Raw genomic sequence first — 144,179 nt, 5'->3', positions numbered from 1 at the left:
CCAAAGCAAAAAAGATTCCTGCTGTCCTGGTGTTTGAGAAAAGAAGATTGGGAGCAACTTATTGGATGGCAGGGGAAGATTACAATTTTAATAAAGTGAGAAGGTGACTTTGGGCCTTGAATGAAGATGAGAAATAAGTCCTGTGTGATATCTGAAGGAAGGGTGTTCCACACAGAAGGAACAGGCAATGCAAAGGTCCTGAGGCAGGAGCATGGCTGGTGCATTGGAGCAAAGGGAAGGAACCAGTGTGGATGAAACAGGGTGAGTGAAAGGAGGAGAAGGAGGATGATGTCAGAAAGGTAATGGGAGGGGGACAGTTAGTGGGGAGCAATGGAGGGTTTTGAGCAGAGGAGTGACATAGTATAATTCCTGTTTATGAAGGATGATAGACTGTAAGGGTACAGGGATTGAGAGCAGAGCCCTGGGGAATAACTGACATTGAAGGGATGAGCAGAAGCAAAGGTTGTTTGGGGCAGTGAGAATGTTGTTGAAGGGTCAAATTCAGGTGAGCTTAAGGATGTTAAGATCTTAAGACTCTTCAGGAAAAGGTGACTAGTTGTGGAAGAATGGCCAGCAAGGCAAGAGGGGACCAGGGAGGAGCCCTGTCTCAAAGCCAGGGGAGGATAGCTGTGTAGGAAGAGACTTGTTGATGGTGCCGTGGGTCGCAGAGGTCAGGAAGGAGAAGACTTAGGAGCATCTCTGGGATTTGGCAGTGGAGGGAGCCCTGTGACTGCTGTCATAGCAACGCGGGTGGGGGTGGAGTCAGAACTCGGTGGCCCATAGAGTGAATGGGAGACAAGGGGTTGCAGGAGAGTGGAATCTTTCAAGAAGAAGGCGGCAAAAGAAGAGCTAGGGCAGTAACTTCCCCAAGGCCTGGTACTGAGGGGATGTTCATCTTGTTGATGGTAGCATGGCTTTTCTCACCTGGAGACAAGTAGAGGAGAATTTTTGTGTTCATCAAAGGGACCAGGAATGGGATCACATTACAGGCATTTTGAGTCCACACTTTTCAGAGTTTGCTACCTTTTTTTTTTTTTTTAATCTTTCAAATGAAATCTAAGAATAAGCGCACACTTATTAGGCTTACAGCAAACAGTCAGGAAGTGGGGTGAATTCTAGGACAATCTCTAATTGTACCTCAGGGATTCTAAACCTGTACAGTAAAACCCCAAGGAGGGTAGGCAACTTTGCTTCTATCATCACTGGTGACTGGCTCTTGTCCCCCAAGCATCCTGACTCTCAGACAAGTGCAGGCTCAGATTCTCTTGATGGGGATGAGAGGGAGGGAGAAGCCAGTTGGAAATGACTGTTTTGTGGTCACTGGGGAATTTTCCAGTTACATGGTCAGTTGAAAACAATATCATTTTCGCTGTCTTTACTTTTGTGCCCTCTGAGACCACATAGAATGCCTAGAAACACTGGTTTTCATTAACTTTGCCATAATGTAACCCTGAATTTTATGCAGTTAGTTTTCAGACCCCACTTACCATGTCATGGCAGATGTTTACTGGTATGATTACTTACTTAGGGCATGTGTTGAACCAAAGAGATTTTTTTCCAAGCCTGGAGGTTTTGAATCAGCTGTGAAGTCACACTAGAGGAAGACTTTTCTCCTCATTCAGCCTCAATGCTTAGAAGCTGGAACCATTAATCCAGATTCTCTTATTGTTTGATTTCCTCCTCTGGTACAATTCTGTGAGATGTGATTTCACTCTTATAGGCCATTAGGATAGAAAAAGGATTCAGCAGAAATTTTCTAAATCCTCTTCCCAAGACTGAGTGGTATGTTATTCATCTTTAAAGGAATAGAAAACGAAACTCACAATGGAGGAAAATTTCTCTCATCTTCCTGAAGAAAACGCAGTAGCTCCTCTAATCAAGACAAACCATAATTCTCCAAGGATGGCAAGGGAGGAGCAGCTGGGCTTTGTGAATCTGACCACTGACCCCAACATTTATCTTGTGACAACTTTCCCTTATAGATGTAGCTGTTACCAACAAGTGCCTCACATTAACCCTTTGATCCAGGAAGAGGGCCAAATTAATTTCTGGATCACATTCAAGAAAGGCCAAGACAGCCCTTCGGGGCTGTCTAAAGACTCAGGAGAAATAACATCAACAAGTAGTCAACCCAAGGTGGTAAGGATCTTTTACAGAGGGGGAGACAGACATGGAGAAGCAAGGCTTACTTGTGCAACTACAGATTGTTGAAGCCAAGACTGCAATTCAGGAAATGAACCAGGAAGTGAATTTGGGCACAATGTACAAACAACCAAGCACCCGACATACGAGGTGTGGGGGTAGATTGTGTTTCTAAAGGTGGTTTCAGCCATACCTCTCACGTTTTTGTCTCTGCAATTCGAGTAAACACAATTGCACTGTCTCCTATGTGCAAGCATGAATACTGTCCTGGTTTGCCCTCCTCCTTCCTCTCAAAAGCAGACCCCTGAGACAGGAATCATGTGCATGGTGTTTGTTTGGGAGACGATCCTGGGAAACAGTGCTAAGGGAGTGAGATGGGAAAGAGAAGGCCAAGTTTTGGCATACATTTTGAGTCTTTTAGTGTAAAGTATGTAGCAATTCTATGTTTCTAGCAGTTTTTAATACCTTAATAATAGACTGGAATGAGATCCAGAAGGCAATTAGTAAATGGAGAACTTCAATGAACTTTGTTAGAGGAGCAACAGCAATTGACATTACTGCAACTGGTAATTTTTCTGTAAGAAAGAGTGAATAAATAAATAAACATCGCAGTTTAAAATTTTTTTCAGAAAAGCTCTTTAAGGAATAATCTGCATTTCCCCCCAAAGTCTCACAAAATGCACTCCTTCTTGTATATTATTTCCATCCCAAGATCTCTTGTGTTAGATTTTGTTGTTATTAAACTTTGGATATGGTGTTCTTCTCCCCCTCTTTTCCTCCCAAATTTTGAAGAAGTTTAGATGTATTGTGATTAGTCACCCATTCTCTGGGTGCAGAATTACACATATTCATAGACACACACAAGTACACACACACACATGTACACACACACTCCCTATAGAGATTCAGTTTTCAGAGGCTGCAGTTTCTCAGGACAAAACCAAAATTTTTCTCTTCAGTAGTTGCAGGAATGATGGGAGAAAAATAGTTATTGCCATATATAAAATTAAAATTTTCCTAAAGAAATGGAACACTCAGTAAATGCATCCAAAGTGCAAGATTTATTTCCTATGACTTAAACTTGGGGTTTATCTGGTCAGTATTTTGCCAAGAGCAGGGCCTCAGAAAACTATCTCTTCTTAATTAAAACTTTGAGAAGAGATGCAGAACTTGCGAGTGTAATTCCCTCCTACACACACACTATGCCCTTCTCCCCTTTTTAGCTGATCTCTTCAAGTTAAAATTAGGGAGGTGAGGAGGAAATGATATAGGTACATTTTTTTCTGTTGAAATTGTGGATGCTCATGAATTCTAAGCTGGGAGTGATTTTCTATTCCTTGGGGAGAATTCTAAACTATGTCTCTTCATTTATCAGTTTTAAAGTTCAGAGCAGTTTCTGTTACTGTTATTACTAAGGGAACACTACTCAAAGGTGGAAAAAATTCACAGTTCCCACTGTGACTGTCTTGAGGAGTGGATTGCTGAATAGAGGAGAATATTAATTAGCAATCAAAAGTATATATCATGGCATTATTTCCATTTTATCCAGGAATGAAGCTTTTTCTATGTCTGTGCTCAGACTCACAGATGATGAAATTAAAAAAATACTTCGAGATTATCTAGTCCAACTTCTTCCTTTTCCTCGAGAAGTAATGGAGGTGCAGGGAAGGCATTCAAGGTCACATAGCAGTTGGTGGCATAGCTAAGCCCCAACCTACTGTTCCCCTGATCTCTCCTCTATGATCTCCTGTTTCCTCACCTCCAGAAATGCCTGTGTCCATTTCTAAGCCTGGTTTCCAGCCTCCCATCAATTCTATGGGCCTCTAGGGAATTCCCTGGCAGTCCAGTGGTTAGGATTCCATGCTTCCACTGCAGGGGGCCCAGGTTTCATCCCTCATCAGGGAACTAGGATCCCACAAGCCACATGAGGTGACCCCCACAAAATTCTAGGCTTCTAATGTCCTTCCTCTGCATTCTTCTTGATTTAACCCATCCAGGATTATTTTCTGTCGCTTGCAATGAAAGAACACTCACCTATATACATGTTTGCTCACAACAGTAATGAAATCTATACTAAAGCATTGACACAATTTCACTTATTAAACTGGCAAAGATTTTTTGAAATGAATGGTACTACCCACTTTTGTTAAGATTTGGAAAAAATGACTGCTTATGATTGCTGGTGGGAGTGTAAATTGGTGAAATCCTTCTGGAAGACAAGGCAATATATATGAAAAAACTTATAAATGTTCACATTCCTTGATTGAGTCATTTAAAAATTCTGTATAAAGACTTAGCTGCTAGGATATTTATAAAAATGCCATTTATAATTGGGAAAAATTAGAAACAATATACATAACTTGGATGACCATAATGTATTATCCAAAAGGGGACAATTTTGAGTGAAAGAGGACACTATTACAATTATACCAAGGCAAGAGGCATAAACCAAGAGGCAAATCAGTATGATCATAGTCACCTTATCTATAACCAATGATCAGGGCGGGTAGTACCATGAGGGTATTCTACATCCACATAACAGAATTCAGGCAAGCTATTAAAAGTGATGGTGTATTAAAATTATATAATTATTTAGATCTTTTTCTGGAACTTTGCTTCACTCCATTGATTCACTTTTGTCTTTTTGTACCCATTTAAAAATTTTATGGCTTTATAGTATGTTTTACTATATGGTAAACAAATCGCCCAATGTTAGTTTTCAAAACAATTATTCCAGATGAAATCCACAATAATTATTTCAAGTTCCTTGCCCACCCTTCCTACAATTTTAAAGTATATAATACTTTGGGGAGAAATGACATTTTAACATTTTAACATATTCTGTATTTTAAGAATATAGAATGTATCTACTTTTGCTTTCTTTCTTATTGCTCAGTGGGATTTCATAGTTCCTCTATATTTCTTGTTATATTTATGCCTAGGTATTTTATATTATTGTTGTTATTGTAAGTGTTATTCCCTCATTATTTGCATAAAAAAGGTTATAGATTTTTGTACTTCTGTATAACCAGTCATCCTACTGAACATCCTTTTCAATTTAATAGCATTACATTATATTTTTCTTGGGTTTTCTAGCTAGATAACCACATTATCTGAAAGTAATAACAACTTTGCTTCTTCCTTTCTCATTTTGTTTTATTGGCCCATTGTATTTGTCAGTATTTCCTGAATGGAGTTTAGTAATAGTTGCATTTTCACATGGTACTGCCAGACGCTGCAGGAGAGCAGCCCTGCTCCCTTATGTTGCTTGTGTGGCCCAACAGTATCAGCAGGTACATGTAGCCTACACAGGGAATGCCCCTTGAGTGTTAGACTCAGGTGCCCAAAAGGGATTGCAATTCTGGGCACTATAAGTCTGAAACAATTAAAGGGGCTGTTCAAGAGACAACAAAGAACTAGGACGAGGTTAAATGACAAGGTTCATCTCCTACCTAGGGACACTCCTGGGAGACAGGGAGAGATAGATGCTTTGCATAATACATAGAAACAAATTCAGAGACTCAAACAAAATGAGGAAACAAAGAAACATGTTCCTAATGAAGAAAAAGGATAAAACCCCAGAAAAGGGACTTCCTTGGTGGTCCAGTGTTTACGACTCCATGCTTCCACTGCAGGGGGTGCATATTCAATCCCTGGTCAGGGAACTAAGATCCTGCATGCTTCACAGTGCAGCCAAAAAGTTAAAAAAAAAAACCAAACCTTAATGAAATGAAGATAAGTAGTTCACCTGTTAAAGAGTTCAAAATGGTCAGAAAGATGCTCACTTGACTCAGGAGGAGGATGAATGAACAGAGTGAGAACTTCAACAAAGAGATAGAAAACATAAGAGAGTACCAAACAGAAGTCACAGAACTGAAGAATACAATAACTGAACTGAAAAATACACTAGAAGGATTCAACAGCAGACTGGATGAAGCAGAAGAACAGATAAGCAACCTGAAAGACAGAGTAGTGGAATTCACCCAAATAGAACAGCAAAAAGAATAAAAGAATTTAAAAAAATGATGATAGCTTAAGGGACCTATGGAACGACAACAAGTGTACTAATTTGCATTACAGAGGTACCAGAATGGGAAGAGGAAGAGAAAGGGGCAGAACACATATTTGAAGAAATAATGGCTGAAAACTACCCTAACCTGGGGAAGAAAACACATCCAGGTCCAGGAAGCACAGAGAGTCCCAAACAAGATGAACCCAAGGAGAGCCACACCAAGACACATTATAAATGAAATGTCAAAAGTTAAAGATAGAGAACATTAAAAGCAGCAAGAAAAAAAGAGCTCATTATACACAAGGGAACACCCATAAGACTATGAGCTTATTTTTCAGCAGAAACTTTCCAGGCCAGAAGGGAGTAGTACAATTTATTCAAAAGTGCTGAAAGAAAAAACTTCCAATCCCAAATTCTCTATATGGCAGAGTTTTCTCTATCTCTCATTCAGAATTGAAGGAGAGATAGAGAGTTTTCCAGAGAAGCAAAAGTGAAAGGAGTTTATTACCACTAAACCAGCCTTACAAGAAATGTTAAAGGGACTTCTTTAAGCTGAAAAGAAAAGACCCTAAATAGAAATAAGAAAATATATGAAAGAAAAACTCATGGTATTGTCAAATATATAGTAAAGGCAGAGGATCAACCAGTTATAAAGCTAGTAAGAAGGCTAAAAGAGAAAGGTAGTAAAATTAACTGAAACTATAATAATTAGTTAAGGAATATACAATATAAAAAGATGTAAAATATGATGTCAGAAATGTAAAATATGGGAAAGGGGAGTAAAAAGTGTTTTTAGAATGTGCTTGAACTTAAGTGATTATCAACTTAGAATAGACTGTTACATATATAGGCTGTTATATGTGAACTTCATAGTAATTGCAAAGCAAAAACCTATAATAGATACATAAAAATATATGGGAAAGAAATTTAAACATAACACTAGTGAAAATCATCAAATCACAAAGAAAGAGAAGAAAGAAACAGAGAAGAACTACAAAAACAACCAGAAAACAATTAACAAAATGGCAATAAATACATACTATCATGATTACTTTAAATGTAAATGGGCTAAATTCTCCAATCAAAAGACATAGGGTGGCTGAATGAATACAAAATCAAGATTCATCTATATATTGCCTACAAGAGACTTACTTCAGATCTAAAAACACACACAGGCTGAAAATGAAGCAATGGAAAAATATATTCCATATGAATGGAAACAGAAAGAAAGCTGGCATAGCAATACTTATATCAGACAAAATAGACTTTGAAAGAAAGACTAACAAAAGACAAAGAAGGGGATTACATAATAATAAACAGGTCAATCCAACAAGAGGATATAACTTTTGTAAATATTTATGCACCCAACATAAGAGCACATAAATATATATGAAGCAAATATTAACAGAACTAAATGGAGAAATTAACAGCAATGCAATAATAGTAGGGGACTTTAATACCCCACTTGTATCAATGGATAGAGAATCCAGACAGAAAATTAGTGAAACATTGACCTTAAATGACACTTTAGACCAGATGGACTTAATAGATATCTACAAAGCATTCCACCCAAAAGAAGCAACATACACATTCTTCTCAAGGGTACATGGAACATTCTCCAGGATAGATCAAATATTAGGCCTCAAAAAAAGTCTCAGTGAATTTAAGGAGATTGAAATCATATCAAGAATCTTTTCCAACTACAATGGTATGAAACTAGAAATCAGTTATAAGAAGAAAACTGCAAAAATCAAAAACATGTGGAGAGTAAACAACATGCTACTAAACAACCAATGGATCAAAAAAGAAATCAAAGCAGAAATCAAATAATACCTTGAGACAACGAAAATGGAAACACAATATTACAAAAGCTATAGGATGCAACAAAAGCAGTTCTAAGAGGGAAATTCATAGCAATACCCCAAGAAAAAAACAAACAAAATATCTCAAACAAACAGTCTAACTTTATACCTAAAGGACCTAGAAAAAGAACAAATGAAGTCCAAAGTTGTAGGAGGAAGAAATTATAAAAATCAGAGTGGAAGTAAAGGAAATAGAGGCAAAAAGAAAAGAAAAGAAAAGATCAATGAAACTAGAGCTGGCTCTTTGGAAAGAAACAAAATTGACAAACCTTTAGTCAGACTCATCACGAAACAAATGAAGCCCAAATAAATAAAATTAGAAATGTAATAGAAGTTACCACTGATACCACAGAAGTACAAAGAGTCATAAGAGACTACATGAACAATTATATGTCAGCAAACTGGACAATCTAGAAGAAATAAATCATTCCTAGAAACACAGAATTAACTTTCTCTGTCTCTATGAAATTAGATGCAAAGTTATCTACCCCAGTCTTGAAGGTGTGTGCTTGTATGGGAGCATCCCTATACAGTGAGAGTGTGCTCTGGTAGGCTTGGTAGGAGAGCTAGAACTGAAATGAGCACACGCTGTGTCTTTCTCCAGGTTGTGCTGGCAGCCACTGCCTTGGTAAGAGGTAGGGATGGCGTTCGAGGGGCTAGAACCAGAGCCAGGTGCAATCTGGGGTTTCTCTTATGCTCACTGGCCAACCCCATCCTATCAGGGGTGGGGTTGGGGCTCAAGGGGCTGGAACAGGAGCCCTGGAGCCCTGAGAGTTTTGGGCTTCTCCTGGGTGTGATGGTAATCTCTTCCTTGGCTTGGGGCATGACTGGGACCTGAGAGCTTGTGGCTGCACTTCTATGCTGCTTTTACTTTTTACCCCAGTGTGCAAGCCTTAGTTAGAGACTGGGTTGTGGCCAGAGGTGTTGGTGCCACACCACCAAGTTGTCCCCACCCCCTCCCACATGTGCACAGGGACAGGCACTCTGAAGGTGACAGGCTCTACCCCGGAGCTAGTCTCCCCCTTCTGAGTATGTGCACCAAAATGCACACTGTAATGGCTGCCTTCACCCTGGTCAGAGGCAGGGCTGGGGTCCAAGTTGGCTCTGTTTCCTCCAACTGTGTGCACTCTTGTTGGCCATGGCAGCCTCTGCCTTAGTGGAGAGCAGTGCTGGAGCCAGATGGGCTGAGGCAGGAGTCTGGTGCAGGCTGAGGGGCAGGCTAGGGTGGTCCTGGCAAGCCAGCCAGAGCCCCAGGCAGTTTTCAGCCTGCTGCCTCCATGTTCTGACTGGTAGTCAGTAAGTCTATGCAAGTGCTCTTCAACAGCACAGTCTTGGTCTCTTACAGTCCTCCAGCAAGGTCCACTGGTTTTCAAACCAGATTAGAGGGCTCATGTTCCTGATGTCAGACTCCAGGGCTGGGTTGCCTAATATGTGGCTCGAACCCTTCGCCCCCAGGGAGGATCCCTGAGCCTGTGATATCCCCTCCTCTTCTGGGTCCCCTGCTAGAAAAGTGGGTCCTGGCCAGGTTGCTTTTTCTCCCTTCCTACCAGACTCCATGTGGATCCTTCTTCACAGCCTTGGTTATAGAAGAGCCATACTGCCAGTTCCCAGGTCAGTTTTGGTGAGAGTCTCTCTATATGTATTGATAGTTGTAGTTTTGATGTGTTTGTGAGGGGAAGTGAGCCCAGTGTCTTCCTACTCTGACATCGCGATCTCCTCCGGTGTTGTGTGTGTTTGGACTGCTCCACCGACTAGCTGTTCCCCCACCTCTCTCCCTCTCTTTGGGCCTCCTGATTCCCTGAGACAGAATAATACTGAATTTAGGCCTATTAATAAATCTATAATGGCTTCTAAGTGTTCGAGTGAAAGGGAGAATTGCACATCCCTCACTTTAAATCAAAAGCTAGAAATGATTAAGTTTAGTGAGGAAGGCATGTCAAAAGCTGAAATAGGCTGAAATCTAGGCCTGTTGTGGCAAACAGTAAGTCAAGTTGTGAATACAAAGGAAAAGTTCTTGAAAGAAATTAAAAGTGCTACTCCAGTGAAAACGCTGATGATAAGAAGGTGAAACAGCCTTATTGCTGGTATGGAGAACTCTGAGTGGTCTGAATAGAGGATCAAACCAGTCACCACATTCCCTTAAGCCAAAGCTTAATCCAGAGTAAGGCTCTAACTCTCTTCAGACTGAGAGAAGTGAAGAAGCAGCAGAAGAAAAGTTTGAAGCTAGCAGAAGTTGGTTTATGAGGTTTAAGGAAAGAAGCCATCTCCATACATAAAAGTGCAAAGTGAAGCAGCAAGTGCTGATGAAGAAATAGCAGCAAGTTATCCAGAAGATTTAGCTAAGATCATTAATGAAAGTTAAACAACAGATTTTCAATGTAGATGAAACAGCCTTGTATTGGAAGAAGATGCCATCTAGGCCTTTCACAGCTAGAGAGGAGAAGTCAATGCTTGGCTTCAAAACTTCAAAGGATGGGCTGACTCTCTTGTTTGAGGCTAATGCAGCTGGTGACTTGAAGTTGAAGCCAGTGTTAATTTACCATTCCTAAAATCCTAAGGCCCCTAAGAATTATGCAAATTTTCTCTGCCTGTGTTCTATAAAAGGAAGAACAAAGCTTGGATGACAGCACATCTATTTGGTTTACTGAATATTTTTATCCCATTGTTGAGACCTATTGCTCAGAAGAAAAGATTCCTTTCAAAATATGACTGTACTTTGACAATGCACCTGATCATCCAAGAGCTCTGATGGAGATGTACAACAAGATTCATGTTGTTTCCATGACTACCAACACAACATCCATTCTGCAACCCATGAACCAAGGAGTAATTTTGACTTTCAAGTCTTATTCTTTTTTTTTTTTTCAAGTCTTATTCTTTAAGAAATATATTTTGTAAGGCTATAGCTGCCATAGATAGTGATTCCTCTGATGGATCTGGGTGAAGTAAATTGACAATCTTCTGGAAAGGATTCACGATTCTAGATGCCATGAAGCACATTTGTCATTCATGGGAAGAGGTCAAAATATCAACATTAACAGGAATTTGAATTCCAACCTTCATGGATGACCTTGGGGGGGTTCAAGACTTCAGTGGAGGAAGTAACTGCAGTTGTTGTGGAAATAGCAAGGAAATTAGTATTAGAAGTGGAGCCTAAAGATGTGACTGAATTGCTGCAATCTCATGATAAAACTTGAATGGATGAGGAGTTGCTTCTTATGGATAACCAAAGAGGGGGATTTCTTGAGATGGAAACTACTCCTGGTGAACATGTTGTGAAGCTTGTTGAAATGGCAACAAAGGATTTAGAATATTAAACTTAGTTGATAAAGCAGTGGCAGGGTTTGAGAAGATTGACTCCAATTTTGAAAGAAGTTCTACTGCGGGTAAAATGCTATCAGACAGCACTGCATGCTACAGAGGAATTTTTCATGAAAGGAAGAGTCAGTTGATGTGGCAGACTTCATCGCTGGCTTATTTTAAGAAACTGCCACAGCCATCCCCGCCCTCAGCAGCCACGACACTGATCAGTCGGCAGCCATCAACATCGAGGCAAGATCCTCCACCAACAAGAAAATTATGACTTGCCAAAGGCTCAGATGATGGTTAGCGTATTTTAGCAACAAGGTATTCTTAAATCATGGTATATATAAATAAATATTTTAGGCATGATGCCATTGCACACTTAGGCAACAGTATAGCATAAACATAACTTTTAAATGCACTGGGAAATCAAATAATTTGTGTGACTCACTTTATTGAGATATTCACTTCATTGTGTTAGTCTAGAACCAAACCGACAATATCTATGAGGTGTGCCTGTACCACATTGTCTTGTTTATTGTAGCTTTATAGTAAGTATAGTCTTGAAGTTGGATAGTGTCAGTCACCAACTTTGCTCTTCTTATTTAATATTATGTTGGTTATTCTGGATCTTTTGCCTCTCCATATAAACTTTAGAATCAGTTTGTCAGTATCTACAAAACAACTTGCTGGGATTTTGATTGGAATTGTGTTGAATCTAAATCAAGTTAGGAAGAACTGATATGAAATTGATATGGGGAAATGCTCATCTGTGACATATCCACATCCCTACCCTTATCCCTATATCTAAATATCTATGTACCTATCCTTCCATATCTGTGTTGTCCAATACAGTCACCACCAAACACATGTGGCTTTCAAGACCTTCATATGTGGCTAGCAAGAATGAGAAACTGAATTTTTAATTTCATTTAACTTTAATTACTTTAAATTTAAATATAAAAAAATCTGATCCAGGTATTAGAAAACTTTTACATGTTTGAAACAAGTTGGGTATTTCTATCTCCCTTTTAAAAACTTAAGACTATCTTTTAGAGTAGTTTTAGGTTCACAGCAAAATTAATAGGAAGGTACAGAGATTTCCCATTTGCCCTGTCCCATACATGCATAGCCTCTCCCATTATCAGCATCCCTCACTAGAATGGCAATCGATGAACCTACACTGACACATCATAATCCCCTAAAATCCATAACTTACATTAGGGTTCAAATTTTTTTAAACATCTTTAATGGAGTATAATTGCTTTACAATGGTGTGTTAGTTTCTGCTGTGTAATAAAGTGAATCAGCTATATGTATACATATATCACCATATCCCCTCCCTCTTGTGTCTCCCTCCCAACCCTCCCTATCCCACCCTCCCAGGCGGACACAAAGCACCGAGCTGATCTCCCTGTGCTATGCGGCTGCTTCCCACTAGCTATCTATTTTACACTTGGTAGGGTATATATGTCCATGCCACTCCCTCACTTCGTCCTAATTTACCCTTCCCCTCTGCTGTGTCCTCAAGTCCATTCTCTATGTCTGCATCTGTATTCCTGTCCTGTCCCTAGGTTCTTCAGAACTCTTTTTTTTTTTTAGATTCCATATATATAGGGTTCATTCTTGATAATGTACATTCCATAGGTTTGGACAAATATATAATATGTATCCATCATTATGGTATCATACAAAATATTTTTGCTGCCCTAAAAATTCTCTCTTCTCCATCTATTCATCCCTCCCTGACTCAATCTACTTTTTTTAACTTTGAATTTTATTAAATTTAAATACTTATAACTATTTTTAATGAAAATTGAGCATCCAAATTGAGATAAGCTTTAACTGTAATGGCAGATTTTAGTGTAAATTGTTTTTTTAAAATTTTCTATAACGGTCACATTATTTTTATAATCAGAAAAATATTAGTTCAAAAAGAAAAAATAAAGTCATCTTTAGCAGCAAGAAATAATGAAAATATTTCCAATATGCCTTTCAAGACGTTCACAGTACAAATATTCTTTTTTTTTTAACATATTTATTGGAGTATAATTGCTTTACAATGGTGTGTTAGTTTCTGCTGTGTAATAAAGTGAATCAGCTATATGTATACATATATCACCATATCCCCACCCTCTTGTATCTCCCTCCCAACCCTCCCTATCCCACCCTCCCAAGCGGACACAAAACACCAAGCTGATCTCCCTGTGCTATGCGGCTGCTTCCCACTAGCTATCCATTTTACATTTGGTAGTGTATATATGTCCATGCCACTCTCTCACTTTGTCCCAGCTTACCCTTCCCCCTCCCCGTGTCCTCAAGTCCATTCTCTATGTCTGTGTCTTTATTCCTGTCCGGTCCCTAGGTTCTCCACAACCTTTTTTTTTTTTTTTTTTAGATTCCATATATATATGTGTTAGCATACAGTATTTGTTTTTCTCTTTCTGATTTAACTTCACTCTGTATAACAGTCTCTAGGTCCATCCCCTTCACTACAAATAACTCAATTTCTTTTTATGGCTGAGTAATATTCCATTGTATATATGTGCCACATCTTCTTTATCCATTCATCTGTTGATGGACACTTAGGTTACTTCCATGTCCTGGCTACTGTAAATAGTGCTGCAATGAACATTGCGGCACATGACTCTTTTTGAATTATGGTTTTCTCAGGGTACATGCTCAGTAGTGGGATTGCTGGGTCACATGGTAGTTCTATTTGTAGTTTTTTAAGGAACATCCATAGTGTTCTCCATAGTGGCTGTATCAACTTGCACTGCCACCAACAGTGCAATAGGGTTCCCTTTTCTCCACACCCTCTCCAGCCTTTATTGTTTGTAGATTTTTTGATGATGGCCAATCTGACCGGTGTGAGGTGATACCTCATTGCAGTTTTGATTTGTATTTCTCTAATGATTAGTAATGTTGTGTATCCTTTCATGTGTTTGTTGGCAATCTGTGTATCTTCTTTTGAGAAATGTCTATTTAGGTTTTCTGCCCATTTTTAGATTGGGTTGATTTTTTTTGATATTGAGCTGCATGAGCGGCTTGTATCACAGTGCAAATATTCTACTTTTCAGGAATAAGAGCCTCTAGACTGTTGGTGGAGTAATATATCATCAGGCAGTACCTAAGTTTTGAGGTAATCAGTCAGTCTGGATGTACATGTGGGAATTTGAGAACATTTGTTAATATTTCAAATACAACTACACAACACATTTTGTTGTTAAACTCTTTTCTTGAGCCATGAATAATTTGTTACTATCGTTCTGAATTTTGGCTCTGAGTTAATGTTTTCTAATTCCTGAGAGATTTTATAGTTAGATTTTGAAAAATATAAACTGTCACTGGAAACTATGTAAAAGACTAATTTTTCAGTCAGCCTTATTCTTGTGAAGAAGTCATATTTGGACCAAAAGAAGAGAGAGCTTACAATTTTCATTGACATTTTTCTTCCTTTCCTTTGCATTGTAACAGTTTGTGAATTATCTATGAGGATTGCTCTCCATCATAAGATTTCTGAGACAGGACGATTTTGCTATGTTAGTTAAATGATCACTCCCCATCGTCATTTTTTTTTTTTTTGCGGTACGCGGACCTCTCACTGTTTTGGCCTCTCCCGTTGTGGAGCACAGGCTCTGGACGCGCAGGCTCAGCATCCATGGCTCACGGGCCCAGCCGCTCTGCGGCATGTGGGATCTTCCTGGACCGGGGCACGAACCCTTGTCCCCTGCATCGGCAGGCGGACTCTGAACAACTGTGCCACCAGGGAAGCCCCGTCATTCTTTTATTCCACACCGGGGGGTGGGGGGAATGCTGGGCGTCTGCAGGGATTGCAGGAATTAGCCTAAACTAATTGTGACTTTCTTCCTACTGGTGATCCCGTCAACTGTAAGTAATCTCCAACGTGGAAATCATGAACACAATGCACTAGCATTGACTACTCATAGGAGGGTCTTGTCCGTTTCTCCTCAAAGGCAAGGAAGCTGAGTTTCAGGAACATTAAGTGTGTAGTAAATATCAGAACTGGTGTCTATTTATATCTCTCTAATTCCAATGCCAGTGTTCTAATTTAACTAGAGGTTTCTCACTAAATACAACATTATAATAGAAATATTTGCTGTGTGTTGTACATTAGAAAATGAACTTCTGGCTCATCATGGTGGATGAACACACACACACCTCTGTTCTTACAAACACTTTATATGAGAGAGAGAGAGAGAGAGAAAGAGAGAAAGAGAGAGTTGGTTGACAAGTCTCCCTCACAGCAAATTTCTAATCACTTAATTACTGCTGCACTCTTAAATACAAACAGACAGCCAAGGATCACTGGGCATCTGAGGGAACTTCCCAGTATGACAAAGACTCAAACAAACAGAAAAAGCGACATGGAGAAAATAGAGGACATAAAGCCAAGGAAATCTCTAAGAAAGCAGAGCAATTCCAAGTATTTCTTGGCTTATAGACGTATAAAGCCAAGAAAACCTCTAAGAGAAGTAGAGACTAGGAAATGGGATAAGAAATTTGGGGAGGTCAATCTGGAAGATTTTAATCTTCAACAAATAGAGAAGAGGAAATTTGCAAAGAAATCACACAAGAAAATTCCCCAGGACTGAAGGACTAGACTTGCCAGATTGATAGGCTCGTCGTGTACCCACCTCAATTAATTAAAAAAAGAAATACCTAAGAAAGATCTTTATGAATTTTAGGACACCACGGATAAAGAAACATCCTAAAAGCTTGTGGTCAGAGAACACTTACACGTACAAAGAAATGGGAATTAAAGTGGCACTCGACTCCTTAAACCAATACTAGAAGTTATAATGCCATGGAATACTGCTGTCATAATTTGGAGGTAAATTGTGTTCAATTCTATGCTCAACATAGAATTTTACACCCAGATAAACCATGGATTAGTTTCCTAGTACTTCCATAACAAAGTACCACAAACTGGGTACCTTAAAACAATATAAATTTATTCTCTCACAGTTATGGAGACCAACTGTCCAAACTCAAGGTGTTGGCAGGTTGATTTCTTCTGGACGCTCTGAGAGAGAAGTCTGTTCCATGTTTCTTTCCTGGCTTCCATGGTTGTCAGCAATCGCAAGTATTCCTTGGCCTATAGATGCATCACTCCAGTCTCTGCCTCTGTCTTCACACGGACTTCTTTCCTCTTGTGTGTGTTTCTGTGTCTTCCCATGACCTTCTTATAAGGACACCAGTCATTAGGTTTAGGGCACACTTTAATCCAGTATGACCTCATCTTAACTAATTACATTACATCTGTGAAGACCCTATTTCTAAATAGAGTCACATTCTGAGGTTCCAGGTGGACATGGACATGAACTTTGAGGGGGACACTTTTCAACCCAGTAAAAACCATGAACCAAGTATGAGGGCAGAATAAAGACATTTGGGGTCATGTAAGGACTGAAAAATTGTATCTCCAGTGCATTGGTTCTTAGGCAAGTTACTGGAGGATGTGCTTTTTCAAAATCAGTAAGTAGACTAAGAAATTAGAAGGCATGGAACCTGGTAAAAGGAAATCTAACAAGGAAAGCAGAATTAAGAGTCAACACATAGCAGAAGAATGGGGTACTCTGGGGTTGATGTCTCCCAGGGCAAGGAAAATAAAATGCTAAGTATGTAATATATTTGAGTATTTGTAAAATAAAATGACAGTTTTTTGACAGCACTGAAAGTCTAAGATAAAACGGAAGTCGAGTAAGAAAGAGATATTCATGCTCCCTTCTTCGCTCAATACTAAGTGATCTTTACATAGTCATAAACTAACAATTCTAACTCTTTGTTTAACTTAAGGGACTCTATGAAGAAGGTAAGGATGGATGATTATGTTGGATAAATTTCTAAATGTTCATCAATCATAGGAAGTCAGTAGATAATGTCTAAAATCAATATGACAAACAGTTGCAGTATTAGCACATTATCTAGAAATAGGTAAAAAATAAAAGAAGAAAAATAAAAGTTTATATGGTAATCTCTGGGAAAGGGATCTGGGCAGGGGAAAGAAAGTGATGGTTGACTTTAATTATGAATATTTTAGTGTTATTTGATTTTTTAAAAGTTTGAGCTAGTAATACTTTTGTAGCAACTCAAATTTAAAAAGTATAATACAACATGCATAAGAATCACCTAAAAATGTGTTAAAATGCAGCTTCTATGTTTACGCCCAGAGATTCCAAGTTAATAGAATTGAGGGAGCCTTGGAACTCTCTATCTTAACAAGACCTATGAAATTCTGATGGGAGTGGTCCTGGACCCCACTTAGAGAAACACATGTCTGGAAAATAGCCACAATATTGCTGGGACATCAGCTCCAGCTGGTTTCTGGTAGAAACCAAGCAAATCTGATTCTATGTTAGTCATGTCCATCCCCTATTGGTTTTGGGGTAAAACTATGTTGCATGGTAAAACCCCACTTGATTGAAAGTTATTCTAACTCCAGGAGTAAGTGATGAAACAAGAGCTCTAGACACCAAGGTCAGAACATGTTTTCAGGCAGTTGGAAAAAGTCTTCCAACCTGGCAGATTGCCAACACTGGCAGAAGCCCTGCAGACATTCCCTCCCATGTTTACAGGGGGCTGAACAAGTCTGCTGGGTACTACAAGGCACGTGTGAAAAAGAATGCCATGACTCTGCCCCAACACAGTTAGCCCACCGCTATGGAACAGCCATGAGTGTGAAGGTGTCTGAGGTCATATTCCAGCCTGTGTGGAGGAGAATTCTTAGAAATGTAGTGGGAATGGTGAAGTAAAAGTCGCTGTTGAAATATGCTACCTAAACAGTGACAGAAGTGTCACAGTGACAGCAAGTCAAATGTACTGCAAAAGGCTTAGAAAGTTATGATTAACACTCTCCAAAGTTCTATACAGCCCTGTTCCCTGCTCTACCCTGACATCTATCACCAGCTTTCTAGATAGAGTCATTAGGATGGTTCCTAACTGCTATTGAGTAGCTATTGCAAACTGAACACTATCTAATGCACTGTATGCACACCACATCTCACAAAACCAGTTTCACAGATGAGAAAATTGGAGGTTCCAAGAAGTTAAGCCACAGGTCAAGCCCAGCGTACATAACCAGTATGTGGTAGAACAAGTCTTACTCTTCCCACGATTCCAAATTGCATACTGGATCATCTTCAAGCCTACAGGATATCAGATAACAGAACAAGGTCATCAGCATCCAAGCTGTGGAGTGTGGTCCATATATCACTGCATATGTGTCCAGAGGACAGAAATTCTGCTGGCCTGGCATCAGAGCTCTCACACACATGCTGTAGAGGGAGGTGAATACAGCAACTCAGCACAGTGGAGCCCCTGTGAGAGTCACCACAACACTGACCCAGGTCTATCGCAGCTATGGATGAAACACTCACAGCTGGCTGGACATCCTGGGGAAGCTGGAGGAGTGGGAGGGTGACAGGAAGGGGCTGGCTGATTTTAGCAAATACCAATTCTTGAGATGAGGTCACTCATTGAAGGGTTTCAGAAAGAAGCTGCAAATACCAAAGACACCAGCAAATTCTTTAGCACAGAATTTATAAACTGAGGGAATTTTAGGGAAGATGAGCCCAGTCCCATCATTTTACTGTAAATAATGATAAAGAGGAGGAAGAGAATAAGAGTTAAATTTATCTATTTCCCATATGCCAGGCATTGTGCTAGGTATTATTTCATTTAATCCAGTGAGCTGGGTACTGTGTTGTTTTTTTTTTTTTTAAAGCAGGTTTTGCATCTCAATCCTACTTTACAATTTTTCTTTTATTGAGGTATAGTTAATTTACAATGTGGTGTTAGTTTCAAGTGTACAGCAAAGTAATTCATATATATATATATATATATATATATATATTCTTTTGTAGATTCTTTTCCAGGTATTACAAGATACTGAGTATAGTTCTTTGTGCTATACAGTAGGTCTTTGTTGTTTACCTATTTTATATATAGTAGTGTGTTAATCCCAAACTCCTAATTTATCTCCCCCCCTTTCCCCTTTGGTAACTATAAGTTTGTTTTCTATGTCTGTGAGTCCATTTCTGTTTTGTAAATAAGTTCATTTGTATAATTTTTTTTGATTCCACAAATAGTGGTATATTATTTGTATTTCTCTGATTTACTTCACTTAGTATTATGATAATCTCTAGATTCATCCATGTTGCTGCAAATGGCATTATTTTATTCTTTTTTTATGGATGAGTAATATTCCACTGTGTGTGTGGTGTGTGTGTGTGTGTGTGTATATATATATATATATATATATATATATATACATATACACACCACATTTCTTTTTTCATTCATCTGTCAATGGAGCTCTATCTGTCGATGGAACTAGGTATAGTTTTTATCCCCATTTTATTGATGAGGAAATCAAAGCCAAGGGATGCAGTGATTCACTCAAGGTGGCACAACTAGTTAGGGGTAGAGTTAGGGTTAGAATTCAAGCACCTGATGTCTCATGGTGACTATTTTTCTCTGTACCTTATAGCTGATTTCTCTCCCCATGAGAATGCATGAAAAGAATATGGTCTTTGGAAGAACCAGGCAAATCCAGATCTATATCCCTCTTTATCTTTGACTGTGTGACCATTTCTTTCTGAGTCCTGGATCCCTCATTTATACAATGGAGATAATGATGTCTTACTTTTCCTTTTTCTGTCAGCATTAAATGAAATAATGTATATAAAGCACTGATCTGGTACACAGTAAGAACTCAACAAATGTGTGATTTTTTTCTTTTATTTTCCCTCTTCCTCTTGCCTTAGGTTGGAAATAGTATCTATTTGCTCTTTTCAGTATATGCCCTTTTGGATAGTAATCACCATATATCATATTGATCTTCCAAATGGATCAACTATATATTCCCACACAAATGAGGACACACATAATGAAGCATTTCAATACAGAATTCATATAGTCAACCCTCCTTCTCCGTGCACACAATAGGGGGTATGGTTTAAACAAAAACCTATTTTAAGAACAAAGAGCCAGGAGAGATGATTACTTTTTGCTGGATTACTTACCTGATTTTACAGGAAAATAAGAATATTAGGAAATAATTTTAATAAATTTAAGAAGCAACAAAATGGCTCCGTTGTCTGTGTTCCAAATATGATTAAGTAGTATTTATCTGGTATTCAGTTGCACAATTGAATCACCTGGAGCTTTAAAAATGCCCAGTGTCCAGGCTGCACCCTGTACCAACTTAATCAGAATCCCTGGGGGTGAGGGTCAGGCGTCAGTAGTTTAAAAAAACTCTGCGGGTGTTCCCAAGGAGCAAAGGCAAGAACCATTGAGCTGTGCTTGAGCAGTGGTTCTGAAAGTGTGGTCCCGGGACAAGCAGCATCAGTATGGGCTGAAAACCTGTTAGAAATGCACATTCTTACGCCCCACCCCAGACTTGTTGAATCAAAAACCCTGGGAGGGGAGTGGCACCTTCTGGGGATTCTTCTGCTCAGTCAAGTCTGAGAACCACGGTTTTTGATACCCAGCCCTCTCTCTCTTGTTCTCTGTTACAACTAGACAATTATCATGTCCTGCTCATCTTACCTTTTAGATATTTTTCTTCCATGCCCACTCATTTCCAACCTGAGCAGCACTGTCCACTCTTGCTTGGATATCTACCCGATTATGCTATGCCTAGTTCTTCTCCCCTCCAATTCCCTCTTCCCTCAGCAGCCAGGACCAGCCATAATAAAGGTTCAACCACATCCCTCCTCTGGTGCCTCCAGAACAGAATCTAAACATGGTCCACATGGTTCTCTGTGGCTGGCCTGTATTCACCACTCCATCCTCATCTCCATCACTCCTAAACCCAGTTAGCAACATGGAATCCATATAGTCAATCCTCCATCCCCAGGAACACAATGGGGTTTATGGTTTAGACAAAAACCTATTTTAAGGACAAAGAGCTGGGAGAGACAATTTACTTTCTGTTTACTTCTGGCTAAGTTGTATTCATTTTCTTCCAGATCAACGGACAGCTTCTTGATGAAAACTTCTCTGGGTCCCTAGTCTGGAGTAAGGAGTCCTCCATATTCCCACAGTTCTTTCTGCACACCTTCACCTTAATACTACTACATGAAATCAAAGTGATCTCTTTTTGACTCAGTCTTTCCAGCTAGACCATGAGCTCAAAAGATCACCCTTATTTACCTTTACATTCCCTATTTCTGGCAAAATGCATGCTACGTGGTAGATCTCCAAAATACGATGTCAACAAGCTGAACTGAAAAATTAGCAAAATGCATCTACTCATTTGCAGAGCTTCAAGCAAGTGAATTCTAGGCCAGCACTTCACAGACTTAGATGTGCCCAGGAATCACCTGGAGATGTTGTTTAAAATGTAGATTCTGATCCAATTGTCTCGGGGCCAAACCCAGGAATTCTGTATTTCCAACAAGCTCCCAGGTTATGCTGATGATGCTGGTTTGTGGACCATCAACTATACTTATAGCACTTTGGATTGTGGTCCTCCAACACCATGAAACACAGGGCACTTGTAGATCAATTTATATCATACTAGGAACAGCTGTTTTACTTTGCATGTGTGCTAGTAACTAAAAGAATTTATGGGGGGGAGAGGGATAAATTAGGAGTTTGGGATTAACATATACACATTACTATACATATAAAATAGATAAACAACAAAGACTTACAGTATAGCATGGGGAACTTTACTCAATATTTTGTAATAACCTATATGGGAAAATAATCTGAAAAAGAATATATATATATATATATATATATATATATATATATATATATATATAACTGAATCACTTTGCTGTACACCTAAAACTAACACAACATTGTAAATCAACTATACTTCAATTTAAAACAAGATGACTTACACTGTTTACTCATCTATTCTTATAATATCCGTGAGCCTGGAGTCTTAGATACACTTCTGTAAGAGATTGCAAACAGTCATCTTGTGAGCCAGGCCCCCACACAGCTGTTGTACTCATCACAGGAGGCGAGAGCTTCCTTCTCAGCAGCATTTGTGTAGAGGACAGCTTCTAGCCCTTATTAGACTTTTTCTCAACACAGAATCCAAATTCAATTTGGGAAGTAGAAGCCAGGGAAAAGAAAGGGAGGCCAGTAGGAAATTAGCCAGGCTCAGCAAGACAGCTTATTCATTTATCCCTTCCTGCACAAAGAAAAATAGTTATGGAGCACATATTAAGGTCCTAGCATATGAGGGGAGAGGTGCAAGCATGGTCAAGGTGGATGACGTGGGGCTGGAGAAATTTAAAAGGAAATCCCAGAGTTCTGGGTCAGAGATGGAAGGAGGTTCCAACTGAGGGAGTCCCACAGGGGCTGCACAAATTTTCAACTATGACTATTCAAATTCTCAACCCCACTGCTCACGCTCAGATAAAAGAGTTAGGAATCAGATTTAAAATATCATATGAAGTTTTCCAGAAATATCACAGGATTCTTAGTCATCTGTAATTCTGACCAGCTATTCAGCAATGCATGATCCATGACATGGAAGCCTGCAGTGGCTCAGCTAGAGGTCTTTTCTGCACAGACCCCCTGCAAAAATGTGGGCTTAATGCATGTGCCATGGCTCCTTTCCGAGGACATGTAATTTTGCTTATAGAACACTCCAAATTCAAATAGGTTGGCTACTGGGGAGTGGTTCAAACTAAACTTTTAAAGAGGCTTGCTGGGTTTTTTTTTAAGCTTTAAAAAAACCTCTTTTCAGCAATTCACTACACTTGCTGTGGCTTCAGCTGCCACTAGTCCCCAGATTTCTAATCCAGCCATACTGGCTCCCTTACAAACTCTCTTCACATACCCCCAATTTCCCCACTCACTTCAGTGCACAAACACACACACTTTTGTTTTGTTTTGGCTTTTATTTCCTTGTCATTGTTCATGCCAATCACCCCCTCCCCCCATCAAACTAAACCACATTTCTCTTTCAAGATGAGTTTGTTCATTCATTCAGTCTTTATTGGGTGCCTTTTAAGTGCCAGGCACCATCCTGGGTGTTGGGGATACAGTGATGAACAAATAGGGATGCTCACTTCAGTGTCCCTTGAGGACATAGACAAGTGAATGGGTGGAGTCAGTATAACCTTCCCTGGTGAGGACCCAGAGGGAGCGATCCTGGACTGGGAGAAAAAATGGTGGGTGTTGGGGTGGGTTACCCTGCCCAGCTTCAGGAATTTATGGAAGGTGTTTCCAAGCAGGTGAGAGCCAACCAGAGGATGAATAGGAGGTAGGGAGTGGAAGAGATTCCTTGCAGTGGAGAAAGATTAGGCTGGAAAAGTGATTTTGCAGGATCTTTTAAGGCATGGAAGGAGTTTGTACTGTTATCTTAAAGAACTGGAAGGACGGACCTGGTGTGAATTCTATTTCTTCTTTGAAGTTTCTCCAGTATTTAAATTCCAAGTGATATTTTTCCTTCTTTGATTTCCAAGGCAATTACTGGCTCTACTTAGCAGCTTTACTCTGAATTCATGCATGGTATTTTTATCATCCTGTGGTCATTCTCTGATGTTTGTTCTCAACTTTTTTGTGCCCACAGCACACATTCAAGTATTATATTTTTGACTTGAATGTCCAAAACACATAACACGTCTATTTAAAACCTCCCAGTGTAATTGTTCCTCCCATGAAACAATGTCATTTAATATCACCCTTCTTACCTCTTATATGCATCAAATTGTGACCACTCAGATATAAAATTCACATCAAAATTGAATGTATACTCAATGGTAAAAACTAATTTTATACATTGATTCAAATTCTATGGCATACCAATGAAGGAGACAAGTTTCCCTGATGCTTGGTGTTAAAGGTGTGTTGTGTTTTATATAAAAAACTATCCTTGCCCCCGAGGAGTTTGCATTAAGTCAAGGTTGCTAGAATATATATAAGTATATATTCTCTATATAAGATATATAGACTATATATATGTATTAATTCCTCACAATCTTATCATGGTTCTAGATGTAGCATAGGCTCTACTTGAATTCTACCTTTATTTCCATGACTTGGTATACACTTTTTTAATCATGAAATATGTCAGATATCCAAAAATGTATAAAAAATAATATAAGGAACACCCACATTCCACCACTCAGCTTAAGAAATAAACATTATAATGACAATTGGACCTCAGCTTTACCCCTCCCCACTGAAAGATAACCATTGCCTTGAATTTGGTGTTTATCATTCTCACATATGCTCTAACTCCAGTTCTGGGTACTCATAAACAATGTGTGGTATTGCTTCTCAGATCTTAGAATGTTGTATGAATGATGTCATAATGTATCCTTCTGCAACTCTTTTTGGCTCAGTACTGTCTTTGAGATTTGTCCATGTTTATAGGTACAGCTCTAGTTTATCAATTTAACTGCTGTATCGTATTCCATTCTATGAACATTTAGGGCATTTTGGTTGGTTTCAAGTCTTCACTAAAATACACAGTGCTGCAGTGAACGTGTTTGTATTTGGTTCCTTGTGTACCTGTGTGAGAGCTCCTGTAGGCATGTAGATCTAGTGTGGGGTTGCTGGATTGTAGGACATGTGCATCATCGACCTAACTAGACATTGGCTAAGGATGCTGTTCAGAGGCAGGACAATTCACACTCCTATCAGCAGAGTGTGAGTTTCTCTGGCCTTGTTCTATATTTTTTTGGTTAAAGTATAGTTGATTTACAATGTTGTGTTAGTTTCAGTTGTATAGCAAAATAATTCAGTTATACATACATGTATATATGTACATATGTATCTATGTATGTATATATACTCTTTCATATTATTTTCCTTTATAGGTTACTATAAAATATTGAGTACAGTTCCCTGTGCCATACAGTAGGTCCTTGTTTGTTAACTACTTTATATACAGTAGTGTGTACCTATTAGTCCCAAACTCCTAATTTATCCCTCTCTCTCCCTTTCCCCTTTGGTAGCCATAAGTTTGTTTTCTATGTCTGTGGGCCTGTTTCTGTTTTGTATGTAAGTTCATGTGTATCAATTTTTTAAGATTCTACATATAAGTGAGTAGTATTCCACTGTATTTATATATCACATCTCCTTTATCCATTTATCTGTTGATGGACATTTAAGTTGATTCCACGTCCTGGTTATTGTAAACAGTGCTGCTATGAACATTGGGGTGCATACGTCTTTTTGAATTATGGTTTTCTCCAGATATATGCCAAGAGTGGGATTACTGGATCATATGGTAGCTTATTTTTAGTTTTTGAAGGAACCTCTATACTGTTCTCCAGAGTTGGCCTCACATTCTTGATAACCCATGTCACTTTCAGATTTAGGGATCTGATGTACTCTTAGGGTAAAACAAAACTTTATTAAATGAGTAGAGTTTGCTTTAGAACTTCCCAGAGAGCAATAAATAGCTACCGTAAAACTTTTGACAACCTAGAATTAGTTGATTGGATTATTTAAAAAATATTCAAACACAAGAGTAATGTTAAGGAGAATTATAGAAAAAGCCTTTAGTATTACCCCCTTAACATAGTCACTTTTAAAATATACAACATATATTCATTGACTTGGTAATTACTTGTTGTCTTAACCAAACTGAATAATTTTTAAAACCAACTCACTATTGGCTTATTGTACATTTTATGTATTTTTTCCAAATATGTTTACTCCTGTATTGCTGTTCTAACAGTTCCGAGTTGGACTACAGTTAAGTAAAATGAATAGAACAAGTGCCCACATCAGACTTGCCTTTATTTTAGAACTTGTCTCTTGCTAACATTGTAATTCCCAAGAACAGTTCTGGTCAGATAGAGTATTCATGCTTTTCCATAATGTTTTGTTTTGTTTGAAGCAAAAATCAAGCACACACAGAGCAAAGCATGCTAAAGCATAAAACAGATGATCACAGCACAAAATAGCAGTTTATAAAATTAGCCTCATCTCACTTTTTCTTTCTTACAAATTCCATTGTTTTGTAAATGTCCTGGAAAGAGCAAGCATTGCCTATAATGATGGGTTTCTATTTCTCCAAATAGATAGAAGTCATTCTTAGGAAATTCTAATTCTAAATTCTTTTTACTCGAGTCCAATTTGAGATATAGATGTGATAAAAAATTATGGCAAAAATATCCTTTAGGCAGGTACATCATCACAATTGATGCCTCATGCAGAGTTGTCAAAGAAAGGATTCAGTTAATTCTTCAAGGTCAGTTGTCCCAATTCTCAGGAGAAATGAAATCATTCCTAGTTTCTTGGTTTGCTCATTGATGTCTTCACTCAGAAGTTTTTCCCTCAGATTTGAAACAGATCAAATTTATCATGTTATTAGTCAACTGTTTTCATGAAAAATTCCTGCCACTTAACATTCCACCTCTAATAGATGATTTATGCTTCCTGGTTAGAACCACATAGAATTACTCATGCCAATGGACCTATGTTCTTTTCTCCTATGATTATCTTGTGTCCTCACCATCTGCAAAACAAAAATATTTGTTGCTCTTAATGTCACTGGATTTGTTTAAAATGTTCCCTTTAGAGACTACTCCTTTTTATGCCACATAAGAAAAAAACATGCATAGTTTTGCCATTTTCAATAGTTATAATAAAAGAGTGATGTGATAACAGATATAAATGAACAACATGTAAGTAGAACTGTAGATATACTTCTTCCTGGGAAAATACTGGTACACTGATGATCTGAAATTTGATGCTTAGCATATTTAGTGGCTGGTATCACTGATTCAGAGCTAGAAGGAATGTGCAGAGCTAGGAAGACTATGCCCAGAATCCTTCTGATTTTTTTTTTAGCATTAATTTCTAGGACAACATTCCTTCCCCTCCTATCCCTCTTCCCCACTCCTCCCTGATCACCCCCGTGTGAGCTTTGGCTTCCAACATCAGCACATATTATTCTTTGGAGGGCTGATGTCCAGCTACTAGAGTGGCTTTAACCACATAGAGTATATCTGGGAGTTCAAGGCAGCCCTTGACCAATCAATGATCTATAAAGGAGTAAGAAAGCCTTTGGTCAGGACGACTCTGCAGCACAACTCACACATCTGAGTGACTGGAAGGAGTGAGCTAAAGCTGCCCTCTGTGGCACTTTCCTGAGATGGCACCCTTGTTTGCTTCTACCCCTTCCCTGTCTTGCTGCCTCCCTTTCCTTCTGATTCTCCCCCAAGTGAGTGCCATCTCCAGAAGTCACATTCATGTGAATCCACACCTCAAGGTTGGCTCTGAGGATCAAAACAGGCTCTGAAGGACAATCTTACTTACTTGTCTTCACACACTTTTGCTTACATACCCACCTCAAAGGAAAATAAACATGTACTCTTGCCTTGCATATTTTAAAGTGTACATCTATTTGTTTTTAAATTATGAGTTTAAGTAGTTGGAAAGGATGTAATTTGTAACATATTGTAAAAACTGACATTTAAAAGTAAAACTTCCACATTTCTCCTCTTTTAATTTACCCAATGGAATCTAAACATCACAGTGATCTGATACCACCATTATTCATTTAAATATACCATATGATTTCACTTATATGTGGAATCTAAAAAAGCCAAAGAAATGAAAAAACATAATAAAACAGAAACAGACTCATAGATACAGAGAACAAACTAGTGGTTCTTGGGGCAGGGTGGGAGAAATAGGTGAAGGAGATTAAATGGTACAAACCTCCAGTTATAAAATAAATAAGAGAGGTGTGGCCAAGATGGTGGAGTAGGAAGACCCTGAGCTCACCTACCCCCTGGGTACACCAATATTACAACTATTTATAGAGCGACTATCTGTGAAAACGACCTGAAGACTAGCAGAAAAGATTTTTCACAACTATGAGACCAGAATAACCTGAATACCAAAACCAGACAGACAAGGATGACACAGAAAAGATATTACATAACTGTTATTACATAACTGATAACACAGATGCAAAAATCCTCAACAAAATACAGCGAACCAAATTCAAAAATGCATAAAAAGGATCATACACCATGATAAAGTGGAATTGATCCCTGGGATGCAAAGATGGTTCAGCATCCGTGAATCAATTAATGTGATACAACAGATTAACAACTGAAGAATAAAAATCATATGATCATCTCAAGCAATGCAGAAAAGGTTTCTGACAAAATTTGACATCCATTTATGATAAAAACTCTCCAGAAAGAGAATATATATCAACATAATAAAAGAAATATATGATAAACCTACAGCCAACATCATATTCAACAGTCAAAAACTGAGAACTTTTCCTCTAAGATCAGGAAAAACACAAGGATGCACACTCTTGCCACTTCTATTCAACATAGTAATGGAAATCCTAGTCATAGCAATCAGATAAGAAAAATAAATAAAAGGCATCCAAACTGGAAAGGAAAAAGTAAAACTGTAACCACTTGCAGATGACATGATATGACATATAGAAACCCTTAAAAAAACCACACACACACACAAACAACTATTGGAACCAATAAATAAATTCAGTAAAGTTGCAGGATACAAAATTAATATTCAGAAATTTGTTGCATTTCTATACACTAGCAAACTATCAGAAAGAGAAATTTAAAAAAATATCCCATTTACAATTGCATCAAAAAAAAAATGCCTAGGAATGAACTTAAGCAGTGAGGTAAAAGTCTTGACTCAGTAAACTGTAAGACATTGATGAAAGAAATTGAAGATGATGCAAATAGGTGGAAAGATATACCATACTTATAGATTAAAGGAATTAATATTATTAAAATGACTAAATTCCATAAAGCAATCTACAGATCCAATGCAATCTCTATCAAAATACCAATGGCAGTTTTCACAGAATGAAAACAAATAATTCTAAAATTTGTATGGACCCAAAAGACCCTGAATAAGCAAAACAATCTTGAGAAAGAAGAACAAAGCTGGAGGTACCATGCTCTCTGATTTCAAACTATCTTACAAAGCTACAGTAATAAAAATAGTATGGTACTTGCAGAAAACAGACATACAGATCAATGGAACAGAATAGAGAACCCAGTAACAAACCTACACCTGTATGGTCAATTGATCTACAATGAAGGAGACACCTCAAAGCCCTCTCTTTGGAAAAACAAAAGCAAAGCAAAAGCAGTGTAAAGGCTGATCATTCTTCACAATAGATTTTTATTTTTAATTGTCAAACATATTACCAGTCAGATAATTCATAGAGGGATAAGTCTTGTTGGTTATGTGCCCAACACAGTATATTCTGAGCTTCATAGGTAGCATTTCCAACCTTTCAACAATGCAGAGATAGGTTTTATTATCTCCTTTTCAAGATTTAAGGTGAACTTGTGTTCTATAAACATAATTATAGATTATGAAACATTGTGACAAACAGTATCGGATTAGGTGCTGTGAATGTTCCTTGGGAATACACTTCAGATGTCTGCAGCTTCCATTTCCTTATCTGTGAAAAGATACAGTACAACTCAGAGATTTCTAAAGCCATTCCAATTTTCAAATTCTAACCTCCCATAATTCGAAGAAGAAAGCCAAATTGAGATTTTCTGAAAAGACTCAGACTGACTTCAAGGAGCAGGGCTGTCCAAGTCACCAAATCAAGCTGTCAGCTAGAACTCTCTGAGGGAAATGATTAAAGATATCATCCACTTCTATATGTATGATCTATAATTAAATAGAAAAACAGGGAAACCTTTTGAAGGAGGAAATTATGAGAAATGATAATAAACAAAAAAGGTATTGGTAATGCTCACTTGATAATAATTATAGTATATACCATATATAACAATATAGTATATACCATATATATTATTTTATATATCTATAAAATGTATGTATATTATATATAATGTATGTATACATATACATATATACAATGTATATTGTATGTTATATATTATATATACTATATATATTAGATATGGGTATAATTGTAGATATAGATAGCATATAGAATATAATAAAATCAGCAAAATTATGGAAAACAAGAGATGAGGAAAGAGGAAATATGAAAAATATAGACAAAGAGGAGAGAGAAGATAAGATGTAAGAAAAGGAAAAACAAATATAAATATGATGAAACATATGGTCTGGCCAAGAAGGACTAAGTTTACTTTGGCCTCAGGATGGAGTGAGTCCATGCTGCCTCTCTCTTCCACTGATTGTAACTGAAAACTTGACAAAACACAAAAAGCATCTACTTAAGAACTCTGGAAAGTAAATAGAAGCAGATATTGTAAAGGAGCATGGGTTTCCCATTTTCTTTTCTGGCCTTGTGCAGAGCCCCAGTCCTGGAGCTCCATGGTGGCCATGGAGCAGGTGGCTTAAACTTGATAAAAATCCCCTTATTTCTGGCCAGAAGAACTAGGAAAAGGGCTCCCTGTGTGTCAAAGATCATAGAAGAAATTTCCATTTTTTTCTTCTTTTCTCTCATGGTTTTTCTCTAAAGGTGGGCTCCAGTTTCGAGCTGAGTAGAATGCTAGATAGCTAAAATTAAAGAGAAATTACTTTGTCTCCTATCTTTGAGGGCAGAGTAACCAAGAAAAGAGGACCTGTTGGTCAGCATGTGGGGGTAGCCTCAGAAAAGAGAGCTGGAGAAAGGGGTTCTCTAATTTTAACGATGGGAACTACGTAAGTCCCAGGTTCTTCCCTAAGCTATACATGGATGTGAAAGACTCAAAAACAGGATAGCAAAGGCTTTGGACACTAAACTGAGATTGGAACCACTGCCCACAGAAAGTGAGACACTGAGACTTCTGAACCTAGCACATTGATTGTCTGCTGAAAAAATTAAAGTTCTACAGAGAATTATAATAGATTTAGAGTCTACAAAATGTAATATTTGAAGAAGATGTAGAGTATATATAAAATGGAATATTACTCAGCCATAAAAAGAATGAAATAATGTCATTTGCAGCAAATGATTGGACATGGAGATTATTATACTAAGTGAAGTAAGCCAGACCGAGAAAGACAAATATCATATGATATCACCTATATGTGGAATCTTAAAAAAAAATCAAGTGAACTTACTTACAAAACAGAAACAGACCCACAGACATAGAAAACAAACTTACAGTTACCAAAGGGGAAAGGGACAGGGAGTGATAAATTAGGAGTTTGGGATTAACATATACACACTACTATATATAAAAGAGATAACCAACAAGGGTCTACTGTATAGCACAGGGAACTATACTCAATATTTTGTAATAACCTATAAGGGAAAGAATCTGAAAAAGAATATATATATATATACATATATGTATATTTATGTATGTATATATAACTGAATCATTGTGATGTACAACTGAAATTAACACATTGTAAATCAACTATACTTCAATAAAAACTATATGTCTGTTTTAAAAACCAAGATGCTTCAACGTAAAAAAATTTTTTTTCAAGATACAATCCAAAATTATGTAACATAACAGAGGACAAGTAGATGTGAATGGTATTCAAAGGATAAGACAATGGATGCCAACTTTCTAATTGACTCAGATCTTGCAATTATCAAAGACATTAAAGAAGCTATTATAACTGTGCTCCATGAGATAAAGGGAAACAACTTGAACAGAAGGATATTCTCAGCAGTGACATAAAGATTACAAAAAAGAACCAAAAAGAAGTTTTAGAAGTAAAAATTACAGTATCTGAAATTTTTTAAATTCCCTGGATGAGCTCAGTAGCAGAGTGAGGATGACAGAGGAAAGAGTCAGTGAATTTCAGGGTAGATTAATTACATGATCTGAAGAGAGAAAGGAAATTGAAAACAATGAACAGAGCCTTGGAGACTTAATGAACAATATCAAAAGGGTCCAGCATTTGTTTCACTGGGATTCTAGAAGGAAAGTAGAAAGAGATTCATTCAGAAAAAAAAATTGAGGAAATAATGGCCAAAACTTCCCAAATTGGTAAAAGACATAATATTACAGATTTTAAAAGCTCAAAGAAAAACCCACTCAGACATATCATAATCAAACTGCTGAAAACAAAAGATAAAGAAACAATCTGGAAGCAGCTAGAGAAAAAGTACATGTTACAAAAGAAAGGAACAATTATTGAAACAACTGTAGATTTCTTATCAGAAGCCATGGAAGTCAAATAACAGTAGAACACCATTTTTCTTTAAAGTGCTGAGTGAAAAGAACTGTGAACACAGAATTTTATACCCAACGAAAATAGCTGTCCAAAGTCAAGGCAAAATAAATACATTTCCAGATAAAGGAAAACTAAGAGAATTTGTTGCCAACGTATCTATTCTAAAGGACAACTCTGATAGGAGGAAATTGGAGTGAGGTCAAGTGACTGGTGACTGGATGGGGGAGAGGATGCACTGGGAAGGTGACACTGAGGAAGGGACACAAGTGAGAAATCAAGTAGGGGGGTGGAAGGGAGTAAGGGAGTAAGGGAAAGTTGAGTTGAGTAAGGGAAAGTGGCAGGTACTGATGTAGTTCATCCAGGCACAGAGCTCCACGTTTACACGGCAATTTCATAAACATGACCTCATTGGTTCCCCTCCAAAAGTAGGAGACAGGAATTAATATTCTTCCTATGCCAATGGAGAAACTGAAGCTTAGAGAGGTTTAGTGCTGTACTTGGACATGTCCCTGGTCTAGCAACTCCTGATTCAGTGTGCTTTCCCGACTCTGGGAGGAAGGACTCGGGGTAAATCAGAGGCAGAGTGGGTGGATGTAAAAGAGGATGTCTTAGCTCAGATTGCCATAACATATACAATAGACTGGGTGGTTTGAACAGCAGTAATTTATTTTCTCACAGTTCCGGAGGCTGGGAAGTCTGAGATCAGGGAACCAGCCAATTTCGTTCATGGTGAGAGCTCTCTTCCTGGCTCGCAGACAGCCACCTCCTTTTTGTGTTCTCACATGCTGGAGAGTCCTGGTGTCTCTTTCTCTTATAATTACACCACTTCCATCAGACCAGGCCTCCACCCTTATGACTTCACTTAGCCTTAATCACCTCCTTAAAGGCCCTACCTCCAATACAGCCACATGGCGGCGGCGGGGGTGTGTGTGTTAGGGCTTCAACATATGAATTTGGGGCACACAATCTAGTCCATAGCAGGGGATATAATTAACAGTGTAAGCACAGGAAGGAACCTTATAAATCTGCATTTCTCAAACGTGTCTATACATTATAATCAGCTGGATATTTGCTGACAATTCCATAGTTCACCCAACACTCCACATCAATTAAATCACATTCTCTGGGGTTGAGACACAGGCATCCATATTTTTTAGAAGCTGCACAGGTGATTCTAATGTGCATACAAGTTTGGAAAACACTACTATAAATCCTGATTGAATCAGTTCTGTTAGATATTTCAAGGTAGTTTTTGGCTGAAAATGATAAGCTTAGTAGAATCAAAAGGATTATTATATTATATTATTAATATAATATTATTATATTATATTAATATAGTATATACCATATATAACATAAGATACATTGTATATATGTATATATATGAAGTATACATACATATATAGTATTTTACATACATACTGCATACATATATAGTGTTTTATTGCATAATTATACCAACATTTATCATATGTGCAGTTGGGCATTTTTGTTCCCACTTTAAGGCCACTACAAATAGTTCTGTTATGAACATTCTAGTACCTGACCCTTAGCGAATATATATTTTTTTGTTATATACATTGGGATATATACATTGGGGTAACATTGTTGGGTCATAGGATATGCACATTTTCAGTGTTAGTAGGCACCCAGGAATGTTTATTTTAAAATAACTTCTCCCATGATTTTGATACATAGCAGAGACTGTGAACAGCTGCCCTCGAACTGACTATGCCTGCCTCTTCTCCATCTCCTATTTTCTCTTTAGCTATACGTCCACGGCCACTTCCCCACACAGCCTAATAAGCACACAGAGATCTCAGAACCATAGAAGCCTTGTCCTCTCCGGGTTCCACTGTGCTGGGGCTTGGCCAGGAGCTTAGATCTCAGACAAGGAAAGCCCTGGCCATCAAGGGAGAAAGCAGACCCTGAGTCTTCAAATTCTGAAGGCCTGCCGCTCAGTTCCTCTCCTATCCCATCTCCACAAGAATGCAGGGTTCCTCCTGCTCCCCCAGAACCTGTGGTCCTTACTCTTCTCCCTCTTACATTTCTATTCCTTGACCCACCCCAGGCATTTATATCTAGTTCTGGTTTTGTCAAGGCCAGTGGCTCCTTTTTTTGCCCTCCTAGAGTTTTATCTTCTTGCCCCCTTGTTTTGGGGACCCTTGTAGCCCTAGTTAATAAGCCCCTCTATTCTACAATCTCTATTTGTCTCCATGAGTTCTCATCGCTCATCTTCTACCAGGGAAAATCCAAACAAACAAGGGTATTTCAGAGTTGTCAACTCTAATGCACTCAGGTTACATTTTTCATCTTGTCTGACATTTGCTGGAGCTGTAATTTCTTCTGAATGTGCCTCTTCCCTGTCTTTCATCATCAGAAAAGTTGAAAAGAGCATGTATAACCTCTGGATCAAATCAGTGGTGGTCCCAGAACTGTTACTCTGACCGTTCCCTAATTCAAAGAAATGCTGCTGCTGAGAATCTAATTCACCCAAAGGCTCACTTGGTGAGCCCTCAATTTGGGCTCACCCAAATAGAGATGGAGATGTTCTCCATCTCTATTTCATATACCTCAGGAAGAAGGTTGAAGTGACAGAGAAAAATGATGAAAAATATGTTAACCAAGTCCCTTTCAGGATTCATTGTAGATACACAGATAATGTAACAGGAATCAATTTTATGCATGTTATTGGAATAGTCCAAATGCAGTTTGTGGATGAAATTTGACTGAGGGGCAACTTTTTAATTCCAAAGGGAAATTAGACATTTGTGCCCATGGTTTAGGGCTCCAAACCAGTATTATTTTCATCACTGAATTTTTACTGAGTACTTAGTGTTGGACTTTGCGAAATCAAACTTAAACGAATTCTTCCTGCTAGTCTCCATATGGGTTCTGTTTTTGAAACAGCAAACGTTTTTGTTGCTGCTTTGTGAGTTTTTCTTTTTCATCTTTTTCTTCTGCTCTAAAGCTATTACATCTAACCTTTGATATTATATGTTTTCTGTTTTAACAGTACCCAATATTTGAATGATATTATATAGTTACTAATAAGGCATTAATAGGGGTCTCTTTTTTCATAAAAGCTAAAAAATTGGAAACATGGTTCTTTCGAATATGGATCATATTCTATGTACTATTAACACCAGATCTGTGGTGTTGTTACAAATCAGGAACATTTAAAACACCCCCCCACACACACACACCCATACACCCCACAACCAAACTTGCATCCTGAAAACTAAAATGCCATTTCTTTCAAATTATTTTCTTAAGGACTGTTTCCAGTGGTAGTATTACCCAAATTGTGAATTTGTCAACTCACAATACAGTGTTTTCTGTGCCACCATTCTCTGGGTTGGGAGAGGTGATGTTAACACATTTGGGTCTCATATCTGCAGGGGGATATTTGTTGATGGCACCTGGAGAGAGAGTGGGTGGTTAGTCTAAATTTTACCCTTCCACATTCTATCACCCAAAGTCAGTTCATCTTTTCCTGTGGTTGGAGGTGTTTCCAAGAGCAAGTTAATTTTATAACGGACTCAGCAAAATATGAACCTTCTGACTTTGCAATACCTTGTTGGCAAAGTCAGTGAGATATAGCAGTGATTGAGTCAAAAATTTTCATGCTCTGTGTGTCACAGGCTTGCAATATAATTCAAAGATATCTCTTAATCCCTTATGACATCTGGTTCTCTCACTCTAAAAGGAAGATATTTCTAGAAGACAGCATTAACTATTGAAATTGGCTGCCCTATTTATCTTGAGGTTGGAAGAAGGCATCATTTTTTTGCAAGTGACAAGCTTGCCACTAAATATAAATCCTGAGTGCCAAGATGCTGACGGTTCCATGAGCCCTGGGCTTTATGAGTGCCAGAAAATCTGCATCTCTCTGATTCCCCATTAAACTTGCAGGCCTACAGACAACCATTCAGGGTGGCCTCTGTCACATTCCTAATTCCCGGCACAGGTCCGGACTTGCTTGATGCTACAAGGTCTTAGGTTTGCTACTATAATCACGTCTGGAATTATAGCACATGGACAGAGGCTGGGAAGACTCTCTCAAATGCCTACTGTGAAAAAACTCCCTTAAACCCCTTGCCTGGCTGTCCCTGAGCCAGCTGTCTGAGACAGAGGCTCTAGAAGAGATTTGTCCCCATGGCTCTTAAGAATTCAAGTCAGAAGCAAAGTTGATTTACAGTGACAAGATGAAACAGAAGTCCTTGGAGTGGGTGGAGGGTGGTGGCAGTGGGGTATTATTTATTACAGTGATACCACTGTAATACTTTATTAAAGCTTTAATAATTGATGTATCATTTAATGGATAAGAGCACAGCTCTGGGGTCAGAATGCATAGGATTGAGTCTAGAATTTGCCAACTATTAACTGTCAGATTTTGAGCAGTTGATTTAATGTCTGTGAACCTCAGTTTTCTCACTTGTAAAATGGGGATAGTACTACTTTCCTTAGAGGGCTGTCCTGAGGATTAAATGATACAATCCTTTAAAAAACTTGGCACATAGTAAACACAGATTAGGGTTAAAAGACACTTTTCACTTTCTGGCAAAGACCCTGACAGTGGGACAGCAGAGCTCAAGGTCACTAGGACCTGGGATTTTCTCTGTGGTTTTCTCATTGCCTCCTACTGACACCTAGACTCCACCACTCTTGACTGAAGTGAGAATCATGTTACTAAGTCAACTGGTGTATTGTGCAAAGAGGTATCTATTGGAAAAGCAACAGAAGAGAAAAACTTTAATGACTTACGTCTGATTGAATGAACAAATGGCTTGACAAATTTGACGATATAGTTCAAATCTGGCTTGTGGGTTCGGCCAAGCTGGACTAAGTGATGATCCAGTGGGTGGCTGGCTAATTCTTCTAATTCCTTGTCATTGTGTAGAGGACCAAAGGAAAACACAAATATGGAGTAGCCCTGACACTTGGCTCTCAGAGATACATTTCTTAAGACTCCCCTGTCTAAAGGGTTGGTTTCACCAGCAGATATAACAAAGATAACTTTGTTTTTCCTCAGGTTGGGGGTTCCTACAAAGACATTGTCAATTGTCCACTGTAGGGCATGGCCAATAAAAACATCTCCATTGAGCTGTTGAAGGGAGTCTTGGAGATGATGTTTCATTTGGTGTATATTGTTATAAGTAACCAAATCAAATTCTAGGTAGATGGGGCTTTCTTCTGTGTTGGGCATATAGCCTGGAGGAGAGTAGGTCAGGACTGCCACTCTGTCTCCCAAGGTGGAGATCAGTGGATCTGGGGCCAAGTGAAAGTAATCAAGCACTGAGGTTATAAAAGCTTTCACTTCCTGAAACTCATCATTTCCTATTCTTTGGGAAGCATCTATGAGAAAAGCCACATCCATGTAATATTCTTGAAGAGAGGCATCTCTGAGTTCATAAGTAAGACCTGGTTCTTCTTTTCTGCCATGGCTTTCCTGTCCTGCAATAGAATAACTCAAGTCACTACTTTTAGTAGAAGGGAAACCTTGAAACTCCTAGCCAAGAATGGCAATACACAGCATGAGGTGTTGTCATACTTCATTCTCACACCCATGGCATACGTTACTAATCAATATCAGTACTTGTTCCCAGATGCATTCTCTAAGTACATCTCTACACAGTATGCGGAGAGCCATTACCACTTGACAGGTATTCTCACATGTGAAGAAACCTATTTGCTACCCCATCTTTGATCTTTGTCAAAGGATTGATGGATCCTCCAGCTATTTTCGTATGCAAGGTGAAAAACATACAGCGATTTTTAGTGCACGCCACATGGTTACAAAATTTGGAGTGCATACTGCATGAGATTTCATTATATGTAATGACCCTAAGAGAGAAGTAAATATGTCAAAGTCACATTTATTGATGACATCTTTATATACATGCTTAAAATATGCACCATAGTATGATGTCATGAGAAGTAGTATAAATGCTGACTTTAGAATCCAAATTCTGTGTAAGACATGACATACTTTAAGACCTTGGTACTCAAAGTACCAGTCCTCAAACAGCTTATTGGCCCATGACAAGATAAGAAACTTGCACCATGATATAAGTCAACTACATCATTAAGCACACAAATTATTTCATCTGATTTTATTTTATTTATTTATTTTTTGTGTCAAGACCTTCTCAAGGAAGGAAACAATGCCCCAGTTACACTCTGATGCTACCTTCTTATCTTGTTGGAGGCCAGCACTTCAAGTGGCTCTGCTCCAAAGGGTCATGAAGCCATGTCTACAATCATAGGGACGATGGCTGGTTGGTAAGGTCACAACAGGAAATGGCAGCTCAGAAAGACAGGAGGACATGGTCAATGTTCATTTTTTTCTATGAAAGAAGTATGTTTGTGGACCTAATCAAGCAAGAAGTAGATTCCTAACTGGCAAAAACTTATTACTGTCCAATTGTGCTTGGCCCATTATTCATGCTTTGCATCTATTACTTTATTTAATCCTCACAGCAACCACACTCACAAATGAATTGATTAACCTGTATAAATGCCACAAAAGTTTAATATTGAAATAGAATGCAGAAAAACAACACCACGGATAACGTTATTAACAAGGCAAATACTATCAGATGACTTCTGAATGCTCAATGATCTCTGCATTCCTGGGGTCAACTCCACATTATGTTTTTTTACCTATTGTAGGATTTTCTTCTGACAAATACAATTTTTATATATTTAAAGTGTACAACGTTCTTCAAAAAGTATACAAATAAGAAATGCTAGAGAGGGTGTGGAGAAAAAGGAACCTTCCTACATTGTCAGTGGGAATGTAAATGGGTGCAGCCATTATGGAGAACAGTATGGAAGTTCTTTAAAAAACTAAACATAGAAATACCATATGATCCAGTGATCCTACTCCTGGGCATATATCTGGAGAAAACTATAATTTAAAAGGATACATGCACCCCAATGTTCATAGCGGCACTATTTACAGTAACCAAGACATGGAAGCAACCTAAGTGTCCATTGACGGATGGATAAAGAAGATATGTTATATATACACAATAGAACAGTAATCAGCCATGAAAAAAGAATAAAATAATGCCACTTGCAGCAACATGGATGGATCTAGAGATGATCATACTTAGTGAAGTAAGTCAGACAGAGAAAGACAAACATCATATGATATTACTTATATGTGGAATCTAAAAAAATGATACAAATGAACTTATTTACAAAAGCAGAAATAGACTCACAGACACAGAAAAGAAACTTATGGTTACCAAAGGGGAAAGGTAGGGGGAAGGGATAAATTAGGAGTTTGGGATTAACATATACACACTACTATATGTAAAATAGATAACCAACAAGGCCTACTGTATAGCACAGGGAACTATACTCAATATCTTGTAATAACCTATACTAGAAAAGGATTTTTAAAAGAATATATAGCTATACATATATATGTATGTATAACTGAATTACTTTGATGTACACCTGAAGCTAACACAACATTGTGAATCAACTATATTCCAATAAAAAATTTTAAAAATTGAATAAAATAATAACAAAGTGTACAATGTTTTGATATAAGTATACCTTGTATAATGATTGCCACATCAAGCTAATATTGTTGGATTTGATTTGCTAACATTTTGTTTAGAATTTTTGCATTTATGTTCTCGAGGAATGTTGGTCTGTAGGTTCCTTTTCTTGTAATGTATTTGTCTGGTTTTGGCCTCAAAGAATGAGTTTGGAAGCATTCCTTCCTATTTAATATTCTGGAAGAGTTTATGCAGAATTGGTATTATTTCTTCCTTAAATGTTTTGTTGAAGCCACCAGTGAAGTCATCTGGGCTTGGAGTTTTCTTTATGGAAAGTTTTGAACTACAAATTCAATTTCTTTAATAGGTTTAGGAATATTTAGGTTACTTCTCCTTGAGTGAGGCTTGGTAATTCATGCATTGCAACTAATTTGCCTATTTCACCTAAAATGTCTAACTTATAGGCAAAAACTGTTTATAATATTCCCTGATTATCCTTTTAATATCTGTAGAATATTTCTCCTCTCTCATTCCTGATATTGGTAATTTGTGTTTTCTCTTTTTTACTGGTGAGTTTGACTATGGGTTTATCAATTTAATTGATCTTATCAAAAAAACACTTCTGGTTTTATTGATTTTCTCTTTTCTATTTCATTGAGTTCTGCTTTAATTTTATTACTTCCTTTCTTCTCCTTACCTTAGGTTTAACTTGTTCTTCTTTTTCTAATTTCTTAAGATGAAAGTTGAGGTCATTGATTTGAAACCTTTCTTCTTTATCAGTATAGGCATTTAATGCTATGAATGACATCCTAAGTACTGCTTTAGAGGAATCTTACAAATTCTAGTATATTGTGATTTTATTTTCATTCATTTCAAAATACTTGCTAATTTCCCCTTTGGTTTTTTCTTTGACCATGGATTATTTAGAAGTGCTTTATTTAGTTTCCAAATACTTGGGGATTTTTCAAAGATCTTCTTACTATTGATTTCAACTTAATTCTGTTTTGGTCAGAGGATATATTTGGAATGATTTGAAACCTTACAAATTTTGAGAATTGTTTTATGGTCTACAGTATGGTCTATCTTGGTAAATGTTTCACATGTACTTGAAAAGAATGTGTATTTGCTATTTTGTGTGCAGTGTTCTATTAATATCAATTAGGTCAAATTAACTGATACTGTTGTTCAGGCCTATGATATTCCTGCTGATTTTCTGTCTATTCTTTTGTCAGTTATTGAGAGAGGTATTGAAACCCACTGAGGGTCTTTTTTTTTTTTAAGTCTTTATTCTCCTTGAGTTTTATTTTGGATAATTTCTATGGCTATATCTTCAAGGTCACTAGTCTTTTCTTTTACCAAATCTAATTTCCCATTAATCCCATCCAGTGTATTTTTCATCCTAGGCACTGCAGCTTTCATCTCTACAAATTCTATTTAATTTTTTTTTTTTTACATTTTCCATGTCTCAACTTTTTAACATATGGAGTATAGTTACAATAACTGTTTTAATTTCTTTGTTAATTCTAACATCTTTGTCAGTTCTGATTTGGTTTTCAGTGATTGTGCTTTTTTGATGATGGGTTCTTTCTGCTTTTTATGCCAGACATTATGAAATTTGCCTTGTTGGATATGGGATAGTTTTATATTCTTATAAATATCCATATGATTTGTTTTGGGAGGCAGTCAAGTTACATGAAAATGGTTTGATCTTTTTGGGACTTGCTGTTATGATTTGTTAGGTATGTCCAGAGTGTTACTTAATTTAAGGCTACTTATTCCCCACTACTGAAGCAAGATCTTCCTGAATTTTCTTCCCAGTACTCTATGAATTATGAGTTTTTCCAGTCTCTCTGGCGGTAACAGGCACTATCCCTGGCCCTGTGAGCAATGGGCATTATCCTCTAATCCTTTCAGAAGAATGTTCCCCCATGCTCGGGTCATTTCCTCAATGCTCATGCTATCAGCACTCTGATGAATGATGAAGAGGCATCCTCTTCAGAGCTCTGGGTGTCTCTCTCTGCACAGCTCTTTCCTCTCTGGTGTTCTGTCCTGTGAATTCTTACCACCTTGGTCTTCCTAGACTCTCAGCTCTGTTTCCTCATCTCAAGGAGTGCGCTGGGTTACACCTGAATTCCCCTTCCTGAACCATGGCCTGGAAACTCTCTTTTGGCAGTAAGCAGGAGAAATCACAGGGTTCATCTCATTGGTTTCTCATCTCTCAGGGATCATTTTATTTCCTGAAGTCCAGTGTCCTGACAATTGTTGTTCCATTTCATATATATATATATATATTTTTTTCTTTCGGTTATTTCAATTGGTAGGTAAATCCAGTTCCTCTTACTTCACCTTGGGCATTTCTAATACATGAGAACTAACCATCTTGTTTGAGATATTCCTATGTTCTCTCCCTTCTTACAAAGGACTAAGAACTGGTCATTAATGTACCAGACTATTCCTTTATTAATACATTCATAGTTATTGAACAGGATGTTACATTTCATGAGCTGTTTGAAATCTATGCACCTCCAATCCTCCATCAAGAACCTAGTTTCAAATTCTTAGAATTTTTGATAAATATCAAGATTCTTAATTGCTAAATATAAAACTGGAAGTGCAGACAAAAGCATAAATATATTTGTCTATGCAATGGGTGCTATATAATATACTTTAGCCCTAAAATACTGCCCAAACCTCTTCTAGAGTTCTTGGCAATAGTGTATCAGGATGTGTGAAGATTAGTTAAATGGACATTTCTTTCCTTTTGAGTTTACAATCCTGGAATTTATTAATCATTACCTGCTCTGCCACCAGGATCTCCATTTTTGCTTTTTAAAAAAGGCCAATCAACACACTTTGTTAAAACATAAGGAAAAGCATTTCATAAATGTTCTGGTAGAAGAGGAAGGGGTAGAAATGAAAAAAGAGAAATAACAACTGATATCACAGAGACACAAAACATCATAAGATTCTACAATCAATAGTTACATGTCATACATACTACTATATATAAAATAGATAACTAATAAAGACCTACTATATCACACAGGGAACTCTACTCAATACTCTGAAATGACCTATATGGAAAAAGAATCTAAAAAAAGAGTGGATATATGTATATGTATAACTGATTCACTTTGCTGTACAGAAGAAAGTAACACAACATTGTAAATCAACTATACTCCTATAAAAATTAAAGAAAAAACCCAGTTACATGTCAACAAATTAGACAACATAGAAGAAATGGATAAATTTCTAGAAACATACAATCTTCCAAGACAGAATCAGAAAAAAATACACAGTCTGAACAGAGTGGTCACTAGTAGTAAAATTGAATTAGTAATCAAAAAGCTCCCAGCAAACAAATGTCAGAACTGATTAGGTTCATGGGGGAATTCTACCAAACATACAACAAAGTGCTAATACCTATCCTTCTCAAACTATTCCAAAAAATTGAAGAGGAGGGAACACTTCCAAATTCATTCCAGGAGGCCAAAATTACCCTGATAACAAAGCCAGAAAAAGACACTACAAAAAAAAGAGAATTACAGGTCAATATCTCTGATGAATATACATGCAAAAATCCTCAACAAAATAGTAGCAAACCTAATTCAACAATATATAAAAAGGATCATACACCATGATCAAGTGGAATTTATGCCAGGAATGCAACAATGGTTCAATATTCACAAATCAATCAGTGTGATACACCACATTAACAAAAGGAAGGACAAAAATCACATGATCACCTCAATAGATGCAGAAAAAGTATTTGACAAAATTCAACATACACTCATGATAAAAACTTTATAGCACAGGGAACTATAAATATTTTGTAATAACCTATATGGGAAAAGAATCTGAAAAAAATCTATATATATGTATACCACACACACACACACACACACACACACACACACACACACACAAGTGAATCAGTTTGATCTACACCTGAAAATAACACATTGTAAATCAACTATACTTCAATTAAAAAAAATAAATTAAAAGCAAACAAAACAAAACAAAGCAAAAAATGTGGATATGCAGGAAACATATCTTAACATAATAAAGGTCATTTATGACAAACCCACAGCTAACATCATATGCAACGATGAAAAGCTGAAAGGTTTTACTCTAAATTCAGGAACAAGACAAGGATACCCACTCTTGCCACTTCTATTTAACATAGTATTGGAAATCCTAGTGACAGTAATCAGACAAGAAAAAGAAATAAAAGGCATCCAAATTGGAAGGGAAGAAGTAAAATTATCTCAGTTTGTAGATGACAATATACTATATATGGAAAACTCTAAAGTCTCCACCAAAAAACCATTAGAACTAATAAATGAATTCAGTAAAGTTGCATGATAAAAGATTAATACACAGAAATCTGTTGCTTTTCTATACACTAATAATGAACTATCAGAAAGAGAAAGCAAGAAACAATTGTGTTTAAAATCACATCAAAAAGAATAAAATACCTATAAATAAACTTAACCATGGAGGTGAAAGACCTATACATTGAAAACTATAAAACATTGTTGAATAAAGGAAATTAAAGATGATACAAATAAATGGAAAGATAGCCCATGTTCGTGGATTAGAAGAATTAATATTGTTAAAATGTCCACACTATCCAAAGCAATCTATGGATTTAAAGCAATCTCTACCAAATTATCTATGACATTTTTCACAAAACTAGAACAAATAATCCTAAAATTCATGTGAAACCACAAAAGAGCCTGAAGAGCCAAAGCAATATTGAGAAAAAAAGGACAAAGCTGGAGATACCACTATCCCAGACTTCAGACTATACTACAAAGCTACAATAATCAAAACAGCAAGCTACTGGCACAAAAACAGACACATAGATCAATGGAACAGAATAGAAAGCCCAGAAATAAACCCACATACTTATGGTTAATTAATCTACAACAGAGGAGGCAAGAATATACAATGGAGAAAAGAGCCTCTTCAATAAGTGGTACTGGGAAAACTGGACAGCTACATGTAAAGCAATGAAATTAGAAAATTTCCTCATACCATATACTAAAATAAACTCAAAATGGATTAAACACTTCAATGTAAGACAGAAACCACAAAATTCCTACAAGAGAACATAGGCAAAACACTCTTTGACATAAATTGTAGCAATAATTTTTTGGATCTGGCTCCTAAGGCAAAGAAAAAAGAAAGCAAAAATAAAGAAATGGGACCTAATGAAACTTAAAAGCTTTTGCACAGCAAAGGAAACCATTGACAAAACAAAAATACAACTTACTGAATGGGAGAAGATATTTGCAAATGATATGACTGATAAGAGGTTAATATTCAACATATATAAAGGGCTTGTAGAACTTGTTATCAAAAAAACAACCCAATCGAAAAAAGAGCAGAAGACCTGAAGAGACCTTTTTACAAAGAAGACATACAAATGGCCAACAGGCACATGAAAAGATGATCAACTTTGCTAATCATCAGAGAAATACAGATCAAAACCACAGTGAGATATCACTTCACACTTCTCATAATAGCCATCATCAAAAAGTCAAAAATAACAAATGCTGGTGAGGATGTGAAGAAAAGAGAACCCTCCTACATTGTTGGTGGGAATGTAAATTGGTGCAGCCACTATGGAAAACGGTATGGAGTTTCCACACACAAAAGAACTAGAAACTGAACTACCATATTATCCAGCAATCCCAATCCTGGGTATGTATCTGAGGAAAGTGAAGACACTAATTTGAAAAGATACATTAGATTTTGTATGATACATGAGATTTTGTACACACCTCTCCATTTCACACTGCCAACCCAGGCCTGTCTGGTGAGGCCACTGGCCCAATGTTCATAGCAGCATTATTTACAATAGCCAAGATATGGAAGTAACTTAAGTGTCCACCATCTGATGAATGGATAAAGAAGATATTACACACACATACACACACACACACACACACACACACACACACACACACAATGAAATATTACTCAGCCATAAAAAATGAATGAAATTTTGCCATTTGCAACAACATAGATGAACATGGAGGATACCATGCTTAGTGAAATAAGTCATACAAAGACAAATATTGTATGTTTTTACTTTTATGTGGAATCTAAAAAATAAAACAAATGAATGTAATGAAACAAACTCACAGATACAGAGAACAAACCAGTGGTTACCAGTGAAGAGAGGAAAGGGGGGGCAAGATAGAGGTAGGGGATTAAGAGGTACAAACTACTATGTATAAAGTAAATAAGCTACAAGGATAGATTGTACAGCACAGGGAATATAGCAAATATTTTATAATAACTTTAAATGAAATATAGTCTATAAAAATATTGAACCACTCTGTTGTACAACTGAAACTAATATAATATTGTAAATAAACTATACTTCATTAAAATAAGAGGAAGGGTTGACTTACCATGTTAGTAGAATATTTTTTCATACATTTCCCACACCAGAAATAGTATACTTTTTTTTCCAGTTTTCTCTTTATAAATGAGCAAAATCTCAATCCTTTTCCAAAGTACCCAGCAGAACTATTTTCTAAAGAGGTATATTTTACCTCTAAAATCTCTAAAAATAGGTTCTCTACCTATTACAGGATTAGCATGAGAATCAAAGAAGTTAAATGCTAAACTTTAAAATTCAGTCAAACAGTAAATAATCACCTATGATTATTCTTCTTTGAGTCTAAATTATCTTATTAGGAAAGATTGGGCCTTTAAAAACATTTTCCTTCAAGAAAATCTGGCAGAAGTGTGGATAAAGGTTACCCACAGCTCAGAGCAATGCTGTGTATTTTCTGGAAATGTCACCATGCCAAATTCTTATCTCCAACTCTGTGGGAGAATTTTCTCAGAATGGCAGAGGAGGAAGGGCTTGCTCACTTGTTATGACTTGAAGGGAATGAGGGATGCAGCTGGATTTCCAGGAAAGTGCCCCAGGGATTAGCCTAATTTCAGCTGAGATTTAAGCCACAGGGCCAGGTGTGCTCCAGTAACTTTTGGGAGAAGCGGAGGTGGAGAGGGAATTGAGGGAGATTGAGCCATCTGGACTGGGATTGCATATGCTGTGGAGCTATGGTATTTGTGAGAAATCTCAAGATATGCATGAGTTATCTTGTGGTCTGCCTTGGAATTTGTACAGGGGCCAAAATTAGCCATGTGTTCTCTATAGACAAGCTACATGGACAAATGTGGCTACTTTATATGTACATTTCTGTCCACAAGGACTGCAGCAGATATTTTTCAAGTTAACCTTTTTTATAAGACTTCCTATGAGTCTCGCAATGCTTTCTTTTTCAACTTTTCCGTTTTCTCAGTATTGAATTGAGCGTCCAGGATGTTTCAGGTCTTGTGCTCAGCTCCATGCCTATCTCCTCTCATTTAATATTCCACACAGCACTATAAGGATAAAATTATCATTGTGCCCATTTTACAGATGAGCAAGCTGAGGCTTGGAGGGGGCAAATGACTTGGTCAAGAAAAGACAGCCTGTAAGTGGTAGAGGCAGGATTTGTACCCAGCTCTGTGTAACACCTTCAGAAGAACTGCTCATCAGATTTGAGGGTGGAACAGACACATTAAGGGACACATTAGCCCCCTTGCCAAAGGCCCAGGACCTGGTTTGAAGAACAAGGTTCTCAGTCAATGCTATTCTTAGTGATTGAAGCTACTAAGAAAGTTTTCTTCCAAAAGTAGACAGTTAAATAAAATTTGCAGTATTTTCTTCTCTAGGCATTATGGAACAGTGGTTATGAGCAGAACCTTAGGAGTTTGAGGTGAGTCTATACCATTTGTTAGCTCTGTGATTCTGAGTCTCTCCCATGCCTCTGTTACATTATCCAAAAAATTATAAAATTGTTATAATAAACTATAACCTTATAAGTTTTCTGAGAGAATTAAATAAAAATTTCACAGTGCCTAGCGTATCCTAAGCACTCTAAAATTATATTTTTTAGAAGGAAAAAAACTGAGAAAAGTCTCAGATATCTGAAAATCCTACCCATGATACTATATTCTGTAAACCAGAATTTCCAAAAAATGCAAAGTCAGCTGATATTAGTGGAACACAATGGACATGTGTACAAGCTCATTCTGTTGCATTTACGCATACTTTAACTGCAGAGGAGTTGGAATGACTTACACACCTCTCCATTTCACACTGCCAACCCAGGCCTGTCTGGTGAGGCCACTGGTCAAGCTCTAGGCTGGGGCACAAGTCTCTTATGGTCTCTTATGTGTCTCTGACTGTGTGTCATTGATTTTATGCCAAAGGGAGATAGAGACATATTTTTCAATCTCTTGTTAGATGCGTTCCTCTCTCCACCGCTTGCCTGAACAAGTAGGAGTCACCGTTTAAAATCGACTTCATCATTTTCCCCAAAAACAGAATAAATACCTTTCTTGGCCTAGACTTTTCTAGGTGGCACTTGGTCCAAACGACTCACTCTTGCCACCTATGTCACACTCTAAAACAACAATCTACAGAAAGATACCAGCACACTGAGAAAAGTGATGCATGCCTTAGGAGTTATTTATACCCAGACCACATGGATCTTTGTTTTCTTAAAATTTTTATTGAAATGTAGATGATTTACAGTGTTGTGTTAATTTCAGGTGTACAGCAAAGTGATTCAGTTATACATATATATATTCTTTTTTAGATTCTTTTCCATTGTAGGTTATTACAAGATATTGAGTGTAGTTCCTTGTACTATACAGAAAGCCCTTGGTGTATATCTATTTTATATATAGCAGTGTGTATATTTTAATCACAAACTACTAATTTATCCCTCCCACTTTGGTAACCATAAGTTTGTTATCTATGTGTGTGAGTCTGTTTCTGTTTCATAAATATCATTTGTGTTATATTTTAGAGTCTATATATGTGATATCATATAATATTTGTCTTTCTCAGACTTATTTCACTTAGTATGATAATCTCTAGGTCCATCCATGTTGCTGCAAATGGCATTATTTCATTATTTTTTATGGCTGAGCAATATTCCATTGTATATATACATCACATCTTCTTTATCCATTTATCTGTTGATGGACATTTAGGTTGTTTCCATGTCTTGACTATTGTAAATAGTGGTATTTTGGTTTTAATCGTGTTAGTTTTTGCTCTGGCCTCTGGATGAGTTTATAAGCAATTTATAAGGCCAATCTATTCTGGTCTTATGTCCTCTAAATGAGTTATAAGCAGGAATTTCTAAAAATTAAATTAAAGAGACCTTCAATATGGCAGAAGAGTAAGATGTGGAGATCACCTTTCTCCCCACAAATACATCAAAAATACATCTACATGTGGAACAACTCCTACAAAACACCTACTGAATGCTGGCAGAAGACCTCAGACCTCGCAAAAGGCAAGAAACTCCCCACGTACCTGGGTAGGGCAAAAGAAAAAAGAATAAACAGAGACAAAAGAATAGGGACAGGGCCTGCACCTTTGGGAGGGAGCTGTGAAGGAGGAAAAGTTGCCACACACTAGGAAGACCCTTCACTGGCAGAGATGGGGGGTGGGCAGGGGGGAAGCTTCAGAGCCATGGAGGAGAGCACAGCAACAGGGGTGCAGGGGGCAAAGCGGAGAGATTCCTGCACAGAGGATTGGTGCCGACCAGCACTCACCAGCCTGAGAGGCTTGTCTGCTCACCCTCCAGGGCGGGCGGGGGCTGGGAGCTGAGGCTCAGGCTTCGGAGGTCTGACCCCAGGGAAAGGATTGGGGTTGGCTGCGTGAACACAGCCTGAAGGGGGCTAGTGTGCCACAGCTATCCAGGAGGGAGTCCGGGAAAAAGTCTGGAGCTGCTGGATAGGCAAGAGACCATTATTTTGGGGTGCGTGAGGAAAGGGACTTCCTGTTCTGTGTGCCCATAGATGGCAGAGCACGACCTAAGTGAGCTCCAGAGCCAGACATGAGCTGCGGCTATCATCTCGAACACCAGAGACGGGCATGGACTGCTAATGCTGCTGCTGCTGTCACCAAAAATCCTGTATGCAAGCACAGGTCACACTACCACACACCCTCAGAAGCCTGTGCAGCACACCACTGCCAGGGACCTGTGAGCCAGGGACAATTTCCACAGAAGAACACATGGTGTGCCTCAGGCTGTTGCAATATCATGCCAGCCTCTGCCGCTGCAGGCTCGCCCCACATTCCAATTATGGCTATGGTGCCCCTCCCTCTCCCTGGCCTGAGTGAGCAAAAGAGACCTAATCAGCCACTGCTTTGACCCCCTCCTGACTAGGTGGGGAACAGAAACTTGAGGGTGGCCTACATGCTGAGGTGGAGCCAAAACCAAAGCTGAACCCCAGGAGCTGTGCAAACAAAGAAGAGAAAGGGAAATTTCTCTGTGCAGCCTCAGGAGGAGCAGATTAAATCCCTGCAATTGACTTGATAAACTCTACATCTGTGGAATAACTGAATAGACAACGAATGTTCCCAAAATTGAGACAGTGGACTTAGGGAGCAACTGTAGACTTGGGATTTGCTTTCTGTGTCTGATTTGTTTTTGGTTTCATGTTTATCTTAGTTTAGTTTTTAGTGCTTATTATCACTGGCATGTTTATTTATTGGTTTGGTTGTTCTTTTCCTTTTTTCTTTTCTTCTCTTTTTGTGAGTGTGTGTGTGCATGTTTCTTTGTGAGTTTGTCTGTTTAGATTTGTTTTACCATCAGTTTGGAGGTTCTATCTGTTCGTTGTTTTTTTTTTTCTTTTCTCCCAAGCCGTGTGGCTGGCAGACTCTTGGTGCTCCAGCCGGGTGTCAGGCCTGGGCCTCTGAGGTGGGAGAGTCGAATCCAGGATATTGGTCCACCAGAGCCCTCCTGGCCCCACGTAATATTAATCAGTGAGAGCTCTCCCAGACATCTGTCTCAACACTAAGACCCAGCTCCACCCAACCTCCAGCAAGCTCCAGTGCTAGACACTTCATGAGAAACAACTAGCAAGATAGGAACACAAACCCACCCATTAGCAGAGAGGCTGCCTAAAGTCATACTAAGTTCACAGACATCCCAAACACACCACCGGATTCGGCCCTGCGCACAAGAAGGACAAGATCCAGCCCCACCCACCAGAGCACAGGTACCAGTCCCCCCCCCCCCAACACGGAAGCCTACAAAAGCCACTGAACCAACCTCAATCACTGGGGGCAGACACCAAAAATAACATGAACTATGAACTTGCAGCCTGTGAAAAGGCAACCCCAAACACATTAACTTAAACAAAATGAGAACACATAGAAATATGCAGCAGATGAAGAAGAAGGTAAAAACCTACCAGACCAAACAAATGAAGAGGAAATAGGCAGTCTACCTGAAAAACAATTCAGAATAATGATAGTAAACATGATCCAAAATCTCGGAAATATAATGGAGAAAATACAAGAAACTTTTAACAAGGACTTAGAAGAACTAAAGGGCAAACAAACAATGATGAACAACACAATAAATGAAATTAAACATACTCTAGAAGGAATCAGTAACAGAATAACTGAGGCAAAAGAATGGATAAGTGACCTGGAAGATAGAAGAGTCGAAACAACTGCTGCAGAGCAGAATAAAGAAAGAGAATGAAAAGAATTGAGGACAGTCTCAGAGACCTCTGGGACAACATTAAATGTACCAACATTCGAATTATAGGAATCCCTAGAGAAGAAGAGAAAAAGAAAAGGACCGAGAAAATATTTGAAGAGATTATAGTTGAAAACTTCTCTAATATGAGAAATAGTAATATTAATCAAACTATCAAAAATTAAACTCAAAGAAAAAATACTAAAAGCAGCAAGGGAAAAGCAACAAATAACACACAAAGGAATCCCCATAAGGTTAACAGCTGATCTTTCAGCAGAAATTCTGCAAGACAGAAGGGAGTAGCAGGAAATATTAAAAGTGATGAAAGGGAAGAACCTACAACAGAGATTACTCTACCCAGCAAGGATCTCATTCAGATTTGACAGAGAAATTAAAATCTTTACAGACAAGCAAAAGCCAAAAGAATTCAGTGTCACCAAACCAGCTCTACAACAAATGCTAAAGGAAGTTCTCTAGGTGGGAAACACAAGAGAAGGAAAACACCTACAAAATCAAAAACAAAACAATTAAGAAAATGGTAATAGGAACATACATATCGATAATTACCTTAAATGTAAATGGATTAAATGCTCCAAACAAAAGACATAGACTGGCTGAATGGATACAAAAACAAGGGCCGTATATATGCTGTCTACAAGAGACCCACTTCAGACCCAGAGACACATGCAGATTGAAAGAGAGGGGATGTAAAAAGATATTCCATGAAAATGGAAATCAAAAGAAAGCTGGAGTAGCAATTCTCATATAACACAAAATAGACTTTAAAATAAAGACTATTACAAGAGACAAAGAAGGACAAAACATAAGGATCAAGGGATCAATACCAGAAGAAGATATAACAATTGTAAATATTTACGCACCCAACATAAGGCAAATGCTAAGAGCCATAAAAAGGGAAATCAACAGTAATGCAAGAATAGCAGGGGACTTTAACACCCCGCTTTCACCAATGGACAGATCATCCAAAATTAAAATAAATAAGGAAACACAAGCTTTAAATGACACAGTAGACCAGGTGGACTTAATTGATACTTAAAGGACATTCCATCCCAAAACAACAGAATACACTTTCCTCTCAAGTGCACATGGAACATTCTCCAGGATAGATCACATCTTGGGTCATAAATAAAGCCTCAGTAAATTTAAGAAAACTGAAATCATATAAAATATCTTTTCTTACAACAACATTATGAGACTAGATATCAAGTATGGGTAAAAAAACTGTAAAAAATACAAACACTTGGTGACTAAACAATATGCTACTAAATAACCAGGTGATCACTGAAGAAATCAAAGAGGAAATCAACAAATACCTAGAGACAAATGACAATGAACACATGATGATCCAAAACCTATGGAATGCAGCAAAAGCAGTTCTAATAGGGAAGTTTCTAGCAATACAATCCTACCTCAAGAAACAAGAAACATCTCAAATAAACAACCTAACTTTATACCTAAGGCAATTAGAGAAAGAAGAAGAAGAACAACAACAACAACAAAAAAACAAAGTTGGCAGAAGAAAAGATATCATAAAGATCAGATCAGATATAAATGAAAAAGAAATGAAGGAAACAATAGCAAAGGTTAATAAAACTAAAAGCTGGTTCTTTGAGAAGATAAAATTGATAAGCCATTAGCCAGACTCATCAAGAAATAAATGGAGAGGACTCAAATCAACAGAATTAGAAATGAAAATGGAGATGTAACAACTGACACTGCAGAAATACAAAGGATCAGAGAGACTACCACAAGCAACTCTATGCCAATAAAATGGACAACCTGGAAGAAATGGACAAATTCATAGAAAGTACAACCTACAAAAACTGAACCAGGAAGGAATAGAAAATATGAACAGACCAACCACAAGAAATGAAATTGAAACTGTGATTAAGAATCTTCCAACAAACAAAAGCCTAGGACCAGATGGCTTCACAGGTGAATTTTATGAAATATTTAGAGAAGAACTAAGACCTATCCTTCTCAAACTCTTCCAAAATATAGCAGAGGGAGTAACACTCCCAAACTCATTCTACGAGGTCACCATCACCCTAATAACAAACCAGACAAAAATGTCACAAAGAAAGAAAACTACACTGACGAACATAGATGCAAACATCCTCAACAAAATACTACCAAACAGAATCCAAAAGCACACTAAAAGGATCATACACCATGATCAAGTGAGGTTTATTCGAGGAATGCAAGGATTCTTCAATGTATGCAAATCAATCAATGTGATAAACCATATTAACAAATTGAAGGATAAGAACCATATGATAACCTCAGTAGATACAGAAAAGGCTTTTGACAAAATTCAACACCCATTTATGATAAAAACCCTACAGAAAGTAGGCATAGCGGGAACTTACCTCAACATAATAAAGGCCATATATGACAAACCCACAGCCAACATCATTCTCAATGGTGAAAAACTGAAACCATTTCCTCTAAGATCAGGAAGAAGACAAGGGTGCCCACCCTCACCACTATTATTCAAGACAGCTTTGGAAGTTTTAGCCATGGTAATTAGAGAAGAAAAAGAAATAAATGGAATCCAAATTGGAAAAAGAAGTAAAATTGTCAGCGTTTGCAGATGACATGATACTTTACATAGAGAATCCTAAAGATGCTACCAGAAAGCTCCTAGAGCTAATCAATGAATTTGGTAAAATAGCAGGATACAAAATTAATGCACAGAAATATCTTGTATTTCTATACATTAATGATGAAAAGTCAGAAAGAGAAATTAAGGAAACCCTCCCATTTACCATTTCAACAAAAAGAATAAAATGCCTAGGAATAAACCTACCTAAGGAAACAAAAGACCTGTATGCAAAAAATTATGACACTGATGAAAGAAATTAAAGATGATACAAACAGATGGAGAGATATACCATGTTCTTGGATTGGAAGAATCAACATTGTGAAAATGACTATACTACCCAAAGCAATCTACAGATTCAGTGCAATCCCTATCAAACTACCAATGGCATTTTTCACAGAACTGGAACAAAAATTTTCACAATTTCTACAGAAACACAAAAGACCCCAAATAGCCAAAGCAGTCTTGAGAAAGAAAAATGGAGCTGGAGGAATCAGGCTCCCTGACTTCCTATACTACAAAGCTACAGTAATCAAGACTGGCACAAAGGCAGAAATATAGATCAATGGAACAGGATAGAAAGCCCAGAGATAAACCCACGCACATATGGTCACCTTATTTTTGATAAAGGAGGCAAGAATATACAATGGAGAAAAGACAGTCTCTTCCATAAGCAGTGCTGGGAAAACTGGATAGCTACATGTCAAAGAAAGAAATTAGAACACTGCATAACACTACACACAAAAATAAACTCAAAATGGATTAAAGACCTAAATATAAGGCCAGACAATATAAAACTCTTAGAGGAAAACATAGGCAGAACACTCTGTGGCATAAATCACTGCAAGATGCTTTTTGACCCACCTCCTAGAGAAATGGAAATAAAAACAAAAATAAACAAATGGGACCTAATGAAACTTAAAAGCTTTTGCAGAGCAAAGGAAACCATAAACAAGATGAAAATACAACCATCAGAAGGGGAGAAAATATTTGCAAATGAAGCAACCGACAAAGGATTAATCTCCAAAATCTATAAGCAGCTCGTGCAGCTCAATATCAGAAAAACAAACAACCCAATTCAAAAATGGGTGGAAAACCTAAATAGACATTTCTCCAAAGAAGACATACAGATGGCTAACAGGCACATGAAAAGATGCTTAATATCACTAACCACGAGAGAAATGCAAATCAAAACCACAATGAGGTATCACCTCACACCGGACAGAATGGCCATCATCAAAAAATATAGAAAGAATAAGTGCTGGAGAGGGTGTGGAGAAAAGGGAACCCTCTTGCACTGTTGGTGGGAATGTAAACTGAGACAGCCAGTATGGAGGTTCCTCAAGAAACTAAAAATAGAACTACCATATGACCCAGCAATCCCCCTACTGGGCATATACCCTGAGAAAACCATAATTCAAAAAGACATGTACCAAAATGTTCATTACAGCACTAGTTACAACAAGCAGGACATGGAAGCAACCTAAGTGTCCATCAACAGATGAATGGATAAAGAAGATATGACACATATATACAATAGAATATTACTCAGCCATAAAAAGAAACGAAATTGAGTTATTTGTAGCGAGGTGGATGGACCTAGAGTCTTTCATACAGAGTGAAGTAAGTCAGAAAGAGAAAAATAAATACCATATGCTAACACATATGTATGGAATCTAAAAAAAAAAAAAAAAAAGAAAGAAAAATTGGTCATGAAGAACCTAGGGGCATGACAGGAATAAAGACACAGACCTACTAGAGAATGGACTTGAAGACACGGGGAGGGGGAAGGGTAAGCTGTGACAAAGTGAGAGAGTGGCATGGACATATATACACTACCAAATGTAAAATAGATAGCTAGTGGGAAGCAGTCACATAGCACAGGGAGATCAGCTCGGTGCTTTGTGACTAGCTAGAAGGGTGGGATAGGGAGGCTGGGAGGGAGGGAGACGCAAGAGGGAAGAGATATGGGGATATATGTATATGTATAACTGATTCACTTTGTTATAAAGCAGAAACTAACACTCCATTGTAAAGCAATTATACTCCAGTAAAAACGTTAAAAGAAAAAAAAAAGATGTGGCCCATATATACAAAGGAATATCAGTCATGAAAAGAAATGAAATTGCGTTAATTTGTAATGAGGTGGATGGACCTTGAGTCTGTCATAGACAGTGAAGTATGTCAGAAGGAGAAAAACAAATACCATATGCTAACATATGTATATGGAATCTAAAAAAAATAAATGGTTCTGATGAACCGGTGGGCAGGGCGGGAATAAAGACGCAGATGCAGAGAATAGACTTGAGGACACAGGGAGGGTGAAGGGTAACCTGGGATGAAGTGAGAGAGTGGCATGGACATATACACACTACCAAATGTAAAATAGATAGCTAGTGGGAAGTAGTTGCATAGCACAGGGAGATCAGCTCGGTGCTTTGTGACCGCCTAGAGGGGTGGGATGGGGGGGTGAGATAGGGAGGGTGGGAGGGAGATGAAAGAGGGAGGGGATATGGGTTTATAAGTATCCGTATAGCTGATTCACTTTGTTATACAGCAGAAACTAACACAACATTTTAAGGCAATTATACTCCAATAAAGATGTGAAAAAAGAATTAATAAATATTTATGGCTTTATTCATGAATGGTTTATAAAAAAGCATGAGAGAAAAATAATTAAATTAAAATTTAAAAATTGAATTGTACCACCAAAATTGTTTTTAAAATAGGGCTTCCCTGGTGGCACAGTGGTTGGGAGTCCACCTGCCGATGCAGGGGACACGGGTTCGTGCCCCGGTCCGGGAGGATCCCACATGCCGCGGAGCGGCTGGGCCCATGAGCCGTGGCAGCTGCTCCTGCACGTCCGGAGCCTGTGCTCCACGACGGGAGAGGCCACAACAGTGAGAGGCCCACGTACCGCAAACAAACAAACAAACAAAAAAACAACTCTCCCACTGATGACATGATGGTCGTCAAATTTGGCGCTGGATATATTTCGTCATTTGAAAATGCAGACAATACCCTTGCCAGACAACACAGCCTACATTGTTAAGTTAACGTTTTTGTGGAAATGGGCATGGATTTGAATCCTGGCTCTGCCACTTACAAGCTGTGTGATGTTGCTTGAGGATCTTAACCTTTGCATCAGTGTCCTCATCTGTAATATGTAATAGTCATTATAATAATAATAATAGATTTTCGTGGTAAGGATTAAGTTAAATCATGTATATAAAGTGCCCGGTGCATAGTTGCACTAAATAAGTGGTAGCTTCTGTGATTACTATTATTTCTCATGCATTGTTTGATCATCAAGTGAGACAGTGAATACAATGCTGAGATGAATACTGGTCCCCAAAGCATTCCACCTGCACTTTTTTTTTTTAACATCTTTATTGGAGTATAATTGCTTTACAATGGTCTGTTAGTTTCTGCTTTATAACAAAGTGAATCAGTTATATATATACATATATTCCCACATCTCTTCCCTCTTGAGTCTCCCTCCCTCCAACCCTCCCTATCCCACCCCTCTAGGTGGTCACAAACCACCGAGCTGATCTCCCTGCACTTTTTATTAAACTGAATACTTTCTTACTTGTATTAAGCTTTCTTTTTTTTACTCAGAGTATACTCTGATTATCAGACTACAAGCTCCTTGAAGACAGGGCTTCTGTCTGAATCTTTTTTTTCCTAAATCTCTCTAACCCCCCAAAAGACTAGCATGGGGCTTAATTCAGAACAGGAGTTAATTACATATTTGCTGCATGGATATTCATGGGAAAATCCATGTAAATGCTTGGCAGAGTCCTTTCCTATAGGAAGCCCTCAACGAGGGCTGCCACTGTTTTGTCGATTGCCACCACCACCATCACCCAATTATCACTTCAACTATCTATGTTTTATTCCATTAGCAAAGGGTCCCCATGAAAAAAGTGTTGCTAACACTATAGAACATTGCTTTAATAATTCCAACAAATGATTGCATGAGACCTACAGAAGCAGCCTCCATGAAGTCAAATCATCCACATCCCCTGAACTCACAGTTCACATTAGCTCTGTCTCATGCAAAATCTTCAAGGAAGACACCCAAAGTATAATAACTATACAATAAATTCTCAAGCAAAAGTGAATGTCACAACCTCAGTCCACAGCTTAAAATGAACAGGAGACTCAGGTTATCCCCCAAAGAGCATCCAGATGGTTGGGATTTTCTAAAGCATTCATGAAACATGTCATTACAATTCAGACATGATCCCAATTCTATCACTGACCTCTTTAGCATGTGTACAGATATGAAAGTAGGACATTCAGCTGGGGGACTGCTCCATAGGGTGACTCAGAAGCCAGTTCTGCTGCATTTAATTCCAGTACAGATTTAAATGTAGCAGAAGATATATGTCTTCAAGTTCAACACGTGACAGCAAAAATTGGAAGCAAGCTAAGTGTTCAACAACAGATAAATAGTTAAATACATTCATTCATTGAAAGTAACATTATGAGAACACAAAAAAATCAGTATGAAGCTTGCAGCAATATGTAAAATGTATAACATATGTGAAAAGCAGGATATGAAATTGAATAAAACTATGTAAACCTATATGCCTGTGGAAAAACCAAAGACTGTACTCCACACCACAAATAGCTCAGTCTGCTAAATTGTGTGATTTGTGACTCTGTATTAAAATGTTATATGGTATGATAGTACTTTTACAATTTTTTAAAAATTAGCAGAATCCTGAGGGTGTACTGGGAAACAGTGGACAGGGTGTAGAGATCTTGAGTCCTTATACTGAATTTTTTGGTTCCCTGATCTTGGGGGCTTGAAGTTTCTTCTAAAACAGGGTTTCTTTCACTATTGACAGTCTGATTGGATAATTCTTTGTTGTGAGAGGATGTCCTGTGTGCATTGTAGGATGTTTAGCAGCATCTGTGGCCTCTAGATGCCAGTAGTACCCTCCAGTTATGACAACTAAAAATGTCTCCAGACATTGCAATATGTCTCCTAGGGTAGAGTAGGGTGGAATCATCCCCAGGTGAATTTGCAAAAGCTAATCACTAAATACCTTTCCAGCTCTAATACCTTATGATTGATTCAAAATCAAAATATACCCTGGCTTAAAAAAACAAAACTGATTGTAGATCACAATCAAAGTTATCAAAATAAAAATGTAAAACAAAATCCATGCAAATTCCCTTGAGCACAACTCCAGCCTAGTTTGAAGAGAGAAGTGTTGCCTCTTAGTTCTTAATAAAATTCATTGAAAAGAACATCAGCTGAAATTATCCTAAGGCCAGGGAGTGCTTAAAGCTATGAGTGTGCCCTAGGCTGAGTTTGGGTTGGCATTTAACATTCATTAAAAATTATCCTGTCCCTCTTTAATCTTGACAATAGACTAACTGTATCTTAAGTATTAGTTAACATAGCAACTTTGATGAAAGTGCTAGGCTCACCATTGGGTCAACAGTTGCAATTTAATTAGAATTAAACCACCCATTTTTTATTACATAATTCCAAAGAACTATGTGTATTCCATTGGTGAGTAATTAAGAGCAACTGAATTTTCCAAGGAATTTTTATATTGTGGATGTGTGGTCAAAATGCATAATAGTATCTCTGGATAACCCGTACATATTTGGATCTTAAAATGTCTTGTTAGATAGATCTTGGATGAATAGATGGGTGGATGAATGTTCAGTGTTCTTGGATGAGTAAAATAAAATTATAATCCAGTTTACCTGGATCCCTTTGACAATAGGAATTCTTCTGTGATACTAGTTACTCAATTGCTTTTAGCTGAGAACACAGAGCAAATCAGGAAGCACACCAAAGTGGTAGCATGCACAGTAGTTCTTAAACTTCAGCCTGGATCAGATTTTTTGCTTGTTAAAAATCAGATGGTTGAGCCCCACCTCCAGTTTCTGCTTCAGTAGGTTCAGGATCAGTGCATTTCTAACAAGTTCTCAGGTGATGCTGATGCTGCTGGTTTAGGGACACACTTTTTGAGAATCACTGGGATAGTGGATCTGAAAAATGAGGACCTACGAAAATCACCTATGGTGGTTTTAAAGCTTGTGGCTTTTTCCTGGCCACTCACACCCCTAAATATGAAGCAGTAGTACTGAGAAGGGCTTAGGAATCTATGCTTGTGAAGGGCTTCCAGGTGATCCTGATATAAATTGTCTTTGAGCTGCTGTAAGGAGTGGAGAGGGCCAGGAAAGGTGATGCAATTAAGGATGAACTTGGAAACTGGAGTAGGGAGGAAGAAGCAAGGGAGAGGCCTAGGTAGAAAGATAGTGGTTGTGTTTCTTGTGAAAGAGAGTGATACACAACTCATTGCCAGCCCACAGTACTCTGGGAACTCTAAAAATTTCTTAAATGGTTAAGATTCTTGACTTCTCCAGGACTCTCCATTTAAGGGCACAAAAATCAGCCCTTGGCCATAAGAATCACATTATAAATGAGTGATAAGCATAGCATGTGGAAGCTCTTATGGAAGTTATCAATCTCTTTATTTGTGCTATACATCTGGAACGTGTATCAAAGCTCATCTCTTAGCGACTGGATAAAATATCTGAACTACAATTTACTCTCCTTGAGGATGGCACATTATACAGAAAGTTCTCAGCGGCTTTTGACAACTAGCTAGCAATGATTTTAAAAAGAAAAAAAAAGAAAGAAAGGAATAGTATGAAGTCCCTAGACAACACTGATGATCTGAGACTCAGATTTATTGTAAAGGATAAAAATACATATATATTATCCTTAGATCTGAGACTCTGTTTCCAGGCAATCACAACTCAACATAATCCTCCACAGAACTCCCAACACTTCAATCCACTGCAAGAGAAATTGGGTGTGGTGGGTGTAACAGCAAATTGACATTTTTTTCCTATAGAGCCATGCAACAATTATTTCTGCAGCCAAATTGACCCTTAAACTGGTTATGAGTATCTTGATATCCAGACATCTGAAAAACCAAATGAAAAGTATTTCTATTGCTATTGAACAACGGTCATTAAAGATGGCTGCAAAGATGAGTTTCTCCTTTGTTCCCTTAAATATCCAATTAATTCAGTCTTTCTTGAAAAGTTTCACACTTCTAAATTATTAGAATTTAAAATGCTTACTACTAACAATACTGTCACAAATGACAATTTCGTATTCCAACTCTGCCAAAATAACTTCTCTTTTTCTTTTATTTTTCTTCCAAAACCAAACCATAATAAATTCCTATGCCTTGAGGGCTGTTGTAATTCCCATATCGTTAAAATGAATACCCCAAATTAATTGCATCCATTAAGAAGAACAAATTTTGTATTTTCTTCTTTAAGTTATGTCTATATAATGATGAAAACCTGTTTTAAATAAGAAATCACACACTTGAATGCCTTAATGCCAAGGAACTACATACATCCAGGTTTACTTCATTACTATTTTTTTACTAAAAAAAGTCTTATTTTTCAACTAATGATTGACTCTAATTCTCAAGTCTAGCTTCTATAAAGGAAAGTTTAGCTGCTTTAAAGACAAAATTCAAACATGTATATTTCAGAAATGGGGGGAAATATGGGGACATCAGTGTTGAACCCAAGGAAAAGAACATTTATTTATCCAAGGAAATTACTAAGAATGAATATTATGAGATTGGCCGCCTTTTCTTTCAAACTTGCATATTCTAACATCACACATGATACTTACGACATAATGCTTTAAATGCTGGCATTCTGGCCAAATGAGCATTTTGGGAGACTCTAGATACATAGATGGAATAGCTGAATAGTGTGTTTAGAATGCCCACCCTTTCAAATGAAAATACAGCCAAAATTCTATGATCTGATTTGTTTGAAACTATTAAATCCTGACAAAAAGCATTACTGCTTTGCCATTAAAATGTATAGAGTATAGAGTGGGGTAGTTTATTTTATTTCCAGTTAAAAAACCTTACACCTTCTCATGCAATCACAAATTCTGGGGCACTGGTCAGGCCAACTTTTAAAAGTTCCTCCTTTGCTATGTTATTCTCTGTAGTACCTCCTTCTACATCACACTAACCTAAATTGTGGTTTCTAGACAAACCTTAAGTTTGGTGAGCATATCAGTGACATTTCTTAGAGCTTATCAGTGATTTCCAGAGTGGTGCCTGTGACCATTTAAATCTTCAGATCAAATAAAAGCTGCAGTTGTAGCCACCATCTTGAACTTGAAGAAAGTTGCTTTTTATACCCACCTTATTTATTTGATTCTCTATTAGTGTTAAAAGATGAGGATCCAGTTATTTCTAAATTACCGTTATAACTTTTCATTTCCTTACCAGCAGTGAGACTTGCAATTTCTTCAGAATCCTGATCTTTTTCATATTTAGTTGTTAATTTCTGTGGCATAAACATTTGGCTTGGAATGTAAGCCAGATGGTCACTTCCACTGTCTTCCAACACAAAAGATGAATCTCTGCCCACACTAAATTCCTGGCCAATGAAGCTGTTCTCTCCTGAAGAAATATCTTGTTGCTCAGGGGTAAATCTAGAAGATAAAAGGGAAAGTTTTAGGTGAACCTATATAACTTTGGGAAATACAACTAAAATATCACAAACATTTAATATAGTTAATTATTTCTTAGAAGAAAGACAATTGGGTGATAAAAATTTATTTCAATCAAATAATTTATTATACTACAGGGGAATTCTACTAAACATGTAAAGAAGAACTAATACCTATCCTTCTCAAACTATTCCAAAAAATTCAAGAGGACGGAACACTCCCAAATTCATTCTACAAGGCCACCAGTACCCTGAAACCAAAACCAGACAAAGACACTACAAAGAAAGAAAATTACATGTCAATATCTTAGATGAGTACAGATGCAAAAATCCTCAACAAAATATTAGCAGAATGAATCCAAATCCGAATGTATTAGAGGATCATACACTGTGTCAAGTTGGATTTATTCCAGGGACACAAGAATGGTTCAAGATACATAAATCAATTAGTGTGATATGCCACATTAAAAAAAGGAAGGACAAAAATTACATGATCATCTCAATATATGCAGAAAAAGCATTTGACAAAATTCAACCTCCATTCATGATAAAAACTCTCATCAAAGTGGGTACAGAAGGAACATATCTCAGCATAATTAAAGACCATTTATGGCAAATCCACAGCTAACATATGCAGTGGTGGAAAGCTGAAAGGTTTTCCTCTAAATTTAGGGACAAGATAAGGCTATTTAACCACTTCTATTTAACAGTTTTGGAAGTCCTAGCCACAGCAATCAGATAAGAAAAAGAAATAAAAGGCATTCAAATTGGAAGGGAAGAAATAAAACTGTCCCTATTTGCAGATGGCATGATACTTTATATAGATACCCTAAAGTCTCTACCCAAAAACTATTAGAACCAATAAATGAATTAAGCAAAGTCACAGGACACAAGATTAATATACAGAAATCTGTTGCTTTCCTCTACACTAATAATGAACTATCAGAAAGAGAGAGTGAAAAACCAATCCCATTTAAAATCTCTTCGTGTGCTTCCCTGGTGGTGCAGTGGTTGAGAATCTGCCTGCCAATGCAGGGGATATGGGTTCGAGCCCTGGTCTGGGAAGATCCCACATGCCATGGAGCAACAGGGTCCATGAGCCACAACTACTGAGCCTGTGCATCTGGAGCCTGTGCTCCGCAACAAGAGAGGCCACAACAGTGAGAGGCCCGCCCACCACAATAAAGAGTGGCCCCCGCTTGCCACAACTAGAGAAAGCCCTCACACAGAAACGAAGATCCAACACAGCCAAAAATAATAAATAAATAAATTTATTAAAAAACAAATCACTTTGAAAAGAATAAAATACCAAGGAGGTAAAAGACCCATACTCTGAAAACAATAAAACATTGATAAAGGAAATTAAAGATGATACAAAGAAATAGAAAGATATCCTGTGCCCTTAGATTGAAAGAATTAATATTGCTAAAATGACCATACTACCCAAAGGAGATTTAATGCAATTCCTAACAAAATATCCATGAAATTTTTCACAGAACTAGAACAAATAATCCTAAGATTCATATGAAACCACAAAAGACGCTGAATTTCCAAAGCAAGGTTGAAAAAAAGAACAAAGCTGGAGATACCATCCTCCCAGACTTCAGACTATACTACAGAGCTACAGTAATCAAAACAGCAAGGTACTGGCACAAAAACAGATACAGAGATCAATGGAACAGAATAGAGAGCCCAGAAATAAGCCCACACACTTATGGTCACTTAACCTAGCTATGACAAAAGAGGCAAGAATATCCAATGGAGAAAAGACAGTCTCTTCAATAAGTGGTGCTGGGAAAACTGGACAGCTACACGTAAAACAACGAAATTAGAACACTTTCTTACACCATATACACAAATAAACTCAAAATAGATTAAAGACCTAAATGTAAGACCAGAAGCCACAAAATTCCTACAAGAGAATATAGGCAAAACATTCTCTGACATAAATCGCAAGCAATATTTTTTTTTGTCTCTGCCTCCTAAAGCAAAAGAAATAAAAGCAAAAATAAAGAAATGGGACCTATTAAACTTAAAAGCTTTTGCACAGCAAAGGAAACAACTGAAAAAACTAAAAGACAACCTATGGTGTGGGAGAAAATATTTGCAAATGATATGACTGATAAGGGGTTAATATTCAAAAGAGATAAATAGCTCATACAACTCAATATAAAAAAAAACAATTAAAAAATGGGCAAAAGAGCTAAATAGAAATTTCTCCAAAGAAGACATACAAATGGCCAGTAGGCACATGGAAAGATGCTCAGCATTGCTAATTATCAGAGAAATACAAACCAAAACCACAATGAGATAGCTCCTCACACCTGTCAGAATGGCTATCATCAAAAAGTCTACAAATAACAAATGTTGGTGAGGATGAGGATGTGGAGAAAATGGAACCCTGTATACTGTTGGCAGGAATGTAAATTGGTGCAGCGATTATGGAAAACAGTATGGATGTTCCTTAAAAAACTAAAAATAGAGCTACCATATGATCCAGCAATTCGCATCCTGGGCATACATCCGAAGAAACACAAACACTAATTTGAAAAAATATATGAACCCCAATGTTCATAGCAGCACTATTTACAATAGCCAATACATGGAAGCAACCCAAGTGTCCATCAACAGATGATTGGCTTAAGAAGATGTGGTATATATATTAAATAGAATATTACTTAGCCATAAAAAAGAATGAATTATTGCCATTTGAAGCAACAGGGATGGACCTAGAGAATATTACACTTAGTTAAGTAAGTCAGAGAGAGAAAGACAAATACTGTATGATATCACTTATATGTGGAATTAAAAAATAATACAAATGAATGTATATAGCAAAACAGAAACAGACTCACAGATACAGAGAACAGACTAGTGGTTACCAGAGGGGAGAGAGTGCGGGGGGAGGAGCAGGTTAGGGGTAAGGGATTAAGAAATATAAACTACTGTGTATAAAATAGATAAGCAACAAGGATATTTTGTATAGCACAGGGACTTATAGCCATTATCTTGTAATAACTTTTAATTGAGTATAATCTATAAAAGTACTGAATCATTCTGCTGTACTCCTGAAACTCATATAATATTGTAAATCAACTATACTTCATTTTTTTAAAAAAGCATATACTGATACATTTGTGTAAATTCCCATTTATCCTTCCCTTTCTTGCCATCTGCTTATAGCCTGTGAAACACTACTTTGGACTAAATCAAGTCTGATTTGTCACAGAGTTTTAGATAAATGACAAGAAACTCATAGGTTACTTGGGACAAGCAAATAATGTGTCTCAGTTTGATATCAATCTCCACAGAAAATGTAGAAAATAGTCATTTAATCTACCATCAACTTCTCTGAGAAGAATAAAACTATATAAAATATATCTCATTGACACCATGCTTCCTGAAATGGTGTCTACATTTGTATTCTTTGGAGTAAGAATGATAGTTTGAAAATATTGTGTTTTTATATAGGTGACGGTAAAAAACATATTCAATATAAGTTTATTCTTATTCTATTAATGCACCTTTATGCAATTTCAAGTCCATGTTTATGTTTGCATTGATACTGTTGTTTGGCACCTGGTGGTACTACTTTAACTGTTGAGAGTTAATGAGGAAAGGAAATAAAGTCAGACGTAATATTATCAACAATACATTCACACCAAGTAAAAGCCAAATGATACAATGACTAGAGTGGGAATGATCGTTTTGCAGTAGTGCAGGTGAAGACAAGTGCTGGGGAATCAAGCACTCACAGAACTGAGTGGGCAAGCTGAGAGCAGAGGTGACTCTGCAGCATGCATCATGTTTTACACATTTTACCAATATGCACCATATTATTAAAAAAATTTTATTGAAACATAGTTAATTTACAATGTTCTGTTAGCTTCAGGTATACAGTAAAGTGATTCATTTATACATACATATATATGTGTATATATACACATATATATGTATATTTTTCAGATTCTTTTCCATTATAGGTTATTACAAGATATTGAGTATAGTTCTCTGTGTAGTCCTTGTAGTTTACCTATTTTATATATAGTAGTATGTATATGTTAATCCCAAACTCCTAATTTATCCCCCTCCCCTGAACCTTTCCCCTTTGGTAACTGTAAGTTTATTTTCTAAGTCTGTGAGTCTATTTCTCTTTTATAAATAAGTTCATTTGTATCATTTTTTTAGATTCCACATATAAGCAATATCATATGATATTTGTCTTTCTCTGTCTGACTTACTTCACTTAGTATGATAATCTCTAGGTCCATCCATGTTGCTGCAAATGGCATTATTTCATTTTTTACGACTGAGTAATATTCCAGTGTGTGTGTGTGTGTGTGTGTGTGTGTGTGTGTGTGTGTGTGTGTGTGTATTATATCTTCTTTATCCATTCATCTGTTGATGGACATTTAGGCTCTTTATATGCTTGTTTATAAAATTTCTTTTTTTAGTTTTTAGGAATTCTCTTTTGGCTAAGCAGAATCATCTAATACATTAAATTACTGTTTTAAATTTGTGCCTTACTGAGTTTCCTTGGGTTTGATGTACAAATTTATTTTTGTTTGATAGTTGCATAGGAACGATACACGTATGGTATTTGCAGCTAGATTTGTGTTTGTACATGTTAAAATATTATATTAAAATGTAGTCCTGTAAGAATCAATTTTCCTTTAAATAAGAGTATTGTTTATTCCATGTTGGGAAACACTGCTTCACAGGACATCAGTGCCATATTGTCCTTCAGAAGGTGTGAGCTGCTGGACGCTTCCTTGTTAAACTACTAAGTATAAATGAAACCTGATATGAGAGGAACATGTATTTGCATGAATTCTGAGGAACATTTCATCTTGCCATTTTGGATATATGGGATTTATGGGAAAGACCGCATCTATTTTGAGAAGCTCTTTGCTTAATTGCAATCTGATGGGACAGGGCCATTATGGGCTAACTCTGGGCTTTCACAGGCTGTAGTCAGGGATCCAAGCTTGGTGAAATATAGAGAAAAGCACAGAGCAACCAAATGGGCCATTCTCATTCTGTTTGAGGTTCAAGTCCATTCAGATTAATTATTTATATTTTCACTCAAGATAAAATTTTAAAGAAAATTATTTACATGTGCAATGATATTGTGGGGTCTTTCATGCTGTTTTGGGAATGAAACAATGAATCACATGGAATCCCATACTTCAGTAAGACAAGACATTGGGATAAACTGTAATAAGTGCCTCAGCAGAGGTGTAAAAAGTTATTAAAAAAGGAAAAAATGTGGATTTTGACTGAGTGTAAAGATGGGCTTTGAAGAGGAGACAGGTTTAATCAGGGCCATGAACAATGGGTAGGGTTTCACTGGAAGAAACAGGATCCCAGGCAGTGTGACCAGAGCTCCAGGTGGGTGAACTCCTGGACCTCTGATCACACAAGGCAGACAAGAGTCCAGTGTGGCCAGAACTCAGAGCTTATGATGGGGAGAGATGAGAAGTAAAGTTGAGGTGGGTTGAGACTGAATTCTGGGGTAAATTTCTGAGGAAACCATGAATTTTAAAGCAAAATTGTAATAAGCTCATGAGGATGTTATAAAAACATCAATCCTGAAAGCATGCTTGTGTGCAACTTCTGCTACAGAAAATGGAATACATGAAGAGCCTTTCCTTCAGGGACCTTATCTGCCATCAGGCAGTTACACACCCCTCAGTCAATCCATAGTCACTTGTAAATATCAGAGCTTTCTAACTCACAGGAGATTGATACTTTGATTATCCTCTTCCTTTGAATTGATGAGTCTGCAGATGTTCTCAAGCATCAGTGGTGGGTACTGATTGAATCCTCCTATTGAGAGAGGAAAATTATAGTTAGATTTTTAAACTAGAAATTGTATTTGCTAGGGAAAGAGAACTCCAATAGGAATCTTCTTGAAGCAATAAATGTCACTAAAGTATTTCAGCACAATTTGGCTTGGGTGAGAACAGAAAATAGTAGCAACTAGAAATAGCATTCAGAATTTGATTTTAACATTTTGCAGCCAAAAAATTACTGGGATCATGGAAACAGACCTCCTCAAATTGTTCATTTAAGGGTTAATTGTGATGCAGAGACACGATTTCCATATGTTCAGGCTAACATAATTTTATTCTGATCCTATAATACTTTTTTACTCAGACTTATGCTAATAGAAAAAGTAATATTTTAATACATGATGCTATTTCTGTGCTTCTGCACCAATTAACACTGATTTCCTAGGAGGAAAATAATCACAGGAAAGATTTTAGCTAACTGACCTAAATAATATGTTCCTTTACCTCTTTCTATTGTTGTTCTATAAACTGTGGAATACTGAGAAATATATAATTTTCCCCTCATTCAGGAAAATAAATAGGTTTTAGTGAAAGGAAATCTTTGACCATTGAATGATCGAAGACTCTGTGAAAATATCTCACAGAATGTTTATGGTTTTATAATAATCATATTTCTCTTGTTCTAAGATGAGCATTTTTTTCTATTTCTCTGAAATGAGACTATGTCTTCTAATCAATTGCAGTTGACAGTTGCTATTGGTGAGGAAGGAATCGTGATGCCATTGTTATCGCCTGTACGTGTGGGAACAACAAACGTGCCAGCACCAAAACTTGTAGAATTGGGGTCAGCAGTTTAGAAAAAATTTCCGGAAGTATTAGTAAAGGAGACTTTTAACCTCTACAAACCAAGTGGTTATGGGAAGACAGTGAATTGGATGTGTTTAACAACATTGCTCAGATGGAAATCAAAAGTAAGCTAGCTCTAATAATTGCAAAGCCTAATTTAAGAGCCTAGTTTTGTGTTATTTCATAGAGTCTTTTTAAAGTACTGCTCTATTGGAGTGCATTGACATATACACACTACTATACATAAAATGGATAACTAATAAGGACCTACTGTATAGCACAGGGAACTCTTCTCAATACTCTGTGATGACCTGTATGGGAAAAGAATCTTAAAAAGAGTGGATTTATTATATGTATGGCTGATTCACTTTGCTGTGCAGCAGGAGCTGGCACGGCATTTTAAATCAACTATACTCCAACAAAAATTAAATTAAAAAAAGATTTTCTAAAAAAATCCATCATCGATCTTGATGGTATAAAGAAAAATATTGCATGGGAAAAGATGGATATCAATGACTCTGAGTCAAGAAAGAACTCACAAAAGTCAAATTTTGACTAGAAGAAGTTTTAGGAATGCCTTAACCAAGTGTATTTCACATATATTCCCTTTTTATGTACGCACGAGAGTGACATATCATAGTCTGTCTAAAAGAACTCTTTTGAAGACTATAAAATAAAAAAACTCTAACAGGAATGTCAGTATCAACATTTAACTGGAAGCACTTTTTCTTTCATTTTTCATAATACAATGGTGCATTATACAATGGAAGGCATTTAGAGTTAAAGAAATAACATGATATTCCCAAAGGGGTAATTACTGGATTCTTCAGTTGAATATGAGTCACAGGAGAAAGGGGAAACTCCTTCTGCAATGAAGAGTGAACTTCCAAGTGAACTTGGAAGAGTGAACTTCCAAGACGTTGTCACTATGGTGGTATTGAAGATTCCTTGGTGGAATCTTCCTGGGGTGGAAGACTCCTACGGTGGTGGGATTGGTTCCAACAGAACCTAACTCTACACTTGTCAGATTCCCAGAAAGAAAAGGTTCAGCTCTGATTCCATGGGATCCTCTAGAGCAGGATTTCTCAACCTCAATGCTATTGACATTTTGGGCTGGATTGTTCTTTGCTGTGGGGGGCGCCCTGTGCATTGTAGGATATTTAGCAGCATCCTTGGTCTCTACCCACTAAATACCAGTAGTATCCTCTCTCTTAGTTCTGACAACCAAAATTGTCTCCAGATATTTCCAAATGTCATCTGGGGGGCAAAATCATCCCCAGTTGAGAACCACCTCTATAGAAAGAGCATTTCTCACACCACTTGCAGTGAAGGACAAGGTATTTTTATTTCTAGCCTTTTGCAGACTGATACTTTTGGTTTACATCTTGTTCAATGAGACAATGTCCACTGTTTATACACTTGTATAATGTGGCAATGTCACATTGCTTTAAAAGTTTCTAGATGCTTATTCTCAGTTTCTGTATTTCTTTCTACTCATCAGTTTATGGACTAACATGGTCCAATGGGTAACACTTTGTAGTGCATTGGCCTAGAACCTTTCTACTCAAAGTGTGATCTGTGGACCAGAAGCATTGACATCACTGAAGAACCTGTTAGAAATGCAGAATATTAGGCTCCATCCTACAGATACTGAATCAGAACCTCCATTTTAACAAGATTCCTGTGTGGTCTGTATGCTCAGACTCTTTGGGAGTAGCACTCTCACACAGGTCTCCAGGGTACTCCAAGGTTGGAAATAAACCAGATGTAGCAGGGAAAACTTTTATTTAAATGCTCAACCTGGAGACCACCTAAGAGCTGCTAGAACTTCTTTACGTTGAGCAAGTGAAGTTCAGGAGATCTCCAGTCACTCTGTTCCTTCTAGTGCTGAGATTTTGGCTAAGAGACATTATATCATGAAAAAGGTCTCACTGCATTATGACCAAAGCATAAACAGGGTATAACCAAGATGTGTCCTATTCCTGTCCCCTTTTCACCATCTAATTCACATATTTTGGTTAGCTATAGATACAGAGGTATGTTAGGTTATCAATACTACTAACAAACACTAATTTATTAAAACAAAGAGAAAACAAAATAGTGACTTACGTCTAACTGAGTACACAAATGGCTTTAAAAACTTCACAGCGTAATCCAGGTTTGGTTTATGAATTCTCCCAAGCTGTATCAGATGGTGATCAAGTGGGTGGCTGGCCAGCTCCTCCATGTCCTCCTTATGTGTAGAGCCCAGAGAAATCACAAATATGACATAGCCTTGACACTTGGCCCTCAGAGCCATCTTCTTTAAGAATTCCTTTCTCTCATGATTTCCTCCAGCAGAGACTACAAAGATGACTCTATGTTTTCTCAGTTTGGGTGTTCCTGGGAAGAGATACTCCACAGCCCACAGTAGGGCACGGCCAATGGTGGATTCTCCATTTAGCTGTTGGAGGTAAGTCTGGATGTGCCTCTTCATTAGAGCTTGATTGTCATAAGTTGTAAACTCAAACTCTGTTTTTACCGCATCTTTCTTCCTCCCATCCCAAGGAGAGTAGCTCAACAAGGCAATCCTATCACCAGAGTCTGAGGTTACAGGGTCTGAGGCAATATCAAAGTTGTCAAGCATTGAGCTTACCAAGGCTTTGACATCCTTAAACTCATCACTTGCTATATTCCTAGAATTGTCTAAGAGGAAGGCGACATCCATGTATGAATTTTCAGGTAAGAAAATCTCTTTCTTGCAAGTATTTGGAAAGCATTTATCTGAAAACACATAGAGACTTATCATTGGTTCAATGTTGGCACAAGAAGACACTGTTGTTTGAGATCTTCAAGTGAAAAGGGACTGATTACCAAAAATTAATCATCTGATCAATACCTCTTCAATCTCACATCATTTAAATTAATAAGGAATTTTCAACATCCCCATAATTTCTGTGGCCACTAGCAGACGATTTGGGAATGTCTTTGTTGAAAGCAGATGTAAGTAAGATGTATACTTAAAGTGTATAAGACATGTCCAAACTCTTTTAGAAAATATTTTAAATATTTTAGAAGCTTTTGATACAAACTATCAAATTGTCCCCAGGAAAAGCCGAATCAATTGGGATAATCTTCTAAACCAATTTTCACATTCTATGGAAACTTCAAACATTACAGAGATTGAAACTCTGACATATGGTGTTGAAAGATCGGAAAACTTAGAATCTACAATCAAAAATATAATTCTTTGATAAAGGTAGATTTAATAACTCACCCAGAAGGCATTTAAGTGTTTCAGCACAATAAATTCTTCTCATTAGTCTTACCATAGCAAAGAGTACAGTGCCGAAGTCTTTCTAATGGTTCATATTCCCCATTTGGAGGAACAGGAAGCACCTGAAATGTTCCCGTGTTGTCAAACTGCATCGAAAAAGAAGTATATGCTTACTTGCTCATTTTCTTTAGTCATCATCAGTAATACACTGTGCACACACTTTAAGAGTTTGAAAAACACCTAACTAATCACCATCACCTTGCATTGTAGCCCATTGCTCTATTCAGTGCAACTTTATGCATACACACACACACACACACACACACACACACACACACACACACACTATCCCCCCTTGATCCTAAACATAACCCAAGGAAGCATATAGAACAGGTATGAGCAACCCAATTTTATGATGAGGAAACTACCACAAGTTAACCACAAGATTCACCCACTGGGGTAGATATTAATATCTCATTCTTATCTCCAAACCCGTAATTCTGCACTGAATTTTCACACACCTCTGATTATGCATCAGCTGTTTATGTACTATACATCAGTTTCTGGGGTTGGGTCTTGCAGAAATTTTACATTCACAAGTTTCCTTTAGCCTCTTTAAGTAGTGATTCCAACTATTTCCAACCAATCACACTATCTAGAAGAAGGCATATCTTTCAGATGTCAAGTGGATTTCTCCAATCACAAATTCCAATCAAAAGTTTATTCCATATTACTCAGCCATAAAATAAGTGAAATAATGCCATTTGCAGCAACATGGATGGGCCTAGAGATTATCATACTAAGTGAAGTCAGAAAGAGAAAGACAGATACCATGTGACATCACTAGTGGAATCTAAAATATGACACAAATGAACATATCTACAAAACAGAAATAGACTCCCAGACATAGAGAACAGACTTGTGATTGCCAAGGGGGTGGGAGGGGAGGGACGGATTGGGAATTTGGGATTAGAAGGTGCAAACTATTATATATAGAATGGATAAACAACAAGGTCCTACTGTATAGCAAAGGGAACTATATTCAATATCCTGTGGTAAACCATAATGGAAAAGTATATAAAAGAGAATGTATATGTATGCCTATATATATATATATATGTGTGTGTGTGTGTATACATATATATATATATAACTGAATCACGTTTTGTACAGCAGAAATTAACACAGCATGTAAATCAACTATACTTCAAATTTTAAAAGTTCTATTCCAAAAGGATGTAGACAGAGGACACTAAGTCTATTCAAAATTCTTGGTAGTACACTGCCTGATTTTGTCTGTTTCTTGATTATATTTTTGCTTTGATACTCACTGAGATGGGCAATATATAGCATTCATTCATTCAGACTCAATAACTATATATTGGGCATTTACTCTGTATGAGGCACCATGCAATACAGACAATTTAATTACAATAATAGAAATCTATAATTCCCAGGTGATGAGGGGATCTCTCAATCAACAGAGATGCTCATGCTTTTGTTCTTTCTCCCTTGTGAAATTAAAAGGTAGAAAAACCACCCCCTCTGTTTTTCTGTAAAGTGCTGACTGAGCATTTGGTAATACTTATTATCATCCCAGCCTTATAGTTAGAAAGTAGCTACTACATTCCTACTCTCTAGTTTTTATGAAACTGGATACTTTGGGTGTCATTTTGTGTTTGACCTTGTTGGTCCCCCATGTAAAGATTAACTGCAACCTTGGTAATCAGGAAGTTTATTCACAGGGGTCAACCACATGCTCTTCATTCATCCATGCATTCATTCAACAAATATTTATTGAATGCCTACAATGTTAAATAGGTAATATTCTAGGTGCTGGGGATACAGAAATGAACAAAGCAGATAAAAACTCTATCCTACATTCTAGTGGGGAGACATATACCATAACAAAACCAATAAATAAATTATCTATGTTGGGAAGTAATTATTTTTATAGAAACTACTTCAAATTCCTACAGTCCTTTCTGTCAGGATCTATTCTCCCTATGACTCCTATTTCCAAAATATTCATGGATATCTTACGATTATTGACTCTCTTCATGTTATAGAGGGCTTTTCTTTTTATAGTAGACATGTGTATTTGTGTAAATATAGACCTTTATAGGACTTCCCTGGTGGCGCAGTGGTTGAGAGTCCGCCTGCCAATGCAGGGGACACGGGTTCGTGCCCCGGTCCAGGAAGATCCCACATGCCGCGGAGCGGCTGGGCCCATAAGCCATGGCCGCTGAACCTGCGCGTCCAGAGCCTGTGTTCCGCAACGGGAGAAGCCACAACAGTGAGAGGCCGCGTACCACAAAAAAAAAAAAAAAAAAAAAAAAAAAAGACCTTTATAACCTCTTGGATGACATAATGATTCCACCCAGGTCCAGGAGCATGTATTTCATGGATAATGAGTAGATTTTAAAATAGTTGAACAGTAGTTGGAGAAGTTCTTCAGTTTGCAGGGAGAAAGAGGGAAGCACAGATCCCATGAGAATCTGTGAATCCAAAAGTGATGGAACCTCTCTTGGGAAAAAGGCTCATACCCATCAAAGTTTTACACCTTAAGGGTTCAAAAACCCCATAAACTTCACCCATTACAGGTTAAGTCCAGCTGTTCAATGAGATTCAGCTAGCAGATGACAGATTTGAGAAACACCAGGTTGGCAGAGGGCTGGTAAAGCATTATATTGATAGCCCTATTTCAAATCTTGATTTAGCCACTTAATAGCTGTACAAAATTGAAGAAGTCACTCAAACTCTCTGGGCCTCAGTTTCCTGATTTTTAAATGGAGATAACGTGCATTTACTTCAGAGGGTTGGCAAATGCCTGAGTGTTTATGTAAAGCTCTAGGGACAGTGCCTGGTGCCCAGCAGGACCTGAACAAAGGTGGCTGCTATCATTGGCTACTGTGCTTATTAAAAATTGGATTTCAGACCCTGGCAACAATACAGCTGTGAAAATTGCAAAGGAGGTCAAGAGGCCACATCTGTCCCCATACTCCCCAGTATTCCTGTCCTGCCAGTACTAATATCTTAAAAATAAATACGTTGACCAGGGAAGTACTTACCTCAAAAGCCTCCTCAAGGGAAACTCTTTCATTAAAAGCAAAGACTGCAGGGCTGATATCCAAGGCACTAAACTCCATGGTGGCCGTGATGATGGATGACCTACTGGCAGATTGTCCATTGCTAAAAAACACAGCGACTCTCTGCACGTTGGCTCCTGCTAACATCCGCTTGAAGATGTTCCGAGCCACAAACTTCATCGAGTTACCAATGTCTCGGACTTCTCCGGAGTTTTGATATTTAATTTGGGAAAGAAGCTGGAGGAGTTGCTTCTTACTATGGTAGTCAGACCCACGGATGAGGTAGTTGGTGTCTAAGTCGAAGGAAACCACGACAACTCTTGCTCCCACAGGGCAATTATTTTCCCTGATGTGAAGGTCATTGACAATAGAAATGATGATGTCCCTCGTTTCATTAAATCTCTGCTCTGTGATATCGTAGGACTGGTCCAGGGCAAATACTAGCTCTGTTGGATACACTGGACACTTTTCTACAAAGATGAGAAGCAAAAGTATTAAGTTATTTCACTGGGTCAAAAGCCTTTCCCATTCCCTTTACTCCAGTGAGATAGGTTGACACTGAGGTCTGGGAAAATGCAAGTGTCACGTAAACCCTAGAACCAGAGGTACCCACATGTAAAGGGAGGAAAAGACTCTCCTTTGTTAGCCTGAAGGTGTTACCTAAATACAGAGCTGTGATATTTTGCTATATAATGCTCAGACTTCACTGCCCACCATCATTCTACTATTTAAAAAGAAATTGGAAGGAGTATTTGAGCTGATGGAACTTGCTGTATCTTGATTGTGGTGGTGATTACATGAATCTATGCATGTGTAAAAACCGAACAAAAGAGTGAATTTTACTGTATGGAAAATTTTTAAAGGAAACTATGGCTTATCAGAAAATCTGAAGGTAAGGTAACCCTCTTGCACTGTTGGTGGGAATGTAAATTGATACAGCCACTATGGAGAACTGTATGGAGGTTCCTTAAAAAACTAAAAATAGAATTACTATATGACCCAGCAATCCCACTACTGGGAATATATCCAGAGAAAACCATAATTCAAAAAGAATCATGTAACACAATGTTCACTGCAGCTCTATTTACAATAGCCAGGACATGCAAGCAACCTAAATGCCCATCGACAGATGAATGGATAAAGAAGATGTGGTACATATATACACTGGAATATTACTCAGCCATAAAAAGGAACGAAATTGGGTCATTTGTAGAGACGTGGATGGATCTGGAGACTGTGATACAGAGTGAAGTAAGTCAGAAAGAGAAAAACAAATATTGTATATTAACGCATATATGTGGAACCTAGAAAAATGGTAGAGATGACCAGTTTGCAGGGCAGAAATAGAGACACAGATGTAGAGAACAAACATATGGACACCAAGTGGGGAAAGTGGTGGTGGGGGGTGGTGGTGGTGTGATGAATTGGGGGATTGGGATTGACATGTATATACTAATATGTATAAAATGGATAACTAATAAGAACCTGCTGTATAAAAAATATAAAATTCAAAAAAAAATCTGAAAGTTTATTCTCTTCAAAAATCTTCAGAAATGGGGCTTCCCTGGTGGCGCAGTGGTTGAGAGTCCGCCTGCTGATGCAGGGGTCACAGGTTCGTGCACCGGTCCAGGAAGATCCCACATGCCGTGGAGCGGATGGGCCCGTGAGCCATGGCCGCTGAGCCTGCGCGTCCAGAGCCTGTGCTCTGCAACGGGAGAGGCCACAACAGTGAGAGGCCCACGTACCGCAAAAAAAAAAAAAAAATCTTCAGAAATGATCTACTAATAATGATAAAGTCAGCTGGAAGATTTTCATCCACTTATGTGCAAACATTTATTGAGTATCCACCATGTGAAATGCAGGGTAACATGTGCTGTGAGATACATATGAAGATGAACAAATCCAAGTTTGCCCTCGAGGAACTTGTCTGGGGAAGATCACGATATTGAAAGGTAGAGAGTGATTATTATTCTTCACAGGGATTCAGAGGACAAAGAGGCTGTTTCCAGAGAGAGAGGATTTCAGGGGCTTTGGGATGACAGTGAGGGTGGCAGGAGGAAGGGGGCAGCACAGTGGACCATGGCAGGCTTTCAACAAGCTATTATAAAGATGGGACTGTCTGTAATCTCCAACTCAATCCTAATAGTTTTATGATGACTGCACTTTGGGAATTTCATAGGTAATCTGCCCTATGTATCAAACCAAACTTTTCAAAGTCCTTGTTAAAGTCTGAACACAGGAAGAGAAAATGAAATTATTTAAAAATTAAGCACCCCCTCATCTACATCTACTCTCCCCAACCTAGCTAACTATCAAAATGCATAAAACTCAAAATATAGCATCTCCCCACCATTGTTACCAGTAACAGAAATAGAAGAGGAAGTGTTGATTTTGAGATGTATTTTGAATCAAGACATTTTGCTGTGAAGAAATTTTTAAAATATGCAAGCCAATAATGAAAAAGAAAATGAGAAAAATGGACTATGCCTTATTTCTTAGCCCTATACTAAAAATGATTAATGAAGTGGTAGATAGCATCTTCAGACCTATCATCACAGATTTTCCTAGAAGGCAGCACCAGTTTCCATTTATTTTTAGTCTCTCCCTTTCTTAGTGCCCAGTAGGGTACCTGATAAATTTAATTCAAACCCCTGAAGTTTTACTGAGTGCTTAGATTTACTAAGATTTTTTTTTTTTGGAATAAAGTGAATGGTGCCAAACTTTGGGATGAGCTCAAAGATCCGGTGGATCTATGTCAGCAGGCCTCTAGGAGACCAGGAGCTCTTGGAGTTGACTTAACCGGCTCAGGGGTGACATCATCCGAGGGGTCTAAGGCACCACAGAACACCGACTGTAGTCTAGGCCCCAAGAAGACCATCCTCCATGCTCTGGGTCAGGCTGACGAGTGGTGGGCACATGGAGGTGAAAGCTGTGAATGGAGGTCAGAGAGAGGAAAGGAAACATCACCCGTCCAAGGAGCCAGTGTCCACGGACTCAGCAGCAGATGGAACAACAGAATGGGTCAGGCAGCGAGCAGCCCTGCACTGAATTGCCCAGCAACACAGGACCTACCCCGTGAAGAAAATTAGTTGGAAACTGGCAGGACCTGGAAAGAACAGCAGTGTGAAAGATCTGGGAGCTGGCGGTCAGCATTTTATAGTTAAGTCCAAACATGACACTTAAAATTATAGTCATAATAAGTGTCTGCACAGAAGGAAGAAGTCTCTTTTCCCATGGGGATGAGAGTTCCTTTTTTTTTCCTTTGTGAAGTGTTTATTCAAATATTTTGCCCATTTACTTTTATTTTTTTTTATTTATTGAACTATAGTTGATTTACAGTGTTGTGTTAGTTACAACAAAGTGATTCAGTTAGACATACATATATATATCTATTTTTTCCCAATTCTTTTCCCTTATAGGTTGTTATAAACTATTGAGTATAGTTCCTTGTGCTATACAGTAGGTCCTTGTTGGTTATCTATTTTATATATAGTAGTGTGTATATGGTCTTGTCAGAATGCAAGAATTATTTCAGCAAGCTGCATAATATGGTAAGAATACTCACCTTTCCAACAAGCTATAAAGAGGAGAGAGAGAGAAAGAGTCTGTTACACTTTTGGAATGCTGACTGAAAATAATCCAAAAAATAAAATTTCAACAAAGTTTAATATTCTGTTTAACTCTAATTGCAAATGGGGCTAGTTTCTAGTAACAGGAAGCCAAGGTTAAAGGATGGAGGAGGGTGGACACAGAAGTTTATTATTTTGTGGATCTTCCTGACCTTTCCTCCTTGTGAGCTGTGGCCAGCAGACATTAGCAGAATTCTGGTTGAAATTTGAATCACTGATCACTTGTTTTAGAAACAGAACAGATGAGCCTCTGATTAAAAGGTAAGATAGCTAAAATTCAATTTGTTTTGTCTCTATTTTACAGCCTTCTGAGAGCCATTCAACAAGGCAGGACTAAAATACGGGGTCTTATTTTCTTCCCTGATGAGCACCTTGGGAACCTCTATTTTTCTGCAGAGCTGTGGAGATTTCCAAATGAACTTCATCTCTGCTAAAAAAAATACAGCTCCTGTGTTTGTGTGATCTTGTATCCAGACTGAGGGAATCCCCTGCTTTCTCCCGAGCATCTGGTTTCTCCAAGTGATTTACCTGGTAAGCATGAGATGTAACAGGGGGAACTATTGGCAAATCTTGAAGAAAGCACAGGCCTGACAATTTCCATGTTCATTTTACTCAATTCCTAGGAAGCAAATGAAGCACTCCGAGACAATAAAAGATTTTACTAGCCCTGTCAACAAACTGGTCATCCATCCTGCTGGCCCACAGCCCACAAACACCCTCACATCAACCCTAGGAACATTTTTGTTTGTCTTCATCCTACAGTTGCTGAGATGCTGACTGCCAACAGAGAGCACACAGAACTCACGGCCTCCTCTGCATCTCAAGGCCTGAAATAAATCTCTCTTCCTGACTGAGAAGTCCCATTTGTTAACTTCCAGCCCAGCTGTGAGGCCAGAAGAACAAACTCTAGAATTAGGTGCATTTGTCTGAGTTTCAGTCTGGGGAAACTACTTGACCTCTTTTAGGGTGTTTCTTTTTTTTAATTTAGTTTTTCCTGAAAATTCTCTTTTTTATGTCTCTCCTTCTAAGACTCCAATTACTTGGGCCCTCCTGTTTTATTCCCAACCTCCCTTTCTCTCTCCTTTCTCCCCAGCTTCCTAGATCTCTTACTTTATTCTGGGGGAAGTTCCCACCCACCATCCCAGGGCCCTCATGCCAGTGCGTCTGGAGCTGCTGTAGGGCTGAAGAACAAACATGGTGCAGCAGGAGTCCAACCTTGCAGGGCATCTGAATTAGCTCCAAAGGCCTGTCACCCAAACCCCTATCTCAGTTCTGCATTCTAGAGTTCCATGCTCTCTGATCAGCACCCTGTCTGGTTATAGACTCTGCCCACTCCACAACAACCCCTTAATTTCTTGGCTAACTCCTTTCATGCAGTGTTGGAAAATGCCCTCACACCCCAAATCCTCCAAGATAGGTATTCACCTCCCTGCCCCTTCCACCCCTTGGGTCTTCCCTGATTTAGATCACACACTCCTCTCCCTACAATAGCTCTCCTCTTGTCCTCTCCCTGTGCCCCAGGCTGGTTCTCACCTCCTCCCTGTGCTGGAGAGCCTTTCAGCTCTCAAGTGACATCTTTGACATGGGTTCCCCCACTCAACATTGGAGTTTTCTCCACTGGCTGCTTCTTGCCTCTTTCGAAGTTGCCCACACTTGGTGGGATTTCCTCATCTCTGCAGTGCCATTTTTTCTGGTGTTGGGCCCACTCTTTTTGCTAATGCATCTCCCTGGGTTCATCTCTTGGAATTCTATTTCTGTCTCTCTAGTTTCACATCCTTTGGAAGCTCATTCATCCCTGCGGCTCTAAGGATGTTAGTAACTCCAGCTTCCATTCTGCCTGTAGATCATTTCACTTTAGGGTCTACACAGCATTCCTCTGCCTCTAAAATGTTTAAACTCATCACTTCTTCCTACCAATAGATTTTCTTCACAATTCTTCCTCTGCCTTCTCATCCTCAGTGGTACCAAACCTCTCCCGCTGTGGTCTTAGAGTTTTTATTTATTTATTTATTTTAAATTTTATTTTAATTATTTATTTTTTTATACAGCAGGTTGTTAGTTATCTATTTTATACATATTAGTGTATACATGTCAATCCCAATCTCCCAATTCATCCCACCACCACCTCCTCCCCCCGGCTTTCCTCCCTTCCTGTCCATATGTTTGTTCTCTACATCTGTGTCTCTATTTCTGCCTTGCAAACCGGTTCTTCTGTACCATTTTACCAGATTCCACATAAATGAATTAACATACGATATTTGTTTTTCTCTTTCTGACTTACTTCACTCCATATGACAGCCTCTGGGTACAACCATGTCTCTACAAATGACCCAATTTCATTCCTGTTTATGGCTGTGTAATATTCCATTGTATATATGTACTACATCTTCTTTAGCCATTCGTCTGTCAGTGGACATTTAGGTTGCTTCCATGACCTGGTTATTGTAAATAGTGCTGAAATGAACATTGGGGTGCATGCATCTTTTTGAATTATGGTTTTCTCAGGGTATATGCCCAGTTGTGGGATTGCTGGGTCATATGGTAATTCTATTTTTAGTATTTTAAGGAACCTCCATACTGTTCTCCATAGTGGCTGTATCAATTTACATTCCCACCAAGAGTGCAAGACGGTCCCATTTATTCCACACCCTCTCCAGCATTTATAGTTTGTAGAGTTTGCCATGACGACCACTCTGACTGGTGTGAGGTGATAACTCATTGTGGTTTTGATTTGCATTTCTCTAATGATTAGTTATGTTGAGCATCTTTTCATGTGCTTCTTGGCCATCTGTATGTCTTCTTTGGAGAAATGTCCATTTAGGTTTTCTGCCCATTTTTGGATTGGGTTGTTTGTTTTTTTAATATTGAGCTACATGAGCTGTTTATATAATTTGGAGATTAACCTTTTGTCCATTGATTCATTTGCAAATATTTTCTCCCATTCTGAGGGTTTTCTTTTCATCTCATTTATAGTTTCCTTTATTGTGCAAGAGCTTTTAAATTTCATTAAGTCCCATTTGTTTATTTTTGTTTTCATCTCCATTACTCTAGGAGGTGGGTCAGAAAAGACCTTGCTGTGATTTACGTCAAAGAATGTTCTTTCTATGTTTTTCTCTAAGAGTTTTATAGTGTATGGCCTTACATTTAGTTCTTTAGTCCATTTTGAGTATATTTTTGTGTATCGTGTTAGGAAGAGTTCTAATTTCATTCTTTTACATGTAGCTGTTCAGTTTTCCCAGCAGCACTTATTGAAGAGACTGTTTTTTATTCATTGTTTATCCTTGCCTCCTTTGTCACAGGTTAATTGACCGTAGGTGCATGGGTGTATCTCTGGGCTTTCTATCCTGTTCCATTGATCTATATGTCTGTCTTTGTGCCAGTACCATACTGTCTGATTACTGTAGCTTTGTAGTATAGTCTGAAGTCTGGGAGCCTGATTCCTCTAGCTCCATTTTTTCCCCTCAGGATTGTGTTGGCTATTTGGGGTCTTTTGTGTCTCCATACAAATTTTAAGATTTTTTTGTTCTAGCTCTGTAAAAAAATATCACTGGTAATTTGAGAGGGATTGCATTGAATCTGTAGATGGCTTTGGGTAGTACAGTCGTTTTCACAATATTGATTCTTCCAATCCAAGAACATGGTATATCTCTCCATCTGTTTGTGTTATCTTTGATTTCTTTCGTCAGTGTCTTATGGTTTTCTGAGTACAGGTCTTTTACCTCCTTCAGGAGGTTTATTCCTAGGTATTTTATTCTTTTTGTTGTGATGGTGAATGGGATTGTTTCCTTAACTTCTTTTTCTGATCTTTCATTGTTAGTGTATAGGAATGCCAGAGATTTCTGTGCATTAATTTTGTATCCTGCTACTTTATCAAATTCATTGATTAGCTCTAGTAGTTTTCTGGTGGCATCATTAAGATTATCTATGTATAGCATCATGTCATCTGTAAACAGTGACAGTTTTACTTCTTCTTTTCCAATATGTATTCCTTTTTCTTCTCTGATGGCGGTGGCTAGGACTTCCAAAACTATGTTGAATAATAGTGGCAAGAGTGTACATCCTTGTCTTTTTCCTGGTCTTAGAGGAAATGCATTCCGTGTTTCACCATTGAGAATGATGTTTGCTGTGGGTTTGTCGGATATGGCCTTTATCATGTTGAGGTAGGTTCCCTCTATACCCACTTTCTGGAGAGTTTTTATCATAAATGGGTGTTGAATTTTGTCAAAAGCTTTTTCTGCATCTACTGAGATTATCATATGGTTCTTATCCTTCAGTTTGTTAATATGGTATATCACATTGATTGATTTGTGTATATTGAAGAATCCTTGCATCCCTGGATAAATCCCACTTGATCATGGTGTATGATCCTTTTAATGTGTTGTTGGATTCTGTTTGCTAGCATTTTGTTGAGGACTTTTGCATCTATATTCATCAGTGACATTGGTCTGTAATTTTCTTTTTCTGTAGTATCTTTGTCTGGTTTTGGTATCAGGCTGATGGTGGCCTCATAGAATGAGTTTGGGAGTGTTTCTTTTTCCTCTGCAATTATTTGGAAGAGTTCAAGACGGATGGGTGTTAGCTCTTCTCTAAATGTTTGATAGAATTCACACAGGAAGCCATCTGGTACTGGACTTTTGTTTGTTGGAAGATTTTTAATCACAGTTTCAATTTCATTACTTGTGATTGGTCTGTTCATATTTTCTATTTCTTCCTAGCTCAGTCTTAGAAGGTTATACCTTTCTAAGAATTTGTCCGTTTCTTCCTGGTTGTCCATTTTATTGGCATAGATTTGCTTGTAGTAGTCTCTTAGGGTGCTGTGTATTTCTGTGGTGTCTGTTGTAACTTCTCCTTTTTCATTTCTATTTTTATTGATTTGAGTCCTCTCCCTCTTTTTCTCAATGAGTCTTGCTAATTGTTTAACAATTTAGTTTATCTTCTCAAAGAACCAGCTTTCAGTTTTATTGATCATTGCTACTATTTTCTTTGTTTCTATTTCATTTATTTCTGCTCTGATCTTTATGATTTCTTTCCTTCTGCTAACTTTGGGTTTTGTTTGTTCTTCTTTCTCTAGTCCCTTTAGGTGTAAGGTTAGATTATTTATTTATGATTTTTCTTGTTTCTTGAGGTAGGCTTGTATTGCTATAAACTTTCCTCTTAGAACTGCTTTTGTTGCATCCCATAGGTTTTGGATTACTGTGTTTTTGTTGTAATTTGTCTCTAGGTGTTTTTTGATTTCCTCTTTGATTTCTTCAGTGATCTCTTGGCTATTTAGTAACTCATTGTTTAGCCTCCATGGGTTTGTGTTTTTTACATTTTTTTTCCCTGTAATTCATTTCGAATCTCATAGCGTTGTGGTTGGAAAACATGTTTGATATGATTTCAATTTTCTTAAATTTACCAAGGCTAATTTGTGACCGAAGATGTGATTTATCCTGGAGAATGTTCCATGGGCACTGGAGAAGAAAGTGTGATCTGCTGTTTTTGGATGGAATGTCCTATAAATATCAATTAAATACACTGGTCTATTGTGTCATTTAAAGCTTGTGTTTCCTTATCAATTTTCTCTCTGTATGATATGTCCATTGGTATAAGTGAGGTGTTAAAGTCCCCCACTATTATTGTGTTACTGTCGATTTCCTGTTTTATAGCTGTTAGCATTTGCCTTATGTATTGAGGTGCTCCTATGCTGGGTGCATATATATTTATAATTGTTATATCTTCTTCTTGGATTGAACCCTTGATCATTATGTAGTGTCCTTCCTTGTCTTTTGTAACATTCTTTATTTTAAAGTCTATTTTATCTGATATGAGCATTGTTACTCCAGCTTTCTTTTGATTTCCATTTGCATAGAATATCTTTTTCCATCCCCTCACTTTCAGTCTGTATGTGTCCCTTGGACTGAAGTGGGTCTCTTGTAGACAGCATATATATATATATAATATACATATATTATATATATATATATATATATCTTGTTTTTGTATCCATTCACTAAGCCCGTGTCTTTTGGTTGGAGCATTTAATCCATTAACATTTGAGGTAATTATTAATATGTATGTTCCTATTACCATTTTCTTAATTGTTTTGGGTTTGCTTTTGTAGGTCCTTTACTTCTCTTGTGTTTCCCACTTAGAGAAGTTCCTTTAGCATTTGTTGTAGAGCTGGTTTGGTGGTGCTGAATTCTTTTAGCTTTTGCTTGTCTATAAAGCTTTTGATTTCTCCATTGTATCTGAATGAGATCCTTGCTGGGTAGAGTAATCTTGGTTGTAGGTTTTTCCCTTTCATCACTCTAAATATATCATGCCACTCCTCCCTGGCTTGTAGAGTTTCTGCTGAGCAATCAGCTGTTAACCTTATGGGGGTTCCCTTGTATGTTACTTGTTGTTTTTCCCTTGTTGCTTTTAATAATTTTTCTTTGTCTTTAATTTTTGTAAATTTGATTACTATGTGTCTCGGTGTGTTTCTCCTTAGGTTTATCCTGTCTGGGACTCTCTGTGCTTCCTGGACTTGGGCAGCTATTTCCTTTCCCATGTTAGGGAAGTTTTCAACTATAATCTCTTCAAATATTTTCTGAGATCCTTTCTCTCTCTCTTCTTCTGGGACTGGTATAATGCAAATATTGGTCCGTTTAATATTGTCCCAGAGGTCTCTTAGGGTGTCTTCATTTATTTTCATTCTTTTTTTCTTTATTCTGTTCCATGGCAGTGAATTCCACCATTCTGTCTTCTTCCAGGTCAGTTATCCGTTCTTCTGCCTCAGTTATTCTGCTATTGATTCCTTCTAGTGTATTTTTCATTTCAGTTATTGTATTATTCATCTCTGTTTGTTTGTTCTTTAATTCTTCTAGGTCTTTGTTAAACATTTCTTGCATCTTCTCAATCTTTACCTCCATTCTTTTTCCAAGGTCCTGGATCATCTTCACTATCAATATTCTGAATTCTTTTACTGGAAGGTTGCCTATCTCCACTTCATTTAATTGTTTTTCTGGGGTTTTATCTTGTTCCTTCATCTGGTACATAGCCCTCTGCCTTTTCACTTTATCTGTCTTTCTGTGAATGTGGTTTTTGTTCCACAGGCTTCAGGATTGTAGTTCTTGTTTCTATAGTCTTCCCTCTGGTAGATGAGGCTATCTAAGAGGCTTGTGCAAGCTTCCTGATGGGACGGACTGGTGGTGGGTAGAGCTGGGTGTTGCTCAGGTGGGCAGAGCTCAGTAAAACTTTAATCTACTTGTCTGGTGATAAGTGGGGGTGAGTGCCCTCCCTATTCGTTGTTTGGCCTGAGGTGACCCAGCACTTGAGGCTACAGGCTCTTTAGTGGTGCTAATCATGGACTCCAGGAGTGCTCATGTCAAGGATTACATCCCAGAACTTCTGCTGCCAGTGTCCATTTCCCTGCAGTGAGCCACAGCCACCCCCCACCTCTGCAGGAGACCCTCCAACACTAGCAGGTAGGTCTCATTCAGTCTCCTATGAGGTCACTTCTCCTTCTCCCTGGGTCCTGATACACACACTACTTTGTGTTTGCCCTCCAAGAGTGGAATCTCTGTATCCCCCAGTCCTGTTTAAGTTCTGCAATCAAATCCTGCTAGCCTTCAAAGTCTAATTCTCCGGGAATTCCTCCTCCTGTTGCTGGACCCCCAGGCTGGGAAGCCTGACATGGGTCTCAGAACCTTCAATCCAGTGGGTGGACTTCTGTGGTATAATTGTTCTCCATTTTGTGAGTCACCCACTCACCAGTTATGAGATTTGATTTTATTGTGATTGCACCCCCTCCTACCATCTCATTGTAGTTTCTCCTTTGTCTTTGGATGTGATGTATCTTTTTTAGTGAGTTCCAGTGTCTTTCTATCAATGATTGTTCAGCAGTTACTTGTGATTCTGGTGCTCTTGCAAGAGGGAGTCCTTACAGTTGTTTTAAACTTGTTTTTGTTGTTGGTCTTTCCTGGCCATACACTTGCAATGACTACATTTTTATCCAGTCTCTTATAATAAGTCTTTCTGATTTTCCCATTTTCCATTCTTCTGACTGTGATTGTATAGGCATGAATATAAATTGAAACATGAAGAAAGACAAATCACCTAGAATTCTACCACCCTAACACAATACATGGTTACATTTTCCCAATTCCTCTTCTAGTATTTGTTTCTATGTATATATATTTACCTATATGTAAAAATGAAGAGTCAATTTAATTTTCTAGTTTTTAATGACAATATTTTTCATATTTGTGTGAGTCTTCATAAAAATCATATCTGCTTAATATTTTATCAGAGCATGATGGACTATAACCCAATTATTCTATAAGTATAAACAGTCTACTTATATAGTCATTTTTCTCTAATGAATAATATTTCAGCAACCTCTGTACCTATAATTTTTTTCCTTTATTTCCTTAGCATAAATTTCCAGAAATGAGATCACTGGGTTTCTTTCTACTTCATATTCTCCTTGATCATAATGAAAGACAACCTCTCTCTTTGTTGACCCTGCTTTATTCCTTTGTTGAAACTACTATTTTTTTAAAAAAAATTATTTTATTGAAGCATAGTTGATTTACAATGTTGTGTTAATTTCTCCTGTACAGATAAGTGATTCAGTTATTCATATATATACATATACACATTATTTTCCATTATGGTTTATCTCAGGATAGTGAATATGCTTCCCTGTGCTACACAGTAGGACCTTGTTGTTTACCCTTTCTATATGTAATAGTTTGCACCTGCTAATCCCAAACTCCCAATCAATCCCTCCCCACCCCCCACCCCCTTGGCAACCACAGTGTGTTCTCTATGTCTCTGAGTCTGTGAAACTATTCTCTTGCTGCTTCCCATCATTTCCTATAACCAGATTCAATGACTTCCATTCAAGCAGCCTTCATTAATTAAGTAGCCAACCAATCCCAGATCACCATGTCCATCCCTTTAACACCATGCCCTCCAGGCCTTTGTACATAATTGTTATACTAGTGTGAGCTGAGTCACACACCTTTTGAGTTGGTCACTGATTGTTTCCCACAGGCATGTTTTCTCTCCCTCTAGGAAGCACACCTCTGAGCTAAGGCATGTGCCTTTTCCTTCCTCCTTTGTTGTGAGCTGTTCCCACAGCAGGCACTCACAGCAAGCCTGCTGCCAAGGACATATGGTTTCTCCACAAGTGAGTTCAGCCTACTGATTCCACATCCCCACACTGCCTTCATCCTAAGTGCCCTCACTAATCAATGATGCTCTACAACACACAGATACTCACGACTATGGTCCTGCATGAACTGGATTAGATCACATTGCTGTACATGAAAAAGGAGAGAGAAAATAAGAAACATGAACACAGTGAATTCCAAGTGGCCATATTCATTTCCCAGTGAACAGGTTGCATTTTTGTGTGTGTGAATAAGACGATACATACAGAATATACCCGCTGCCCTGCCATGCCTTTAGGGCCCTAGGAAAACAAAAACAGAGCAAGTTATTGGTATGTGAATTGGAGTCTTCAGTGCTCTTCCCCCACACACTGAGAGTATAAACCTTTCTGTTTCAGTGTTTGATCAATTAAGTTAATGTCTACCTAGAATGAACTGAATGACTTTTCTAGGACGACAAGAAGGAAAGAAACAAAAGTACTTTTTAAAGATACTTGTACTGCAGACAGAACATTTAGAAGGCATTTCTCATAATAATACTTAAAATTATAAACAGCAGGCTTCCCAAAGAGTAGCATGAAGGAGAGACATTTACTGAAGTATACTTAAAACACTGGCAGCAGCACACAGCCTCAACATATGTGAAAAAAAAAAAGACAATTACATAGCCAAATGGACATTACACAGAAGGAGAGCATACACACTAAGCTCATAAATGCTGAAGGTGATGGAGGAAAGGAATACAGATAATTGGGTGAGATGAGTCAGGGAAGGCGCTAAACACAGTCAGCTGCCTTTCTTGACAGTGTGAGCTTTTCTCATTTTCCTTTTAATTCCTTTTTATCAGGATCAGCCTTCTTCTTGGCAGTTGGTTCTCAATGTGTTTGCACATATGAATCCCTTTGGGCAGCTTTTAAGTATTATTATGAGAAATGCCTTCTAAATGTTCTATCTGCAGTACAAGTATCTTTAAAAAGTACTTTTGTTTCTTTCCTTCTTGTCGTCCTAGAAAAACCATTCAGTTCAGTCTAGGTAGACATTAGCTTAATTGATCAAACACTGAAAGCTAGGATGTTTGCTGGCTTCAGAAAATGCTGTCACATGCTCATGATTGCTGTATGATTTCACTGACCCCTCAGAAGCTCATCCATGAATGTCAGTGTAAGAACCTCTGTTCTAAATGACAACTGGGCATCTGTCCATCCATCCATCTATCCATCTATCCATCCATCCATTCATCCATCCATTGAACAGTTAAGTGTCTGCTGAATGCTGATGTGGCCCACTGTGTGCTGCTGGTATTAACCAGAGCTGTCATGGCATCCATGATTCTACCCACTGGGGGCATATTTTCTTCCTGACCCAAATCAAGAAATATGCATCTCACTAAAAGATTCAGAGTCTTATTTTTCCATTTACAAGAGACAGCAGAAAACAGAAAAAAAATGCACAGCCATTTAAACAGAGAGAGGAAGAGTTTCCAGCTAATGAATAGAGTAGGCAGCCCACATCCTACAGAAGATCAGAACTGTGGAGAGTAGGTTCCAAAAGACTGAGTTTAAGAATAACTTAGAGCAACTCCTTAAGGAGAGACTGAGGACCACAGGCATGAGACAGAGAAACCATGGTATACCAGACCAGCATGGCCAAACACAAGAGCAGGAGGTTATGGGACCTCCAGGGAGAGCTCCAGAATCTGGAAAGGAGGCAAATCCAGACCAGTCCAGATTGACTCAGAGACCAGATTCTCACCCACATGACTAAGAATAGTCACCAGTTCCTTAATTCAAAAGAAAGAAAAGATTGTACCAGAGTATCCTTTACAGTGAGTTGATTATCATTCTACTACAGATTCAGTTTTCCACAAAACATCCATGTTTTTGTTTTCTTTATAAAGTTGCAAGTTAAAGAACCCCTCCAGGTAGTCAGAAAACAATCACAATACACAAAACAAGAGAAGCAGTTTCTCCTGTCCTTACACAATGCTTCCTGCACCTCACACACAAAACACAGATGCTGGCAACATTTAGTTCTTATTTGACTGTTCTCTTTAGGGGAGAGAGACATGTTAATGTCATCACAATAACACATAAGGCACTAAAATAGAGATATGGATATCTTGTCAGTGGGAGATGTGCCTGGCTCTGTCCAGGAATGCTTCTAGAGGTGCCATTTCTTTTGTAATTGAATCACAGTGGAAAGTTGCAATTTTATTTCCAAATCTCCCCAGCGTCTATATCGTGAGGTCAGGAAGGCAAAAATAGTGGTTTGGGAAATCCTATCAACCTGTCAGGACACCTTAATGAAGCTTATGCATTCTCATCCCTATTTTTTTCCTTCAGTAAAAATTAACAGTCACAGCTCATATTTGCATTGAACTTTATAGTTTACGAAGAGCATTCACATTTGACTATCTGATCCTCACAGCTACCTTTTGAGGTGTTTCCAACAGGACATGTCATTCCCATTTTAGAAGGAAATTGAGAGACCCAGGGACTAGTCCAAGTGCACCCAGGTAGCAAGAAGCAGAGTCTGGACTTGAACCAGTGATTCTGCCTTTAAATTCTGTGCTCATTCCAGTGGGCACCCTAGGAAGCAGCACATGACCCTTAGTTCTAATGAGTGTACTTACTCTCCGTCCAGGAGGGCCTTGACGTCCTTGAGAGCCTTCCTCACCTTTCAAACCTACAGTGAGCTGCAGGTAGAAATATACATGAGTTTCCACATCCTCTATCCATGGAGACTACCTCAGCCTTAATGTGACTTTATAATTTAAAAAAATTTTTAGCAAAAGCAACTATTAATTCAAGTTAAGCAAATTCCTTATGTGTAATATAGATAGCCATTCTTTTTTCCCACAGAACTCACAGAAAAATTAATTTTTCCAATAGTTCATTGTTAGTGTATAGAAACACAACTGACTTTTATATATTGGTTTTGTATCTTGAAACTTTACTGAATTTGTTTATTACTTCTAACAGTTTTTAATGAAGTCTTTAAGATTTTCTATCTATAAGATCATATCATCTGCAAACAGACACTTTTACTTCTTCCTTTCCAATTTGGATGACTTTTATTTCTTTTTCTTGCCTAATTGCTCTAGCTAGGACTTCCAGTATTATGTTGAAAAGAAGTAGTGAGAGTGGACACCTATGTCTTGTTCCTGGTCTTCGCAGGAAAGCTTTCAGCCTTTCATTGTTGAGTGTGATGTTAGTTGTGGATTTTTCAAATATGGCCTTTATTATGTTGAGGTAATTTCCTTCTATACCCAATTTGTTAAGAGTTTTTATATTGAAAGGATGTTGAATTTTGTCAAATGTTTTTTCAGCATTTATTGAGATGATCATATGATTTTTATCTTTCATCCTAAATAGTAATTCTTAATTATTGGTAAACATCCATTTCCCTCTTAGCCTCTTCATTTAGTGATATCCTTTGCTCTGGCACTGGCTGTGCATTTAAATCTAAATTAGTCATAAGCTAGAACTGGCGCTTTAAACAAGTGAATACACTATAGCACACGGAGATCTAATAAAAAGCTGCCATCTGCAAAGAATCAAATAAGAAAAATAATTCCCCACATATATAAGGACATGGGTTGGCTGTATCATTCCCATAACTCAAGGTGATGGATATAGATACTAATGAAATTTGTCCAGTCAGATGTAAAATATCTGTTGAATTGCATCTCTTTCATGCTGGTAATGACCTTCGGTATTACACTGAAACTTTAAAATGAAAGGATGCTTGTCTTGGCATTTTGGTTTTTTAATAAGTATAACACTCTACTCTGCACTTTGCTATTTAGAACATCTCAACAGCTTTCCTTAAAATGAATACACCAGGTGACCTTGGCTCTGGGGACTGGAACTGTCAGAAAACGCTCCAGGACAGAGTAGGAAGATGTCAGCTTCATTTCCACTCACAGGGTTAATATTCTGGGCTTTAATATGTGCCCTAGAAAAGACTGGAAGACACGGACACTTTTTAGAATAGCCTGTTATCAATCTGTAAATACTTAAAATAGTTCAGATTCATGGAAACATAGAATTTTAGAGCTGAAAGTAGCTTTTGTGTCATTAAGTTTAACTCCCATGTTATAGAAATAGAGACCTTGAAAAGATGTGTTGAAGATCACACAGCTAGGAAGTGGCATTTCAGATGACTCTGGGTTGGATTGACAATCCACATTAATAATTACAACATAAAAGCCAGAATCTTCCAAAGAAACATTTATTATTTCTGGAATTATAGGTCACTTACTGTTAGTCCCCTAAATCCTTTGGGTCCAGGCCCCCCAGGAATTCCAGGATCACCAACAACACCCTAAAGATTCAGATATAAGAAATCAAGATATTAAAATACTTGCTATGAAAGAATAAAACTAATTCTCTCCAAACCAAAATCTAATTGATCTTATAACTATATCATATATTAAATATTAAATGTCATTTCTTCTTGTCATTTAGAACTAAGCCACTGATACACCTAGATATTCTCCAAACTATTTTAATTTTTTTGAGAATACAAATATTTATGCATCAATATCAATACAATGGCTATCCAATCAGTTACTAAAAATACCTAAAGAAAAATGCTTGAAAATCAAGGAAAACATATGGGGTATTGACTACATAAAGTACTAACTAATGAATTACTTCCTAAATTCATGAATCATTCCTCAAAAAGTTGAAGGTAAAAAGAAATTTATTCTGACTTTGGTGGAAAACTAATTTAACACTTATCAATATGCTAATTTACCATTTATCTGTAAATTGGAATATGCTAATTTTCTCTCTTTATCAGCAAATTAGAAAATTGGTCCTTTACAATGAGAACTCCTATCCTAACAGTTATTTATATAGTCCCTTCTTGAACCCTTCTCCACCTAAGGAAAGAATCTCTTTTGGTAATTCATCAATTAAAAGCACTCTTAAGGGAATCAAAAATTGGCTATTTTCCTATACTGTAGTTGATTCAATTTACTTACATTCTATTTTTTAATCCATATTTTCTATTTTAATTTGAGCATCAATGATTGGAAGATATACAAGATACTTTTATGTAATTAATTTTTATTGATGTATAATTGATTTACAGTGTTGTGTTAGTTTCAAGTGCACAGCAAAATGACTCAGTTATACACACACACATATATAATATATATATATATATTATTTTTCAGATTCTTTTCTTTTATAGTTTTTTACAAAATATTGAGTGTAGTTCCCTGTGCTATATATACAGTAGGTCCTTGTTGTTTATCTATTTTATACATAGTAGTGTATGTATGTTAATCTCGAACTCCTAATTTATCCCTCCCCCCTTCCCCTTTGGTAATCATAAGTTTGTTTTCTATGTCTGTGGGTCTATTTCTGTTTTGTAAATAAGTTCATTTTTAAGGATGCTTTTTTTTTTAGATAAATCTTACTATAGAATTCCAGTGTATAAAACAGATATAACCTGAGCTACTCTGGTTGAAATGGAAGGAATGTCTTGTCGTAGAGCTTGGAGGTGAATTTCAGGCTGGTAGGCAATGAGGAATTCTAGAAGATGATTGACCAAGAGAGTAACATAACTAAGTTATACTTTGGGAAAAATCAAGAGAGTAGTGTTTGGGATTAACTGAAGCAGGTTAAAGTTGCAAGTAGGAGACTAATGAGAATATGGTAATCTTTCAGGTAAGAGGAAGTGAAAGCCACAATAATGAAGGGCAAAGTACAATAGCAGAAGGCAAGAGTTTTGCATGAGATCACCAGGGTAGAGAAATCAAGAAAAGGACTAAGGATTAAACTTGAGAGGGTACCTAGAGGTAGGGTTTCAAGACAAGGGACATCAGGCAGTGAAGGACAAATTTTCCAATTTAAAGGTTCATAGGAGTTAAGTATGGTCCTTTCTTCATGAAGCTCAGGCAAACCGATTGTCTTGCTTTTTTTTTCCTGTTTCATTCAGATCCACAGACTTATCTTAATTCTCAAGTAGAAGGTCAAGATCATGGTAAATTTGACAAGTTATATGCACAATACCTTTTGACCCATATCTCCAAGGAATCCTCTTTGGCCCTACGATTTTCAGCAGAGAACATAAATAAATCAACACACCATTTAATTGATTCACCAATTAAAGAAATAATTGTTTTCCATATTTACCTTTACTCCTTTTCGTCCCATAGGACCATAGCCCGGAATGCCATAATCACCCTGTGAATATATCAGTTCATTTCAATTTCTCAAGAGCGGAAATTAATTGTAACCTATACTGGGGAGATTATGGTGTCAGGATAAAAGCACCGGGGACTTCCAGGTGGAGGGGGCCTGATGAACTTGAACTCTGGGAATATTCATGCCGTTTAGTTTTCCACACTTCCTGGTATATGCCCTGGTATTTCTTTGCTCAGCTCCTGTGCAGACATGACAGGAGGCAGAGGGATGGTCATTTAAGACTAGTGGAGTCAGTGGCAGTTACTTGCCTGGAAAATTAGGAGCTGGTCCAAAGAACACTGGGTGAGGAATTTCCCAAAAAGGAATTGTAAATGGACAATAAACATAATGAAAGATGTTATCCTCACTAGTAACCAAAGAAATGCAATTTGAAACAGTAATGAGACATCATTTTTGGTCAGTAAAATTGGTAAAGATGAAATAAAAGAAAGTGACAATACCCATTGTTGGTGTGTATGCCCTGAAGTGAGCACTCTTCCTGCACAACACAAGGGTACATACATCCTTGGAATTTTCCTAAGGACACTTTGCAATAGAGTTCAAAGCCTTAATTAAACATGTACATATTCCTTGAACCAGCTATGCTACTTCTAGAAATTTCTATGTAGAAATTAATTATGGTTTTATCCAAAAACTTAGTTACATACAAGAATATTCATTGCTGTGCTATTTTAAGACAGTGAAAAACTGAAAGCAAACTAAATATCCAGTAATAAGAAGTTGGTCAAGTGAACTAAGGTATATACATTCAGTAGAATATTTTGAAGCTATTGAAAGTAACTTTGAGGGAAAAATGTAATGACATGGAAGTATGCCCATGATACATTGTTAATAGGGAAAAATAATTTTTTTTCTGTCTCCAGGATATTAATAATAAATATTTCAAAATGGTGGGATTATGGGTAATTTTTCTTTCCCATTTCCCATGTTTTATGCTTAGTCAATTTTCTACAATATCTATGCCTAATATTTGTAATAAACATTATTTTTGAAAAGAAATTAATTTTTTTCCTATTTTTTTCTTATATTGACTGTTTTATGAACTGAGACTCTGGTACAGCCAGAGCAACTAGAACAGATACCCTGTTTCTTGATCCTACTACCCTCTTGTCACTCTGGAGTTTTACAAGAAGTCACCTGAGTTTCAACTGACATGGCCATATAAGTTGTTAAAATACTGAGCTCATCCAGTATTCTCTCTGCATTCTCCTTTCCCTCTTGCTGTTCTCCCTTTGTTTTAGCAGACAGACTAGCTATAGAATGAGTGCTTCAGGGAGCAGGAGGAATGTCCCTACATCTTCCTAGGAGGTCCCAAAATACCTTCAGGACCCCAGGTGCTTAAGCTAATGGTGTCAGCCCCCTTCTCTTTACTGAGCCCTTGGAGCTGCTAAAGGGTAAGAGTCCTAAAACCTCATACTTGCTTTCCTTGCCGTCCAGCTTGCCCCAGTGGCCCTGGATCTCCAGGAATTCCAGGTTCTCCCTAGTGAGACAAGGACAGCTTCAGATCAGTAAAAATCAAACCTGGCTCCCACCATAGGATGTTCTGTCCACTAGTTGGGGACACTCAGGGTTCTCAGTGAGGGTTCAATGCTCAGCAAGCTAGGGAGTGTAAGAAACAAATAACGATCTTCCCAAAGGCAAGCAGGAAATACCAGCACAGCCCAAAGCTGGACTCAGCACTGCTTTCCCAGTGCTATAGAAGGACTAAAGGAGAAGAGAAAGAGTGGAAAATTTACTCCAGGGAAAGTGGATTCATTTGCTGATTTATTCACCCATCCAACAGTTATTTATTGTCCTGGAAAAGGAACAGTTGAACATGACCGATGTGGTCCTGCCCTCACCAAGAATACTCTGGTTAGAATGAGAGAAAATCAGGCAATTCTACACTGTGTGATAAAGTTCAGGGTGCTGTGGCAGTGGAGAGAAGGGGACTCTTAAGTCAGATTTGGTGGGGCAGGCAGACTGGCTGCCTGAAGGAAGGGAGCAGGGATGCTGAGGCTTAAAGGATAAGTTGTGTGAGCTGGAAGAAGGACCGAGGGAGGAGTGAGAATGGAGGAGGAAGGCACAGTGAGAAGCCTGGGCAGGCACACAGGAGGGAGATGAGCTAGGAAGCCTTAAAATTAAACAGGGTCAAAGGGTCTTCTAAGCTACTGGAAAATTTGGAGATTTTCTTAAGGGTCATCCGAAGGTAAGACCAGTGACATAATCTGTGGGACTCAAATGAAATCATGGGCCCTTAACTCAAAAGCAAACTTTCCAGACTGTGATAGCAGAGCTTGAGGCCAAGTAGGGGCACCTTCTAAGCGAGCGCCCCTGTGTGACTGAACGGGTCCCAGGCCCACGAAGCTGGCCCTGGGGGAGGGAGCTGCTGAAAGGTTTTGAGCAGGGCAGTGAGATTCTGAACAGGCCAACAGTCTGTCTCTAACGATCTCCAATAAGGACATTTCTGAGAAGGTAGTCTGAGTTAGACCTAGAACTGCATGCATGAACAGATCTGAGTTCTGACATCCCCCATGCCCCTGGCCGACTCTACCACCAAGTGCCTTGACGCATTCACGAAACCAGCGAGTTGAGTTTATCAGAGTTGTTTCATGATAGGTGAATAAACCTTGTCTCTCCCAGTGAAATGGGGCAGTTTCAGAGAGGAAGGAAAAGAATATTGGCAGAAAGCTGGTGAGTGGTTGATTGTGCCTGGATCATGTGAAGAATTAACATGAAAATCAAGGGAAAAAAATGGAGCTACTCTTTCCTCAGTATCTGAAATCTGTAAGAGATAACACTTACCCTTTTCCCCAAAAGTCCAGGCCTTCCAACACTCCCTTTATCTCCCACTGGCCCAGGAGCACCCTGAAAGAATATAGGAAACACAGATGTTGGTGCTACAGCAATTTGTACAAAACCTGTTAGATTAGTTTTGCTTTTCTTCGTGTCATTTGTAGCAATTTCTTGATGCCTCCTTAACAGGAAACCCAGCCTGAAACCAGGTGACTCAGGCTACAGTCCTGGTTAGAGGACCCCAAGTCTTCATTGGCAGGGACATCGCTAGTCCAAATGGGGACTTAGTGAGAAATAAAAAAGGCACTCTTGACACAACACGTTATTTCGTTAGAACAAGACATTGTGCTGTCATTGTCACTTTTGTGCTCTGTGTCATCCACACATATAAAATGGGATGTCAAATGTGTTTCAGTTTCCCGATCTGCAAAGGGGCAAAACGGTCTTTCACAAATATGCTGGGAAGATAACTGAGCAAACATGGGTATTGCTTGCCTTCTAAACTCTCACTATCTGAGCTGAAAAACTGAATAGATTCAGAACATTTTTTTTTTTTTTTTTTTTTTTTGTGGTACGCAGGCCTCTCACTGTTGTGGTCTCTCCCGTTGCGGAGCACAGGCTCTGGACGTGCAGGCTCAGAGGCCGTGGCTCACGGGCCCAGCCGCTCCGTGGCATGTGGAATCTTCCTGGACCAGGGCACGAACCTGTGTCCCCTGCATCGGCAGGTGGGCTCTCAACCACTGCACCACCAGGGAAACCCAAGATTCAGAACATTTTTAATATGAATCTCTCACCATCCAAACTCTCATTACTTACTGTCAGAAACTTGGGAATCAAGTAGTTTCAGAGGGTGAATTCAAAGCTGAACTTAAGAATCAAATAAATTTGGGTAGCGAGGGTTCTTTGCAGAGTCCATTTCAAATATCTATAGTCAATGGAGATAGGCATGGCACCGATAATTTTTAAAAGTTAGAAAAAGCAGAATAATGTATCAGGTTTTGAAATATTCATGAGTCAGCAAGATGTGCATTCTTCTAAAGGCTTCCTTCAGGCGGATAAAGTGGGTTTGTGCTTTCCAAGTCAAACTCCCGGGAAGGAGAAAGGCGAGTGTACAAGGAATCTGAGCTGTGCTAAAGATTTGTCCCAAGTTAATCCCCAAATGAAATACTCCATACTAGATAATGTAAAAAAAACTCTACGTGAAGACGTCTTTGAAGCAAGAGGAAAATGAAGGTTGGAGACCACTGAGGTACCATCTGAGTCACGCACCTGAGGTCCTTTGTGCCCCTCGTTTCCCTTCTCTCCTTTCCTGCCGCGAAGTCCATTTGACCCCTTGGATGGTAACAAAAGAAACACAATACAATGAAGTAAATGAAAACTGACTTTCTTTTTGGGCCTCTCACTGTTGTGGCCTCTCCTGTTGCGGAGCACAGGCTCCAGGCGCACAGGCTCAGTGGCCATGGCTCACGGGCCCAGCCGCTCCACAGCATGTGGGATCTTCCCAGACCAGGGCATGAACCCATGTCCCCTGCATCGGCAGGTGGACTCTCAACCACTGCGCCACCAGGGAAGCCCAAAAACTGACTTTCTTCATTAGTGCTTTTGAAACACCTGCACGGAAAAGCATCTATCCAGCCCTTCAAGCAGCTTTAACACTGAGATTAAGCATGTCTCAGAAGAGGAGTTGAAAGGAGACCCAGACTCAGTGGAGCAGCTCTTATGAAGGAATATCCTGCCTGAGTGTAAGACCTCATCCCTCTGTGGCAGGGAGAAATGGAAAAGAGACTAAAAGGAGAAATAAAGCCCATAGAAGAAGGAAGTGAGACATAAACAATAGGCAGATGGATTCCTTTGATGGGGCAGGTTGCCTGGGCCAAAGTGCATCAATGTGTAAAAGAGAAAGCAAGTTAGCACAAAAGGACATTTTAGCAGCAGATCCCTATCAGAGGAATTAAAGCATATATTTTTTTGTCATATTTCCCATCAAATGCATGGTTCTCATATGGTTCTCTCACACAGAAAGAAAAGCTGGAGGTGCTGGTATTGTTTCTCATCACCAAAGCAGCAGCTGTAAGATGTCCTGGTTGCCCAGTGCAAATGGTGGTTACAGCCCCTGGGCTGGCCTTGTTTCACAGCCTGAGCATCAAAGGGACCCTGGAGGGGCTGAGGTAATGTCACCCCTCTCTCGACAAAGTCTGGGGATGAATTTAGGTTGGTCCCATGGTTACTCATTCTAGAGGACACCAGAACCACTCAAGAGAATTCCAAATTCAGACTTAGTATGAAGAATCTAGAACTTTCTAGAAGAAAAATGAACTCCTGGAAAGGTCTTAGGATGGACACATCTATGTAGGCAGATCATTCTAGACAAGTTCAGGCTTAAAGTAGACTCCATCAGGTGACTATGTACCCATGTGTTGCAAACCATTCTCTAGGATGACCCTGGCGTATTTCTGACATGGAAAAGAAACAGAGATGTCCTAATTCCAGTGCCCATCTCACTAATGATATGACCAAGAAAAAATGCAGATGACTCACATAGAGCCCTATCGGTGATATTCCAGAGCACTGTCACCCCCTATAGAGTCAGCTTTGGAAGAGGTGAGTAATAGTTGCCAATTCCTAACTTTCCTTCATTGGAATCTGCGTGCAGAACCTCACTTAAGAAAAATCAATTTGTTGATCTGGATACTGATTACTAACATAGTATTAAGGTCTCAATAATTCACTATGACTAAAAGGCAGACATGATGCCAGGTATACACAAGAGCAAGCCTTTCTTCTATCAATGAGCTGCAAATTTTGACAGAGCAAAATCACCCACCCTCAATGGGAAATGTAGAATCCCAGAGAAATGTACCATGGAGGAGGGCGGGGGCAGCTTCAAATTGTCTCAGTTTATTTATTTTTATACAGAACTACATCTTCCCATCAGAATAACAACATTATCAGTATTACAAATATTCCAACATACCTGTGAGCCTTGTAATCCTTCGGCTCCTGATGCACCTTTAAGTCCAGGGTTCCCTGGTTCCCCCTGATGGATGAGTTTTCAGTGTTAAGATTCTCTTCACATGGTTTCCATATACGTTTTCTCTTCATAGTACCTAGTGCTTCAGGGCTTCAGGGCATGGTACCCAGGAACTATCTTGTCTCACTCTTGGCTCATGCCCTACTTGGCCTAGGATTGTACTCTTCCAAACTGTCTGAGAATCGAACTCCAGGTAATTTCTTACTCTAAGACAGAATTTCACTCTCTTGCAGTCAATGCCCAGGGTATGTGAATAGCACAGCCTTCAGGGCTGCACAGGTCCCCTGTCTCTGAAGTGTCTGTGAAGGAGGCTTGCCTTAGGTCAGGCCTGTCCTGTGTCTGGCAGTCTAACTGATCCCCTAGTCAGTGGGGCTCATGTCCAGTGCTCAGCCCTTCCTACAGCAGCCGCATCAAACGCTAACTCATTGGCAGTACCATCTGCCTGTGGGACATCTCCTTGGCCTCACCTCCCACAGAGGACGTGGGGGAAAGGATACTCACCGAGGCACCCTGGACCCCCCTCTGGCCTTCTCTTTCCTGTATCAGAAAAGACAAACTGTTAGTGTGTGAGTGTCTGGATGGAGACTCCTTAGAGGCAACCCGACCTGTCTTGTCCCTGACAGACAGAGTAACGAGCAGCTCGCAGAAATGGTTTCCCCGAATCGCTCTCCAAAGACAAGTTTACACACTGGGCATTTAATTACCAACTAACATTTGGAGGATGGATCGCAAACCAATCCAAAAGTCATTACAGACCTAGCTCCAGTCTGACAACCCTGACAATTATCCGGGAGGCTGTTTGGAGAATGAAATCATCCTGAAGCACCTGTCTGATACCTCCCCTCTCCAGCAAATCCTACAACATACTGTCTGCTGATCAGAGGTTTCCTGCGTGAGAACAAGCTGTGCCATATCCGTTTCTCTCTGTCCTGGGTCCCTGATCGTATCTTAGGGGGGAATACAAACTCGTTATACACAGTGCTTCCCATGAGCCCGCTGGGGTTAGACTCCATGGAATTCTCCAAGGAGGAAATGGCTGATGGGGTCAGGTCAGCTCTGTGCTGGTCCAAATGCCACCAGAAAAGCTGGTCTGAAGCTAAAATCTGGCAGCACCTCTCCAGAAGCTACCTCAAATTGCCAGTGCAGGCTCTCCACCTAGTGGCTGTCTCTGCTTTCCAGAGGGTAGCCAAGCGGGAAGAAAATCCAAGCCCCAGATCCTAACTTTCTCCCTAAATAGCAATGATGAGTCTACTCTCACCCCTTACCTCCCACCTCTGCCTCATTGAGAGAGCCGCAGAACATCTCATCCATTGATCTACTTTGTGTGGTGATAAACAACTATGATTATTTTATGTACAAAACAAATACTTAAAACGTTTTCCTACGTTCACTTGGAAAGGTAGCCATGGAAATGATTTCAGAGCAGTTGTTTTCTTTCAACTGCCCAGCTTCTGAACCTCCTTAGAATAAAACACCTGACCAAATATCACCTCCACCAGTTTGGCTGATGATTAGAATTCTTCCACAGAGGTTCTACCCCTCGATTCAGGTACTCTTTGCTTTTAAAATGCAAATACCCTTTGGGAGAAGTTACCCATTTTAACTTGTCAGCCGTTTGTACATTGATGTGACTCACAGAACTCTTGACAGATGAAAGAGGAGCAGAAACAGTACAGTTTGAAGCCACTGTTTCCATGATGTCATAATTCTGTCTACATTAAAAAGCAAGGACAAAATAGCATTCCTATTTTAGTAGCACAATGGTTAGGGACGTGTCGTCAGAAGTCAGACAGTCTTGAGCTCACCCCTGCCCTGTAAAGCCTGGGTGGCACAGAGCAATTGCACAATAGGTCTGAGCCTGGCTGATTAGGAGTGAGACTCCCTGGGTTCAAACCCCAGTTCTACCATTTACCTATCCTGATCCTGGGCAACTTGTCCAAGGTTTCTTGCTTTTTCTCATCTGTAAAATGGATATAATAATAGTATCTACCTGATAGATTTGTTATGAGGATTAAACAAAGTAGTATTTGAAAGTGATTTGATTGGGACCTGGCACAAAATACGTGCTCTAGAAGTATAAATACTATTATTTATATGTATTCCTTGTGCCTGACAGGCCAAAGGCAATGGGCCTGGAACATGGTTTCAAATGCTCTGGTTCTTAGTACATGGATCCGTTGCTTTGTCAATAGCTGGGGCAACAATTAATTTACACAGGTTGAAATTCTGTCATGTGGGAGGAGATGTCTTAGGTTTGCTTCTGTTTTTAGAATTTGTCATCCATTTAAGATCCTCTGACCATCATAGAGAATTCTAGCCTTCACTGGAAAGGTGAAGGAGGGGGTAGAAAAGCCATTGTTTTATATCCATCCATATTGATTTGTTTAATTACAAAGGAGGAGATGGGCAGGAAAGTGGGTGAGGATGGGGGAGGGAGGCTGAGAGCTTCCTGTGCATGGAGTGACTTAAAGTCATTGGCTGGTTTGTCCAAGTAATAATCCCCTACCCCACCCCACTCTTTTTTAAAAAGTGCCTGATGGATGATGACAGCTATAAAGCTATTTCAAACTGAAAGTATTTTCTCTTAAACCAACAAAACTACATATTTATCGTTAAAATTTATAGCATTTAGTTCATCTTGCTGCTCTCCTGCTTCCTCTGATTAATTTTAATTCTGTTGTATGGAGAGGTGGGCAAAGTCCCAAAGAATTTCACCAGAAGCACTGGGAGGTCTAAGCCATCCAACTGCAGACCTTTCCCTTAAGAACTATGAGTCAAGATAAACAAAGGCAAGAGGAACTAAAACATTCATCCACTATCTCTCCCAGAGGGGGAGGCAATCAGCCACAGCTTTCAAAGTGGTGAGAAGATTCCAAGTTTGTGACAGAAAAGGAAGCCATGTATTTTCAGTGTCCTCGTGAACAAAACTTAGGGCCAAATCTACATTTGGACATTATTCTCTTTTGATGATCTCCGTGCTGAGTGCATGATGAAAGGGTTTCTAACCATCGTAAATATCCTCTCTAACTTTGGTAGTCCACAAAGGGAAAAGTGATTTCTTGGTTGTTCCTTAAAAAGAAGCAGAAATCCAACATTTCTGTTTCAGGCTTGATATCACATGGGATGCTGTAAAATTACCACAGCATCTTCAGGTTGCCACTGGTTTGACCCTAATCGCCAATGTTTTGGTTTATTCAGGAAGAATTTGTCTGTAATTCTTCTTTCCCTTTGGCGACATATGAGGAGGAAGAGAGCACATTTACCTATTTCTTAATATTCTACAGAAGCTCAAATATGCTAAGCTACTGGAGGAAGGTTTTTATGTGAAAACCACTGGCTTTCTTCAAAGACATTTAAAAGTCTCTGGAAGGTGGAAAGGGAAAGGCAGACTGTCACAGCGGTTCTCAACCAGGGGCAATTTGCCTCACCACCGCATCCCCATTACCCCCGACTGACATTTGGCAAGATCTGCAGGCATTTTTGGACCTCACAACTGGGGAGGAGTGGGTGCTACTGACATCTAGTGGGTAGAGACCAGGGATGCTGCAAAACATCCTATAATGCACAGGCTAGCCCGTCACAACAAAGAATTACCTGGCCCCAAAAGACAACACTGTCAGTGTATCTGCCCTGGATCAGCTAACTGCAGCGACACGTATTCTGAATGCCTCTTGGCATCTCCAGGTGCTAAGGAGGGGAAATAAACGTCCACGGAAATACTTACACTGCTCCCTCTGGAACCAGGACTGCCTTGTGTCCCCTTCGGGCCGGTTCTACCCTAGAAACACAATTGTTCCCCCAAGATCATAAGGCAAAAGATTCTGAGTAAATGACAAAGACATCAGCATAAAAATCTCAAGCACTATTAAAACAGAACAAATGTGTCATGCCAGAATGTTTCTGCATATTAACCCTATTGGGTATATATCCATTAAAGAGGAAAATGGTATAGCAACACGCACTGCTAATGACCAATTTTCCCATATAATAATATCACCTGCTAGAAACTTAATAACTTTGCCCATTGAGGTGTAACCTACTACAGGCATACCTTATTTTAAGAAAATAAGGCTCTCTTAAATGGGAAATTAGGGGTGATTGTTCAGTTAGAAAAACTGTTATGTATTTTACTAAATAATTAGACTTTAGGAAAGCCTCAGCTCGATAACAGAATTAATCAACTCATATATGTAAAATAGATCCAATTACTTGTCTTCCTTGGTTTCCTTTGGAGCCCTTTTGTCCTTTGATGTTATTGTTTTGTCCTGGATTACCCTAGGGGAAGATTTAAATAAAAAGTACTTTAGAATCAAGAAATATCAGCTTTTTTTTTTCTCTCAAAATGGTACAATATTAAGAACTAAACTAATTTGGGTTAAGTAACGAGAGGTGTGAGAAAATTCTCCATATTTGAAACTCACGAATTAAAAAAAAAAAAAAAAGAAACAATATTTCTCCAAGTCTGAAGGAGGCTTAGTGATAAATGAAGAATTAAAAGAGTGCTTGCTGAAGCTATGGCAATTTTCCTTTCTCTGTACTGGCAGCTTCACTGATGCACTCATCCAAACATGCTTATGCCAGTCTCTCAAAGGTGTAGTAAGATTCCCCTATAATCGAATCTTCAAATAGGGAATCAATAATGTTAGAAACCCAATAAGTAAAATTATGGAAATTTCATTCCCAAAGGAACTTGAAAGTCTCAAGATACATAAGGATGAATTAGATGGAATTTTAGTTCCCATCTCTGAATTTTTGACATAATCAGCCCAAATCAGATGCAGGTTTTCCCCAAACCAATAAGCCTCAGTCAACACCTACCACCCCCTCCCAAGACATGCCTTTGCCTACAGGTTAGCAGGAGACACAAGAAGTGTGGAGTAAACTACACAATTAAGAGCCACTTGGGCCCCAGTAACTTACAGGATCCCCTGGGAAGCCCTTCTCCCCGTATCCTCCAGGAGGGCCTCTGGAACCTGGGCTGCCCTGAAAAAAATAAAATGAGCTTCTGAGTTAGCTTGTAGGAGAGTGTTAAAATGTCAAGCATAGTGGTGTTTGGAGGGGAGAAAATCAATCAGACAAAATGATCCACGTTCCTCTATCCCAGCCAGATTCCCTTTGACCTCTCAAGCAGTACAAGGTCCAGTTTTAAGCCTATAGTCAGGATTATTTATAAAAAGGCTGGGAAAAGGGAAAACTTCTCATGGTCTAGCAGAGTACTGCCCAGCAGAACTTTCTGCAGAGATGGAAATGTTCTCCATCTGCACTGTCCAATATGGTAACCACTGGCCATAGTTGGCTGTTGAGCACACGAAATGTGGCTAATACAACTGAGAGCAGAATTTTTCATTTTAGTTAATTTGAATTTAAGTAGTCACATATTGCTAGTGGGTATCGTATTGGACATCTCAGCCAGTCTAGCAACTTCTGACATCTGTAATTAAATTGTCCACTGGAAACCACCACTGGGATGTTCCATTGTCATCTCAAACTCAACTGTTCCCAACTAAACTTGCCCAAGCTGGGATCCTTGCAGGCATTTTGACTGGCTTCTCATTCCCTGCTTCTTTGGTTACCTGGAGATCTGATATCCCGGAGTCAGAACTAGGGTGAGACAAACAAGGTACCTAGGGTGCAAAATTTAGGCAGGTACTCACACTTTGCTTCACTCTGAGAATGAGTGCTTCCTTAAATTTTGCACACTAGGTCCTCACTCCAGCCTGGACCCTGTTACAACCTTCATGGGTCTTGTGTCTCTTGCTTTACTTGAAGGCTTCATCACTTCTCACCTTGATTATTACAGATCTGCCTCTCATATTTGCCTTGCATCTATGTCATCCCCAATGCATCCTCCACACTACTGTCACGGAATATTTCTAAAATGCAAATTCGATTGTGACCCCCCTACTTACAATTTTTCTAAGGCTCCCCATTCCTTAATGGCTAAAATCCAGACTCCTCCTCCATGGCTCACCAGTACCTTCACCAGCTCTTCCCACCCACTCTTGAACCTCACCTCCCTCCACCTGTACCCTAAAGCTCACACCAAGCAGAACAACTTGCAGGGCCCCCAAGCCTCCAGGTCTTTGCTTATGCTGTTCCCTCTGTCTGGACTGCCATTTCTCCACGTCTTACTAATTCCTATTCATCTTCAGCTCAGGGATCATTTCCTCTGGGAAGGTTTCCTGCACTCACTCCCCACCCTGCAGAGTTAGGTGCCCTTCTCTGGGCTCCCACCTAGTTACCTATAACATGACCCCCAACCACATACTGTGTCATCATTAGCTGTTGATATGTCTGTCTCTCCAACTACACTAGGGGATCCTTGAAGACAAGGACAGTGTGGTTCATCTCTGAGTCCTTAGCACATAACTCAGTGCCTGACACATGCCAGGTATCCAGAAGTATTTGATACATAAGTGAATCAGAACATAAAAGGAGAGCCGCTTGGAACCAAGGAGGCACACATTAATGAGTGTCAAAATGAATTGAAAATAAAAAAACTTTTCTCTGTGATTTGCTACACAAAGGCCACCAAAATAATTTTGTCTCTTTCTCTTGCTTTTTATTTTTTTCTGATACAATAAAGAGAAGAAGTAAGCTGCTAACAGGCAAATGCATTCATTTGCAGACTTCTGAAAAACATGCTCATAGAACATCCTTGCAAGTCTTGAATCTTTCTAGCTGGAAATTCTTGAAAACTGCATAGTTACCCACTTGCCCCAAATGGGGATGTAGCATCTATTCGGTGGTAATAGGCTTCATTACTGTCAACTTTATTCCTCATAACCTGTGACACACAACAATGAAGACTATCTCTAACACCAAATTCTCCTTCTCTGATGTACTGAAAAGTGTTACCTGGGACCCTGGATCACCCTTTTCTCCCTTTTTCCCAGGAAGTCCATGAAAGCCCTAAAAGAAGACAAGGCAAACAAAATTCCCATTAAAGAAATACATCAACCTCATGACGATTTTATGGTACTTAAGGAAAAATGGCTTTACCTCTTCCCCATAGAGTCCATCAATCCCATCGTCTCCATGTTCTCCCTGAAAGACAAAGATGGGCAGCAATCAGGTCAAGGGAGATCTCTGCCACGTGCTTATCAGTAAACTAAGCCCATTAGGAAGTGAAATTTGACTGAAGAAGTAACTACAGTACCTTATATCCAGCAAATCCTTTGGCTCCCTGTAAAAGATTAAATATCTCTCACTGGCATGTCAAGGAGAATGTGGATTCACAGTCTATTGGGGCAGGAAGGGGCTGCCTCCGTTAAGAGAGTGATTTTGTATTTCTTTAGTAGCTTCTGGGTTTCCAACCACAAAGAGGTTACAGGTGGAATTTAATAATGCTCAAAATTTCTTGGGATGACTAACTAGACTTACTCTGCAGAACAGGAAACTAACATGCAATTGGAGAAAGGGAAAGTGGGAGGGGGGATGGAAGAGAGATCACAGAAGAGGGAGGGGATGGAGGAGAGACGGAGAGGATGCCATAGAGAATTTAAAATACAATATTTACCTTTTGACCCCGCTCCCCTGGACATCCTTCAATCCCTCTATTTCCTTGGGGTCCAGTGTCTCCTTGTCTTCCCTAAGAAAAGGTACCCAAACAGGTATCCAAAGTGACTCTTTTGCCAGAAGCTGCCAGCAGTTTACTTTTCAAGAGTGAAGCCAGAGCAGCTGGACACTCTGAGCTCTAGACAAAGCAAACTCTCCTGCAAATTCATTAATTAACTCTGGTTTTCCCTTCGATTCAAGCATTTTCCCTTCAGGGCTTTCTTACAGATCCAAGATCACACAAAGGTGTGGGATGGGCTCAGTTGTTTCCCTGCCCTTATCAGAAAGCACAGCCAAAGGTTTAAAGTCACTTCACTTTGCAGCCCCATTCCCAATGCTCCACTGATACATCTTGGCCCTAACATCTTGCCCAGGCCCTAACACTGGCCTGAAAAACTCAAAATTGCTCATGGCAGAGAAGCAAGTTTGTGTCAGGGGACCAGAACTGAGCAGAAGCAGTTGATAGGAAATGACATTGCCCCAAGCCAGCGCTCACGGGAAGGACCACAAGGTTAAAGATCCCCAAAGTTAGAGCATCCACACAGGGAAGAGCACTCAAGGTCAATGACATGTGTCTCTCCCGTTAGTCTGCCTTCTCCCAGGAAATATTTAAATACAGGTAAGGGCTAGAATAAAATAAGTCTCAAGAGAAGAACAATATTGTGTTTCCTGAGAGCAGGAACCCCCAACTGTCTCTTCTCCCGTTGTGTCCCTGGTGCCTGGCTCAGATCTGGGTGCATAGAAGGTGCTAATGGTTGGCTGTGTGGATAAATACTCATCTAGCAATTAACTTAGTTCTTGCTTTCCTGGTAGGTGAGGGGAGAGGTGATTTTCCTTTTGCTGCTTTGCTTTCTTTATTCTGAGGATTGTTCCCAGTAAAAGCAGGAGGCCTCACCTATGGCCACAATTGCTGAGAGACAGCTGTGGGCTCGCAGTCAGGCATTGGGTGACACTTCCCCTCACTCAAACCCTAGCTGGCTCAGTAGGCTCCATGACCCCTCTGCAGGTACAGGGTGGGTAAATTACAGTCTTAGAGGAATTTATAAGTGTTTACAGATGAGGAAACTGAGGGTCAAGAAGTTACATATCTTGTTAAGGTTTCACGTCTAGATCAGCCCTTGACTGTCTGATTTGGGACAGTCAGTAAATAAAATACATTTATTTACATTTATTTATTTATTTATTTTCAGATCTCAAAAATGATTTTATTATTCTTTTTCTTGAATTTTAGAATTTTATTTATTTTTTTATACAGCAGGTTCTTATTAGTTATCCATTTTATACATATTAGTGTATATATGTCAATCCTAATCTGGGAGCCTATATATATATATATATTTTTTTTTTTTTTGGTACGCGGGCCTCTCACTGTTGTGGCCTCTCCCATTGCGGAGCACAGGCTCCGGACGCTCAGGCTCAGGGGCCATGGCTCATAGGCCCAGCCTCTCGGCGGCGGCATGTGGGATCCTCCTGCACCGGGGCACGAACCCGTGTCCCCTGCATTGGCAGGTGGACTCTCAACCACTGTGCAACCAGGGAAGCCCTGGGAGCCTATACTTTTAAACACAACTTGCTGTGCAGATAAGGATTCTAAGGGGATGGAGATGCAGGCTGGATGTCTCCTAAGCTTCTCTTATCCCAATGGAACCACCTAAGTGGTTTCAGTTCCTCCAAATCCATTTTTATAATGTGGTGAACCAAGTGACAGTTCTGGTTTGGGGGTCAAAGATTGAGATTCGAAAACCACATGTGGCTTGGGACCACAACACCGTGTTTAGCGGGTGCTTTGCCGGCTTCTATTTCCATGTCCGAAGCACTGGACTGCAGGTCCAGAGAGAGCCCCTCGCAAATAATCCAGCTTCACCCTGTGCAGGGGCAGGAAAGAGGATGCCTAGCTCCCTGCCACCCACAAAACTGTGCCAGGCAAAATGTAGGTGAGCCTGCTCCCTCCTTCTCCCAAAAAGTAGGTTTAGCAAGTGCCTCATGATTAAGACAAGGAAAAGGAAAAAAAAAGAAAAACAACCCATTCTCCCTCCCTCCAAACTACAAAAACTATATAAACAAAACCCCATTATCCCTTCTGGAAAATAAAGCTTCTTTTATGAAAAAAGGAAATCAGTAAGTATGGTGGGCAGTGGGTCACAAAAACTTACAGGGTCTCCCTCCTCTCCCCTGTGTCCTCTGCTGCCTTTCAGACCTGGAAGACCCTGGGAGGAAAGAGAGAAAATTCAATCTTAGTCATCTTCCATCAACTCAAACTTGTTACATTAGGCATTTTAGGCAAGACCCTCCCTCCAACCTGGTTGTGGTTTTTGCAGGTGTGTCTGTGAGTGTGAAGAGAGTCAGACAAGTTCTAGGGCTAGTTTTTGTCCTTGTTATTGGCTCTGAAGCCCTCTGCAGAGGTGGCCTCCTGATGCCTACAGGAGGCTGAGTTTGGAACCCAGTGCAGCTCAGGGCTTCAGGGTCAGCCCTGTGCCAGGGGGGGTTGCATGGAGGACAGTGGTGGCCACCAGGACCCTTTCAGCAGGCAAATTGATAACATTTCCAAAGAGATCATTTTACTTTCTTCTGCTTTTTTGAGAGCTTAAAAAAGAATAAGCCCTTCAACAACAAGGTTATGCATATTTAAGTTGCTATCATCTCTCCCTCTGCGTTTAACTGCCTCGTGGTTTATTTTTGGCAAGGATTTCCTTTAAGGTTTGCTTTCCTCACCCTCTAACACAGGTCCGCACTGTCTGCTCAGTATACTGGGGAGTTTTGCTCTTGGAATAGAATTCTAGTACCAAGCAACATAATAAGAGACGAAACTGTGCTAAACAAAACACTGTAACTTAGTAAAAAGTCAAGGGGAGGGATAAATTAGGAGTTTGGGATTAACATATACACACTACTGTGTATAAAACAGGTAAACAACAAGGACCTAAAGGGAGGTCCTTGATCAATTATCCTTTCACAAGGATGGACAATGCAGCACTGAGGAGCAAGAACTGTGTTTGAGTTCTTAAAATAAAATAGCCCAGACTCCTTTTCATTGTGATATCTGAAATGCATTTGAAAAGTGCATAAAAGTAAATAAAATATAAAGGTACAGCTTAATTATTATGAAGTGAACATCTGTGTCATCACCGCCCAGGCCAAGAAATAGGACATGGCTGGTACCCAGACACAGCAGCTACCCCAGTCACAAACAACTCCTCACTCCTCCCCTGGGAACACACTCCTGCTTTTATGATAATATTTCCTGGACTTAAAAAAAAAATACTTCACTACTTACTTAATCATTCGTCCCTAGACACTATGGGTTAGTTTTGCCTCTTTTCAAACTTTTTATAAATGAAATCATACCATACGTACTTTTCTGTGTTTTGCTTTTTTTGGCCATTATTGTGTTTGTAAAATTTATCCCTGTTGTTATGTGTAGCTGTAGTTCATTCATTTTCACTACCTTAGAGCATTCTACTGAATTAAAATACCACGATATATTTATCTATGCTATTGCTGTGTAATTGATCTTCCATAATCTTTTTTTAAGGGCTATTAATCTGCAGTGCTATGTTCTTTTTGAAGTTCAATCACGTATCATTGCTGATGAAGCACAACTTTCCCCACCATTTCTAACACCTCTTGACACCTTTCAAACTGTCTAATGTGCAAAAGTGTAAACTGCAAAGCCAAGGAGCAACAACACCAAGGATACATAAGAGAAAAGGGAGTCATTCTTAATAGTAGCATCAAAAGTGAGCCTTCTGAACGCTCCTACACTGTTGATGGGAATGTAAATTGGTGCAGCCACTATGGAAAACTGCACGGAGGTTCCTCAAAAAACTAAAAATAGAGTTGCCATATGATTCTGCAATCCCACTCCTGGGCATATATTTGAAAATACTCTAATTCAAAAAGACACATGCACCCCAATGTTCACAGCAGTACTATTCACAATAACCAAGACATGGAAGCAACCTAAAAGCCCATCAACAGAGGAGTGGATAAAGAATATGTGGTATATTTATACACTGGAGTATTACTCAGCCATAAAAAATGAAATAATGCCATTTGCAGCAACATGGACGGACCCAGAGATTATCAGACCAAGTGAAGTAACTCAAAGACAAATATCATATGATATCACTTATACATGGAATCTAAGAAATGATACATATGAACTTATTTACAAAACAGAAATAGACTCAGACATAGAAAACAAACTTATACTACCAAAGGGGAAGGAGGGAAGGGATAAATTAAGAGTTTGGGATTAGCTTATACACACTACTATGTATAACATAGAGAAACAACAAGGTCCTACTATATAGTACAGGGAACTATATTCAGTATCCCATGAAAAACCATAATAGAAAAGAATATGAAAAAGAATGTGTATATATGTATAACTGAATCACTTTGCTGTATTGTAGAAATTAACACAACATTGTAAATTAATACTTCAATAAAATATATATTTTTAAAAATGTGAGCCCTTCTGATCTGGCTCCTACACCATAGAAGTCACACAAATGGCCCAAAGTAATTACATCAGTATCAAGCAAAGGTTGCAAACCCAACTACTCAATCTCAGCTCCACCTACACCAAATCAAAGCCCATTAGGTAAAAGCATGTCACAACTCAATGGCACCTTTAAGGCTTGTGGTCCTCGGATCCCTTGAGGTCCTGGAGTCTGTGAACATTTGCAAAACGTACAGCAGCAAGTCCTCTCTGCAATGTTTCCCTGGGAAAAAGAAAAAATGAGTGAGCAACTATGGTGAGGAACTTCATCACATAAGAACTGAATTGACATAAATCCTAATTCACCACCTACAGCCTGTCCTCTCTCATTGGGTGAGGGGCTGCGGAGAATAAGAGGTGCTTTTTGACTTAACCCTGAAGAAAGAGCACCAGATCAGCAACTGCACTGGCGACATACCTTTTCCAAGGAAATGACCTCTATTTATAGAAGAGGCACTCACTACACAGATGGCCACAGGCCAAGTGTGCACAAGACTGGTTGGTTCCTAGTTAACAGCTTTTGTTTCCTTGGATTTCTGCAGCATAAACTGTTGGGGGCTTTTGATTTGATTAGGGGTTGGTTGGATTTTAGCTTCCTCTGCATTCATCTGGCGAGATGACAAGGGATGAAAGGGCATGGCGAAGCAAAGAACAATGCTCTGGGCTTTCACAATTTTTCATATGCTAAAGACCATGTAACTGAATTTAGGGCAAACAAGGGAATCTTTGGGAATACTCATCAGGATTCCAATTCCAATGTTCCCAGGGCATTTTGAATAATGTTTTTTTTTTTCTTCAGCAACTCACCAGATACTGTGATAACATATTGCCCAATTCTTTCATTCCAATGGTCAGGTGAATCCTGTAATCAAATCCTTTTCCAAATTCAAAGCTGGAAAACTCATCATGAGAGGTTGAGTTTAGGGAAACCACCAGCAAAGCGTCAAGTCCTAGGCAGTAAATACAACAGATATAAAACCCCAGGAATTGTACACAAAAAAGAAGGAAAGCCCATCTTATTTCCATTCAGTGAACATGAATGAAAGAATCAAAAAGGGGTGAAAAATAAAAGAAAGGAGTGTTCTTGATACTGAAGAACCCAACAGCGCTTTGCCTGCATCTTCAGTACACACATGAGGCAATGGTTCCTGACCTCAGCATGAAATCTAAGAAATCTTACAGAAAAACACTAGCAGAAAACTGTGTTTGATTCCTCACCACCAATCTTAATGCAGTTCTGGGGCATTTGAAAGCAATTTTTTAAGAAAGGATATTGTTCATCTTCACAGTTCTTCTGAATTTTTTTTTAACGTGGTAGTTAGTAACTTTTTTAAATTTATTTTTTACACCATTTTTAAAAATTGAAGTATAGTTAGTTTACAATGTTGTGTTAGTTTCAGGGGCACAGCAGAGTCATTCAGTCATATATATATATATATATATATATATATAACAGAATATATATATTTTTTCCATTATAGGTTATTATAAGATATTGAATATAGTTCAATATCTGTGCTATACAGTAAGTCCTTGTTGTTCATCTATTTTATACATAGTTGTATGTATGTGTTAATATCAAACTCCTAATTTATCTCCCCCACCACTATCCCCTTTGATAACTATAAGTTTGTTTTCTATGTCTGTGAGTCTATTTGTGTTTTGTAAATAAGTACATTTGTACCATTTTTTTAGATTCCGCATAAAAGTGATATCATATGATATTTGTATTTCTCTGTCTGATCTTCTTCACTTAGTATGATAATCTCTAGGTCCATCCATGTTGCTGCAAATGGCATTATTTCATTCTTTTTTGTGGCTGAGTACTATTCCACTGCATATATATACCTCATCTTCTTTATCCATTCATCTGTTGATGGGCATTTAGGTTGTTTCCATGTCTTGGCTATTGTAAATAGTGCTGCTATGAACTATGAATTTTTCTGAATGTAAATTAATTACATTAATTTGTAAATTAATTACAAAATTTGTAAATAGAATGTAAATAGCTCTCAAATCATCTCCACTGCCAAACACCCTGGCAGCTGGGTGGGCCCTGGAAGCTTGAGGAACGCCCAGGTGATTCCAGTCTCAACTGAACTCCTGGCCATACCCAGGAATTCATTTATTCATTTATTCACCCATTCACTCACTCATTAATTCATTCGCTGGTCCATTTACTCTTTCTCTCCTTTCATTAAACAAATATTTGCTTATTAGAAGCCTATTATGTATTAATCATTGTACCAGGGAGAGGGTCAGGATGCTACAAAAGTCTGAAGAAGAAGCTCCTAACTCGGTTTTGGAAGGTCACACAAGGTTTCTGCGAAGAACTGATGTCTAGACTGATCCTAAAGGATGAATGGAAGTTGGTCAAGGGAAAGAACCAGAGAAGGGAGGTGGTGAGAAGAACTTGGGGGAAGCTGAGAGTGGGGAGAGTCCCAGGCAGAAGGAAAGAGGATATGCAAGGGTGGGGAGGGTGAGGTTGAAAAGGACATTGGAGGGAGAATGGAAAAAGTTCTGATGCTGGAACAGAGTGTGAGCAGCCAGGTAAAGCTGAGTGGGAAGTGGGGCCAGATCCTGTAAGGCCTCACAGGCCATATGAAGGAATTTGATATTCTAAGAACAGTGGGAATGTATAGTAGGGATTCAAGAAGGGAAGGTGACACAACCAGGACATTTATGGCCCCTGGGAGTTTCCATGGAAGCTGAACACTGGAAGCCACGAGGGCTACACCAAGGAAGCCTCCAATAACATGCCCCACCTGCCGGTCACCTGCCTGCCTCCTGTCTCTGTATGTGACTCTCCACTTCTGCACTTAGCTCCCAGCTCTTCTGAAACTATGACATGGACAGGGGAGGTATAGTGACAAGTGCTTTTCAAAATCCATGTTGCAATCTTTCCCATGGAAAATCAGACACAGTAGGAAGTGTCTTAGGTTCCCTAGAAGCAGAATCTGAGACAGGAATCTGTATGTAAGTGGCTTACAGAGGGAGAGAGAGAAGCAGGAAAGGGAAGGGGAGGTTGTGAGCAAGGATGTGTCTCAGTAAAGTCCTCACCTGGGTCTGATTCCTGAGGGTCCCTGGAGTGTAGGCTATACCAGAGTTGACCCACTTCAGGCAAGAGTGTTGGGTTTCTGTATCCCTCTGCAATAATTACCCCTGCTCTCATCCCTCAGGTGGGATGTGTAACCCCAACCCCCATTCCAAGCATCAGGTCACTGTTGGGTTCAGTCAAGGGCACACATCTATAGAAGGTCACAGGTATAAGAACTTGGCTGTAGTGTTTGCAGCATTTGGGGGATAAGTGGGCAGCTGGTCAAGGGGGTCTGGGCAGGACACCAGCAGCAGTTGCTTCAAGTGGCCAGGCAAATCCCAAGTTCCAGAGCTCCCTAGTAGGTACAGACTTGTTCAGCAGATTCCATGCTTCATCATTTACTTTTTCAATTTCAACTTTACCTGCTTCTCTGAGCCTGTCCGATGTATCTTCAAGCATTATTTTGCTTTCACTCCCAAGACCATCTGAAAAGATGAGTAATACCTAGAGAAAGAGGAAAGCATAGAATGGGATGACATGAGAACAAAACATATAACTGGGAGGGAGAAACCAATACAAGAGCATGGAGATGGGAGCTAGAATGTGACACGGATACCTGTCCTCGGGATGCAGACGTATCGTTAAACGTGTCCCACATGGACTGCACGAACTGTGCATTCAGGTGAGTTGGCCCGTTGACGGTGACTTGCAGTAGGCTGTCAAATATTGTTTCCTGGTAGATTTGGAACTTGGTGGGGAAATTCTGGTCACTGTTCACCTTAAAGGCCATGCTCACCTGTACCTCTGTGCCTGCCCCGCAGCTCACACCCCTGAGGGAGGTAATGTCCTCTAAGATGCCTGGGAGGTATGATTCCAGCTGGGGGTGGCCATGGAATAATGGCTGCCCCATCAGGTGAGTGGAAATGTCGAAGCTGACCACTATGTCCAGAAAGCAGTCTGGAGACCAAGGGAAATAAGGCCAAATTAATGAGCAGACAGGAGCAAGGAAGGGCAGATGGGGCAGGAAAAGGGGAAGCAGTCATGGTCTAGGGCTGGAGGGTCTCTAGGACCCAAAAGTGTCCAAAAAGGAAAATACTGGCTGCTCAGTCAACATGTAGCACAGGTTCACCCTCACCCTCCCCGCCCTTGCATGTCCCATTCAAATGTTACATGTTTCAGTAACTGTTTGAAGTCTAATCATGGTTTAGTCTTATTCTCAGTGGCTGGCCTCGTGTGTGTGTGCACATGTGCATGCATATTTTCTTCTTTTAATGATGACATATTATGACTCATATAATTATAACATATTAAATATTTGAATTGTCCTTAGAGTTTATTTAATCCAGAGACCACCAACTCAGATGGTGGCAAAGGCCAGGAGGGTAATATCAACGAGTCAAGTGGGCAGGGAATGAGAAAATGAACGCAGAGCAATGACACATCTGTCCACCATTCAGTTCCAGCTGAGAGTAGCCATGTGGGAAATGGGGCTTAATGTGGTTACGTTGTCTGATTTTTCAAAAAGAAACCTGAAATCTGCATTTTAATGCAATATCTCCAGTTTGTAAAAGTTATCAATTAATTAAGAAGCTGTCAACACCAAATAGGACAACCCCAATTCAGCTACAAGTTGTCACTTGGTCACCCCTGACCCTGTCCAGTTGCTCATTTTACACATGAGGAGATGGTCATGCATGGCGGTTGCTGCTGCTGAACCAGAATGGGAACCCTGTTCTGATTCCAGTCCCGGGCTCCTCCACCACTGTCATCTGCCCCCAGTGAGCACCCCAATAGAGAGCTTGGAAAAACCAATGTGTTTTGTAAAAGAAGTCACTTCCATCATAACGAGTCTAGAAACAGAAGCTCTCTGGGGAATTTCTGCCTGTTGTGCAAATTCCACAAAATATTATCCTTCAATGTTGCTCTGTCCTCCCAACTCCCAGCACCAAGTGTACAGAACCTGAGTCCCACACAGCAACTCTCAGCTGGAGCTGAAGAATGACATCTTCATCAGGTGAGCCGTGGCTCTGCGTTCATTTTCTTCACTCCCTGCCCACTTTACTCACTTCCATGACCTACCTGGACTTTGTAGCCATCAGCATTGGTGAACTCTGGAAATTAAATGATCATTAATTAATGATCATTAATGATCATAAATTAAATTAATGATCATTAATTAATTAAATGATCATAAATTAAATTAAAAGATTCAAATCTTTACTATGTTATGATTATATGAATGCCATCATTAAAAGAAGAAAATGTACAGATGTGTGCTGACACATCTGACACAGATGGACAACACACACACACACACACACGCACACTGAATCCCTTACAAGATGGTTTAACAAAGTTAAAATAGGAAAATGTCCAGTCAGCAAATGTTTATTTTACTTACTTCCTGTGGGATGCAGGGCATTTCTCTAGGACTTCCAGAAGCAGAGAGGGTAGAAATAGGAGGCTGAGTTCCAGGTGTTAGAGGAGCATAACCACTGGATTACATTGGGGGGCAGGGCTGACCAGGGGACACAACCCAGGGCCTCCTCCAGCCTCTGCACCCTTTCCCCTGTCTCTGAGGGAGGCTGACCAATCTCAATTTCTGGAAACAGAGGAGATGTCTATTCTCACCGCACACGTGTTCTGTTGGACTCACCCACAGACACTTTGGGAAATGGACAACTGGGAAGCTGCAATCAAATAATAACAAAGAAAGAGCAAGGGCGCACTCACTGGTTTTCCCGCAGCTCTGGCAGATTTCACGGACCATTCTTTTTTTCACATCCACATTCTTTAGTTTATCAAAGTCTTTAAAAGTGATGATTTTTTCAGAATTGCCTGTTATCGACAAGAGCTCTTCCTTATAAACATTTCCTATGCCCAAAGCCAGAATGCAAATGCCATCTTCTCTCAGGGTCTTCACTGCCTCTGTCACATCATAGCGGGGACCCCCAGATGTGATAACCACCAAAGTCTGAGGGACACCAGCCTTCCTTCTCCCACCAGCGGATTGCTCAAACATAACGCTCACTTGTTTCAGTGCCAAGTCCATTCGCGGAAGCCCGTTGCTCTTCGTCATAGTTTGAATTCGAGACTTCCACTGGGTTTTAGTCAGAGAGTTTTGCAACTCAATAATTTCTTGGTAGCGGCTCCCAAATTGTGCTATCCCAATTTTCATCCTTTGAGACTGAATGTCAAAATTATCAATTAAGTCTGACAAGAAAGTTGTCATGGTAACAAAGTCTGAATCAGATACCATGTCAGAGCCATCACAAAAGAAAATCACATCGGCTTCTTGAATGTTACAGACTGCAGTTGAAAAAATAAATCAGTTACTGTCCTTGTGAGTCATTCTAAATTTTCCCTTTGCTCAAATATTTAAATTGCTTTACTAAATCCTCACATTCATGGCAAATTGAGATAAGGTAACAGATGAGAGAACCACGATTGGCCCTCAAAGAGAAGAAAAAGTAGTGGGGAGGAGAAAGCTAATAGATTTTGTTTCAAATTTTAATTATTTACATGATTCATTTGAAAGGACACTGAACACTACTCTGAGAAAGAAAGTAAGACATTTGACTAGGTTGAATATATTCATTAAAAGGTCATTACGAAGGCTTGAAATCTCTTCAACATACCCATACTGGAATGTTCACCCAAGCCAAGTACCACTGTACTATTATTAGTAATCCTGTTACTATTAATGTTACCATTTTACATCTGTGTTGAAAGTTATCATTTAAAAAACCTGTTTAGCATATAATAATGGTTAATATTCATGACCACCTTGTGAGTAATTATTCTGTTTGTTAGGTAGAGAAATGGAATTCAGAGGTTAAGTAAGTTGCCTCAGAATACGCAATTACTATGCAGAGGAGCTGGTACCTAGGTCCCTTTTATCCTTAAATCCAGCACTTTTTTATATTACAAATTGTTTTAATAATATCATAACCCAAATATTAAAATTTCATGGACAAGTGTTAATAAACAGGGTACAGGGTCATCTCCCTGAAGTCCAGTGTGAAATGGTCCATAACGAAGGGATGATGCTCGGTTCCCTTCAAATGCAAAGGCTGGGATGGGGCAGCACTAAAGTGATCACTGAAGGTAACTGAGATGACGAAGCATGCATCACTGACTTCTACTGCCTGTTCTTCTTTCCCCCCTTTCTTTCACAGCTGTGCCTCCCTAATAAACTTCTTGCATCCCAAACTCCATCTCAGCATCTACCTCCAAAAAGACAGGTGTGGGAGATGAGAAGAAAGCAGGCCCCATATTCCTAGGAAAAGACTGTAGTCCTAGTAATGTACTAGATTTGGTGAGGACCCAGTGATAAACAAAAGCCCAAGCCTGCCCAAGGAGTTCGTAGTCTTGTGATGGGTACAGATAATGAAACAGCAAGTATGAGTTAAGTGCTACCACCAGGAGAAATAGAAGGTGCAGGAGTTGAGGGACACGGTGGGGACACTGCTGGGTGCTGGGTCAGGAAACTGGCAAACAAAGGCTGGATGTGACAGACAAGCTAGGTGCAGCCAAGGGAAGTGGCAGGCTTGTGGTGGGTGGAATGATGCGTGCAAAGAGGGAGGAATTTCAGGATGATGGGAAAGGCTATGAAATGGGGGGCAAGAGATGAGGTGGGAGATGTCAGCAGAGGCTAAGTGGATCTCAGAAGTTTAGAAACTGTAACCTGTGAGCAGATCAGTGATACAGCCCAGTGTGTATCAGAAAGATCACTCCGTGTTAAGGATGGTCTGGAAGGCAACAGGACAGATGGCAAGGGTGGGAGTCTAGGGAAGGACCAGACAGGTGCAAGAATTGAGCTGGCCCCACTCCCTTGGGAAAAGTCATGTTTTCTTAAATACCATTATTCAGTATCTGAAACCAAGAAGCTGAATTTATTGCTTACTTAAGTAAAGTAGAGCTGTGGAGGTCAGAAGTAGTTTCACCCAGCCTAGCAAATGCTGGTCCGACACAGGATATGGGGGGAGGTTTTGTTTGGGGTTGGACTATTTCATAGAGATGAGAGTGAGTTAACGTCAGTCATAGAAACATGATTTGTGTTGGATACAAAAGTAGGTTTCAAACTGGTAGAGAGGAAGGAAGGGAGGAGGAAAGGAAAAAGAGAAGGAAGTCAGAAGAAGGGAGGGAAGAGGAAAGAAGAAAGGAAGTTAGCTGGTTGACTGATGCATCTGCCATGTCGGGCGGCCTGGGCTAATATCTGGCCAGGATTCCAGCCTTCCAAGGAGGCACAGAGATCTCCTAGATGACTTGTCAATATCTGCTGCTTTGAGGTCAGGTGGCAAACCCTTTCCTCCCTCAGATGTGATGCCTCCAGCCCCTCCTGCCCTGGGGTATCTCATGGATAAGCTTTGACCCCTTCCCTCCTGGTTCCTAGCCGCCAGTCTCTATTACCCCATTCCTGGCCTTTATCCAGAAAAGTTCACTATACCACTTGGACTTCCAATGGCCCTACAGGATGCTGACAATCCCATTTAGAGGCCCATGGAACTTTGAAGACAAAAGTCTATCTGTTTAAACCATGAAACTCTCCACTTGAGTTTGACCTGAAACTGATACTGAGTAGTTGCACTTGGGGCCATTAAGCAAACAGGCAGCACAGGCAGCCGTGAAATGAGGAAAGGTGAATATTACCCTAAGAAGAGTCCTTTCTGCCAAGAAAAAGGAAACAGGGAGGCCAGATAGCAAGGACTGCTTCTGAAACCTTCTTGTATAATGTCTTCAATATGGTGACAAAGGACCTTTAGACTCTTGCTTAATCAATAATGCATTTCTTTCAGAGATGAGAAAACTGGTAGCCTGAGCAGAGAAATGTTCATCCTGTGACACCCAGGTAATGGGAAGCCAAGTTATCATACATTTTTTGTGTAAACTTGTATTGCTATCCCTGTAGAAACTTTAACAGCCCAACTTACCCTCTTGTGCATTGGTACACATACTATCTTGCAGAGGCAGGTAAATATCTTTCAGTTTGTTGAAATTACTGATGTGGATAGTATAGTTTTTATTCCCCGCCATAGTCTCCAGTTCTTCTTTGTCGGCCTTTCCTACACCCACTGCATAGATGATGATGCCTTTGGCTCTTAATTTTGAAGCCGCGTCACTGAGCTGATCTCGGTCATGGGATACCCCATCTGTGATGATGATCAGCATCTGCTTCACGTTTTGCTTGAGACGGCTGCCATGTTCCTCCATGAACAGGTTGTTTGCATGCTGCAGAGCCCTGGCAGTGAAGGTATTCCCTTTCGTGTCCCTGGGCCTCCTCAGATGCTCGATGATGGCTGCTCTGTTTGAGTACGTATTGAGGTAGAAGAGAATCTCAGGATGATCTGAGTATCTGAGCGCTCCAAACTGAACTCTGTCCGGGCCAACATCCGATTTCTTCACCAAATGGATAGTGACATTGATCATGCTTTCTTGGTCTTGGGGCAGGATGCTGCCTGAATGGTCCAGCACAAACACAACGTCTAACTGTCTAATCCTTTTACAATCTGAAAGGAGAAGAGAGTAGGCATCACAAACTTCCTGCAGTGTGTTCTGCACAGACAGACTAGAAGGGAAGCAAACTACGTTTGCCACGTCCCTCCCACCTGCCAGATACTGCAGTTCACTTAGTTACTGTTGCCATTTTAAAGAGAAAGAAGCTGAGGGCTTAGAGATGTAGAACTTGCCCACATCATGATTCCAAGGACACAGGCACCCTTATCTATGTAACTCTGTGATCAGATTGGTGCTCCTCATGCCTCCCGACTCTATTCTGCTAAATTTCATCAGGTCATGCAACACCTTTTGCTAAGCAGGCTTTCAACTGGAAGGGAATGTCAGAAGGTAATTCAATGTAGTTCAGTGGTGAGACACGACCAATGTTTGCCAGACTGGCCTGTAGTTTTGAAAGGGTCAGGGGCTCAGTGGATAAACTAGGAGTTTCATCCTGCTCCTTCAGACTCCAGCTGTCTCCTCATCTTCTAGTAGATAAACTTTCCCGTGTGCACCATGCCTCTTTGAATTTACATGTATTCCTTCCCCTGACTTCTCAAATTGGAACCCAGAAAAGCCCATGTAGGGGGAGAGCTAAGTCTCCTGTCACCTCACCCCAGCCCCAAGCCCTCTTCCACATTAGAAGCCAAGCAACCACTCTGGCTCAGTCTCCAAAGTGTGAGCTTGTTTCCACTCTTTTCCTTCCCTAAGTAACTTAAGCACATGTTTCCTAAAGGTTCACCCTCCACCTGCCTATCTTACCTCCAATCCTTATTTCTGGCAATGAACCCTCAAAATTTCAAGTCTCATCCACTGTGGATGAGCCCAGGCTACATCAGAAAAACAACCCAGTGTGATTTGGTGACTAGTCATAACTTGATAAATATTTATGAATTGATCTAATGTATAAATCAGCTAAAAGTTCACCTCATGCTATAGAGAAGGTCTCCACAAACATTACATTTCTCAAAATGAAGAAAGGCCGGAAAGAGCCCTTTGGATTTCAAAGGTGGGGCCGTGGCCTTAAGGTAAGCCTTTCTTAGAATGTGTCTACAATCCCAAGGGTTTGGAAATCACTGCCATTCTTGGAGGAAGAAAAAAAATTCCAGTTAAGCTGTTCCAAGAGAAATCTTAGAGCTACTGCCTAAAGCTCAGAGTTTACACTAGGACACCTTATTTGTTAACTTTCTGAAATTTTGAAACACATAATCCTGAAGAACGAAGTCCAGAGGAGGCCTCTGTTGCCAGAGGAACAATATACAGTTACTAATGCTTTGGTTTGTTCCCTTAGTTGTATCCAAAACACAGATAACAACAGCACATGGTAGATTTAAAAGCACAGGTGCTGTTAATCTTACATGTGGATTTATAGCAAGTTCTTACTCGAGTCATTAAAATTGATGGGCTCAAACGGAAGGTTGTTCAATTCAATTTGAAAAGGATTACAGTTTGTCAGATAAAAGTGATGACCCCAAGCAATTGTTTTAAAAAGAAGTAGCAAATTAAAATTTTACAAAGGGATAGATACACAAACAGCTGATGCATGATACTTAGCTGATAGAGGGTAAGAGAATAATGTGAAGTAATGAAAATATACACTATAACTTTAAAATACAGAGGGTTTTTGTTAGGGGGATACTGTGCTTAGGATATTGGTTTTAATTTAACTAAGAGGAAGATGAATTTGTATTTCAATTTACTGCTTAACAATGGTTATAGGTAGCCAAGAAACAATTTGGGGAATCATTTGGGATTAAAAATTGGCTCTGGAAAATCTAGTATGCAGGTATTAAAGAGTTGGGAATTTAATGTAAAATTCTGAGACCTTCTTAGAATATATTTAAAGTCATCAAAATCAGAGTACATTTTGCCAAATTAGCTGACAAAACTGTTATTCTAGAATATATCTTGGTATTTTGTATATATGTTCCTGAGGTCATGGGTATATTAACATAGCATAGATAAGATCAAAATTTAATATCAAAGTCCAGTTGGAGGCCAAGCCCAGTGTCCAAGTCACTGTTCACCCCACTATAAAGTCAACAGCTCACACCCTTGAGTCCTGAAGGATAACAGGGTCACTTACCATGAAGAGCACACACGCGGAAGATGAGTTTACTCTCTATTGTCTTTAGATCATCGAAGTTCTCAACTTGGAAGACCAGGCTGCCGTCCCCACTGATCTCCTCCAGCTGAGATCTATTGGCCCCATACACCCCCACAGAGAAGATGACCACACCTTTGTCCCGAAGAGCTTTTGCAGGGTCTATCACATCATCTTGGGCTTCTCCATCAGTGATGAGGATGAGAAACTTTTTGACCATTGAACGGCCCCCCTTGGGCTCAGTGAAGTATGGATCCACAAAGGTTAGTGCACTTCCAGTCAAAGTGTTTTTGTTGATGGGAGACATTCTGTTTATTGCATCAGAAATTTCTTTTTGTGTATAGTATTTATCAAGATGGAATTCTTCCCTATTATGATCACTGAATTGAATGACACCAACTCGGGTTTTGTCTGGGCCAATCTGAACCTTAGCTAACAGGTTTTTCATGAAGGTTTTCATTTTCCCAAAATTTTCATATCCTATACTGCCAGAACCATCCACCAGAAACATGATATCGACCTTCATGTATTCACATCCTGCATGTAATCAAAAAGACCAGAAATAAACCAGGTTGGAATTGTCCTCAGAATGTATAAAAGACAGTAAAGCAGAAATAAATCCTTTAATCAGAAAATATCTAAAATTAACTCAAGCAACTTCCATTGCATTTGAAAATTTTATCTGCTTCTTTTGTAGAAGCCTGCTGACTAGAACCTTAAATCAGAAATTCATTGAAGATTACCTAAGAAGTTTTAGAGAAGAAATACAACTTCAAAAGTATATATTTATTCACTCACTTATGCATATATGCATTATGCATTTATTCATTCATAATTCTTGAAGTTTATGAAACAGAAAGTATCAGGCCATACATTAAGGATGCAATGGTGATCAAAAAAGGACAGAGAAAAGTAAGCAATTTTTGTCACTAATATGACTAATATTCCAGGGTTTTATGTATATTCTTGAAACACAAATTTCCAGGTAATCCTTATATAGCATTATTTTCTGGGATAATTTAAAGTGATTTGAGGGGGGACCTTCAAGATGGCAGAGGAGTAAGATGTGGAGATCACCTTCCTCTCCACAAATACATCAAAAATATATCTACATGTAGAACAACTCCTATTGAATGCTGACAAAAGAAAAAAACAGAGACAAAAGAATAGGGACGGGACCTGCACCTCTGGGAGGGAGCTGTGAAGGAGGAAAAGTTTCCACATGCTAGGAAGCCCCTTCACTGGCAGAGACGGGGGGTGGAAGGGGGAAGCTTTGGAGCCATGGAGGAGAGCGCAGCAACAGGGGTGCAGAGGACAAAGAGGAGAGATCCCCTCAAAGAGGATCAGTGCTGACCAGCACTCACCAGCCTGAGAGGGCTGTCTGCTGACCCACCGGGATGGGTGGGGGCTGAGAGCTGAGGTTTCAGCTTCGGAGGTCAGATCCCAGGGAGAGGACTGGTGTTAGCTGCCTGAACACAGCCTGAAGGGGGCTAGTGTGCCACAGTTAGCCGGGAGGGAGTCTGGGAAAAAGTCTGGACCTGCCTAACAGGCAAGAGATAATTGTTTTGGGGTGCACGAGGAGAGGGGATTCCTTCCCTGTCTGCCCACAGAAGGCAGAGCACCACCTAAATGAGCTCCAGAGATGGGTGCGAGCTGTAGATATCAGCTCGGACCACAGAGATGGGCATGAAATGCTAATGCTGCTGCTGCAGCCACCAAGAATCCTGTGTGCAAGCACAGGTCACTATCCACACCCCCCCAGGAGCCTGTGCAGCCTACCACTGCCAGGGTCCCATGACCCAGGGACAACTTCCCTGGGAGAACACATGGTGCACCTCAGGCTGTTTCAATATCATGGCAGCCTCTGCCACTGCAGCCTCGCCCTGCGTTCCAATTATAACTACCGTACCGCCCCCTACCCCCAGCCTGAATCAGCCAGAGACATATAATCAGCTGCTGCTTTAACCCTGTCCTGTCTGGGTGGGAACAGATTCCTGAGGGTGACCTACATGTAGAGGCGGGGCCAAAACCAAAGCTGAACCCCAGGAGCTGTGCAAACAAAGAAGACAAAGGGAAATCTGTCCATTCAGCATCAGGAGCAGTGGATTAAATCCCCACAATCAACTTAATGTACCCTGCATCTGTGGAATATCTGAACAGACAATGAATCATCCCAAAAATGAGGCGGTGGACTTTGGGAGCAAATGTAGACTTGGGTTTGCTGTCTGCAACTGACTGGTTTCTGATTTTTATGTTTATCTTATTATAGTCTTCAGCACTTGTTATCATCGGTAGATTGGTTTATTGGTTTTATTTCTCTCTTCTTTTTATTATTTTTTTTTATTTGAATAATTTTTAAAATTATTTAAAAAATTTTTTTCTTTTACTTTTTCTCCCTTTTCTTCTGAGCCATGTGGCTTACAAGATCTTGGTGCTCCCGCCTGGTGTCAGGCATGGACCACTGTGGCGGGAGAGTTGAGTGCAGGACATTGGACGACCAGAGGCCTCCAGGCCCCACATAATATCAATATGTGAGAGCTCTCCCAGATATCGCCATCTCAATGGTAAGACCCAGTTCCACCCAATGGTCAGCAAGCTCCAGTGCTCGATGCCCTGTGCCAAACAACTAGCAAGACAGGAAAACAACTCCACCCATTAGCAGAGAGTCTGCCTAAAATCATACTAAGTTCACAGACACCTAAAAACACACCACTGCATGCAGCCATGACCACCAGAAAGACAGGATCCAGCCCCACCCACCAGAAGACTGGCACCAGTCCCCTCCACCAGGGAGCCTACACAAGCCACTGAACCAACCTCACCCACTGGGGACAGACACCAAAAACAATGGGAACTATGAACCTGCAGCTTGTGAAAAGGAGACCCCAAACACAGTAAGTTAGACAAAATGAGAAGACAGACAAATATGCAGCAGATGAAGGAGCAAGGTAAAAACCCACCAGACCTAACAAATGAAGAGGAAATAGGCAGTCTACCTGAAAAAGAATTCAGAGTGATGATGGTAAAGACGATCCAACATCTTAGAATTACAAGGGAGAAAATACAAGAAACATTTAAGAAGGACCTAGAAGAACTAAAGAGCAAACAAACAATGATGAATAATATAATAAATGAAAGTAAAAATTCTCTACAAGGAACCAAGAGCAGAATAACTGAGGCAGAAGAATGGATAAGTGACCTGGAAGATAAAATAGTGGAAATAACTACTGCAGAGCAGAATAAAGTAAAAAGAATGAAAAGAATTGAGGACAGTCTCAGAGATCTCTGGGACAACATTAAATGTACTAACATTTGAATTACAGTGGTCTCAGAAGAAGAGGAGGAAAAGAAAGGGTCTGAGAAGATAACTTGAAGAGATTATACTTGAAAACTTCACTAATATGGGAGGCTTCCCTGGTGGTGCAGTGGTTGAGAGTCCACCTGCCGATGCAGGGGGCATGGGTTCGTGCCCCGGTCTGGGAAGATCCCACATGCTGTGAACCGACTAGGCCCGTGAGCCATGGCCACTGAGCCTGCGTGTCTGGAGCCTGTGCTGCACAACGGGACAGGCCACAACAGTGAGAGGCCCGCGTACCGCAAAAAAAAAAAAAAAAAACTTCACTAATATGGAAAAGGAAATAGTCAATCAAGTTCAGGAAGCACAAAGAGTCCCATACAGGATAAATCCAAGGAGAAACATGCCAAGACACATATTAAGCAAGCTATCAAAAATTAAATACAAAGAAAAAATATTAAAAGCAGCAAGGGAAAAGCAACAAATAACATACAAGGGAATCCCCATAAGGTTAACAGCTAATCTTTCAGCAGAAACTCTGCAAGCCAGAAGGGAGTAGCAGGACATATTTAAAGTGATGAGAACAAAAACTACAACCAAGATTGCTCTACCCAGCAAGGATCTCATTCAGATTCGAATGGAGAAAATAAAACCTTTAGAGACAAGCAAAAGTTAAGAGAATTCAGTACCACCAAACCCTCTTGCACTGTTGGTGGGAATGTAAATTGATACAGCCACTATGGAGAACAGTATGGAGGTTCCTTCAAAAACTAAAAATAGAACTACCATACGACCCAGCAATCCCACTACAGGGCATATACCTTGAGCAAACCATAATCCAAAAACAGTCATATACCACAGTGTTCATTGCAGCTCTATTTACAATAGTCAGGACATGGAAGCAACCTAAGTGTCCATCAACAGATGAATGGATAAAGAAGATATGGCACATATATACAATGGAATATTACTCAGCCATAAAAAGAAACAAAATTGAGTTATTTGTAGTGTGGTGGATGGACCTAGAGTCTGTCATACAGAATGAAGTAAGTCAGAAAGAGAAAAACAAATACCGTATGCTGGCACATATATATGGAATCTAAAAAAAAAAAAAGTTTCTGACTAACCTAGGGGCAGGACAGGAATAAACATGCAGACGTTTAGAATGGACTTGAGGATGCTGGGAGGGGGAAGGGTAAGCTGGGAAGAAGTGAAAGAGTAGCATTGACATATATATATTACCAAATGTAAAATAGATAGTTAATGGGAATTAGCTGCCTAGCACGGGGAGATCAGCTCAGTGCTTTTTGACCAGTTGAAGGGGTGGGATAAGGAGTGTGGGAGGGAGATGCAAGAGGGAGGGGATATGGGGATATGTATATATATAGCTGATTCACTTTGTTATACAGCAGAAACTAACCCAACATTGTAAAGCAATTATACTCCAATAAAGATGTTAAAAAAATAAAGTGATTTGATAAACTCTACAAATCAATATTAGAAATTTAGGTGAAAAATTTTTACTAGAGATAATAAGTACATTAGTAAGCACATATCCATTCAACATGGACTGTTCCTTTATTTATACATAAAATTTGTAGATACCCTACTGACTGGAAGTGGACATTTATATGCATATATATGTATCTGTACATATATACACGCATAGAAGACCAATTTCTATAAGCCATAAAAAAGTGTTATTAATTCATGGTGCAGGAGTTGTGTGTGTATATATATACATATATATGTACCATAGTATATATTTATATCACATATTCTATATATAGTGTAAATATATTTTCTTTAGCATGTATCTCCTTAGTCTTAACGCTTTTGTCTATCTGTTATCACTGCCATTCTTTTACCAGCCCCTCCCTCAATACTCACAGAATCTATCCCATAGTATTTGAAAATGTATCATCATTTTCAAATGATGATACATTTGAAAACGATGATACAGTATCAGCCATAGAAGAATTAAAAGATGCTATCTGTTTTCTAATAACTTGTATAAGGCTCACCAGAGGGTATTAAAACCATCATTTGAGATCCATGCTGCCCTGGAGCCATTTTGAAAGTTGTAAATAGGGAAGTTCCTGAAGACGTTTGTGGCCTTGGCAAAGCCCCAGCTCTGCGAAGTGTGGAAGGTTCTCTTCCATGAACACATGTCAAAAGAGGAGACTTTTACCCGTGGTTCAGTATTCACAGGATCTACCTCCTCATCTCAATTTGTCATGGAAGCCACTCTGGCCCTCTACCATCTCCCACTCTTCCACGTCAATAAAAGAGTTTCAACTAGGCAGATGGTTGCCCAGGTAAAGACTATATTTGCCAGGCTTCGTTGAAGCTAGATGTGGCCCTGTGACTAAGTTCTTGCTAGTAGATATTAGCAGGACTGATTTGGCCACTTCTGGGACTTAACAATAAAACAATTGAGCATGGTGGGCTCCCCTGGCCCTATCTCCCTTTCCACAAATGCAGGGTAATGAACCAGCCTCTTTGCTAGACCTGGACTGCTTACCCTGGACTATTACACAAAAGAGAAACAATATTCTATGTTGTGTAGTTTAGGGTCTTTTTGCTAGAACCACTTAACCTGCTCCTGAACAAATACACAGTGTCATTCCATCCACATGTGCTCTGAGACCAGTCAGTGGTTTCCAGGCCCTCCAGCATAGGGTCCTTAATTTTCCTGCCTCTCTATTCACCATATTATGGCTCATTTCCTTGTCCACAGTTTGTCTCCTCCCTCAGGTGTGCCAGGGTTTTGGCACCTGAACTGCAACTACCTGATCAACAAAAAAACGTACTGTCTTTCTTCAGATTGGTCCATGACTTTCTCCCTTGAGAAGACCTGAAGTACAATCTATTTTAGGTTTCCTGAAACCCTTTTACTTTCCTTGGCATCAACTCCAGGAAACGTCAGGGAATCTGTACTCTTACACTCATTCTAAGACATCCTGAAAACCCTACTCTACTACTGTCCATAACAGGAAGAAAAAAATCAATAAAGTTGTGATTTAGGATTTTGCTGTTAATGCTACTTATTTGCTAGTTTATTTTTATTTGGATTTTAGTGACTCAGAAAAAATTCTAACACATTTTCACTTTTGTAAGTTCAAGTAAGTTAGAATTCTTTTCCTTTCCACATCAGTGAACACCTTGACCAACTTTTAAAATAGCCACGTTTTATGTAGCGCTTACCATGGGCTAAGCCCTCTTTTAAGTGCCCTGCATGTATTAGTACCTTTAGGCTTCACAATATGCCTACACATATGGGACAAAGGCAGGTAGACAGTAAGTAACCCATTCAAGGTCCACAGCCAATAATTGATAAATCTGGGTTGTGAACTTTGATGCTTTGACTCCATCATCCTTTATCTTAATCAGTAAGTAACATGACTCTTGGCAGACGATATTTTCAGGTGCTAATACTTGCAGTCAACACACACCATCTTCAATTAGTAAGTGGCTATTATTAGTTTTTAAAATTTTATTGAAGTATAGTTGATTAAAAATGTCATATATACTTTTTCAGATTCTTTTCCCTTATAGGTTATTACAAAATATTGAGTAAAAGTCCCCTGTGCTATACAGTAGTAGGTTCTTGTTGTTTATTTTATATATAGTAGTGTGTATGTGTTAAAACTAACCTCCTAAATTATCCCTCCTTGCCTTTTCCCCTTGGTAATCATAAGTTTGTTTTCTATGTCTGTGGGTCTATTTCTGTTTTGTAAATAAGTTCATTTGTATCTTTTTTTTAGATAAATGGCTATTACTAAAAAGAGAAATAACAATCAGGTGCAGGAATTTGCACATTGTTCTTCCTTACTTCTGTTACTTAATTTTTGGTCAGAACAAAAATGCAAATACGTGTTTCTGTTATAAATAAAAATAAGCAAGGGTTACATATGTCCTAGGTGTGCATTCATAATAGAGAAATAATGGTTGGTGTTTATTATGCTAAACCTATACAGATACTCTGATGTAGGTATTATCCTCATTTTCCAGACGAGGAAGTGCAAGGTTCAAGCAGTGAAGTGAGTTGAACCCTAATCTACTTAAAGCCAGTGCCCATTTTCTTTCCACTGTCCTCATCTGCCTGAATTAGTGTGTACACACACACAAACACACACATACACAAATATAAAGTTTCTTATCCTCCATAGCAGTGGGCTTTGTCAAAGCAACGACATTCTTAGCAACCTTCACACTTATGGCTTTCGAGATGGCCTTAGGGCAGCTGTCTATATAGGGATTCTCCAACCTTGGAAATTGGCTTAAAATGAGGGGCTGAATTCCTCCACAGTTATAAAGGAAGTTAGCAAAATGTGAGCCAGACAACTGGTCACGTCATTCCTTGTTTCGGCCTATTAGTCTGCCTGAAGCAACCAACGAAGTACAGAGAATAAAGCCTTTTACTTTTGCTTACCTTTCTCAGTGCAGATGCTGCGAACAACTTCATTTTTGATGCTTTTTAAAGAATCAAAGTTCTGCCCAAAGTGAACCCTTTCCTCTGCCCCAGCAATTTGTTGCAGTTGTGTTCTGTTAGCCTCACCAATGCCGACCATGTGGATGGTGATGTGTTCAGCCCTTAGTCTCTCAGCAGGTTCCAGGACACCATCCGTGAACTTCCCATCAGTCAACACAATGAGGTAACAGGGTACCTCATTCATCCTCTGCTTCCTTCCCTTCCTTATTAGTGGCAGAATGAAATCCAGGGCTGCCCCAGTAAGAGTTCTGCCTCCAAGTTGCTTGATGTTAGAAACAGCCTTTCTTAATGCCACAGCATTAGGATAGTCATTGATATCAAATTCCACTTCCTTCTTGTGGGAATACTGCACAGCTCCAACTCGGACTTTGTCTGGGCCGATGCTAAACATCTCTATCACCGCCAACATAAATTCCTTGATTTGCTCAAAGTGTTTATTCTGAATGCTGCTTGAGCCATCAATGAGGAAATAGAGATCTGCTTCTTTTGTATCTACACAGCCTGAAGAAAAATGGAAAGCAGAAATTGCATTCTCTGTTAACTATAGAGAAACTGGAGAGAACATTGCAGGAGGGTTTGGAGAGGAGGATGAGGCTGCGAAGGTTCTAAAGAATGAGAGCACTTCAGGTTTGCACGGAGCCTGGACACTTCGCTGCGCACATTCATACCCATTTTCTCCTTTGAAATTTACCACAACCTTCTGAGGAAATTGAAACTGAATGAGGCCTAGTGGTTTTTCTGAGGTCACACAGCCAGTGAATTAAAGAGTAAGGACAAGATTCCCAAGTCTCCAGGCTTTTAGTTAAAATTGTTTTTCTCGTATTGACACCTAGCTTTTTAGTTTATGCCTTATCATTTCCTGAGAAATGACCTTCTGTTCTTACTTCCCCAATAACCTCTTCTGTCCAGGACAACTAGAATAATGTATTTAAAACTAGAACCAGATCATATTACTCTTCTGCTTAAATGATTTATCATTGTATTTAGAATTTAAAAATGAAAAATCAGCCGATCTTTCCCCCTTCTTTTCTCTCTGACCCTATTTCCAGCAATTCTTCATCTTCCTCACTGTGTTCCAGTGACACTGGGCTTCTACTGTACTCTAAATGTGCCCCAGGGCTTTTGCACCTACCTCTTTCCTGGAATATTTTTCCCCCGAAATCTTGATGGCTGGTTCCTTCCCACATCCTGGTCATGCCAATTCAAATGTCGGCTCTTTAGAAGGGCTTCCCTTCCAGCTAAAGCACATCAATCATTGTCTATTCTATTAACCTATTTTCCTTATGATGCCCATTACTTTCTGAAATTACCTATTCATTTGTTCATGAGCACAGCCTGTCTCCTGTCACAGAATGTCAGCTCCATGAGGGTGAGACTTTGCCTAGTTTTCTGCTTCTGCCCGGTAGGCCTGGTATATCACAGGATTTCAACAGAAAATTGTAAATAAAGGAGCTCTAAATGTTCCTTCCTTTGTTGAGCAGCTTCTCTGAAAAAGTGCTTTCACTTTCCTAATAGTCTATTTACAACTCTATTTAACCATTTTTGAAATTGGGTAGAAGGAAAAGCATACCTTTAAAATTTATTTATGTGTACAATTACCTGGTTGAGTATGTGAAAAGGTCTTTAAAATACAACACAATTTAGTCATTTCAGAAATATTTTCTTTCTAGATAGCTTGTTGGCAATATATGGCTATTGACACTACTTCAGGCTATGAGGAGTTGGTCCTTAAGAAATCAGAAATACTGGAAATAAGCTTGACCCTGAGAATTAAACTATAAAATCTACATATAAATATTAGGGCAGGGACTACCCTGGTGGCACAGTGGTTAAGAATCTGCCTGTCAATGCAGGGGACACAGGTTCGAGCTCTGGTCCGGGAAGATCCCACATGCCACTAAGCAGCTAAGCCCATGTGCCACAACTACTGAGCCTGCACTCTAGAGCTCACGAGCCACAATTACTGAAGCCTGTGCACCTAGAGCCTGTGCTCCGCAGCAAGAGAAGCCACTGCAATGAGAAGCCCATGCACCACAACGAAGAGTAGCCCCCGCTTCCTGCAACTAGAGAAACCCCGAAGAGCTAACACAGCCAAAAATAAATTTATTTTTAAAAAAAGTATTAGGGCAAAGGTAAGCAGTTATCTGTAAAAGACAGGGGTGATGCCAGGCCACAAAAACTTGACAGCAACCAGAATGAATTGACTTATATATGTAATAAAGAAGAATGGTGGTCAGTAATGTGGAAGAGAAAAATTCGAGTCCGGGGGTAACAATGGCAATACCCATCCAACTCTGCCTGGGGCTGTGAGTCACATATTGCTATTAAAATGTGAATTTAAACTGATTAAAATTAAATAAAATTTAAAAGTCAGCTCCTCAGTTGCAAAAGCCACATTTCAGGTGCTTAAAAGTCCCATGTGGCTAGTGGCTATTATATTGGACAGTGTAATTACAGAATATATCCATATAAAAAGTTCAAATGGACAGGGTTGAAGAGAAATGTGTCTCCTGGCACAAGGTCTCACCTGCAGTTATACAGAGAGATAGACAGAGATGTAGATCTATATATTTGATTTTAAAATAGTCATTCCCCTGATTAAATACCACTAGACATTTCAGTCATAAAACTAACTCCCTTGCTCTGATTCCACATCATCCAGCAGTATTTTAATTACATTTTAGCTTCTAACTTGTCTATATGTCTACAGGGAGAGACTATGTTGCTCAGAGGACATGAATGTCTAGGTCCCTGGGCACTAATAGTTCCATTGCAGAGATAATCGTCAATCTTTTTTTATACATAGCCTCTTGGTTTGGTTAATGTGAGTCTTTCCTTGCTTTAATGAAGTTCTATTTAATAAATTGAATACCTAGTGGTGCCAAAGGTGGTGGATACAGCAGGGACTAAGTCAGTAGAGACTGGTTCTCTGTGTCTGACTGTTCTGAAACTACAAAGCTGGCCACCCCACTGTAGACCATGGCAAATTCACTGAGGCAGTGGTTATCAGATATTGCTAGAGTGAGTTTGCTGGGGAGTTTTCTAAAATCCAGGTGGCCTAGGCCCTACTCGCAGAGACGGAGTCATTGGGTTGGGCCACTGAATTATTAGCAAGCTCCTCAGGAAGTCCTGATAAATTTACAGCAGACACTTTTGGTGCTCCGCCTGTATCCCCTCAAATCCTTTACCATTTTTGTGTAACCAGTTCCCAGCACTTTCATTCCAATAGCTAGCACCTGTGTCTGTGGGTGGGTGGGCTGCTCTCGGGTTGTTGAAACCCTTTTTGCTTGGTATTAAACCAGAGGTGTCTGGAAATGTACATTCCCTTCTGTGTGCTGGAATATAAATTCTCCAGTTACATTGACCCCTGTCTAGGACAAATCTAAGGTTTAACCCACACTGTCTCTCAAATGGTCCTGTGGAATTGACCCTCCATGGGACTTACCATGGGGCTTATCATCCTGTCCTTCCTGGTCCCATATCTTCCCTTCTCTACCAATCTCCAGTTTTTCCTGGGTATATTTTTAATATATCAGTTTCACATGAATCCTTATCTGACATCTATATCTGAGGAACTCAATCTAAGTCAGGTACCAGTATTAGAGAGCCACTGAATTAATAAGAAGGCACTTACTGAGGCCTTATGGAAGATAAGGATGGCCCTTGTCCTAGCCTTGGTCCCATATCTTCCCATTTAGAAATTCTGTAATGACAATAATAGTTTTTTGTCACATAATTTCAAACTCTTTGAGAGAGACCGTGCTACACATCCCTCCTATGCCCTAAAAGTTGCTACTAGACCAAGGCAGCTGCCACTCTGAGAGACTCCTCTCTGTATCACTCAGGAGGTAATAGGGGACTGGTTTCTTGCTGCTGCCTTGTAATGTATATATGCAAGAGGAAATCAAGGGCTGGCCCAGGATTGCATCCTTAAACTTTCAATCGACTAATCTGAATTTAAAATTAGCCTTTAACATCATTGGAGGATTCTTTTCCATGTGAGTGCTGCCAAATTTGAGTTCCTATTGTTTGGAAGCATTTTATCTGCAGGGAAATGTCAGCAGATATCTCAGAATTAGATAAATTCGAAGTCACATCAAGTATCTTCTGGCAGTATGTCCTGGTATCTTTGAAAAGAACTTGGTAAAACTATAGCAGATTCGGTTGTGTATAAAGATATAAATACAATGATGATCCCTGCAAAACTTTTATAAGAGCAAAACATTGGCAATGACCTCTATATCCAACAATTTAGGATATGTTAAACAAATTATGTTATATCCATAGGACAGAATATTATTCCCAACCTAAAAAGAATATTGCCAAAAAAATTTAAGGAGATGGACAAAAGTTCATGTTATAAGGTTGATAGAAAAGTGAATAAGGCATATCATACCGGTTATCCCCAATAGCCATTCTCTTTTCTACACTAATTTAGTCCCCAATATTTGCCTAGGTACTTGGCTGCCCCAAGTAAAGACTATATTTTCTAGTTCTCATTTTTACAATGAAGAGTGACATGTGACTAAGTTCTGGCCAATAGGATGTAAGCAAAGATGGTGAGTGTAATTCCTGGGAATAACCTTGAAGAAAAAGAGGGGGAAACCTGCCTTTTCCTTCTCTTTTATAATTCTTGTTGCTGGATGTGAATGTAATGCCAGCAGCAGTTATCTTGGATTATAATGCTGGGAACAGAGACCACAAAGAGCAGAAAAATAACTTAGAAAGAGACAGGGTCCCTGACACAGTGCTGTACTACCCAGCTCCTTATACCTACCTTAGGACTTATTTGTGAAACAGAAAAAAAAATAGTTTTATCCTATTGAAATCATTGTTATTTTTTCTTTTGTTAGTCACACTCAGAAGTAATTGTAACTGATACAAGTTACCCAACAGTGTGCTCCTGCATGGTCTAATATGACAGCCATCAGCATGTAGCTATTAAAATAAAAATTAAATTAAATTAAAATTAAAACACAGTTCTTCAGTTCCATTAGCCTCATTCCAAGTGCTCAATAGCCAAGATTGGCTAGTGGTCGCCTTATCGAACAGTGAAGATAAAGAACATTTCTATCATTACAGAAAATTCTGTTTGACAGCACTGATACACATAATGTTACATCGTTTTTTAAGAAATGTGTATGCATGTGTTTGTGTGTACATGAGTGTAGAGACAGAAAATAGACTGAAAGATAAGAGAAATAAATGATAAGAATGGCTTTATCTGAAAGATAAGATCACAGGTGATTTTATTTTCTTTATGTTCATCAACACTATCAAATTATTTTATAATTAACATTTTGTATATTTTATTGAGGTATGATTTACATGCTTAAAACATTCATCCACTGCAATCATTCAATGATTTTTAGGAAATTCATAAAGTTGTGCAACCATCACCAAAATCTAGTTTTAGAACATTTTCATAACTCCTAAAGTTCCCTTACCCAATTACAACAAGTCCTCACTCCTGCCCCAGCCCTAGACAACTGCTCATATTATTTTTATACTATGAAAAGGATTTTTAAAGACATACCAGTTTTATCAAGTTCCATTTGTTCAGCATGAGTTGAAATTTGGGACCATATTTCATTCTGGAGCTTTTTCAAGAACTTCTTACTGTAAATTTCCAAGTCTGCATAGGACTTCATCATGGAGATGGTCTGTCCTGGAGGATAAGATGCTATTTCTTCTAACTGGGTCTTGTTGGCCCCTTGGATGCCCATGGCAAACACAGTTACATCCTCCAGGCGGAGATTCAGTGCAGCCTCACGCACCTTGTCATCTGATGGTCTGTCAGTGACCAGGACTGCAATCTGGGGCACTCCCTGTGCCCTTCTGCTGCCACTTGATGCTGAGAAGCCTTCTCTCCTCATCTTCTCAATGGCAGCACCAGCACTGGATTTCCCAGCCCGCAGAGAAAGCTTCTGGATTTGCTTCTGAAATTCAGATTGGGTTGTGCTTGAGCTCAGAGGAGAAAAAGTCTGAACTCTGTCACTGTAACTCATAAGACCAAGCCGCAGGCATTTGTCTTTCACATCCATGGAGGAGGTGATATTCTTCAGGAAGTTCTGCAGGTTCCTTAGATTCTGTTTTGTCCCAACAGACTCATCCACCAGGAACATGAGGTCGGCAAGCGAATCTTTCTGACAGGTCCTGGGGAAGGGGACTATGGAGGGAGAAAAAGTAGGAATGTTAGTACACACCTCTGGCCCAGACTGAGAAAGGCACTCTACAGATTGTCAGAAGGCATTAGTGAAAATAGAGGCAGTCATGATGGATGCAGTTAGCATTTTTTTTAGTGAACAAAGGATAAAAATTCTCAGCAAAATTTACATTGGCCATTGACTTCAGAGGATTTGCAATGCTCTTCCCTCTGTCTGAAGAATGCTTATTATGATTTTCCTACCACATCTCATCAGCATGTTCTTCATGAGCACCATCACCACCAGTATGACTACCACCACCACTACTACCACCAACAGCAACCACCTCCACCACCACCACCATCACCACCACTACCACCTCTACCTCCACCTCCACTACTACTTCCACCTGTACAACCTCTACCACCACCTCTGCCACCACCATGGTCTTCATGACCACCATCACCACCAGTATGACTACCACCATCACCTCCACCACCACCACCACCTCTACCACCACTACCCCTCATCTTCAGCAACTCCACCACCTGAACTTCCAACACTATCACCACCACCACCTCCAAGTCCACCACTACCAGTATGAACCACCACCACAATCACCACCACCACTTTCAAATGCTGAAATACAGGCATAAATTAGTCGAAATATACCTGACTTCAGGGAGCTCACATTCTATGGGGAGGACAGATAAATAAATTATGCTATTTCAGACCATAATAAATGCTAACAAGGAAATAAAATAGGTGACTCAATTGAGTTACCCTATGTTGGGGATGTGGGATGAGAACTAATTGATCTGAGACATAAAAAGTCAGGGAAGACCTCTCTGAAAGGATTACATTTGGGTTGAGAAAGATGAAGAGAAAGATTGAACTACACATTGTGTGAAAGGAAGAAGAATTCTGGCAGAAAGAAAAGCGAGAAATAGAAACAAGCAAAAGCCCAGAGTAGCCGGAGCCAATGAGTGAGGGGAACAATGATGGATGAGGTCAGAGGGAAGTAGGGCCCAATCATATGGGGCTCAGATGATCTTATTTAAATCTTTTAAATATCACCCTAGTTCCTGAGGGGAGATAATGAATTCATTAAAAAACAATTGCCCTACTCCAGGAAAGAGATAATGGTTCTTGGACAAGAATAAAGCAGGTAAGACAGAACAACAAGAGTAGTTTTGATACATGAATTAGAGACAGAACAGAGAGGACTTGATGATAAATTAGATATGAGTATTGGGAGACAAAAAGGAAGTGGTGAAAACTCCTGGGTTTTTGGCCTGAACAACTGAGTGGATACTAGTGGTATCTTTTTCCAAGATAGGGGAGATAGTGGGAAGAACAGGTTGGAGGGAGAAGTCAAGAGCTCCATTTCAGACATGCTAAGTTTGGGATACTATTGAAGATGCCAGGTAAGCAGTTGGTTGTATAAATCTGGAATCCACAGGAGAGTATACCACATGCACAGAATGCCCACTCCAGGAACAGGTGGAGGAGCCAAAACTGTGGGGGGTGTAGCCAAGAGATAAGCTCAATCTTGCCAAGAACTATCCACAGGATTGTGAGCTCTAGAAGCCAGAAGGCATGTCTTACTTATCTCTATCTCTCCAGTACCTGGTACCTGGTGGGAGCTCAGAACAATTTGTGGAATTATAGTAATTCTCATAAATCTACCGATGTACTCTGAACCTCACATAGTTGGCTAAAACAAACTTACAGCATGGCCCACTCAGCTCAGTATTTATTTGCAAAGAGCTATTACTATTAATGACAGTAAACTGCCAAAATCCATACAAGTCATCTCACCCATATTGTAAGGTAGATATTAATATCCTCACTTTATAGGTAAGGAAACTGAAGCTCAGAGGTTAAGTAACTTACTCAAGGTCTTTAGCAGCCAAGCCAGGGTTTGAACCCAGACTCCAAAGCCCTTACTCTTAACCTCTAAAGGCAAGGATAGGGTCTTGACAAACAAAACCTTGTTGTACTGTATACTACTGTGAAATAAATTAGGAGGAGTGAGAGAAACACAGATCAGTACACAAAGCCTTCTAAGAAGGTGGTAAAGTCCTATGGTCTTGGAGAGCTCAGGCTACCTACAGGGTTGTAAGATTTCCAAGGTCCCCAGGGTGAAGGGTCACAGGAAAGTTTTTTTCTCTGGGAAGAGAAGCACATGTGCTGTAAGAACTTGTTATTTCCCCCAAGGCAGGAAGAGTGAGGGATGGGAAGAGTGGAGGTAAAAGTACTCCCTGATGCTTCAGGGGGCAGCACTAACTGTGACAGAGCCTTCCAGATACTTACCCAAACCCATTTCCTCTTCTTGCTCATAGGCCTAGACCTGATTTCTCAGCCTCACCTGCCATTAGGTGTGGCCATGGGACTAAGATCTGGCTAATGAAATGTGAGCAGAAGTACTGTGTGTCTCTTCCAAGCTTAGCCCATAAAACCACATCTTGAGTGACGTTCCATCTTTTTTCCCTTCCACCAGCTCTATACCAATTCCCAAGGTACCTTGAAAGTAACATTTGAAGATGAAAGAGCCACCACCAACCTAATTATCTAAATAGAAGGAAGACAACTTGAACACTGGCCCTATAGCATTACAAGGGAAATAAATAAACTTCTTATGATTCAGGAAGTCTATTTGTTATTAAGGTCTAGGCTGGTCTGACTGCAAAATCAACCCATAGTGATAGCCAAGGAATTGGTGAATGATAGAGCAGGAAAAAATTTCAAGATCATTCCAACTCTCATATCTTACAAAGGAGGATGCTGATGCCAGGCTCAGAGAGATGAAATCACTTCCTCAAGTTCACAGTCAGCTAGTGGTATTGTCTGGACCTCTTGACCTGTGGTCAGGGCACTTTGTACCAAACCAGGTGGCTTCCTCAAGTCTTAGAACAAGATAGCACCCACTCAGAATAGCCCCTCATCAACAATAGAGCACAGAGGCAGCCAGGAAGACCTATTTTGCTGGGGGCTCTTTCTACATCACTCTGGAGACAATGGCTGGGGCCTCTCATCAGTGCAGCACACTTACTGGGCACCTCCCATGACTGTGTACTGGCCTGTTTCGTCTGTTCATCAACAGTGCATGTGTAGCTTCCTGTTTCACTTTACCCTTTCTTTACTAATGCTTTCTAGGATTACCTCCCACATAAACTACTTGTACTCTAGGGTCTTCTGTTTCAGGTCTTCATGGAGAACCTGCTTAAGACATAAATAAAGCATTTTTCAAATGAGAAGCTGTAAGTCATGGGGGTAAAAGTAGCCCTCCTTTCAGCCTAGGGGATCAAGACTGAAAGTTGATGAGAAGGAGGTCTTCTGCATTTCCACATGAAATACTGAGATTTCTGGTGAGTGGCACCATAGAGATAGTAGGAGATGGCTCTCTGGACCAGATTACATGGGGATGGGACACCTCTTCAACCAAGGGATTCCTTACCTACTGTATGAGAGTGGGCTGCTACCTCCTTGTACTGAGCCGCATCCTTGAGAATCTGCGTCATGTTTTGGGAGAACATGCTGAGATCTTGGACCGTCTGGAGGCTGTAGTGGAACTGGCCTGTGGCCATGGCCTTCAGAGTCTCCTCAGGTGTCCCCTGCAACCCCACTGAGATGATCCTCACCCCGTCACTGTGCAACGCCTTGGAGGCCTCTTCCACGGCATCCTCGGACTCAGCTGAAGCCAAGACCACCAGGATTGGAGGAAACTGTCTCCTGTCCCTCCCGTTTGAGAAGTAGGTCGTGTGCACCTCCCGGAGTGCATTCCCAATCCGCAGGGAACCGCCCAGGAACCTGAAGTTCTTCTTGAGGTGGTTCAACATGGGGCCTCTGCTCTTGAAGGTGCTGAGCTGGAATTCTCTGTGGAGCACGTTGCTGTACTGGGCCAGGCCCACACGATACTTATGGGCCTCTATGGGGAGGCTGCTGATCATCTTGTTGATGAATGTCTTCACAAATGGGAAGGATTTAATTCCCAGGTAGTTGGAGCTATCCACCAGAAACACCACGTCGGCATACTCAGGGCCTGGCCCTATCAAAATAAAATGACAACAAACGCTTTGGGTCAAGAGGGACAGTTTTTGTACTCGCCTATCAGTCAGTCATCAGCTGCAGACTTCTCCCAAGAACTGGAGAGAAGGAGTGGAGGGTTACGGGTAAGGTGGCTCTGGGAAAGCCAAGGGAAAATGTCCTGAGAAAGTGGGGTACAGCCATGAGCTATTACCATTGCAGGCAATATTCACAGCAGCTGGGAGTGGGGGAGTGTGTACCTGCCTCATAAAGAGAGTCTGGACAAGGGGAAGCACCAAGAGCATTGACTTTAGCAGTCATGGTCAGCCACCTCCATCCACCCAGTTAGTGATCTACTGGTAAATGTTTAACTAAGCAGGACATTTCTTTCAAAATGACCCTGAAATTCACTAGGAAGTGCTAGGGTAGCACAGTGCAGGGTTAAAAATACTTCTTTGAATGATGTTTTCAGTAATTACAGAAAAACCTAGCTTTCATATTCCATATATGCATGTATGGAATATGAAAGCTTCTATATTACTTTATATATATATATATATAAAATTTCCTCTGTGGTGTTCCTTTTATCGTTTTCTTTCATTTATTAAAGCCAAGGTGCAAACTGACCCACAAAACATATGGGTTGACTCTATTCATACAGACATGGAACATCAGGACTTCAGCAAATCAATGAATAATTAAAGTTTTTCTAGCCAGGTGTAGCATAATTCATGCATTTTGCCCATGGCTTTCCATCATCTTTGAGAGCTTACATTTGCTTGATAGAATATATTGCCAACTACAAATAAATGCTGTCTGCTTTGATTTGTTTAGTAAAGAAATAAATTCCTTGTTTCTATTTATTAAAATAAAGATTTGTTGAGACATAAAATATTTATTTTCCTAATAATAATAAGCATAAAATGTACTGGTACCTGGGCTCTGATATGTCAGTGTTTCAGTCCAAAGGATGAGAACAAATACAATTAACAGGATCTTCATTTTGTTAGTGACGTTTTCTTGCTTTTACTCTGTAAAAAATGTTATTTACAATATAAAAAATCTCATTGTCTAACAAGAAATAACTACTGGGAAAGTTGGTTTAGAGCACAATACACTGTAAACACTGTATTTGTCAATAATACCAGTAGTGTTTAAAACATTCATCAAGAGTTTGAGTATTTGTTGACAATAGATAATGCTAATGTTTGCTGAGTCCTTGCCATAGCTCAGATACTTTTCTCAGTGCTTTTTAAGCATTATCTTATTTAACCCTCACAACCATCTTACTGGGAGGTACAACTACTATACCCACATGACAGATAAGGAAACAGGCACAGGTGACTTGGTAAGTGATGGATCCATCATCCTAACCCAGACAAGATGATCACAGAGCCCAAGCTCTTAACCACTGTGCCATGAGGTTTATACAAAATCTTTGGACTCAGAACTTATGTAGTCACTACTTTTAACCATCTATTTTCATGTCAACAATGACTATTTTATATGTTCACAACTTGGCTCAAAAATCCAACAGCTACCCATGTTTCTTTCTTCATTAAACCCTTGTAAGAACTGCTCCCTCATTTCTGGTTATACTCAGTTTTATAAATTACTTTAACTTCAGTATTTCTCTCCATGAGCACACAATCAGAAATCTTCATGGGAATTTACAATCTTACAGAAATTCCACCAAGTCAAAGTTGTTCTCTATTAATAGGGAAATAGATAAAATAACCAAACCAATACTCAAAAATAGAGATACCTTCAATGAGATACCAAAGGTATAAGGACTGGATTTTATTCTAGAGGTGACCTTTCCAGCGGTTACTTTGAAATTTCTAATCATGTGGGAAGACTGAGGGAATCACTGGAAACTAGATTTGGAAGTCATCCTATAGATCATTTAGACTAAACCCTATTTTGCTAAGGAAGAAATTGAGGATCCTCAGTAGTTATTGGCTGAATCATGTTAGCGATAACTTTCAGATCTATACTCATCATATTCTAATATATCATATATTTTACTTATTCATTAATTTTATTATTGAGATATAATTCACATTCTACAAAATTTA

At 39.2% G+C, this 144,179-nt stretch overlaps 1 protein-coding gene across 1 annotated transcript; it reads right to left on the bottom strand.

Annotated features, from left to right (window-relative positions):
* Nucleotides 1-35,721: 35,721 nt before the first annotated feature.
* On the bottom strand, nucleotides 35,722-143,103 carry COL6A5 (collagen type VI alpha 5 chain). The gene is made up of 39 exons (XM_027086596.1): nucleotides 143,037-143,103; nucleotides 141,533-142,123; nucleotides 137,463-138,095; nucleotides 131,867-132,427; nucleotides 124,119-124,673; nucleotides 121,471-122,046; nucleotides 118,271-118,846; nucleotides 116,154-116,494; nucleotides 115,960-116,041; nucleotides 113,308-113,450; nucleotides 112,631-112,723; nucleotides 110,150-110,203; nucleotides 107,959-108,030; nucleotides 107,599-107,625; nucleotides 107,442-107,486; nucleotides 107,298-107,351; nucleotides 105,360-105,422; nucleotides 104,649-104,714; nucleotides 104,164-104,217; nucleotides 100,941-100,976; nucleotides 100,383-100,445; nucleotides 98,678-98,740; nucleotides 97,418-97,480; nucleotides 96,051-96,113; nucleotides 94,562-94,612; nucleotides 94,439-94,474; nucleotides 92,676-92,738; nucleotides 91,045-91,107; nucleotides 88,679-88,714; nucleotides 88,523-88,559; nucleotides 79,209-79,220; nucleotides 75,626-76,113; nucleotides 72,607-72,700; nucleotides 71,408-72,061; nucleotides 68,409-68,486; nucleotides 65,653-65,665; nucleotides 62,432-62,640; nucleotides 37,168-37,857; nucleotides 35,722-35,822 (listed from the first exon to the last, which is right to left on the bottom strand). Exons 1-39 carry the CDS (start codon nucleotides 143,101-143,103, stop codon nucleotides 35,722-35,724), a joined length of 7,566 nt encoding a protein of 2,521 aa, XP_026942397.1.
* Between the last annotated feature and the right edge of the window lie 1,076 nt (nucleotides 143,104-144,179).

Source organism: Aethalodelphis obliquidens, unplaced genomic scaffold (assembly GCF_003676395.1).
Source record: "Aethalodelphis obliquidens isolate GAN/ISIS:26980383/991018 unplaced genomic scaffold, ASM367639v1 scaffold56, whole genome shotgun sequence".
Taxonomy (NCBI): Eukaryota; Metazoa; Chordata; class Mammalia; order Artiodactyla; family Delphinidae; genus Aethalodelphis; species Aethalodelphis obliquidens.
This window is presented reverse-complemented; position numbering and strand designations above follow the sequence as displayed.

Excerpts from the sequence above, each read along its gene's own strand:
- COL6A5 (XM_027086596.1), bottom strand. The coding sequence starts at position 143,103 with ATGAAGATCCTGTTAATTGTATTTGTTCTCATCCTTTGGACTGAAACA. Across the intron at positions 96,114-97,417 it reads CTGGACTTTTGGGGAAAAGG|GGAGAACCTGGAATTCCTGG; the intron begins GTAAGTGTTATC and ends TTGTCTCACTAG. Across the intron at positions 88,560-88,678 it reads CAGGGCAGCGGGTATATTCT|CAATGTGATCTAATCCAGTT; the intron begins GTATGTATCGTC and ends TTTCATGTACAG.